Here is a 137,025-nt window from a genome sequence, read left to right on the forward strand (position 1 = left end):
ATTTAATTCTATTATTCTGACAGTTCCTGTGGGTCATACTGGCATAAAAATACAGCAATGAAACTGTAGCCTGACAAAGGGGAAAAGATAATCCTCATGGTTAGCCAGGTGCTGGAACAATAGGAGCAGAGGGAACACCAGTTAATTAATTGGGTTGAGATATTCCTGTGTGTCTATTTGATCTTTTAAATTTATTTTTAATTTAATTGTAGGGGAGTGACGTGTCAGGTGAGCTCAGTTTTAGCCTTAAGCTCAGCAATAGCCATGTTGGGCCTCAAGTGATGATCACTTGGGTATTGTTTTAGTCAACAGGCAAAGGAGGTGTTGGATTTATTTAAAAACAACCAACCAACCAGAGTTTGACCAAAAAGGATGTTGATTTGATGGAGCAGATCTGAGAAGCAGAAGGAAAAGGGAGTCAGTTGGTTTTGAAGTAAGTAAATGGGTGCCCTTGCTGGACATTCCGTGATCTGGACGCGTCCTCTTGGCTCAGTGGGACCAACGGGTTCAGGGCTGTGGTGGGGTGCGAGCAGCTCTCCTGTTTGGGGCTGGTTGTGTGGCTGCACGGCCTTGTTTGGGGTTTTATTGGAACAGCTGAAGAAATGAGCTGAGGGTGCAGTGTTGTGTCTAAATGGCCCTGCAGCGTGCACGTAGAGTGAGGCTTACTCCTCGCACCCTTCCAGTGCATCAGAAATTTAGATGTTCATAGCTCACCTTGCTCCCTTTACCTGCAGAGACCCAAGCAAATCCCCCCCTGCCCGACAGGCTCCTAGGTGTGTAATCCTCTCCTGATGGCAGAGGCGGGAACCAGACATGGCAGGGGACGCACAGGGGGGACTGTGCCTATGGCTGCTGCCACAGCTGAGGGACAGGGTTAGGCCTGGCAAGACAAGCCAGCTCTGCATAGGGGACTGAAAAATCCGGCAAAGGCTGAGGATCCAGCTGCTCTTTCTGGCATTGCTGCTGCACTGACGAGAGTGGCAGCCAGCAACCTCTTTACCCCACGTGCTTTGAGACCTGACAACTGCTGTAGCTTCGGGCTGTTCTCAAACGCTGCTTCCTGTGCCAAGTGCTTGCAGCAACTGCAGAGTTCAGACCTGGGCGATGTTGAATGTTTTAAGGTGAAGGTGAAGCCATTTGGGTTCATTTCCTTAGGGAAAGGCACCGGATTTGGAAGTTGCACACTGTCAAAGGCCTGTAGTTATAGGCTGTAGTGTGTGGAGTAGAGAGCTTGTAGCTACAAAATGCACTGGTTATCTATGCATGGCCTGAGCTGTCAGCTGAGAATCGAGTCTGTCTGTGTTTTCTGGCTCGCTTAATTCCACGTTGTGAATCCACGTGTTCTAGGAAGCGCCCACAGGATGCTCCATCACTTGTAGTCCAGTTTTATGGAATGTTAAGTAAAAATATTAAGTCATCAATGGAAGGGGACAGTGACCACCCTTTGGTGGTACCTACTACCAGGGCTGTCACAGGTGGCAGAATTTACTAAACTGCTCTCTGCTGGTCACAGAGCCACACCGGCATCTTCCAGGGGTTGCGGGGAAGAGAGGCAGGAGGTAACAGGCTCTGCTAATAACACCCTTTTTTGAGCTGTGTTATGGTCAGACTAAGAAAAAAGCTTAGAAGATGGTGCTGGTTCATATAATTTGTATACAGAAACAAAAAAACAAAGCCTTTTGTGTCGCAAGGTGTAAAGCAAGAGTAATGTAATAACTCTGACAGCACAGCTGAGGTCCCTGTGCGGGCACTGTCCCCTTCCTGCTGCGCCGGCAGTAAAAGCGAGCGAGCCACCGTTGCTACATTTAACACTTGTACATTTTTATTTCGTTAAATCAGCCATTGTACACATTGCAGCTATGTATTGTTAGTGTTGTATCTTTTTAATTTTTAACTAATACATGCCCTCATAGATATATTCAATTAGTGTTATCACCATGGGAACAAGATGCTGATTCGTCAACTTAAAATTCACTTCTTCTCACAGTATTCAAGTTCTCTGATAACACAGCAAAAAATCAAAATAAGAGGTGAATAACCATTATGCTGTTACACAGAACATCATCTGCACCGCAAATAACACAACAGAAATGCATTTCTTGAGAGCCCCATCCTTGAAGACCCTCCTGCGCTGTCTCAGCCAGCCAGGAAGCCACAATGCGCTGTGAGATGTTTCATCGCGGGTCTCATTTGGTTTGGCTGCCAAAACACTTTTTTCTTTTCGTTTCCTTTCTCGCCTGCCCAAAAAGTGTCAGCACGGCACCTCAGGTGGTTCTGCCCACAGGAAGCCAGAACTCCAGAGGTGTTTCCATGCTTTTGGCATCATTACCTTAATGAGGAAGTGCCCTTGTTCTGAGCACTGAGTGAGTCGCTAAAAAAAACAAAACCAAAGAACCCTATAGTTGTGGAAGGCCAGATAAGTTGGGACAAAGGATTGCTCCTAGAGGAGAGGGTTGGTTTTACTCTGGTGTTGAGTCTACTACTAAAAAAATTAAATAGCTGTTTAAAAACATTAAGTTGGTGTGTTTGTGTGTGTGCATGTTATGCTAAAACCCTACAGAGCTCCCTCCGTTAAATATTAAGGTATAGAACACCCAAAACGTCAGATCCTATGTTCCCCTTTTGGAAAATAAAAGTGCAGACATGCTATCGTGGTTTTCAGAGGGTCGGTTTAGAAATATATATATATTATATATAGTTACATAACAAAATATGAACAGAAACCGGCTGCCAAGGATTGTGAGCACTTGTTCTTTAAAAACACTTGATCAGAAGATAAAAACTGCTCGCTCAGTGCTAAGAGGGCCAAGAAGCTGACATGGTTCTAGGAGGGTTTGGTTTTGACCTTCAAATGCCGCATGCGTCTTATCGGCTAAGAGGCAATCTTGATAAAACACGGTGAATTAATTATTCTCCTTTTATAGTGGGTAAGTCTTTGTCCCGTAGTTATCTACAGTGCAGTGGACAGCAGGAAGCACCCCCAGTCAGTCGGTGAGGTCGGCTAAGCGGTGATGGAAACGGGAAACTACCGGAGTTAGAATTGTTTAATACACCCCGCCACAGGTCCGGATCTATAGGCTTTAATACCGTACGCGAACGTGCCGTAGCTAGAGCTGCTAGCAACTTGGCTACCTAGTGGGGTAATTTGTCTTTCTTGTTCTTTTGGAAATGTTTGTCTGGAAACGGCTGGCTAAAGGTGTCTGCACTATTGATGGCCACAGTCAGCTGTGATTCACGTGAACAGCTGTCTGTTGCCTGACTCTCGCAGCCTTTGCCTAGACCAGCTCTCTAAACAGTCAGTCTTAGTACGTGGTGGCTCTGCAGCGCTTCCTCCTGGCTTAGTCAGCGTCTGCAGTCCGGGCGGTGCCGTTCCGTGAGCCGGTGCCGTTCCACAGGGTCACTACACCTCGTAACCCACGACGCCAACGGGCAGAGAGTGTTCTGCGGTCTCGTGCGTTTAAGTACTCTGCTATTTACAGTTTACACGTCAACTCCTTTGTACGGTGCGCGTACACAGTCAGTGGAAGAGGCCTGGAGATGAAGTCTGCTTGGCAAGGGCCGTGTCAGGAAGCGAGCGCCAGAGCGAAGGGACAGGGACAAGCGGTGACGCTGGCAAGGGTGCCGGCGAGGCGGATAAATCATCCTGCCTGAAGGATGCTATCTTTGGTCACAAATTAGCTTACAGGGTGAAAAATCATACCAGCACAAAATGAAATTTGGGATGGGGAGAAATGAATTCACTGCGGCCGCACAGGTAGAAGCGGCAGTGGCTGGCATCGGTGATGACTCCGCTACCCAGGGATGGTGACGGCTGCGTACAGGAGGGGTCGCGCGGTGCTGTGCGGGGCGGCAGCTTCTCACTTGGCCTCCTGCGTCCAGTCCTCTTGGCAGAAGTGCCTAAGAAGCTGCTGGAGGTCATGCTGGAGGTCATCCCTGGGGAGCGCTTCTGGGGTGTCTTCCAGCTCTTCTATGTGAACGTGTTTTCCATAGCGGTCCTTCATCACGGTCCTCTTCTGTGTGCTGGCTTTACTTAGTATTGTCCTGGAAACAAAAAAAAGGGAGAGACCTGACTTAGAAAGGCCACAGTTCTGAAGGTCTGAGAATATTGTGGTTTTCAGGCTTTTCCAAGGCAGAGTTGCACGTGCTAGAGAGAAGGCATGGCAATGTCTAAGTATGATGCAATAGTGCCAACTCCTATCGAGGACTGCCTCAGCTGATGCCATGCGCACCCTGGGGAACGTGTCCTCAGCATAACTCAAACCCTGTGTCTGTACTGCAGTGAGCCCCGGCCGTGGCCTTCATAGCGCTGGGTGTGGAGAGCTCGGTGGACAGGAGAAAAGAAGGAAGAAAGAAAATGAAGAATGAATCAATGGAGAATGCGTGATGGGTGATGAATGAATGGAGGATGGACGAAGGGATGATGAACGAATTGATGCCGTCTCGATTTTTACCTTTTTTCTTCTACACATTCTCTGTATTCTTGACACACACATATTTGTAGCTTTGTAGCCTATTACTGTAACTTAGCTTAGCTTCAGGGTTTTCCTAGGCAGAAAGACAAAACCAATTCCAAGACCCCTATGCTCTCTTGGTTCTCTTTAGAAACCAAGGTTGAAACTAGCTCTGTACGACACGTTTTCATAAACAGGGTCCAGTCTTCATCCCAGGTGGGGTGGATTTAGAAATAGAAGTACTAGAGCTGGGGGCATTACTTCACTGGGCATGCTTTTAACTGGGGGCAGCTCTTATCAGATATGCCAATTTGCAGAATCAATACAAATTGTACATGAGTTGCTTGGGGCATGCATCTTCGTCACTTCCCGCCTGAGAAACTGTGCACCTAAGAGTGCACCTTATATAAAGGGACCCCTTTTTATCACCCTGTGTCTTGCTCTTACTTCTGCAGAGAAAAAGGCATCAGAATGGATGGATGGAGGATGGCTGGAGACTGGATGGATGATGGAGACTGGATGGATGAATGGAGGAGAAGGAGAAAGAAGAAGGAGAAGAATCTCTATCCATTCTCCATCCCTTCATGCATTCTCCATCATCCATTCACTATTCATTCTCCCTCCCTCCCTCAATTCTCCATTCCATCAGAATGATGATCATTTGCTACACTAACAAAACTGTATTCACCCCATCTGGGGGTGGGCATTTTTACATATCTGCCCCTGGAGGCCTCCAAGAGAGACCAGCCTTCGTATTACCTGCTGTACCGATATTGTCTAGAAAGTGTTGTTTTATTTCCAGGTTCTTTAAGCCATCACTTCCATCAGGTTAGGAGTTGCTTTAGTACCACTGCAACTAAAGCTTTGCATTCACTGCAGGCACGCACTGCAATGCACTCATGTGAGTGTGTTAATTCATTTGCAGTCACACTTCATCAACTTGCCAAGCCAAACCTTTTAATTACTGATCCATCTTCTTTCTTGACTTCTTTCTCTACCAAAGCAGGGACTTGGACTGTCATGTGGTGACCTGTGTAGCTCAAAGCCTCCAATGCAAACATAAACTTCAAATTACAACACACCCCAAACACGTGGAGCTCTTCCTGCCTTAGTCCTTTGTACTCCCACAGACCAATGCTGAGGAAATGCTGAACAGGTACCTAAAAGCAGCAGCTGCCTCCCTGCTGCGCACACGTCAGATACAGCTCCTCGTGTGCGGCAGTTTGACTGCAGTAATAATTGCACCAAAGCACCTCGCAGTACGAGCTCCTCCTCCCGGCCATCCGGGCTTCCCGATGTGCTGAGGTGGGAGCTAGGAACTAACTACGTGTTCCTTCCCAGGCTCTCTCTCTGAACACCTCTACCAGACAGGTTTTGCCCCTTGTTTGGCCTCTGTGCAAAAAGCGGGACCAGGCTGCTGGTCTGGGTTCCTGGTTACGAAACCCAAACTGCATACACGTGTCACCTGCTGCCACACAGCTTTTATCTGCTTATCTACTTGGTAGGTAGTTACTTTAGCCTCTAAGACATGCTATTCAAGGGGACCATAGGCTGGATTCAGAATGAAGTGCTGCCACTTACTTGTAGAAAATAAAAAACTGTTTTCATCCAAGATCACTTTTCTCTTACTAAAATGTCTCAAGTGATCAGAAAGAGCAGAACACCACAGAAGTGCTCATCAGCTTCGTTGCTGTTTTGTCCTTTCGAGGAGAAACACATCCCTTTACCCAGGGTGGGGGCTTAACTGTAGCCACTTCTAAAATGAGCTCCCCGAGTGGTAACACGTGAATGAACTTTAACTGCGCTCACACCCGAGACTTCGAAGAACTCCACACAAAGCCTCCATGATGTTTTTCTTTGGTCTTAACAAGTTTCTTAGCTAATTCTGCCACGTCAGCTTTCCCTACGCATTCTTTGTATGCGCATCTTTTTGGAACGTGGACTCGCCGGTTGAGGCTGGGGCACCACCACCAAAACCTTTCAGGAGAACAGAGTTTTTCCCTGGGGCTGTGGTGATGCTTGCTGTAATGCTGACATACAAAAATTATCTGTACCTCTTCGAAGTCCTCTTTGGCTGATGGAAGATCAGAAGCCAGGCTGGCATCCCCCAGGTGTTTCTCCGTCCTCTCTCCATGCACTACAGTGGTCTTTATGACTTTGCTGACTTTCCGGCCCTCCACTGGTTCGGACTGGAATTTGGAGGCACTAGACAGAACGGCAGGTTCAGACAGGGTCACCTGCAAGGTCAGAAAGCACAAGTAAGCTGGAGATGAACTCCACACTTTGTGATGTGCACTGGTAAAATGACTTTCCTGTCTGTGGGCTCCATACGGTAAAAAAGAAAAAAGAAAGGGGGAGAAAAAAGAAAAAAGGAAGGAAAAACAAGGAAAAAGAAAAGAAGAAAGAAAAGACTCTTCTTTCTTGTTACTTTACTCCTAAAGAATTAATTCTGATGAGAAATGCTGGCAAGAAGTTTCAGTGAGGTTTTTCACAATTCCGATAACCGCTTGCTACACCTTGCCCTTGGCCCAGGACTGCTGGAAGCACATCCTATTGCCAGCTTCTGGCCCTCTGTCACAACTTAGGTACGCCGATCCAAATGTCTGTAGGGCCACATGGTGAAGCATGGCAGGAAAGCACTTACCTTCTCAGGTTGCTTCTGTTTTTATTACCTGGCTCTAAACCACTTCTTGTCTAAATCATACGTGGTTTTAGCCTCTTCAAAGCAAGAAGAGGCCAGTAAGGTCAACGTGCTGTAACTGGGGGGTTCTAGGACTGAGTGGCAAAATAAGCACACCAAGCTGCAGTGACTAAGAGCCCTGTTGGGGTGCTGCTGCTTTGTGCCACAGCAGGCAAAGCACACCCTACCTCTGAGTGCTCACTGTCACTCTTCAGCACAACCCGCTTCACCACTTTGGAATAACCATCTCCCTCTTCCACAGTGACGGGGGCTTGAGGTGTTCCCTGCATTACCACTTCCTCTTTTTCCGTGCCATCTGGAGCAACAAATCGCCGGATGATCTTCCGAGTCACCTGAAGGAATGGAGTTTAGTCCCCAAAGAATTAGCAGTAAAATATTCCTCCTTGTTCTCTATCTAGTATTTTCTACTCAAAGGGTGTTTTTCCTACGTGGAAGAACCTGCGTAGATGGTTGGGTGTTTTATTCTTCCACACCTACTCAAGAGACTCCTCTGGTGCTGAAGCTCTCGAGGCACTGGCAGGCCAAAGCAAGAAGAGAATTACAGGGTTCAAGATGTGAAATTTCTCAGGAGGATGGGTGTGCATCTGTCTGTGGATGACCCGAAGCCGTGCGCAGAGTGGTTCGAGGCACAGACCTATCCGCGCGAGCAGTCGCGCTCGCTCCTGTGCAACACGACCAAGGAATCTTTGGCTGTGTAACAGGAACTCCAACAGGTTCCAGAGACAACCCATCCGGCCGAGGGGCTGTGACGACTGCTCGAAAGACAGAAGATGGAGTTTGCCACAAGCCCAGCTCAGCCATATCCTAGACCAAATCACTGAGCACCAAGCTGTCAGATAAAGGAGCACTGAAGTTCCCCTTTCACTTCTGTGCTGTGCAGAATTTGCTTTTCTAAGCATGACCTGGTTTTGAAGATCGAGAGTCTGGGTTTATCTGACTCTTACAGACCCAGCCTTCCATTGCTTTCATTAGGACAAGCCAAGAAAGATCCCAGATCAGATTGGGGCAGAGTGAGTTTTTTTGCTGGGGCTTTTTAAAGGAAATAAACAACTTTCTTCTAAAAAATGTGGATCTATGCAGAAGTTTCATTGGCTTTAAATCAAAGTTAACAAAATACGTCCTGTTAGGTTATATACCGTAACACAGAATGATTTTAAGAATCTAAGTAATTCTTCCAACTTTGGTGTCTCTCATGAGCAGAAATTCTCGTTCCTTCCACTCTTTACTCTTCAAATCACGCCCCTTCATAGCAGAAAGTTTGGCATTTCTGTGGATGATTTCTCCTTCCTTTTACAGGAGAGGAAGAAGGTACCAAGGGGCAGAACTGACAATACCTTCTTTACCACTGTGTGGCCGTGTTCATCTGTGTACTGCTCTTCTGTGACTGTTTCTGGTGGCATTTCAGGCATACTATCAGCCTGTACAACAAAGAACAAAGTTGTGTGAAGCAAGGCCTTCATGTGGGTCTCGAAATAAGCAAGTTTAAAATCAGTTAATTGGTTGCAGAATGGAAAAAAATCAGCAATGTTAGGAAAAAACCTGTTCTGCAAATAAATCCTTAGCGAGGCATGCAAAGAAAAGTGATGCCACGGCACGCAGGCAAAGATAGGTTAGTTGGCCTTGTTGTATACGGGGCTGACAAGCCTCCATCCTCCTCCTACCGAGGCGTCTAGTGGAATTTAGAGTTGGGTTAGCAGTGTTACTGTAATCCTGCGGTATTGGAGAGGCTTATCCGGTGGAGATGCATTATTTGGGAGCATCCCGGCTTGAGGTGCAACACCAGCTCAGGGCCTGAGGCAGCGCAGGCTCGTGCAGTCGTTCAACACTCAGTACCTGAATAATCACCCGGCGCCGAATGACCCTGGTAGTGACCATCTCGTCATCGTCCGAGCTGAGCTCCAGCCCGCCTAACTCCTCTGCTAACTCCTAGGGGAAGCATGGAAGCAGGGCTCTGTACGTGGCACTAGCAGTACCTACAGCTTCTGTCTTCCTACACCAGCTCTGCAATTCCTACATTTTGCAGACACTTTCTGTGTTAATGACACAGGAAAATATAGGAAAGCCTTTTAATCCTCTCCAGGGAGCAGTACAGAGCACAGTGGACAGAGAGTAGGACTGAGCAGTTTAACTAGAGGACAGTGTAGCAGTAGCCTCAGGACTAGAAAGATCAGGAGAAATTAGCAACCAGTGTTGGAGTTGTCTCTCCTGCATAGGGAAGAGTTAAAAATTTAAAAATTGCGTCAGAAGGCAAAGAGAGGCTGAAAAGAACGAGGTGGGAAATGGCTGTGCTATAAAAAACGTAAAGGGGAAAATAAATAAGGGCGGGGGGGGGGGTTCCTTTTTGGTGGTACCAGTTGTTGTTGTTTCACTTTAGTAAAAGAACTGGAGGAAAAAAGCAGGGCATTATTTCAACTGCAGCCTGTCCTCCAGCAGCCCTTGTGCTGGGCCCTGCTGGAGATCCTCTTTCAGTCATCTGACACACTTTAAATTCCACCTTTTCCTGAGATCCCAGAGGCAGAGCTCTAAAACCCTTTATTCCAGAGGGGATACCTTTGACCCCACAGTAGCAAAGACTGAAGGGCTTGTTTCTAATGAATGTGACGGTGAAATAATTTCTGCTTCAGTAGAACTGGACCACCTCTGCTCTAACTAGACTTACAAAACTAATTTCCTGCCCAACGGTGCCTTCTCCTTTTCTCCCACTTAGAACGGGCAAAGCAAGTTGCTTATTCTTAAACCTTTATCTGCCAAGAGATTTTAATTCTCCAGTAAAAGCCATCTGGTTGCTCTCTTTCCTTGCTGCTTGATGCCTTCCCCTCTCTGACCACTGCAGTGAAGTCCCTTTGTCTCACACAACCCAAGACCTGCCTCGTGCGGTTTTGATGTTCTCCCTCTCCTGTCTCTGTATCTCTTTACTGCCTGCGTGCTACATAAACACCGTTCTTCCACTACACCCTTAGTAGGCTGCAATGCACAACTGCTGCCTCTTTTCCATCTCAGGGACTTTACAGGCCTTTTATGCCGCTTCTCGTGCTGCTCTGGGCCAGCCTTGCCTTGCTTTATGAGCTTTTATGTTCTTACTTTGCCCACGTTACATCTGTTTCAGCTTTTGCTTGTACACGGTTTGTTTCTGCCCCCGTTACTGACGCTCTCTGTCTCTCTCAGGCACAGATGTAACTGCCACAGGCCAGAGGACACAGAAGGGTAGGGCAGAACCAGAACTACCAGTCTAGACTTTGGGATCTGGGGCTTGCGTCAACTTGGAAAACCTCAAGAGAAAAGCCTTTACCCGACCCTTCTAACCACAGAGGGAAGGAGAAACAACTCAGTGCCAGATGCAAATGAATTACAAATATTCTCATCTTAAGGAATGAGTGAGACGTAAAACTCGGGGTTTTGTGTCAATTACTTTGAGGCAAAGTTGTCATTTACCTTTTCTAAGGATTCCTCCTCGCAGCCCCTTCCAGAATTCTCCACCTGCTCCTCAGTTGACTCCACTATCACAAGACTAGATCTCCTTGGAGAGAGCTGCTCCCGGTGGAGGTGGGGGTCCTCGGGCTCTTGGATGATGGGGGAGTCCCCTCTCTGGGCAGAGGACAGAGGCTGCAGGGGTGCTCCCTGCACCTCTCCCTTTGCCGTGCTCGAGGGTGCGGATTTTCCGCTCGCTGCTTTTCCAGCTCCCACGGACTGCTCCGTTCCTGGACTCGTGACGCTGTGAATTACAGGTTCAAGCGAGTTACTACCGTGCAGTGCTTCCCAGTTTCCATCAATGGGATATTAGGCACTGACTCGTATTCCCACATAACCCATATTATTATGTTGTCTGGCAAAGTCTAGAAATAACTGATACTTCTTGACAGGAACTGCAGAGTAGTCTGGCTGGGAACCCCACGCGTCTTCCCGAGCGCATCTCCAAACGGATATCCAAACCCTGCAATTTTTGCAATTCTGCAAAACTCGGAGAGAGCTTTGCTGTCACTTGCGCCCTCACGTCTCTACAGATTGCCATTTATTTCTTTAGGGGAAGAGCCCGGATCGCTGTAGGAGGATGTGAGGCAGCTAAAACACTGAGCACAAGCTGTGCAGCTGCAAAGTGGAGAAACCAACTTTTATGTAGCATTCTGGAGCTTTAGCAAACAGAAATTTAGAAGAGGTTCAGGTTTTGTTTGTAATGTTACTTTCATGGTTGAACCCCGCTATGATTAATCACTGCCCCAAGTTAGTTTAACCTCTTATTACGTATGTTACTATGTAACACAAATATGAAGGAAATACATCTAATTCAAGCATATGTCCATCCATTCAGTATTGTTGTATACCACCTCTTGGAGCATGTTCCTTACGAGCTATTCAAATCTAGCCCAATTTCCCCTTCAAACTCGACCTGCGGTGCAGCGATATTCCGCTGTCGTCGCTACTCTCGTGCAGTGTCGGCAGCACTGTCTCACAAGGATTCTCTGTTCCTCACAGACATTCCTTTCCTGATGCACAGCCTTAGGGTGCATTGGTAGTTTTGGCTGACACTGCAACAGCAGCTTTCTTCAATGGTATTTTGTGTCTCCCACACTCTCTCCTGGCATATCCTGAGCAAAAGAATGCCCCAAAGTCCGTTTGCTGGACTCAGCTGCCCTTTGACTGCTGGGAGCTGCATCTCCGCATCAAAGCCAATCACCTCCAGGAAAATCACTTCTTTGGATAGGGATTCTTGGTATCTTGCTGGCTTATTAATACCTGAATCTACCCTGCAGAGAGCTCTCAGCAAGGGCACATAATCAGGGAAGGTGGGGAGAAATAGACACGATCTATTTCAAATTCCTTTTCAAATGACACCAACCTCACTGACAGCCCCCACCTCAGAATTCAAGTTTTTGCTGCACAGGCCTTCTAAACGTGTGCTCTGTCGTGTGTTATTCCGTAAGTGCAAGTCCTCGTGTCTCGTCTCTGTAAAACCCTGCTTCTGCTCCCTTGGCCGTCTGAAAGGCGCTTTTAAAACCCCAGTTCTTAATAGAATAGTTGTGAGTTCTGTAAGTAACGAATACATTGAAAAAATTTTGCCTCCATTGAAAAAGCCATCCTGAAGTTGAAGAAAGGGTCCTTTAGGATTACTTTCATGAAGATGCCATCACTTATCATCCAAAACACGAAAAATATACAGAAAACCCTCTTCACTTCTCTATTAACCCTCTTTTCTTTCCTAGGTACTTTCCTAGACACAATTACTGCTTTGTGTTCACAGGAACAAACTGACTTTCTCTCTTAAGGCTTCCCCCATGTGGATTAAGAAGTGGAAACTGCAATTGGAGGAAAATTCTAGCGTGTTCCTAAGTTTCAAAGGACGCTGTAAAATCCTCTTATTACACAGAGATGTTCCCTATGGTTTCATCCTGGTCTTTTGACACTTACAAATATTCCTGCTGTGAAGCAGATGGTTTCCCTGGCACGTCTTGGGGTTTCCCTGAGAATTCAGCTTCTACTTGTTCCTTGTGTGCTTGCCTCAGAAGCTCAGCCATGGACACTTCTGCCTCGCTCCTGGGAGTACTGTCCTGGAACGGGGAATAAGTGACAGACACGTCTTCCTCGGAGACCAGAGGGGGCTGTTCGGTTGGCTCGCTGTCCTTAGATACTCTCTGCTGTTCTTGCTTGTGCCTCGAGCTGTGCACTTCTTCTTGCAGTGCAGAGAACCCTTGCAGACAGAGAGAGCAGAAATCTCGTTACAAGTCTGACCAGGATACAGGAAGCCCTTCCCGTGCTCTCTGTGCATTTAAAATCCCTGGGCACAACTCGTTACCTGAAATTCTTGAGCACCTTGAGCGGGAGGGGACCCGGCCTCTCGGAATAGTCAAAGGAATGCTGGATTGCCACTGCTATGGCCAGATTTGGAAAGTAACAGGCAAAATAACATTTACCCAGAAATTTACCTCAAGTAATTATGCTTGAAACCCTCAAAGTATAGAATAAGATTCACAACAGATTTGTTTTCCAGCAGATTAGGATAGATTTTAGTGACTTGTCCCCCCATGTTCCTTATTTATCTGCTTCTGGAAAAATCAGCTGTACAAAAATAGACAAAAACACTTCACAGAGAACTAGGTATAGGAAGTAGTTCATTTATGTGCCATATTCACTGGAAGCCCGGTGAACTCTGGACAAAAACTTGGGGGGAAAAAGAAAAGCTTGTGCTGAATTTGAGCTGGACAGAGAGGTTATCATTCTAAAACGACTTGGCTGTGATATGAGAACGCTAATTGTGACAAACAGCCTTCTAGTCCTACGTTCTCTTCAAGATGGGACCTTTGCAGCTGTCTAATATGCTTCAGTATTGAGTTAGGCACACGAAAGCATCACTTCTGGCAAAGAGAACTTAATGCCAAATGATTTGGAGGTGTTCCTTCAGTTTGCAACCATTGGATCTAATCCACTGAACTTCCAAACTTAAGAAACGCCATAGCATCCTAACAGAATTACAATAACCTGGATGCTCAAATCCAAAGGGGGTTTTGTCAAAGCACGGAGTAGTTTTCCTTTGACGGATCTTGGTCAAATTCTAATACGACCTTCTGAGCTTTCATGAAAGCACTTGTATAAGCAAAAGAAAAACCAATCCCAAGGTAAACTGGGCAAACACTGCTGGCCACATGACTTGCTTTTGAAGAATCAGCTAAAGCACAGATCTTCTGCCTGGTGAAATGTGACCCGTGCGATGCCAGTGCGATTCGCCCGCAGTCTCTGCTTTCAGAAGGGGATTCTAGTGCTCTGTCACAGGCGCTCGCAGAGGACCCCGGGCCAACGCTCAGAGCAGAGCGATGCTTAGACAGGTACCCTGGGCAGTTTGGGTCAGGAGCCCTTTACCTTCACTGTGGTCCAGTGCCATGGACTGCTCCGTGTCCGTGTACGCGCGCGGGCCGTGGCCCTGCACGGGGTCTATGCCGCTGGTCTCCATCAGGTGAACGATGTCCATGCGGTTGATTTTCGTGAGGCATTGGGTCAGATTTGTATCTGTGGCATTGGAACGACACCGTGCAGCTGAGTTAAACATCACACACACGCTCTCTCCCTTCTCCTTTCCATAGGAAGGGCATATGTAGGATACTGACCAGTATCATCTATAAATTACAGATACGTTTAGAAGCAGTGCTATGTAAAATCTAAAAAGAACTGAATGGCTGCCTCTAAAAATTAGCACTCTGGTTTTTTCCTTGTAACAGATTTGTTGAGTTGCTGTGTCATACAGACAAGACAAGAAATAACACTGAGTACAATCCGTGGCCATCCTTTCTGTAGCCTGAATTTTCCCCACGTTTTCTTGGTGATTGCAACACACAGCTGCCCCCTCAACAAGCACACTGGAGCCGGTTACACACAGGAACCGGAGACAAACCTGTTGCGTGTTTCCCATCCCTTTCAAGCCAGTATTTGAGGAGCGCGTGGCTCTGGTCTTGCAGCGAATTGGGATTTTCAATTCGGATCTGGTGAATTTGCTCTTCTGTGAAGTCCAGTTCTCGCGCTAGCTCTGAAAAAGAAATCCATCTCTGTAAAAAGGTCGACTACTACTCCCTGGGTCTAATTTAATTCAAAGAAAAGTAAATGGCTGTGAATTACAGCTTGACCCTGAGAAAACCCATGAAACCAAGAGTAAGTGATGTCCTTCCCTTGTAGCACAGGCTCAGGCTGCAGTCCAGACAAGAGAAATTACTTGATAGTCTGTAACATCTTTCTTGTATCTGGAACCAGAGGCAGCTTTCTGCCATCACCAAACTAAGATGCAGCCGTTGAAACGGGTTCATCAAATAAGCTAAAGCCACAGCGAATTTGTGAGATTCCTACTGTTATCCTGCTTCTTTCATAAAGGAGGATTCACGTTCTACTCCACTGCCATTATGCATGGGCTTCATTTTGGAAGGTGTCCTGTTTTAATGAGGCAGAGGGAACCCGACCCCAAATAATCTTTTTTCTGGGCTGGTTTGTAAACCTGTGCCACCGTAAACTTCAATAAGTAGAGAGTAACTAAGCATTAGACTCAAATCCTACAAAGTCCAATGAGTTTGAAGCAAAACCAACCCCTGTCTCACCCATCAAATTAACATCTGGCAATCTTTTCTTATAAGCAATCTTTGCCATAATAAAAGACAGGAATATTTATGCAGGTCTATTACCCTGCCCTCCCTAAAATGCTGTAAAACATTAATTTGACGAGAATCCATTTTTTCTAGTTTTGTTTTCGTGGCTGTCCATTCACTTCTATTAAGTTCTCAGCATATTCTTAGTCTGTTACTTTGCACCGTCCAAGTCCTACTGATTTCAAGATAATCTATGTTGGGATGAGTGGGTCCCACTTAACTCTATGGATTGAAGCAGAGGACAGGAAAGCAAGACGTAACACAACAGTGAAGAGCATAATCTTCATTATCGAGGAGGTAAAGTGTTTTCCCTGGCATGCAGCTCTTCTTTAACTCCTAGAGTCTGGCTTATTTTCAGGAGTGTGATACTGGTCTAGCAAGGGCCACAAAGTGTAGACCTGACGTGATTTTTTTGCAACATTTTTTGTGTCAGACTGCGCAGTTTGACACAGCGTGAAGGTTTCTGCACAGGTCTTTCTCTTTTGCAGAGGCTTTAAGCTGATTGTCAGTGACATTTGCATCTCATTCCATGTTACTCTCACTTGTCTCCACTACTGTTCGCTGTCTCAGGTCTATTGAATCCACAATATAAATATTGCTTTAGGTGATTGTGATTGTTTAGGTACCTTGTGATCCCATTTAGGACTCTTAGTATTCCAAAGACAACAAGCTTCTGAAATATTTTTATAAAACATCTTCAGATAATCAGAAAATAATCCAGAATAAGCATGAAAGGAGTGGGGACCATTCCCATCCTTTCTCTCTGGAGCAGACAACGTGCGTTTTACCTGTCCAGCTGAATCCAAGGTGATCCGCGATATGGGCCAGTCTCTCCTCTGTCTTTTCCTGATCATCCTGTTGATCTAAAGGTCAAAGAGAGCTACAAGTTGCCTTTTGCAAGTTAAAAACCATTTCCATAGGAGAGAGAGCCCAAGAAGGGAAAGCGCTGGTTTTTCCTAACTGCTGCGTCTAAATGTGGACAGGCTGCGTAACTCAAGCGAGGCCTGTAAATCCCTAGGTTCAAAAAGAAAACCAAAAAGCTTGGCTTTTCAAAAAGCACAGGACTATCTAGTTTTTCCATCTGAAAATCAGCCTTTCACGTGGAATTGTCATGTAGGACTGAAGCACCTACGGTGTCTGTTTCGGCCAAGCATTTTACTCTAAAACTTCTTTCTAACGTTCAGTTGAAGACTTAGTCAAAGTCAAGAGCCATCGTTTTCCATGCCTCCTTAGCAAATGCCAGGGTTGAAGAATTCATCGGGGACCGGTGCTTCTGATCGTGTTCTTTCTGTTGTAGGGCAAGTGGTGTTCAAACAGCCCACACAGCACTTGAGATTATGGTCTGTATTTGAGATACTGTTCATTTCAGTGTCTTTGACCCTCTGGACAGGGAGTGAGACAAAATGCTCACAACAAAGGCAAGGAAAAATCACACGGTCATTCGTCAGTCCTCATTCCTTTCACTAAAGGTGAGACTGACAGCTCCTCCCATCCCCAGAGCTCGTTTGAGGATGGCAGAATTTGAGTTTTGATTTTCCCCGAACGCGCACGTGGATTGCGACACCTCTGAATCAGGAAATTGCTTAGGGTTCGTGATATGCACGTGTCATTTCAGCTCCTGATTTCCATTAGGGCTACCCAGCACTAGCACACAAGTAGGTGAGAGGAAAACCAAGTACCAGAAAACGTGTACGAACGTTACCCGTGACTCAGGGTTTTCTTCAGACACGGACCGTCAAAAAAAGGGAACACAAAAAGCTTCGTTCTTTAAAACTCCTGCAGATCTCTTTGCGTACCAACTCAAAAGTCTATAAATTTGCCTGTCTCGCTTTCAATTGACACCCAAACATTTGTTATTAGTAGAAGTTAAGAGTTAGTAATAGGGCCAGGGAAAGTCAAAAGCCAAAACGTGCATGACCTAAGCAATCAGTTTAATGATAAAACCATACGTATGTTTAGAAGTGTTTTTTTGCTTATTAAGGTAACACTTCCCCATAAGCATTTATGGTTTGCAATCTTGAGATCGTTTCACAGACAAGAACACAGACACAAAATAAAAAACCCAAACACAGCTCACAAGGGGAAAAAAAAGCACAACTAACCACCAAAAGCTGAAAAGAAAATGCCACACACACTACACCTGTACACAAACGCACCCACGCACCAAAGAAAACAAAAAGATCTTTCACTTTAATGGAGCCTGATTTATCAGAAGGATCAGTTGTCAGGATGGCAGTCATTTTGATCAGATCTTGTTTCATCTCAGAAACTTCAGACAACAGGTCTGGACTGGCTAGTACAGGGACTTCGTTAACCAGATGGCTTTTCAGGACAGATGTTTCTGTAGATTCTGTCTCGTCATCTTTGATGCGAATGAAAAACATCGAAAGTAAAATGGAAATCAAAAATAGAGATTGGAAAATGTAATCAGGACTGAAAATGACAGTCTTTGGCTGTAGTGGTAGGAAGGTCAACAAAATGGGCTGGGAATGGTGGATCCACAAGATCTGAGGGTACAAGAGCAAAGCAAAGCTAACAGGGCGGGGGGGAAGGAAAACCAACTGAAAAGGAAAATGGCAGGAAATAACTTGCTTCACTTTATTGCTAGAGCACAACCACACATACAGTATCAAAGCTGGAACAAACCAAATCAGGACACCACTAAGAAAAAAACCCAAAACAACAACAACAAAATTTCAAATCAAAGCCAGAAGAAACACAGTGAAGTTACACAAAGAGAGGCATCTCAAGATTGTTCAGATGTTACAGATCAATGTTCGAATAAAAAGAAAAACAAGAGAAAAGGGGGAAAGCATTAGAACTGATTGAAAGTCCATTTCCTCTAAGAGAAAGCCAGTGTTAGCAAACTGTCAGAATAACATCGGGTTAACAGTTAACAGACAGTCACACTAGACACATACGTACAATTCATGTACGGCCAGTTATTTCCATGCAAAGCAAAGGTGTTGCAAATGCTGCTGGGTAGGTAGCTTCAGTTAAAAACAAGAGCTCTAAAAATTAATCATAGAAATTAAAGGTACATGAAAATCCTGTAAAACATACTGTGGTGAAATATTGTCTAATCTGGCAGTCAACATACAGGAAGGTGGCTGCAGCTAATTCCCACTATGCCGTAACTGCCTGCTGGTAATATTTCATTTCAGCAAGGACTAGCAGAAAATGCACGCTGAACAGAACAAAACAGTGGAGAACTGAAGCAAGTTACAAACAGAACACAATGCTTAGGAATTACTAATGGGCATTTTCCCTTTCAAGGTAGCACGTCACATGGAACTGCACATTTCAGCACCCCAGCAAAAGTCAAAGCACTAATGCAGATGAGGAGAACCTAAGCAACACAGAATTAGCTGTCTTTATCTGTAAAAAGGATTCATTTTGCTACACTGTTCTCCTGGGTGCAACGAGCGCTAAGTATCTGTGCTGTACATTAATTAGAGCTAGATTGCTGCGGGTATTTTGGGGCTGAAAATGTGGTCTTTTGGTGCTGCTGCTTTACAGTGAACTGTCTGGTGCACACCGAAATGCCAGCCAGTAATTCTGTAAAACTGCAGTATGTACTTTCATAAATATCAAACGTATGACTCTTCCACTGGCCAATAACGGAGTTAATCAGCCTGAAGCAAAGCAACTCCAGTGGGAAATAAATTGGAAGTGCTGTCCAGACAGTGTGTGGCTGGAGCAGGAACACCCACCGGGGTTTCTCTGGGGCCCTGGGGGATTTGGCAGTGAGGAAGCGGCCGGAGGCCAATGCGACACGCTGCACTTTAACTGCAAACAAGGCAAGACGTTGCACTCCAGACTGGAAACAAGGCAGATGTCGTTCTTTTCCTGAACGGATCCAAGAATGGCTGCATTTGGAAGCAGCTCTCGTCAGGGACACTTCAGTGTGTGCAGAGATTTGTTTGATTTGCCTCTCCCGTAAAGGAGACGTTTGCGAGCCCCTGCCCCGCGCTCTCTCACGGTCACGGCCTGGTTGTGCGCGCTCAGAGGGTGTTTGTGCTGCGCCAAGCTTTCGGGTCAGATTTACAGCCATATTTCACCACAGTAAAGGGTGGGGCAAGGGAGGCAGGGTTAAACAGCCTGATTCCTTTGGACAGTATCACTTTTTGGCATGGTTGTATTCCATGAGACTAATGAAATCGGTTGGAGTCCTCATTAGGTTTTCATTAAAAGTGATACTGTCATCCGTCTCAAATATGAGGCAAGAACGTGTGTCAACAAAAGGAGAAAACAAAAAAAGCGGAGGGATGAGCATTCATACGAGCAACATAGCAATAGCGGGATCACTAGGGATGTCAAAGGAAAGTAAATGCTTAGATGAACGGTTTTAAACTGCATTACTTGTTAATTTACATGTTAAAGCGTATTTAATTGGATAGCTGCCGAGATATTAAATTGTTTTCTATTACAGTTGTAAGTATTGATGTTATGAGCAGTAGCAGTTAAAACTTAGCTCTCTTTCATGCTTATCTTTACTCTTAACCATCTCTCATACAAACTGCATTATAACATTCTCAAGAAAAAAAAGAAAATCTTACTTTTTTCTGAAGTCACATCAACCTGGAAGAGAAAAAAGCAGGAGATTTAAAAGTTCAACTAGAATTGCTATACAGAGCCACGAGTGAAGTGCTAGTTGTACGGAGAAACACGGACGTAAATGGAACCAAGAATGCATTTAAAATAACAGCAAAAGCGTGGCTTAATTTATTTAAGGTCTCTAATACCAGAAAAACTGTTACTTTGCTATAGTCATGGTCAACAGTAGATGCAACATGTTGCAGTGTATTTCCTTTAAATGCTCTTACAGCAAGTGTGGAGGGCCTAAACTTCTGCACGACCGGGTATTTTGTTGCATTGCTCCTAATTTATTTCTTCCCATCTAAAGCAAAATACTCCAATATGGTTATGTGATGGCACATGGTGCATCTGAAAGGCAACCAGGAAGTTTTATGCCTTGTGTTTCCTTGGACACGTTCATTCTGAGAACAGGGATTGCATTTTTGCCTCTGTGTTTAGTGATGACGAAATGCAGGTGCAGAAGTGATGGCAGAACTGCCCGAGGCATGCCCTGGGGCTGGATGCCACTAATAGCTATGGATACCTTTACATGGAAGCTGTGATGGCCCTCACAGGCCACCTTTTTGGTTTTTCAGAGTTATTTGGGTATAGATCAAAAAAGTCCTACAATTTTATTCAAAAGGAAACAAAGTCCTTGCCAAAAAAAGAATTAAACAGAACACAGTGTCAGACTCTGAAAACTCAAGAAGCAAATTTTTGAGGTTGCCTTGCAATTTCAGTTTATTTCAGTTCCGCTAGCATTTGTCCACACCAGCACATGTTGTTTAAATTTGGCTATGGCAGAATATGCAAAGTCAGAAGCAGCGTTAAACCTTTAATTTCCTATGCAAACTTGTGGTAGGGGTAGGACAGCTGTGAAGAATGCAAATCAGCTGTGCAGTACTGCTGATACACGGTGCTGTGCATGGTAAAGCCCCCAAGGTAATTTTAGCGAGTGCTGAAAAGGTTTAAATAGTTCCAACTATTCTTTATAAAGATAAATGCGATGCACAGTCTCAATCAAGGTGTTAGGAAATCCTTGCCTTGCCATGAGCTGACAAGGAACAGAAGGAAATCCCTGGCCACACGTGCATGTTCGTACGTGCCTGGCAATCCTTTAGGCTCACGTAATTGAATCTCACACTCAGCAGTGTGTGTAACAGGTCCATAATAGCCCAAATTCCTCTGATGCACGGACTGCCCTACATGGTAACCCTGCATCCCTAGGGCGTTCAACTTCCCTCACTTTCAGTTCTTCCAGATCAGCCCAGATGTATGTCAGCATACTAATTACGATAAAAATTAATGAAGTAAACAAGAAAGAGTTGAAAATGCTTATAGCCATCAATGAGCTTGTCTTTCTGTGCTTTAGTTTCCTATACAAAAACAGAAGTGATCTTTACCACAGCAGCGGTAAATATTTTTGGAATGGTAATAGGAAACTGCAACTGGTGCCACAGAACTGCTGAATCTGTGCACGGAGAAGATGCCCATCCTCCCTGGGGAGCTGGCCCTTCTCACAGTGTTTCCAACAGCTGAACGTCATCGAAGCGTGGGGATGCTTTTCTAATGTGACTCATTCGTGTCGGGGTCAGAGCCCAAGCAACATCTCCGAGTGCCAGAACGGGGCTGGGAGCGGATGCAACTTGGTTTACGCTAAAGACGAACATTCTAAACCTTCTACGTGTGACCTCTGGGTTAACGCTGGTTCTGTACCGGGTGTCAGTCATCCGGCAGAGACCTGTAACATCCAGGCTGTTGGATGTGGTAAATGGAGAAGCCTGGTAATTTTAACGTGGGGGAAGTTCAACCCTGTCTCTTCCCCAAGTGAGTCTGTGCAAGGCCCTCTTCACTGTGCTCGCAGCACTGAGCTAAGGATCAATCTTCTGAGTTGTGTCTCTTAGTTGTGTTTGAGCAGTGTGTGTAGGCAAGAACGTGCTGATTTAGCAACATTACCTCTTCTGGTTCTGGATCTGAATCTGATTCCTTTTGGTCCCAAAGTGCCATGCAAAAAGAGAAGGGGGAAAACAGAGCAGGCAAAAGGCAATTTTTTTTTAGAAGAGAGTAGGAAAAAGTAACTTGTGACAACATTTAACAGAACAGAAGAAAATGCAGCACGTTTCTGCAGTTGATTTCTTACGTCAAAAAGCAACAAAACTAAACGCTCAATTTAAACACAAAAGGCTACAGAACCAAGCAAAATACAAACAGGGAAGGTTAGAGGTCTAGTGATCCTTATTTGTACCGAAACTTCAAATATATACATGCTTTTTCATCCATAAATTAGCATCTATAAACACTTGAAATATTTAGGAACTATTACCATTTGAAGTTAAAGTATGTTGAGATGCTCAGCTTTAAAATTATACTGAAATGCTATAATAAAGATTTATTATATTCTAAAAAGTGCTGACCATTTTAGGCAAATACATCCCTAAAAGGCATGCAGCTTCTAATCTGACCAGGACAGGGAAAACCCCTGTGGTTTGAGAGAATAATCCTAAGCTGGCACTTCTACGGAAGCAAGTGTTTAACATCTGAGAGCACTCCCACTCGTCTCTTCTGAGTCCGCAGGAAATACCTGGTGACACTTCCAACGCTGGCATTGGGGCCACCAAACCCAAGACACCGAAAGCCCTTGGACAGAATTCTTCCTCTTTCAAATCCCTGCCCACAAAGCTTTAACCCCGTTTTGCCCTCCTCCTCAGTTCTTGTTTGTATGACAATGCTGATGCCTACAGCTGGGTATAATGTCTCAGTACCTTTGTGTAAATGGGTAAAGTGATGTTTAAGTTACATATGGCTTGATGAACGAGGCCTCTGGTAGATTTTGGCTCCTTCATGAATGATAATCGTCCACAGGGCTCTTGAGTGCTATCTCGGACCTGGCACAGCAAAAATACACACATTTAATCTGCTGGTTTGATGTACGAGCTACTTGTGCCTCTCAAAACTGTTCAGCAGGAGTTTTTCTCCCCACCAGATGGGGGAGAAATGTCCAGGTAGGCAAAGCCAACGTGGTTTTGTTTTCATTTTCCCCCCTGCTGTTTGTACGTTTACGTACGGATGTATTTGGGTATTCAATGTATGGTGGAAAATTCAGCAGGTGGGGAAAGCAAAGCCAAAGGAAGGCAGCGGCACAGATGAAGCTGTAAATTAAAACAAGCTACAAAATATTGCTGGAAACGAGGGAGAAAGTTTAAAATTTGTCTAGCAGCGCACAGCAACTGTAACACAATGACGGAGTGGGCTGGTTTTCTCCGCTTACTGGAAGTTGCCATTCATAAATCATTTCTCCACGACTTTTATTTATGTAATGGAAATGGCTTCCTCCACTGTAGTCAGAACGTCCAGGTAGAAGGAAAAGTTTGTGGGAAGAGGTTTCCAGTGCTCTCTCATTTCCCTCTCAGAAGGGCTGGTGATGGGGGCTCGGTGACAGCAGCCCTTCTGACCGCAGGGGGCTAAAGCATTACTTAATTTGGGGGGAATGGAGGCTTTTTACTTGGGCTTGTATTTTGCAAGTTTTCCTACTCATAAAGAAGTTTTTAAAATGGAATAGTACAAGGATAAAATTAGGGTACGGTTGGGAATTTATATAAATTAACTAGTTTGGTTTTCTTTGTTCACAAAAAACTATGGTGGAGTGATAACTGAAATATCCAAAACGGAGCTATCAACATTACCTTAACAAACAGAGGAAGTCTGTTTTCTTTGAAGGCAAAGAAACTGAATATATGGTGTTGCCCGCTCTTTGTGAGTGGCACCAAATTGCCAAAGCAGTCAACGTAGATGGGTTTTCCTTCTAATACCTGTTGGACAGGAAAAAAAGCAAACCATCAATGCTTGTGAGGTGATAAGGATTTCTTCTTAAGGATAATTCTAAAGTAGTTACAATCAATGTCTGGAACTGTTAGGACTTGTCAGCATTTACAAGATTTGTTAGGTACCTAAAATGTGTGGAAACATTTCAGATTATTAAATTCCAAAGATAAGAGATTGTTAATTTAGTAACAATAGTGCAGTACTTCAAATGACAAAACGTGACTCAGTGTCATAAATCTGGGCAAACTTTTAAATCTAGATTTTAATTTGGATTTTCGATTTACTCCCATTTTAGCACAATTTGCTAACCTGGCCTCATCACCACAGTCTAAGAAATATTGTCTTCAGCCACTAGAACTCAGAGTGTGTACCTACTGTAAGAGCTTTTGAAAGGCAGGCCTTAGGAAAAGACCTCCCTGGAATCTCTCTACAATGGCACCACTTGTATCTTCAGACTGCTGTTGTTATGGCCCCTCCCCGTGTTTGAATATCAGATCAGCAGTCTGGCAGATGTGCCACTCCAAGTGCCAATCCATTCACTTATCTCATCCTTACTTTCCAGAAATTCAGCCTTGTCATTCACTTTGATAAGCCCATATTTTATCTTGCTGCTCTGCACAAGAGATGCCTGTCAGAGCTTCAGAAACAGCGAGGACAATTACTTTAAAGGTGGGATTCTCATGGAAAAGAGACTGAACTAAGCAGAACGTGCCATGTAAGTTAAAGCACCTTTGATTTGTCATCCCTTCTGAGGAAGCTGACAGAGCCAGAAAAACTGCATTTAGCAGGCAGTTTGCTGCATTCCACATAGGAAAGCTTTTGCCTGCTCAGCAACAGGTTTAACGCAATTTTGTTTTTGCAAAGCAGAATATGAATCAAACCTGCTGCTTTAACTTCTTGGTATGTGAATGTGCTGACAAACTGTGACCGCTGTCAGCTGCTTTTCTGGTTAGTGATGTGCATTTATGGCGGTACTCAAAGTTGGGATTTAGCCATCGCTTTTGGCTCCGACCTTCTCCCTTTAACCCTGTGGACGGAGTTGGACAGTTCCCTCTGGGAACAGGGTTCCCTCTGAGAACAGGGTTTCCTCGCTACTTTTTCCTGACGCCTGACAAAAGCGCAAGTTTCCATCTTACATGGTTGCTGATACTGCATCATGACAGTACTTGTTGGCAGATTATTTTTCAGTCCTTGTGGCAGATAAAAGGCAGAAAGTGTTCGTTTAAAAGCAGACACCAGAAAACGGAGACAACTTGCAAGTCTAGTACAGTACCTCTACGTCCCTGCTTCTGGCAACTTCAGCAAAGTTTTCTTGTTGTTCTAGGGTTTTATCCACCTTGTCATCCGTCATGCAGAAACATCTTAACCGTGCTTCAATGGGATCGTGAGATTTGGCAAACACCACAAATTTGGCCATGTAGGGGACACAGATAATTTCTCTGTACCCTTGGGAAGCAAAAGTAACAGATTCTTGCGTCTGCCGACAGTCTATCAACCAAAATCTGTAAAAGAAAACAAAGAGTGGTGCCATCAGCAGAGAAGGATTTCAGAAAGGAAATTCCGTGTTTCCCCATCCTGGCAGCATTAGCAGGTAACCGCAGCAAGTGGAGATAACAAGTCAGAATACAGTACAAAAAGAATTGTCACTCTTGGGTTTTGTCTCCCATCCGACTTAAAGGAAAAAGCAGTCAATTCCTCACGCACAACAGCAAAACCTGAGGTCTTCAGGTGAACGTGAATGACTTTGTCTGCTGTGCAAAGCTGCATGCCACATCAGAAATTACTCCTATGTGAATGTAGCCACCAAGCATTTTCCAAGCAGTAACACGTCCTGTACCTTCTTTCTCAGCTACCACTTGAGTTTCTCTGTGGAGCTGATGCCATTTCTTTTCAGTAAAATCAACTGCGTGGGTGGGAAGCTCGAGTTTCCCAGCCAGCCGATGAAGGCGGAAGCCAGGAGGGGTCAGAGGCAGCCCAAAAGCTGCTCGGATCTGTAGGGGGTTACTCCTCACGGTGGATTACGCGGCACTGCAAGCCCAAAGCACACCTTTGGAGTGTGACCGCTCTGCACTTACTCATCTGCAGCTGAGCAACAGCGAATTTCCTGCTGTGCCGATCTTCAGAGTGCTTAACAAACGCACTGCTCAAAAGCCCAGGCTGCTGACATTTGCAAGAGGGAAAGCATCTGTGCTACAGAAAGGCTGTGGGTACTTTGTGCAAATCACTTCTCAGGCCTGTGACAAGAGATTGTGTCCCCTCCAAGGGGTTTATTGCCTCAGCACTGGCTCCCAGGACCATCTGTCCATTCCCCTGTGCCAAAGGCACCGAGGAGAACCAAAGGACAGGAAATAAATGGTTGGCTGCGTGTCCCAGGGTGCTGTAGGGGTGCACGGGTCCTTCCCTGGGTAGTACATGAGAGGTAGTAAGTAGGGAGTGCATTATACTGCACCTTTAGAATGAGAATAGATAACTTTTACCTAACACAGGAGAGAAGCTGAAGCTGGCAAAGGGAAAAGAGAAGTGAACGGCACGGAAAATGATGCTGGCAGGAAACTTTATAATGAGCAGAGGGAAAGACAATTTCTATCAGGACCTGGGCACAGCAGGCACTGCAAGTGAAGGGTGTGAACCTAAACCTGACCCTCTCCTCTCTTTACCTCTATGAAAGGCTGCATTTTAGGAATATGAAGAGGAAAATGAACTTTTAGCCTTAGAAGTAGCTGGAGGAGCAGGTGCCTCGGGCTGAAGGTGGTGTGGGTTGCACACATCCTTGTGCTCACAGTCAGGGTGCGATCCCGTCCCATATGGCTGGGGGCTGGAGCTGTGTTTCTCTGGGATGTGTGATGAAGCCTTGGGAGACAATTCATTGCTCTGGAGAGTGCTTACCCTGGGGAGCACAAGGTGCCAGCACCAGTCAAACAGTGTCAAGTTTCGTGATTAGAAGCAAATTGGTGGAAGCTGGAATTGTTCCTGATGGGTGTTTTTAATTTCATTTTCCTGTGGAAAGATTATTGAAAAAGCTGTTCCAGGTACTTGGATCATGCATTCCAACAACTTTAAAATTTAAACTTCTTCTAAGGGAAGATCACGTGTGTTTCAGGCCTATATGCATAATATATTTTAATATTGCTAAGGCATCTGTGACCTCAGCACAGAAATGTCATGAGAGGGAATGGCAGAAGAAGGACAGGGGGTAAAGCTTTAAAACACCCTCATTAAAATGTATTTTTCTCGGTTTGAAAAAAATAATGAAAACCACCCCTTGATCCATTTTCCTGAAAGCAGTGATCAAATGCTTTAGAGGCCAGTTTCATTCTTACGAATAATTTTTTTATTAAGAAGGATGAAAACTATCTAATGTGATAACTATGAAGGAATGCAGAGTCATTTTCATTATGACCATGAGCATTTATTTGTGGCATAAAATTACCCTTAGGCAGAAAAGTCCTCGACTATTGCACACACGCACCCGGTTCTTCCAGCCACTGCTTCATGTCCTGCTGTGGTGAAATACCTCCTTGAGGTGCATCAAATAAACAAGTCAGAACACCACAGAGCCAGTGCCACGTGATCGTATTTCTGTCATTTTCCATTGGAAACTCGAAGCTGCCTTTCATTAAAGACAGCAAACGTGTCCTTGAGTCATGGCGAGGAACCGCAGCCCCACCACCTCCTAAAGGCTGTATTGGCGTCTCCAGAAGCAATTTAATCCGTCTCTTCTTCCCACCCCACACGATGAAAAGACAAAAATCGCCGTGTGAATTACATTTGCCTTCAGGTCTTCCTAAAGATAAATAATGTTGCCTGCAGGTTTGCATTAGGGATGAAGTGTCTGCATTCTGGATAACTCTGGAAATAAATTAAATGAAGGGAGGCACAGCCTTTAGCTCTTTTTCTGGGGCTTCGTTTCAGACTGTGATTTTCACACAGCACTTTTGTTTCACCTGTGTTTGAGGACGAAATATACAACGTTTTCAGAAAGTATCTTCCCTTGCCCTTCCCTTTTCCATTTGCTTAATATAAACGTGGATCTTTTTTTTTCAGCTCTCAGAATGGTGAGGCTGACGAGTGATATTCCACATGGACTTGACTGCTTTGTGGCTCACCTTGGGCTTCTTAGCTCTCCACAGGAGATCCATCACCTCTTCTGCAGTGAGACACCTAATTGGGGCAACACTCGGTGAGTGACTCCTGCAGTGCAGAATGGTCCGCTCCAAGCTTGGAAAAACATTTCGAGGATGAATTGTCAGTTCTGTGTCCAAGGTATAAATGTTCATGTCTAAGTGTAGAGGTCTGAAGATCCAACAAACATATTCCCATTTTTCTTACACAAAAGACTGACTGAACACGTGCATGAAAAAGCTGCATTTATTTTTGGGACAGTAGTGCAGGTTCTACTTTTAAAGCTGTCTGAACCAGCAGGTCACCATGTGGTCTTTCCAGATCTCCAGACTTTATCAGTGGAAAGGAAGGCACACTGTGAAGCGAGGAAATGTTTCCTTCCATACTGCTTAATTAGAGCAGGCAGCCTTTTTTTTTGTTTACATATGGGATATTTTTACCCTTGTATTCTTGTGTCCTCTCCAAAAATCAGGAAGGCTAAGGACTGATTTCAAATATTTCACTCCCGGTTGCCTTTGGCGTGTTTTGGTTTTTCTTTCCCCTCCGGCTTTCCTTGGGGTTTAGATGTTTGGTTTGAATTATCCCTGTTTTGCTTCACATTATGACTAAGCAGGCTTTTAATATAAACACCTGAGCACAAAAAAATCAAGATTAAGAAACTGTTCCACTTGACTTAAAGCATTATCTCTCCTGAAATGGGATACCTGAGGTCTGGGATACCTCAGCTGTAGAAGTCAGGTTCTGATAATTACAAATCCTATAGGAGTTTTCAAAATTAATTGTGTTTCTTCTCAGTGAGGGCTGTGTAGAGTTTGACTGCCTGTTTCATTGAGCTTAGGCTGCTCTTAGGGCCCATGAGCCATACAAAAAAAGGAACAGCAGCTAAAAAACAGTTAAAAGAGTAATTTGTGTGATTTAGCAGCCTCCTTGGAAACAGAAAGCAGAATACTGTTTGGCTTTACGGCACAGGAAGAGAGTTGCTTTCTTGGTCTTTGAAAATATATTTAGCTCTGACTTAGTATCCAAGGTAATAACCAGCCCTGACTGTAGAAAAGAGTATTTGCAGGGTATCTTCTCCTGGCTTTTTAAAATTGAAACGGAGTCACTTCCACTGGAAGATTTTTCCTTATCTAGCCTGCAACCTGTCTTTCTTCTTTGCCTGTTTCAAGTTCACAGGCAAGAACCAGCAATGCTGCATCTGTGTCTCTGCCAGGAGGGGCTGACCCCAGGAGAAAGGGAAAGGGCACCAGTTCCTGTTCCCTTCCCACATTTGCAGCACTCGTTGGCGCACGGGCCCGGCGCTTCTGTTTGGCTCAGGCATCGATTCCTTTCCTTCCACAGCAGAGCTACAGCCGTGGATTTCTGCCCGAAGCAGATGAACGCGGACTCGGATGCTCCTTCTCCAAACCAACCCCCCCTCCAGAGGAGCTGGGGGAAGCTTTCCCTGCGGGAAAAGGGCAGTGAGGAGCAGCAGGGGCTGGTGCAGCCTCAGCAGAGGCTCGTGCTGGCACTTTTACAGGTGCACTGCTGTCCAGCAGGGAGTGGGAACAGCTGCTGCTCCTCTGGGCGTCGCGGTGAATTCCTGAGAGCGCCGCAGGCTCGGTTTGCCGGCCTGCATGGGAAGGGGACTGCTCTGCAGGCTCAGAAGGAGCATCTCCTTAGACTTCTCCCTTCAGGTTTGACAATGGCAGCATGCTAAGGGAGAACAGAAGGACTGGATAATGCAGAAACCAGTTTGGCACACCTGGGAAAACGCCTGTGTGTTTCTTTCCCTAAATGCTGCAAACAGGTGGGAACTGCAGCTGTCTGAAAAACTTCATCTTATTTCTATAAAGAATTTTGGTTGGTTTTTTTTTCAGATCATCCCCAAAGCGAGATTTTTGAGGTGGCTCTGATTTGCAACAAATGCTGTTTAAAAGACAGAGACAGACACTATAAAGGGTAAAAAACTCCATGCGAACAGAATTTGCTTAAAAAACCCCAGAATTAAGATGGGGAAATCTTACCATACCCTGACAGAGAGAGCCTTCCAGCAATACTTTCCAACATCTCCTTTGGCTGATGTGCCACAGGAACTGGAAGTTGTCACATCAAGTGAGACTTTCACCCTTTACTTGGGAGGCCACAGTAACTTCAATGCTCGTGGTTTTAATGGGATCAAGAGGGAACTGTCACCTGTCACCCCACAGGTGGTGGCCTGTCCTGGGGCTGGAGCTACGTGAGGATCTCTGTTCTGTCCTTGTAACCACAAACTGTGGATTAATCTTGAAATAAGTCTTAAAATTCTTAGAGCAATGCACCCATATGGAGATAAATAACTTCAAATGCACCTTGAAGCAATTGTGGCAATTTCTATGCTAAGAGCTCATTAGTATGAAATTGTTCTTCATATGAAATTGTGATAAAGCTCTGAACATAAAGTGGAATTCAAAACCCATGGCTTTTGGCTGCCTTTCAGGAAAGGCATTTTATTTTCACCCTGTGCTTGGTAACGCAAAATGAAAATCTAAGTGAGATCGAAGGGTAACTGCCACGTGCCATGTTGCATTGATTGTGGAAGTTATTTTACATCGTCCTGGGAATGCACAAGTTGCCACAACCTTTTCATGCTCTCATTTATAAAAATCTTGCCCAGTGAGGTGGCTGTGGGTAGATACTGAGACTAATGCAGGAGGCAGCTGCTCACCTCGTACGGGCAGGAACACAAGCTGCATGGGTAGGGCTGTTTGGCACTGCTGGTGTCCTCGTGTGGGTTTGCCACTTCTCCCTCAGTTCTGCCTTCATCCCCTCTCCTTGAACTGTCTGACTTCGGGAAGCCTCTGCTTTTGCTGCTTGTCCAAAGAGCATCTTGCAAACCTACAGGGAGAAATAAATACCATTAGTTATTAATTGCTTAATCAGTTACCTTGTAGTTTTTGGCCTTAGGATTGACTCCTGGTTTGGGCATAAGCCAGCCCCGAAGCTGGCACTAGAAGTGCTTCCCTCTGAGCCTTCCGTGAGGTGTCACACGCGGGCCAGCCTCCTAAGCAGGCCTGTCTCTCACGTGCTGCGTGCCCCTTGTCAGTGGAAATGAATATTAAAATCAAATACTGAACCAAGCGCACGTAGGTCCGTGGGGGAAGCCACCACTTCTCATATTCCTGTGGTATGCAAGTGAGCTTTTGTCTTTGAGCTTCCTGGGCTGAGGATAAATGGATGATTCTTTCCCTTCCTTGATTTTTCTCCAAAGAACAACAAAAAAATTGCTCCCTCGAATTCCAGTTCAAATTAATGGAAGTCTGGGGGAGAAGAAACAGACAAACAAACAAGGAAGTGTTTTATATTTGGGCTTCTCTTTCCATCTCGAGGCAGATGGGTTTGGTGTGTTTTACAGCCACCTTCTGAAATCAGTCTGTTATTTTGCCATTCCTTTGTAAGAGAGTAGCAGTGCTGAATCTTTATCGTATCGATCGTTCCTAGGCTTTCATCTGGGGCCTAGGCTAATACATAGCATTGTTATTGCATTATTATTTTTCATTTGTATCCTATTGATTTGCTGCCAGGGACTTACAGGTCAATTTGCAAAAAGATGGGCTACGATTTATTTTTTTTCTAGAAGATTATGCCACGATGGGAATGCTTTTATAAGGCTGTCAGGTCTTTCGGTTTCTTTTTTCTCCTCTCAGGAGTGCAGCACATTCACAGATCAGTGGCACGGTTCCACCTGGATTTACACCCGGAGTATCCATGACTTTCACGTAATTCATATGGATAAGTGGCTGTACCCAAGCCTACACTTAAATTGGAATTTTACTCTGGGGAATGGTTCTTCTCTCACTCCTCCCCGTAGGACTCAGAAACAACAAAGTCGATACAGTTACACTGATGCAGAAGAGAGGGGAGGAGGGAGGGCACGCTTTCTAGGTCTGATCACAACAAGCCACCAAAGTTTAGCATCCCCAGGTGACAGGTGCTAAAAACAGACATGAAAAGTTATTCTTGGTAGCACGTTTTTTGTTTGCCAACAGTTTACTACCAAGTAGTAGCAGTCCAATTCCTAACAACTTTGTACACAGAAGGCCCACTTTTGAAACAAAATAAGGATTCAAATTTTCCTTGTTTTTCTTTGACTTACTGTTATTAGATTGTAGCTACTGGGAAAGCAAGGATTATACAAGTATGTGGAATTGCACTTTAATTCCTTCAGTACAAAACTCCTGCTACATAATTTACGAGGGGGTCGTTTTTAATTACTCCATGCAAAAGTGTTAAGTGCAGTGGGCTGATGTATCCATGCACTGTGTTGTGTACTATTATTTTTCCCTGGAACCCAGCCAGGTAAATCAAACCCGCAGTGAGGGACTTCAGTTCATGTTCTATTTACACTGTATTGAATTTTCCTGGCATCCTTTCAGCAGGAGCAATTTGACAAGGGAATTTTTTTATAGCACAGAACACCTTTTCCTGCCAGTGAAGATTTTCAGTTTGGGGATTGGTGTGGTGTTTCAGACTCCTGGTTTGTGGCACGGAATTGGACGTTGATGTTAAACCATGCTCTCACCAGCACAGGTCACTGGAATTACCTGCCCCGTTTGGGAAATTTTATTCTGAATTATTCACAGAGCTCAAAGTAAGACACAGCCCAAATAATGCCTCACTCATAATGTCTCCCATGGCAAGATAATTATCAAGCAGCTGAACTGCTGCCCTTATCTTCCAGGAGTTATTTCAGAGAATGTTTTCATTTGTCTTCTTTTCCTGCCTGTCCGAGTTTTGCTTTGCATTTTGGCACCATTAGGATAGAACTGTATTAGACAGGAGCGAGGCCGAATGAGATTTCCTGCTTTCAGTGGAGGTGTGAAGTCACAAGATGTGCAGTGTCTGGCTGCTAAGTGCCTGTTCAGTGTAGCACAGCAGCATATATATATTTATAGCTAAATACTCCAGAATGTATTTCTTTTAATATTTGAGGACAAAAGATTGCCATGTTCCAAGACTGCTGGAAATGTGCTGTAATGGCACAAAGGTGCTATTTACAGACACCAAAAGAAATTCCTTTTTGATAGTACTCATGACTGTCTAAGTTGAGCTGAGATTTTTTTTTTTTAAAAAAATTGGAGAATTGATGAAAAATGCCAAATCCTTTCAGTGATTATAAGGAATATTTGTTTTTTACATCTTTTTATACAGAAATGTTTCTGAATATTAGATTTAGAGCATCTAAGTTGTCGTTTCAAAATCTGTTGTCCTTTATAAGCATCGAAGGCGTTACAAAATGGTCAAAATCTTCTGTTTCAGTTGAGCTCAGTCAGAGCTTTTCTGTCTGGCAGCTCAACAAACACAAGGAGTTTCATGTTCTGCTTTAATATTAAATATTGCTTTATAAATCACAGTAACTGTTTTCCACCAAACCTGACTTCTGCTTTATTTCAGAGACCTGCCAAAGGAAAGCCTTGCATCTGCCAATAACCTGTGAAAAGTGCTTCCTCATTTCTGTGATACCTACCAAGAATGGGAGATTTAGCGGGAGTTTCTAAGTTCCTCAGACATTTAGAGAAGACCCCAAGCCCTTTCTACGATGGTGAGTACGGATATTTATTTCTCAGCTCGGATTTACTGACGGACTGAGACAATCTGACTGCTACAATGACACTTGTAGAAGCTGGGATATTTGTAGGGAATCAGTGAGCAGAGCCCTGAACTGAACTTGCTGCTGATACGCTGCTGCAATCTGTGAGCAAACACGTGCACAAAAGCCAGCGCTTCAGAGCTTCTCTTTTACATCTGGCAGCTAAACCAGATTTCTGTTTGCTTCACTCTTTGTGAAAAAGCTAAAAAGCAATGAAATACTAGTTACCTTTGTGTCTGTCTGTAAAATTCTTCCTGGGTGATAAAAAATTAATTGCGTTAATTACTGCTTTTTCCCAGCACTGCTCTGCAGTGCCTGAGTTAAGAGGTGGTTCCTGTCATAGCTGCTGAGCTGTTCTTGGGGAAGTGCTCTGTTTAAGGCAGCGTTTGTGCTTCGGTAGAGCCCTGGCCAGTGTCAGGTGGGTCAGCTCCTGTCAGGGCTGGGGCATCCTTGCCCAGCCAGCAGGTCACTGAAGGGTTACTGGTGCACCATCTGTTGACTTGGCTCTTGGAATGGGAATGATTTGTGGCAGGAGCCCAAATGATGAATAAACGCTCAGCCCTGTGTTAGGGATAAACATATTTATGACGCTTCAGTGAAGTTACTTCATGGTAGTTCCCAGCTATGAGGAGATCTTTTGGGCACTTCTGTCTGTACAGCCCTCCTTTCTTTTTGCTAACTTACAGAAGTACATTCCAGAGCTCTGGCAAGCCCCCACCTTTGCACAGTGCTGTTCCAGGAGAACTGCCCAAGCAAATCCAGTTATCCGTGTGCTCACCAGAGCCTCGGCGATCCGAGCTGTGCTCTCACATGCAGCAGCAAACACAACTTAACATTACAATAACCTCTCATCTCACCTGAGGTGCTGTTGCAGAACAGGGTGAAACATACACCTACAAATGGGCTTTCTGGTGCAGAGAAGCCAAAATTCCATGCTAGATCAAATCAAGTAGATTAAATGTCAACAGCCATAACCTTCAAGTGGGACTTGGAAACTCAATCACTGGATTATGCTGGACCATTCTAATTCTTCATCAATCTCTGCATGTCTTTTGATATCAGTAATGAAGGTATAGGGTAATAAATTATTGTGTGAGAATATAAATATTTTTAAAGTACCCCAAATTAATCTTTTTAATATAATCTCTATTAGGAAGCAAGAGCTTCCTTAATATGAAAATCCATTGTCACAGCCTAGAAGTGATGAACGGATGCATTCCTGTGAGGAGGAATTAGAGAGGCACTTTCTGACTGTTGGGTTGAGTTTGAGTTCAAACTGAGATTCAGCAGCATCAGGGCATTTGCAGCTGGGGCATCCTCAGGCTGTGCAGTCCCACAGTGTAGCAGGCTGCCTGTACAAATTGCTCTCACTTGATATTTCAGGTTCCCAAATTGTTGCTCTTCCACGTTGATCTGAAATACGTTCACAAAATACGTGTATAATCCACGTGCAGGATTTTACATTGCAAGGTTTGGGGGTTTTTCCTTAACAAAAGACAAACTCTGCTGCAAGTCTGCATGAAGACTTTTCTTCTGCACAGTAGATTTTATCCAGCTGATTCAACTGCTGCAGTTGCAGCTGGACGTAGTGGCCAAGTCCATTCTGTCAGTGTCTGGTCCGGAATGCACAATCTCTTATTTTTTTCCCCCCAGAACATTCCCTACTCTCTTGCTATTGCTCCTTTTATACAGTCATACTTTTCTTAAAACTTAGAGTAGCCATTCAGGAAAATCCCTTTTCTTTTCCCCTCTCTTTTGGCAGGATGAATTCCCAAGGACGATGTGTCACCACTTGAAGACCGATCTCACAAAGGACAGATCAATTCTGAAGTGAGTCCTAGCGCTCCTTTTAACAATTAGCGTTCCTGTTTCCCGTGGCTCTTCCTTCACAATAAGGTCTAAACACGTCAAGTCATTTCTGCATGTTCCCTGCAGTATTTTACTGTCTAAAGACAGGCAAAGGGATCTTCTGAACTTTCTGAATTAGTTCACCCAAACACCACAGCAAAGGCAGTGTCTGATTTCCCATTTCTGAGTGGCTCTCGAGCAGGACTCGGTGCCTCGTTGCACCCGTTTAACACAAGGTACCGGCCGGACTCCAGGGCCCCGCAGCGGGGTTATTTACCATGTGCCACACAGGTGCTGAGTCTGAATGATCTGATGATCTCACACCCAGAAAATCTCTTACTCTGCGTAATCCTCGTGACCTCTTCCTCCGTCACTCATTTATCTACACTTGGAAGAGGCTGGCACGTGGCCGATTTTATGGATGGCGTGCTGCATGTCCTGGGATCAGCCTTCATGCGCCGTAATTCTTTACACAGTCATTAAAGCACTATTAGGGACCTCAGTCTGGGACTGGATATGGTCATTGGAGGAGTTCCACAGAGGTTATTCTTGTGTTCCTCTGTCTCCACCTGCTCAGCAAGCGCGAGGCAGCAATTACAGGAAGGGCCCCTTAGCATCCAACCCGTACACAGGGAGGTGGGGAGAGAGATTTCAGAGACATCATCCCCCATTCACCAGAGCACAATAAAACACCTTCTTTATTTCGGATTTTATTGGTTCTGTCTGCTCTCATCTGGTGCCTGAACATTTTATCTGTTCACGCTGCTTTTTTCTAATGCAATAAAAAGAGCAGACAGGATTTTGCCCTTTATTTAAAATGTTTTGCCACATTTAGAGGTAATTCACAGCCGCTTTTCTGTGTTGTGTATTTTCAGACTTATCAGAGAGAGAAATGTTTTGATAGCAAGCGTGCTCTGCAGGGTCCAACTGTGGTCAGATAGGAATAGTCTCTTCCTACCACCTTCCTTCTCTTTGCTCTGCTATAAACCTGTCCCTCTCTCCACATCTCTGGGAGTCAGGCACCCATGTTCCTTCATGCATAATGAAGGAAAAAAGGAGAGGAAAGATCTGGCTCCCAGTCCCTCCACAAACAGAGTTTGAGTCATTCACATGAGGAATTCAGCGAGCAGACATCTTTACTCTCAAGCAGATCTGTCTTTTCAGAAACAAGCTGACACTCTGGGCACCAAAACAGATCAGAGGAACTGCAACAAAAAGCAGTGTTCTGCCAAAGCTGCAGGCAGGAGTCTGTCAGGGAGAATGATGGAGCAAGAAGAGTGGTGTTCTAACAGGCAAAGGGGGAAGAAAGAAAGAGTGAAAAGTGTAAGAAACTGGAAAGAGACTTCAAGGGGCACAACGCTGTTCAGTGGGGCAGAAACTGAGAAGCAAGTGAACTACAGTGCAGGGTGATTTGCATTTTCCAAGACAATTTGTAAAAGGTGAAAAGCTGTAGATGAAATGCTTTGATTTGCCTTTATCGCACTCTGCCTGTGCACCTGTGTCATTCATTTCATGTAATAACCTCTGCTAAACAGTCAGAGGCTGCAGCATAATTGTGTTGACCTTAAATTAAAGCAAAAAGCTGCAATTCTGGAATTTGAAGCTTGTAGTACCTTGCTGGCTAAAGGGCAAAATAAAGAAGTAAAGATGAATGACAACTTTTCACGTCACGTGAAAAATCAAGGCTTATGCACCAGAGAACTTCACAACAATTGATTCGTATCCTTTCAGCCTATGTCTCAATCCTAAAATTGCATTAAAATTAAACTCTCTGTTTCTAATTCTCATCCAGTGGAGCTTAGATGAACCTCAGATTTTAGATGGGGGTTATGTTATGGGAATTGTTTTCTTTGCAACATAAAGCACCAAGAATGGGAAACAGTAGCATTTTGGGGGGATTCTTTTTGCTTTCTTTCCTTTTTATTCCTTTCTATCCCACACAGCAGAAATGCAATCTAATTGAGTAGCAGGAAGGCAACCTACATTAAGTTAACAAGTGAAGAAAAAAAGTCAATCTTTCTGGCTTTGAAGGAATTTATACCAGGAGAAAAACTGTGCCTGCAATACAAAGCCAAAAGATATCAACTATCCTGAGAGAAGTTTTCACAACAAAGAACATAAACTAGCAAAAAAAAAAAGGCATTGCTGTGGTCGGTGTCCCTGAGATGAGAAACCGAAAGCCGCGAGTGTAAAGCAGCTATGAGATGGTTGTCAGTGGAATGTCAGCTTCCAGCAGAACAGGAATAACTCAGAAGTCTCAGGACGAGTCTCTGCTTCCTCGCACACTGTACAGTGTTTTAATCAAAGCCCGGAATGAGCAGTTTCCAGCCAGCCACAAAATGCCACGTCAGGCCCTGCAGAAAGAGGATTGCAGCAGAAATGGGGCTTCCCCAGATCTATCTAAGGTCTACAACTGCTGCTAGACAGGGCTCAGCTTGAGTCATTTTCTTAGTTCCTTCCTTTGCCCTTTCACCCCAAATGTGTTTATCTTGTATTTTGCTTCTGCATGCTTCTGTAAATGCTCAGAGGATCCATCTTGGAAGCACTTCCAGGGCGGAAATGCTCTGACCTTTATGTATTGACAGATGAGATGCCTATTCTCATGTTCTATATTATTGACAATAATAGCAGTTCTTCCATTTCTTTTGTGAATAGTTTAATTTTTACAATTTGTATGACTTCTTTATACAGTTACCCTCCTATAAAATGTACTATGTATGTCAGTTCTCTTATTCCAGGGATGGAAATGTGGTACCACATACTGATAAACACACGATACCATTTGAACCAGGATCTGCACCGTCACTCAGCAGAAATGAGGAAGGCACAGTGCTCTGCAGCACGAGGCCGCTGACTTACCCACAGAGGCAGCACCGCCCGCACGGCGTGACTGGTGAGGCAGCTCCTGTCTCCTGGGCCCAGAGGTAATTCCTTTTCCAGGTCTGCTCTGTGCTGGACCTTGCCTTTGCAGATGTTGTGGCTGGCGCCAGATGATGCGCAGCAGCTTTGTAACGGGGAGTATCCTCTCCTGGGGATTGCACAGCCCTACCGAAGTCACGTCAAGGAGCACTTTGATGAAATGGAGAGCTGAACTGCAGGGGTAGGAACCAGTTCTTCTTTATTTCATTGTTTGGAATTTTTTCCTGAGAGTGCGGTCAGGGAAGGGTGGGAGATAGAAGACCTTCTTACCTTTCTGGTTTTGTCTCTTTCCATGGTACATCGCATCCATGCCTTCCACAGCTGCACTAGTAGGTCTGTACTTCCTGAGAGGAATCCAACAGAAAAATGTTCAGTCTTTAGGCCCCCCAGAAGCAGCACTGGTCTTTGCAGCAATCCTTCTGAAAATATTTCCGTAAAGTTCTTCTTTTAATTCCTGATCCTGCTCAGACACATTAGACTGATACAAAACCCCGTAAGTAACTTCACCAGCCTCAGTGGAATGGCTAAGCTCTCTGAACTCCACCTTTGCATTATCACACCATTTAATTACATTAAAATTATAAATATAATTATGGCAGGTTCTAGGTCATTGGCTCTGCATCTTCCTGGTTAGGGCTGACCATAGCATTTGTCTGGATTTTCTTGTCACAGAATGGACTGATCACTCCATGCTTCCTAAGGGACCAAGTGCTTGTTCTCCACAGCTCCTTGGAGCTGAAGGTGCTTGCCCACACTGAGCGACGAGTGAGACTGTGCTATGTTTCTATGAGCAGAGCTGCTGTGATGGAAATTTCTGTTCCAACACACTTCCAAACAGAGAGAAATAAAGGGGAAACAAAAGAAAAAGGAGTTACACGCCAGAAGGCAGCATTTAAATGCTAGTGTGGCAACCAGAGAGGTAAGGGAATGAAACACCGACAGAGGGAGGCGAGGAAGGTCACTGTCCCCAGGGGCAGCAACAGCAGATGGCCACAAGCACAAATCAAGAATTCTGCAGATAGGAGTTTTACCCTCGCCCTTTGATTTACTTAAGCATAATTTGCACTTTAGTTTATTTTCATGGCCATTGGGAGGTTGGTAAAGGGCCAGATTGCTCCAAAGGGAGAACATTTTAATGTGTACGTACAGTGGGATATTCAGAGACGCTGTCAGCATTAAACCTCCTCAGTTCTCTTTATTGGGATGACAGCAGCAATAAAAGAGCCACCTGAGGGTCTCTTCCACCCTCTCCCTTTCCTTGTGCAATCCTAAAGCTTGCACATAGATTTCCTAGATGGGGGTTGGACACTGCTTACACTTGGATTTACCTGCATTTCTGGGCTGGGCCAAAACTTCCAGTGGCAAAGTGAGAACATTTTGGCTTTGAATAAGAAGAGACATTTCTTAGTGACTGTGCCGAGCTGCTTCAGACACAAAACAAACATTGACTGCACATCTATCCTGGCAAAAACAAAAGAACTGACCTTAGCAGCGATTACCAGGGAATAGGCCCAGATTTGCATTTGAGACACTTGCATTTCCAGCCCCTCGTGCCTCCATAGGGAAAAGCTGATGTTGCACAAAGAACAGTCAGGTAAACTGCTGTTCCTGCTCGTGTGAGTTCTACACAACTGAACCACCAGTATTCCAGATTCTGTTTAACTTCACAGCCTTTGGAGCTTTGCTTCCACTGTATTGCATTTATTTTCTGGACATACTCAATTTTGCTGGCACGGGAGATAAAAAAATAATAAAAGAAAGCTTATGATAGAAGAGTAGGAAACAAATGACACTTGTGCATTTGTCATTGATCCCTGAAAAATTAGGTGAGCCCTAGACTTACTTTTGGATTTATCTCTGCTGGTTGTGCTAATGCGTTAGGGTGTTCCCAAAGAACCCGAGAGAAACAAATTCCCTGTTTTGCCTCCTATTCGTGGCAGGGGAAGAACAAGATCAAATATCAGGTTCAATTGCTTAAAAAACTGTTAAACCTGTAGGAGAAAGATTAAAAAAAAAAACCCCACGACCTTAGTAGCCTTTGCCAGAAATGACAGAAATGAGACAGACACAGTAATCTTGCACAGTTATTCCTTCAGTCTTTCTAAACTCCGAAGACAACCAAATTAACACGGAAATCGGAGCCCTCACACACCCTACAGCCAACAGCTCCCAAAATTATGAAAACCCTTATTGATTCAGTTTATTGCTGTCCTGAAGCAAAAAAGTGCCTCTGCACTTATTTAGTCCTTTTACCTTTGACTGAGGTTTGGTTTTGCCTTGTATGGTGCCACTGAAGAGCAGTGGGGAGCAGTAACAAGGCTTCCTTAATGCTGGAATCATGAAAGCTCGTTCCTTGGGAGAAGAGACCAATCCCCGCTGGCTGCAGCCGCCTGGCAGGTACAGGGTACGGAGCAACCGGGGCTCCCCTGAGTCTCACTCAGTACTTTGGTTATGCCAAACATTTGGGCTCATTCAGTTTGCTGGTAAGAAGACATAAAGGTGACACATCCTGGGCACTGTCCCTTCCTCCCCCTTAAGTGTCCCCCCAGGATGGCCTGCGGCTCATAAAGTAACATCTGTGGAATCAGGCACCTCTGAACGGGCTTCTAACAACTCATTCCATCACTTCTTGCCTCTTTTTATTCAGTGCAAGCACGAAAATTTCTGTGATGGACAATGAAAAGCAATAGAGAAAATCCCAGACAAATGATCATAAATGGCCCAGCTGAGAAAGCAGATCCCATGTAATTGAATAGAGGTGGAAGGTCATTCCTAACACTTCAAATGTAACAGCCAAAGCAGATCCTTATGTCACCGTGATACTGACGTGGAAAGATCACGTGCTTAAAATTATTTAAAAGGAAAAGCAGCAGGAGGACAAGTGGGGAGGTGTGTCATTAACTTCGTTGAACACAGTTTAAAATAAACCAAAACACAGCAGTTATTAAGCAGATATTTGAGGAGACACAACCAGAGGTATCTGCAGAACATTTACAAAGTGCTCGGCAAATGGAAAGCCGCATCTTTTTCAGCAAGTGCCACGGGTGCTGTGCACCCAGACCTGGCGCACCGGAGTCATCCATGCCCCTCAGGAGTCCTGCCTTCACGCTTGGAGCGTGCATCCTTTCATCCTGGAGTGCACACCAGCGCTTCAGATCGAGACAAAGACAGCATTTAATGGGGGGAAAGAATGGGAGCTACCGCCCCATTAAATACTGGCACTACCGTTCCACATATTCCCTTGAAGATGAGCACCAAGAGGTTACAACAAACTCACCCCTGTACAGAACAGAAACCAAGTCTCTTCTGCTGCTCTGGGCAGTCCTTAAGCACAAGAAGGAGCCGTAGTTCTTCTCCATTGCTGGTAGTGCAGCTAAAGAAATTCCATAACCCTTCCCTGTTCTCCTTAGTTGTCTCTGATTCTCATCCCCTAAAAATGGGCATCTGTGGTGCTACAAGACGTAGCAGCATATTCCTTGGAAAGCAGCCGGAAAAGAACCAGAGCGGGTCCCAGACTGGGGGCTGCCCCTTGCAGGGGATTATGTGTCAGCTCTGTTAGAATTCCTAATTATTTAGGCACCTAGTTGGCTTTGAGGAGTTTGACAGCGTGCCTGGGGACAGCATCGATGAGCGGGTCCCGAGGGATGGAAGTCCAGCCGCTGCACCCAGCCCCCCGCGCACCGTGTGCTCCCCTGGAGCCCGGGTGTTCCCCTCAGAACAGATCCCTGGGACGCAGGCTCCGCTCCCCTGCCGCCCTGCAGCCTTGGCACAGACCCTCTTTCCCTCTGTTTCCCCCAGGATGGAGGTTTAAGTGACAGTGGGGAAGATGTGGTCCAGATGCTGCATGTGTCTGCAGAGGAAAGGAGAGCTGGGACCAAGGACCAGGCAAAGAGTGGTTTCTCCAGTGGAGAGCCGGCACAGAGGCGTGTGCCTGTGTGCAACTGGGAAGACTGGGAGCCGTTCTATGGCAGGGGCTCATTTCCCACACCCTGCCCCACTCTCTGCTCCCAAAAGTCACCGGGAGCTCACCCAAGGCACAGGGCAGGAGGGCCCAGCAGGGCTGCCCCACCTGGGCTGAGGGGCAGGAGGGGCTTCTGCAGGACTTTTGTCTTGGTCTGATTCCAGCAACTCGGACTGGCTCCTCCTGCATCCAGCGGGCTTGGGGGGCAGGGGGGAGATTTGGTTGGGGGTTTTTGTTTATTGGTTTGGTTTTTTATTTATTTAGACAGTGCTCTGAGGGTCAGTTTTGCTGCTTCATCAGCTTTACCCCCTGCCCAGCTGCCTCCTGGGTGTGTGGATAGGTTCAATCTGCATTTTGCTTCTTTTGCATTGCTACTTTATATTGTAGGCTCTTCATTTTTTCTCTTCCTTCTCCTTTTTTCCTTTTCCTTCCCTTTCTTTCCCCTTCTTTTTCAAATATTTCTTGTCTGTTGTAGGGTTTTTTCCCTTCTCTCACCCCCACTGCTTTCCTGTCTTTTTAAAATTTTTTCTTTTTCCCGTATTTTTTTCTCCTCCTGACCAGAAGCACCTGGGGCAGCTCCACAGCTGGGGCAGCTCCACAGCTGGAGCCACTCGTGGCTGTTACTGATGCCAGGGAGCTGACTGCTCTACAGGATGTGTTTGTTCCTGGGTTTGGGGCTCTCAGTCATAATGTTTTATCGAATAAAGGTGGTGTGGCATGCCTGGGTTTGATGATGGTGTTGTATGGAATGGGCCCAACCCAGATTCCCCGGGAAGCAGCAGTATGGGTTTCCCTGTGCCTTTGGACAGCCCCAGAGCCAGGCAGCACAGAGAGAAGTGACTCCTAAGCCACTTCCGATGATATAACCAAGTTTAAATGACAATAAATTAGAAGTCCTGACTGAAACCGATGTGAAAGCAGGTTCTGCTTGGTTTTCAGACCCTCCTGCTTTGTATGCTCTGCCTTAGGAGCCAGGAAAACGGCTCTGATTCCCCTCCCGATCCTGCTGCTGGTGCAGAGCTGCCGGCTGGGGTTCAGCCACCCCCGGGTGCTTGTGGGGGCTCGCAGAGGCCCAGCGCTGCCTTTGGGAGCTCAGCATCAGACTCACTTGATCAATTTTTGGGCTCACAAAGAGAGGCTGAGTGCTGGGTTTGGAGGGCTTAAGTAAAGCCCAAATCCCGTGTTCTGGTGCTCAAACCGGGCTCAGCGTGAGTCTCTGCTCTCAGCTCTAAGGCCTGCCTTTGGCACAGCCCAATCCCGGGCTCACCCGGCCCCACGGAGAGCTCAGAACCAGCGACTCGGACCTGCCTTTGGGGCTGGAGGCGGAGCCCCAGTGCCGTGCTTTGGGGCTCAGCCCGGGCTCCCGGGACGGTTTTAGGGCTCAGAGCAGAGCAGAGCCCAAACCCCGCGTTTGGGGGCACGGGCAGAGCCCAGCCCCGCGCGGCGGGCTCAGCACGGGATGCCGGGGTCTGCCCCGGCACAGCCCCGGCTCCCCGCGGCCGGAGCGGGCCCGTGCCCGGGGAGCCGAGCCGGGCGCAGCCAGAGCAGGACACCGGCAGGAGCCGGGAGCGAATCTCCGGCCCTGCCGCAGCTCCGCCGGGAGCGGCCCCCGGGCCGGGGCTCGCACAACGCCGAGCGAGGGTCCCGAGCGAGGGTCCCGGGCCCGGAGCGGCCCCGCACGGGGCGGGCCAAGGGCGGGCCAAGGGCGGGGCGGGACAGGGCCGGCTCAGGTGCTCGGGATGGAGCCGGACCGGCTCAGGTGCTCGGGCCGGGGCGGGACCGGCTCAGGTGCTCGGGCCGGGGCGGGGCCGGGCAGGTGCGCGGGGCCCCAGGGCGGCTGCGCGGGGCGGGGCCGAGGTGATTTGAGCCCCAGGAATCGCCCCCGGCGCCATTTGCTCCTTCAGAGCGCGGTGGGGCCGGACGCGGCCGGTCCGGGCTCCCCCGGCGGGGCCCAGGTGAGGTCTCCCCCCTCCGTCTCTCTTTTCTCCCCCTCGTACCCCTTACCCCGCTCCCTCTCCGCTCCTGAACACCCCCTTTCCTCCTCTCCTTGCTCCCCTACACACCCCGACCCCCTACACTGCCCTTCCATTCCTCCCCCTCCTACCCCTGACCCGGCTCTCTCTCCCCTCCTGTATCTCTCCTTCCCTCCCTTCAGTGCCCCCTTCCGTCCTCTCCCTGCACACCCCGACCCTCCGCTCTACCCCTCCTTCTTCCTCCTCCTTACCCCGCTCCTTCTCCCCTCCTGAAACCCCCTTCCCTCCTCTCCCTGTTTCCTTGTACACCCCGAGCTCCCAGTCTACCCCTCCTTCCTCCCCTCTCCTTTCCCCGGGCACCCAGCCCGACCACCGCCCCCATTCCCCCTCTACCTCTCTTACCTACACCCCCCGCACCCGGCCTCCCCATAACCCCCCGCCCCGCTTCCCTACAAACTCCGACCCCGCTTCTGTTCCTCTTTCTCATTCTCCGTCCGCCCTCTCTGCCCCTCCTGACCCGGCCTCCGACCTCCCCTCTACCCTCTCTATTCTCCCATTCCCTCTCTGCCCCGCTTGTCCCCCCTCTCTCTCCCTTATTCCCCTTCCCTGTTTCCCCGCAGCCGCGGGGTTCGGGGCGCCGGATAATAAAGCCCAGAGGGCCGGAGCCCGGCGCCCCTCGCTTGAGCCCCCACACGGGGCCGGGCCCGCTGTGCGGGTCCCCCCATGCAGTTCACAAACACCGCCCGACACCGCCGGGGCTCCGGCTGTCCCCACATCACACTGGGGGCTCCCAGGGGGGTCGGGGGGTTTAGGATGGGCCCCCTCCTCAGGAGGGGGTCCGGGGTGGGGTGGGGTGGGGAGGGTTGGGGGGGGGGGGGGGGGGAGGGAGGGCCCCCCTCCGGAGGGGGGGGTCCTGGGGAGGGGTGGGGGTGGGCCCCCTCCGGAGGAGGGGGTCCGGGGTGGGAGGGGTCAAGGGGGGTCCACCCCCTCCTGGCCCCTCCCACCCCGGACCCTCTCCTCCGGACGGGGTCCATCCCGACCCCCTCCCTGGGACCCCCTCCTCCGGACAGGGGCCGGGGGGGAGGGGGAGGGAGGGGGGGAACAGGGGAGGGGGAGGCTGCTGCTGCAGAGAACATTTTATATTTATGGTGCAGAGTGACGTGACCCCCTCTGCTACCCACCCCACCCGCCCCTCCCTCCCTCCCGGGCCCCTGTCCGGAGGAGGGGGTCCCAGGGAGGGGGTCGGGATGGACCCCGTCCGGAGGAGAGGGTCCGGGGTGGGAGGGGCCAGGAGGGGGTGGACCCCCCTTGACCCCTCCCACCCCGGACCCCCTCCTCCGGAGGGGGCCCGCCCCAACCCCTCCCCAGGACCCCCCCCTCCGGAGGGGGCCCTCCCTCCCCCCCCCCCCCCCCCCAACCCTCCCCACCCCACCCCACCCCGGACCCCCTCCTGAGGAGGGGGCCCATCCTAAACCCCCCGGACCCCGCCCCCCCCGGGAGCCCCCAGTGTGATGGGGACAGCCGGAGCCTCGGCGGTGTCGGGCGGTGTTTGTGAACCGCATGGGGGGACCCGCACAGCGGGCCCGGCCCCGTGTGGGGGCTCAAGCGAGGGGCGCCGGGCTCCGGCCCTCTGGGCTTTATTATCCGGCGCCCCGAACCCCGCGGCTGCGGGGAAACAGGGAAGGGGAATAAGGGAGAGAGAGAAGGAGTAAAGGAGAGAGAGGGGAGATGAGGGGGAAAGAGCGGAGGATAAGGGGGACAGGAGCGGACATAGGGGGAGGTCGGGTCGGGATGGGCAGGGAGCGTGGAGAGAGGAGGGGAAGAAGGTGTGAGAGCAGGGGGCGGCCGGAGGGGTGCAGGGGGCACAGAGGGCAGGGATAGCGGGGAAGAACAGGGCAGGAAGAGAGGGAGGGTCGGGCTGCGTAGGAGGGCAGGGAGTGGGGACAGGGGGAGAGCAGGTGCGAGGGAGGAAGGGGAGAGCTACGGGGGAGCGGAATTGGGGGTTTGCGGGGGGCAGGGAGGAGGAGAAGATAAGGGGGAGAAAGGAAGGGGAACAGAAGGGACAGAGAGAAGCGGCGGTGGGAGGCCGAGGCTCCCGCGCCTCACCTGGGCCCGGCAGGGGAGCGCGGCCCGGCCGCTGCCGCCCCCACCGAGCGCCGGGCTGAAAATGGCGCCGGGGGCGACTTCCGGGGTTTAAATGCCCTCGGCCCCGCCCCGCGCAGCCGCCCTGGGGCCCCGCGCACCTGCCGGGCCCCGCCGCGCGCACCTGGGCCGGCCCCGCCCGCCGGTGCCGCCCCGCCCCGCCCCTGAGGCAGCGCCGCGCCCGCCCCGCCCCGCGCGGGGCCGCTCCTGGCCCGGGGCCGCCGCTCGGGACCCTCGGCCCGGGGCCGCCCCCGGCTGCGGGTGGGGCCGGGGCGGGGCTCGCAGGTGGGCGGCGGTGGCGCGGGGGCCGTGGCCGGTGCCGCTCCTCCCCGCGCCCCCCGGGGCTCTGTCGCGCCCCGAGCCCCGTCCCGGTGTCACCCTCCCCGTCCCGGCGCCGCGGGCAGGAGGAGCGGGCGGGGAGCGGGAGCCGGCGGCCCCAGACCCTCGTTCCCGTCCCGCTCCGTCGGGCCCGGGGTCGCTGAACGGGCGCGGCGGCTCCGCGCAGGCACCGAATAAAGGCTGCAAAGCCCCGGCCGGGGCCGCCCCCGCACCGTGCGCCCGGTCCCGCAGCGCCCGCGCCGGGGTCCCCGAGCAGCGGCCGGGGAACCGCCCGGGAACGCCGCGGCTCCCGAACCGCCTCCTGCCCCCGGGACCTCCCTGCCCGCCCCGGCAGCAGCCGTGGGGCCTCCCGGACCCGAAACCGCGGCGCGGGCTGGTCCCGAGTCCCCAGACACCGGCCCCACGAGCCTCGCAACGCGGCGCTCCCGGCTCGTCCTCCGCCACCACATCCGCACCGGGGAGAGGCCCCACCCGTGTCCCGGGTGTGGGAAGAGCCTCAGCCAGAGCTCTGCCTCTGCTGCCGAGCCCCAGCATGGAGGGCTTGAGCGGTGCTCTCAGCCCTGAACCCGCCCCGATGAGCCCGGGGCCGAGCCCGGACAGCGCTGGGCCGGGGCTCCGTGTTCCAAGCACTCGCACACGGGATTTGGGTCTGTTGCTGGGCCCCAAAATGCAGGATTTGGGCTCTGTGCTCAAGGCTTTGCACTCCCAAAACACAGGACTGAAGTCACTGTTTCACAGCCCTGGGCCAGGCCAGATGGGACTGGTTCCAAGTGCCAACAGTGCAGGACTTTGTCCCTGAGCCCTCCACACCCTCACCCCCACCAAAAAAAAAAAAAAAAAAAAAAAACCACAAAAAAAACCAAAAACCCAGGACTTAAGACTCCGATTCTGAGACCAGAAAAACGCCCAGTTTATTAGTCTCAGTTCACAGGGTCGTGGAATTGACCGTGGACATCCCCACAGATGGTGACAGGGAATGGACCTCTCACACATTTGAGTCTGTTGTGAGAGCTGCTTTAGTGTAGCAAAAAACCACACGTGGGATAAAAGGGTAGGAAGCCTCCCCCGAAATGAAGGCATAAAATGCAGCCTATCTGCATTGTCTTATTATCCTAAAAAGGTAATGTCCTATTATCCGACCACCAGGCTGGTTGTGCCGCCTCCAGCTCACCGACTGATGCCGCTCATGGCTCCAGGCGCTCCTGAGGCACGGGAACACCCACAGCTCTGCTCGGCCGGATGGAACTGAAGGGCTGGAAGATCCCCAGGCCTGAGCAGTCACCAGCAGGTGACGATCCAGGTATTCGTCCCCTTGTCCTGAGCTCGGGATGAGGTAGCTCCCAGCTGCCGCTGCCAGGAAGGAGCAGCTCCCCAAGGACGACTGTGCTCCCGTGCAATGCCGGCTGCCCTGCCTCTCTTAGGGAAAGCGGCTGCTCTGGAAGAGGAACTCAAATCCCAGCAGTCGGGGCTCGGCAGCAGCCAGCGAGCCCCTTGCACTGCGCAGTGCCAGAGGGCCGTGCCCCGAGCCCGGGAGCCACATCGGGCGCAGGGACTCGGTGACGTGGGGTCCCTGCCCAGGCTCTGCCAGGAGGAGGAGATGGACGGGAGTGCCCGGGTGGAGCCTGGCACCGGCGGCCAGCGGGGCCCTTCCTGAGGGGAGAACTTGCTCTGTGTTCCGTGAGCAGGATTAAGAGCTGGCCAGAAGCATTTAATATTCATTTTATAGACTATCACATGAACTGATACCAGTGTGCATTATGCAAAATAGCCACAATCTCTGCAGGCTTCAGAACAAAGATAAACAACGTTGCTTTCCTTTCCTTCTTCTAGGTAATTATATATAGGTAAGATTAATAATGCCTGATGACATTTTCTTCCTTAAAACTCTGCCCAAGACCATGCTACTAACTAGGTTTCAAAAGCAGAAAGAGATGAAAGTGATAAATTAAACCTGATGCTCAATCTTTGCCTATTTAGCTTTCCATTACAGAAATCCCTGGATGGATCCACATGCTCCTCTGCTCATATTATCTTATATTTTGTCTCCCTCTAATCTCATTAGCATACCCTAAATCCAACCTGTTCTGCTTCTCACACCAAAGCCTGCTGTCATCTCTGCTCATGACATTTGCATGGCACACGTTGTTGTCACACAGATAATGGCAAAACAAATTGCATCGTGTTCTTCCTGCAATAAATAGTATAATTTGGGGAGCTGGGGCTGTGAAACGAGGTGATACAATTCCTGAGTAGCTCTCAACACGATGAACACTGGCTCGGAGGTTGCCTGTGGCTCCAAACACATGAGTTTTCAGAATCCATGGTCACTAAATGGCTGTCTCCTTTACCAACATTTATTTTGTCAGTACTTCTGTTTTTGTGAGCCAACATTGCAGCTAGTGAGGGTCAAAAAAACCAGACCTCATGTTTGATGTGCTTTCTCATTGATGGAGTCTGACTACTCTTGTTAAGGCAAAGTCCCGTTATAGCAGGGGAATGAGGGGAAAAACAACCTTTATCCATGTAAAGATCAATTGATTATTAAGTATTTTTTTCAATTTCTAGACCTTCTGCCATCCATAAATGACTGATGACCCTTGCACTGGATATTCTGCACAGTCCCAGCAGGGTCACTCTTAGGAATTCCAGAAGCTGGAAAAGCCCCAGAGTTTCCCCAGTGTCCAGACTTATCCTGACCACTTGTTTCAGCCTTGCTGTGGCTCAGCTGTGCCAGGTTCTGATTATCCAGCAGCACAGGGAGGCACTTCCAGGCCTGAACACTTCCCTCAGTCCACAATAAAAACCAGCTGAGCACCTGCCCCGAGCCCTGTGAGGTCAGTGCAAGGCTCTGATTGTGCCTGACTGGGATCAGGAGCCTGCTCCTGCCTGGCTCCAGCTGGCTCCTGCTGCACTGAGGAAGGGCTCCTCTGGCAGCCCGGGTGTGGCTCCCAAACCTTCCACAGGAGCTGCAATATTTCCCCATTTTCCATCCGCAGTGTTGGTAACTGCTCTGGTTTGGCCCAAGACCTTTCAAGTACTCCAGCATGAGGACAGAAAAGCCCAGGGACAAACAAAGGCCTCTTGGAAGGCAAAGTATTTATTTCATGACTAACAGGCAAATGAAAGACTCTTTTTCTCATCAGGGTTTATGCTGTCTTTTGCTTGCTTGGACTTTTGCTTTCTGTCCTTTGCGAGTCTTGGCACATTCACCTTTCAGTATTTCCATCCTCTGCCTTGCCCAGGCTGCCTCTGTTCAGCTCCCTCAGCAGTTGTTGGTGTGAGCCTGATCTTTTTTACTTCAGCTCGTGTCCCTTTCCACTGGCCCTCGTTCCCAGCTGCTACACCCGGGGAATTCCCGCCTGTGAACAAGCAGGGATTCCTTACCCTGGCCGAGGGAAGCCATCACCCCTGCCCACATTCCCAAGGGTCAGCTGGGCTGGTACGAACCTGTGGTGTCCCAGAGATCACAGACCACTCCCAGTGCAGCATCTGGGGAGCTGGAAGCCGGTCCTAAGGATCGGGACTGATGCACGTGGTGACTGGAAATCATCCACGAATATTGGATCCAGTTGTTACGAACGGGTGCAGCCAAGGCAGCCCCTTTCCTGCTCACTGAGATATCACCAACACTTCAGTCTGGTAACGTGGATACACAAATATCTGCTCTGGTGCACAACAGTACCTTCGTGGGCATTCACGAGAGTGCAAATATAATGATCGTGGCTCTCAGTTTTGAGGCTGTGATCGAGATTCATTTTCAGTAATTTTAAACAATTATTTCACCTCGTTGCTTAATTCTTTCCACAGCTGGGACTCCAATAAGAGGAGAAAGGAGACAGTTTATTGGAACCCCTTTCCTGCTGAACACTGAGGCTCATCCAGGTCCTGGGAGAAAGCACAGGCAGGGAGAGTTGCCCCTGCTCTGCTGGGATTGCATTCACGAGGGAGAAATGTCTTTGTGAAAATTGGTCTCATTATTTTTATGCCTCATAGTTCCCACTACAATTGTTTTGACCAGAACTGGGACTGCTGAGCGTCACTGAGCAGCAAAGGAGACACTCAGCCATCCCCATGACCTGGCAGAAATGATTGCTGGTGATGGCCTGAGCCCTGGGGTGAGAGTTATTAACAGCAGTAACAGCAACACTGATATTCCCCACAAATATGAGGAACTGCTTCTTCCCTTTGCTGGGAAAATGTCTATTGTGCATCTCCAAGTTACACCCTCAGCACTCACTTGGCTTCTCAGCTATTAATCCCTTATACATTCCTCACAAGGCATCTCCACCAGTTCCCTCTTCCACCTGTTGGGCGATGCTCCCTCCTTATTTCAAAGGTGAGAGCGAGGAGCTTTGCACTTGCCCTTCACTGAGCTCCTCTCGCATCATCTCTCCTCCTTTCATTTCCTTACCAGCAAGGAGAAAGATGAAAGGGGAAAAAAGAAGTGTGTTATGATCTGTGCAAGGCCAGAAAGTGGCCTGAAGAGACGTATTTTGGATTAACTCTGGCTGTATAAAACCAAAGTCAATTAGGATTTCCTCAAAAAAGAAAATAAAATGAAAGGAGGAAATAATTAAAGCTATTTATAGAGTCAGATTAAGGTCTGCTCCTCGAGGTTTTAGCTTTGGCACTTCTCTAAGCAACACGAAACACAGACTATGAGTAACTGTGAGAGACTGCACAGAAGAGGACTCGGAGGAGGAATTCATTCCCCCATCCAAATCCACTGGAATTGACTTGGACAAGGACAGGAATTGCCTCTGGACTGCCAGTGCTGCCCAGTTATTGGGAGGGTGGCTGGCACTGCCACCATTCGCACCTCTGGTGTTTAGTGGGCGCCTGCTGAGGGGCTGTTGGACCACGCTGAGCTCACTCCTTTTACGTGAAACTTGGTGCAATTGCTAAGCAGGTGCCCTTCCCTATTTTCCATTTGTCTCCTCCCCAGAGAACACCCTGCCGTTCCCCCAGGTCCCCTGCCTGTCGCTCCGAGCCAGCAGAGCACAGGCCTCGCTCCCGCCGTGGGACTTCCCGTTCCCGCTGCTGGGACGTCGCAGCCCATGGGCTGAACAGGGAGTGGCACGGGGGGAATGCACTGCTCAGGTGTCCCTGCAGCCTCCAGCTCTGCTGCCAGGGAAGGGGAGCCCGGTCACAGGTGGCTTTCACACTGCTGGAATTCATTGTCTTGGGAGCCCGTTGGTGTCACCTTAACATCAAAGGGCCTCTATAAACCACACTCGGCACCTGGAGAGCCTCTGCTCCGAGGGCTTTGGGCAGCAGCAGAGCACAGCTCTGACAGGAACTCTGGGAATGCATTTGTAAAGGAAGTCATTTCGATTTATGGTTTGCTTGCTTCAGCATTATTTATCAGTAATGGCCCAGTTAATTTTCTCTGTGTATCAGTTTTAGATTAAGCCTTTACAGAGTTAGATTAATTTGTTTTTACAGGATGATGTGTCACATCACTCCTGAGCTTTGAACAGCCTCAAGTGCACAGCACTGCCAAGAGCCAAGGCAGAAATTTCTTTGTGGGCAGCCCAAAGCCCATTTAATGTTTCATGATTGGACCCAGTGATCTTAAGGGTTTTTTCCGACCTAAATGATTCTATGATTCCATATTCCCAAACTCAGAGGAGCCCAGACAAACAGACATACTGTAGAGGAAGTACCTATTAGGGGTGTTTATGTAAATTACAATTATTTTTTCCCCCAACAGATGGACTATTTCCTACTCAGTATAAAAGGCATGTGTTTTTCTACACAAAAGCTGTAATTTACCTGACATCTTCTACCATCCTACACCAGAGCAGTAAAATGCAGCCACAAGAAGCAAGGAAAAACACACAGCCACACCATCGGCTCTGCCCAACCCAGGGATGAATCCAGAACTGGCCCCTAAGAGGGGTCTGGAGAGTTTAAGGCTAAAACCACCTGACTGTGAGGACTGGCCTGGTCTCTCCCAGGCTACAGTCCCCTTTTTATTGGGAATTTACTGGGCCATGGGAGAAAATTCTGTTTAGCAAGTATTGACTTCTTTTTCTCCCCTGCCCGTGAATGTCTGATTGATTGTTTTTTGAATTCCTGAGAGCTTCCTGCATCAGCAGCAGTCTGTGGTGCCCCGTTCAGTGGGTTAAGGACCTCTCATTTTTCACACTGTCACATGATAACTTCAGCTGCTGACCCCAAGTTCTTGAACTGAGGGAAATGGGAAACAGGTAACCATGGATCCTGGAGATCTTCCTCACCAAGAGTTCTGGGCCACTTTTTCTTCTTGTTCCTTATCCCAATCAACCTTGTTCTCAATTTTCGTATCCATATTAATTTTACTATGCCAAACACTCCAGCTAAAGCTGCAGTGCCACTCTGGACATACATGGAATACACTGAGTCGGTTCAGGGTTTGTTCAAAATGTTTTAAAATTCCTTTGTCTATTTCTCAGCTCCAGAAACACTTATTAGAAAAACACAATGTACCTTTTTTGGAGCTCTTTTGACAGTAAGGTCCTGTAAAACCTGTTCTGTCTGGAGGGCACCTTTGCAGATTTAGTTATGCAGTCAGGTTCACTGATAGAGTAATCCTAAGTGACTGGGAAAACTTGGCATCTGCCTTGATCCCCCAATATTTCTCAGATATGACATCGATCAGTTTTAGTCTGTTTCAGCGGAAGCTTAAGTTGAGCTTTTGAGAGACTCAGAAATGCTTATGGTGAATCTCCCCAATCCCTTCTCAAGAGCATCCTCTCAGGTTCCGTTGATAAAGAGCAGATTAACCTATTATGGATGTCATTTTTCTCCAACACCGATATTCTCATTTGTCAGATGTCGCTGGCAAGGAGCAGGTCTGACCTTTAAGGCAGGAATATGTAAGGTGTTGTCAAAATGAATCAGAAACTCACAACAGATGTGAAACAGCATTTCCAAGGCTGGGGAGAGGGAGTTCACTCCTTATACCCCCCCAGAAGACCCCATTCTCTAGAAACAGCAAACACCAACAAGTCCCTGCTTTGCTTAAATACATTCTGGTGAATTTTACTGTGCTGGCAAGGAGGGGTGAACAACAAAACAATGAGCGGTGCAGACAAAGCTCTCTCCACGGGCAGCATGGCCTGACCTTCTGCAGCTTTGCCACTTCAGCCTTGGAAGATGCCAGCCCTGGCACTGAGGATTGCTGTGTGCCTTGGGGAGTTTGTTAGGTAAGTTACATGCACTGACAAGGAAAAGCTCTGCTTGCTGAGGATATCACCAAGGTAAACACACACTCAGGTTTCTGAGGACAGAATCCATTTCTCCTGGAATGGAAAGATGGAGCCTCTCATTTTATACATGATACAGCACTCGCTATTACCTCATTATGTGGTGCTTGGTAAGTGCATGGGTTTGAAAACTGTCTTACAGAGTATTTCTAGAAAAGAATATACCAGTGGTGAGCTTTTATTTCATATCATCACCCATCATGATCAAATGGATCAAGGCCTGGCTTTGCTGAATGATCTTTTACTGTTTCCTACTTTGGATGATCAAGCATTTTATTGATGAAGCTCATACAGAACTGGTTCAGAATCATAGAGAAATTCAATGTCAAATCTGAAAATTGAATAGATGCCCCACAAACAACAATCACATACCTCCTTATCCAACCAAACCATGCCCCCAAGACAATCCTCTACCCAGGAATAAAAAAGGAGCCCCAGTCCTGGAGAGGGTCAGCCCTCAGCCCAGGGCTAGCTGTGAATTCCTGTAATGGAACACAAAACCACAGGGACTAATTTTCACCTACACCCAAATTCATAGCTCTTGGGAGGGCCTGAGCTACTGACAAAAAATTTCAACTTCTGGCACTGATTATGCTTCTTAGTGAACACTGTATCACAAAAGTGCACAACCACCCCCATTTTTCTGCCTGCTAACACTGCTCTGACACTGGGCCGAGCACAGAAGATGGAGGATGCAGTTTTCTGAGCGGGAAACACCCATCAACCAGAGGATGTCCCTGCATCCTCCGTGTGTCACAGTGGTGAGATGGAGATCATCACTGCAGCATTGTGGCACTTATTTAGAGACAGGTCACCCTTGCCTGGTCAAACTGCTTCGGTCACAGCACCACTCATGTTTGCTCCAAGCCTGGCACCAGAGCTCACAAGAGCTGAAGAACAACCTGCCCATTTCCTGTCTACCTGGATTCCTCCCACGAACCACTGCAACAGCAGGTCCTAGTCCGCTGCTTTTTGAATCTTTGGTAACTGCAGCTTCTTCAAAAATAGAGCACAGCATTATTGTCCTTTCAAATCTGTAGCTACAAAGTATTTCTTCTGTAGGAGGCAGTGGCACCAAACAAAAACACTGACCCAGCAGCCGCTGGAGCTAAGGGGAAAGTTATGACAACAGGAAGGAAAAATGAGCATCAAGATTCTTTAAAGACAACGTCTCCAAGTTTCATCCTTCAAACTTCTGCCCTGGCTTAGGCCATGGTACTGAACACACCCACACTCCCAGAGGTACGGGGAAGGATCAGTGGGAGCGCCGTCGAATCCTCGGCTCCCAGCCGGTGTTCCCGGCTGCCGCACGTGCCGGGAGTTGTGGTGCTTCCCTCGGCAGAGCGCAGAGAGCAGCGCCCGGCCCTCCCTGCCCGTGCCCGGGCCTTCCTCCACGCTGTGTTTGCCCACTGCTCCCTGCTCGGTGCTACCAGGGCCCGCCCCCAGGCAGAGCAATCGGCCTGACCACCACGAGCTACAGACTGAAACCTCAGTGCTCTGATTTCTCTCCTCTGTGCCCGAGCACATTCTGCTCTTGGCAACAACACAAGGCCTGAAGGCATCGCACCCCTTTCTGTTCACCTCTTCATTACTCAGTCAGAAAAAAGACCATTTATGATTGCAGTTTTCAAATCAGTTTCCTTCTTCAAGTCATTTCTTCAGATTTGGCACAAAACCCCTCAATATAACAAATAATTCTATTTGCCTTACTAACAGAGGATTTTTTCCTAAGAAATCCAAACAGTTTCAGTAGAACATGTTCACAGACATTTTTCTTTTCTATCCCTTGCTTCGTGACTTGCCTCTTCACTTTATTATACTCAATTTTTTATTTCAGATTTTAAGCTGAAGAAAAATCCTTCTCTCTGAAGAAGATTTTCTCATCAAGTGAGCCATATATATATATCTTTAATAGGGATATCAAACCCAGCCTGACGGAACAAACACCTTGAGACACCTGGGCATGAATGTCTCTTTAAAAATATTAAAGCTCTAAAGGTTGAATTGTTTGCAGGTTTAACTGAACTGACAGAACAAGAGACATTGCAATAGCACAAAATGATGACTCAGGTCTCTAGCACACAATCACTTTTACAGGATTTCTCCAGCAGCCCCTGTCCACAGGGGTTGCACCCCCATACACCCATTTAACATAGAAAATATGTACACTTAAAGAAGGGTTACCAAAGTGTTGCCCTTTCTTTAACCTCTTAACAAATGTTACATGAGATACTTGGGAAAATCCTAACGCAAAGAAACATTTTGAGTTTAGCATTTTACTATTGAATAAGCTCTTCTTTTCTTAGCCAGATTTTGCATGCATCACTTCCTGTGTGGAATCTGGCCTTTAATAGATATTTTTAACACTAATATTGTGCAGTGGGACCAGAGCACCTTTGTTTCCAGCTGCCTATGCTGGTTTCTGCTGACCCGATACTGACACCAAATGCACACGGTGCTGGCTTTACATATAAATTAATGCAGTAGAAAGATAAGTGTTATTTCTTCAGAAAGAATCCCCTACAACAACATAAAATTTCTTCTCAGGCCAAGGAGAGTTTATTTCACCTCTGGTAATTGTATTGTGTGTGTGCTAGGTAGAAACCCAGAACTGTGAAAAGGCTCATTTTAGCAGGGATAACAGCTGACAGAAGTCCTTCTGAGAACTGGGCTGGAATGAATCACATTCCTACGTGTGTGTGCTGGCTGGCAGCAATCAATGCTTCCTCTTAGCAGGGACACTCTGGGGGATGGAGAAATCAGAGCTGTGAAAAACCCAGCAAATTCTGCCTGACAGCTTTTCCAGGCAAACCGCCCTGCTGGGGCACTGGGAGCACTGGGATGTCGGGCCCTGTGCTGGCGGGAGCAGCCATTCCTTCCACAGGGGCTCCTTTGGGATCCCTGGGGATCCCACAACCCACTGCCCTCCCTGGCCCCAGTCCACCGACGGGGCTGGGAAGCTGGGAAGCAGTGCAGATGTGGGGATGGCATGGAGCTGGGAAGCACTGGAGACACTGGGGTGACAGAGAGCAGGAGTCCAGAGGAGGATGAGGTACAGGTGCTGCACAAACAGGCTGGCACTGTCCAACACAAACCCGAAAATGGGGAGGCCAAGAGAAGTGAATTTGAAGGGAAGAAAAACAAAGCCTGGTGTTCCAAGAGGAACAAAACCCACTCGCCAGTGCCCCATCCTACTAAGATTTCTCTCTGTGGCTCAGTTCAGCACTGCTCCTTACTCGATGCCAGTGCTGCTGCAGGTATTCCCTGCAGGCTCCCCACCACTGAGCAGGTGGAATGTGTGCAGGTGGAATGTGTGCAGGCCGAGGGAGCCCAGTTAGTGGTGGTGTTTAATGGGCCCAGTGCCCATTTAGCAGTGCCCTGCTGAACAACAATCCTGCCCCAAGTGGTGAATATTCCTGCAGGCCCGAGCAGCAACACGTGGCCATTGCATCTCCAGCCTTCAGTAGCCCCTGGGGAGCAGGTGAGAATTCCCATTTCTGTCCGGGAAATGTTCTCTCCAGGAAGGGGAAAAGCAGCATTTCCTTGCCCATCACCGACCATCACAGCCCTGCCCCTCTGTCTGTCAGCACTGACACTGGCGCTGCTGTGGCTCGGCAAGGAGCAGAGGAGAGGATGGAAGGAGCTGCACCCGTGTGGTGCCCACAGCTCCTGAACTGCCTCTGGTCCTTCTCAGGAGAAGTTATGGCACCTAAATGTCAGCGCCTGATGCGGCCCCATCCGACTTCCCGGGACTGCAGCACCTTGAGCAAATAAAGGGGAAATTGCTGCAGTGTGAGGGTTGCCAGGCTAATACCAGCAGGAAGGCAAGAACTCAATGAAGTTGAAAAATTACATATTTAACCAGTAGCTGGATGGTAATAATTGTTTTAGGCCAACACTGAATTCTGTCTGGGGCCATTAATTACATGATCAGGTTGCTGATCTGAGTGGGAGTGAGGGGTTTGCAAACCACAGCCAGGACAGAAAGGATTCCTCCCCTCAGCAGCCTGTTCAGTGCACTTGTAGGGTGTTTGCACAGAAAATCCACTGCAGAACAAGGCTGAAGGCAGCAGGGAACCACCCAGCTTTTATCCAGGGAGCCTCCTCTATTGTCTCTGCTGTGGAGCAGGAGGCAACACTGCTTTATGTTAAAAGACAAAAAAGAGCAACCTAAGGACAGGGAGTTGCAGAAACACGAGGAAACCCACACTTCCAAAGGCAACCTTGCCTTGTTTTCACTCCTCAGAATAGAAGGGCAAGTCTGGGTTTGCTTCATCCCCCTCAGAAAAGGGGCTCGGGCTCTGCTGAGCAGGATCCAGCCAGCGCTGATTCTGCTCTGGGAACAGCAGAGCTGAACATCAGATGGGTGACACGCACCCAAAACAAGGAGCGATAATGAAGCTGGAATAGCAAAGCTGAGCCCTAAGCGAGGTTCGATTCCTACCATGAAATCACCAGGCTTTATGAGCCCAGAGGCTCAGAGCTCTCCATTATCTGACAGAAGAGTTCACAGAAAGCCCCAGAGCTGAAGGAGCCATGGAGGTACCTCAGCTCCAGGTGGCTGCACTGCCAGGCTGCTCATGCCTGGGGCACTCTGATGTCACAGAGGAGTTTGGGAAGGGCTCCAACACTTCCTACCGCTGCCAATCCCACAGCAAGAGCATCCCTGCATCCCACCAATGCCCAGCCTGCTTTTTAGAGAAGATTCTGGAATTAAACAGCGTGGTGAGGACAGTGACCAAGCTGCCTGGGGCTGTGCCTGCCCACACTGTGTCACACCCAGATGTGGCTCTCATCAGGACCAGTCACTGCTCAAAGGATGGCAGCAGTGGCAGCCCAGCTTTGGGCTGTGTCCCTCTGCTGCTCAGCTACTGGGACAGCTTTAATTTGATGCCTCCGAGGTTCATGTAACAAAAGGCAGAGAAAAAGTAGGCCTGGTTACATTTCTATGGCACATGCAGAACTCCAGAAATCCATTACAGCCCTTCTGCCCCCACCACTCCTACACATCTCCCACTCATCCCTTTTTGAAGGGGTAAAAAGTTCTAATGTATTTAGTCTTTGCTCACACAGAAGTTATGTGTACTTTTGGGTACTCTTGCCACACCTCTCTACACCTTCTTTCCTCAAAATGGTAAAGCTGGAAGATCAGAACTGAACACAGAGCTCATTATATCATTTAGCAGCACCAGTTTTGTCTGCTGGTTTCCCACTCTTCCTGCCTCCTTCAGGCAGGTGAGGACAGTTTAAGTGGTTTAAATGATCACATCCATGTCTCCAAAATACTTATTGCTGCTGAAGTCTAAACCTGTGGATATTGGATAGGATCCCACATGACACTTCTTTCTCCTTGCTAGAGGAATCATTAGAAACCCAGCTGATGAGTGAATTCCATCATGGATAACTCTTTACTCTAAAGCCCAGGTGCTGGGCTGCAGCAAAGCCGTGAGAGCTGCACTCCCTGCAGGCACCGATGTGTTCATCTGCCCTCTGCAGGCGGTGCCCCGCTCACGGTGACTCTCAGCTACCCGTGCGCAGAGATGTGCGCCGCCCACACCTCGGGATGCGCACAGGGAATTGCTCAGCCAAAGCACAGCACGAGGCCACGCATTCCACGAGTTCCTGACACCCAGGGACACTCGGGGCTCTTCCCAGCACTGGGAGAGCTCAGCTGGGGAGTGCTCCTGACAGGAAGCATCACTCGGCTTCTTGCAGAAGCGCTTAGGTGCTTCCCCAGAAACTGGAATGACTTTCTCCACAAAACACATCAGCCATAGAATTCTTCCATGTTCTCGTGGCTTGAGTCAGTAGTTGAAGCCAAGGCCTTGGGGCTGCTCACAATGAGGCCAATGAATATTTTGCCCCTGGATTGGGAGAAGATGGAGCCCTGTTTCCTGTACTTTTCTCTACAGAGTGAATCAAACCAATGCTTTTCCTGGAACACACATAATCCCTTTCCCAGAGGAATCCCATGGGACACTCCCCGTGGATCACTCCCTGTGCAAGCACTCGGGAAGGCTCTGCAGCTCCAGCCTGTCCTCACTGCCGTGTCCTGGTTTGCTCCTGGAATTCCCAGCCCAGAAACGTCTCCGTGCCCCTCCACTGCCATCCCCACTGCCAGGGCAGGCTTGGGAGGGTATCCCTGCCTGGGACTTTCACTGCCTCTCATATTCCAGGTTTCCTGGTTCTTCCTTTTTGCCACTCCTGTGTGCTGACCAGCAATCAGTCAGTATTTGCAATAAAAAATTAACAAAAGTCCTTTTCCATGTTGCTAAATGCAGCTTGACACCACTCAGTGACCCTGTTAGCCAAGCTCAGTCCTTGAAAACACATCCCTCAGTAACGCTGTAGACAAATCACAGCAAACACCAGCAGCTTTGAACTGTGCACTCACCATAATCCACAGTCATCAGGATGTGAAAGGAATAAATGAAGCCGGACTGAGTGATGATCTCTGGCCAGGCACCAGAAAGCGGCACCAACAGTTACCAAAAGGAATCAGAAATGAGGCTGAGGAAAACACTGGGCAGCTGAACCTACGTTCCTTGTGGGGTTTGTGATACAGAGATTGTTATTATTCATTTTTCATTTACCATCGTGTTAATGAGTGCCTCCAAACTGCACATGGAATTTCCACCAGGATTTCCATGGTGCAGCTTTGCTCTCTAGCCCGTGCTCAGGGTTCTGCTGGATCCACTGAGAAGCTGGGAAGGAAGGAGGAGGCCCTGGAGCTTCCTTCTGCTGAAGAAGCCTGGAGGCTCAAGAGAGACTTTGAAATGGTGAATAAAGAGAGAAAATGGACTTTGTTAGAAGCACTGTACGGAACGCACAAGGCATTGAGGTATTGCTGCAGTTGGGGTCAGGCAAGAAAAGGCCAGAGAGTTCTTCAGAAACCATAACATCATAACACATAAATAAATCTCTTGGAAGTACAGAAAGAGATAGACCTTAAACACATCATGGTTTAACCCCAGCCAGCAACTAAGCCTCACACAGCCCCTCATTCATTCCCCCTCAGTGGGATGGGGGAAAGAATTAGAAAAGTAAAAGTGAGTGCGCTGCTCAGCAATAACAAAATCACCCCTGATTCTGATTCCATCGACACTGTTTTCAGCACAGATCCAAACCACAGCCCTGTGCCAGCTACTACGAAGAAAGTGAACTCTTTCCCAGCCAAAACCAGCACACATATCAAAAGCATCTTCACTCAGAATAGCAGATTTGGTGCGTCCAGACCAAGTATTTTGATTTTATGTTGACTTACAGAAATATACCCAAGAAATAGCCCAAGAAATCTTTGGCTTCGCAAATATCCCTTCCCTCACCTCCCTATGAAGGGAAATGTATTAGATGTGAATTTAGCTATAAATATTTTAATTGTTAGGATTTTAGTTCCTGCTGCAGCTCTTGCTGTAATGCTAACTTTAGCATAAAACTTCAGCTTCAATGGATTTTTCAAAACAAAGGAAGTCTTCTTAACACAAGGTTTACTATGAGGAGTGACTTTTGAATTATTTGTACACTCTGCAAATTCTTGTCAAAAGTCAAATTGTCTGATGAAATGTGTGTTCCTGGCCCTGAAATGTCCACATGGAGTTGTAGGGGAGAAATTAATTACTGCACCACACTTAGTGCCGGATACATGAAACTCACTGGAATGATTACATACAAAGAACAGGAAAATTGTGGACAACTCCTGCAAGTTACTGCAAGCATCAGAAATATCGCTAGATTTTCACAATCTCCTTATGAAGGATGTGCACACATCCCAGCAGGGTTTTCCACCTCTGGGGCACTGACTGCAGGTGAACAAGGACCAGTTGTCTCAGCACTCTACCTCTCCTAGTTTCTTTTGTGCCTTTAAACCAGGAACACAGTGTCCTAAACATCACATACCTGAAAAATCCGGGGAGGAGGGTGGGGGGATGGATGTGGTGGTGGTGTTAATTTTTCTGTGTACTCAGCTCGCAGGCCATAAAGCACACCCTGGTTGTGCTTCACAGTTTCTCTCCAGAAGCCAGTCAGCCCTTCCTCATAAACAAAACCAACCAAAACATTGAAACATTCCACAATCTTTGTCTTTCTCACAAATCCCTCGATTTCTCACTTTTATCCACAATTTCTCCCCCTCATTTTCCAGCTTACTGCCTGGATTCAAATCCCCTTCCAGAAAACATGAATAAATGAGTGACAGCTATTTCAGAATAAACATTTACTGTCACGTCCCTTCAAAGCCTTCTCTGAGTTTCTGCCCCATCCTGTACCATGCCACCAACACCTGCAGAATTCCTTGCAGACCTTCCAAGCTGTGATCCTTATCTATCCTCTCCAACCAGTATCCCATTTAACTGCTGTGATCCCACCACCCAAGGGGGAATGACAGCGTCTCTGGTGACACTCAAGACACATCTTGCCATTTCTGTAAGCATGGCCAAGCTGCAGAGGAGTAATCCACAAGGATGAAAATGTTCTCTATTGCAAATGCCAAAGACGCATCAGTCTGGGCTGCTTTTCACTTTGCATTTCCCAGGGAAGCACTCACACAGAAGATGAGGCAACTGCGAAATGCTGCCCCTGCTCTGTTGGTGAGGGGCCGCCCACCCTTCACAGGTACAGTCCCTGTCTGCTTCCATTCCCTGCCAGAGCCAGCCCGGATCGCTCCCGGTTTGCAGCACTGCCTGCAACGCCAGACTAAGGAAACGCCTTTCCCACTCTCCTCCTGGAACAGGCTCCAGCTGGCACCCACGGAAAGCATCCGGCAATGCCTCCTACTTGCCATTACTTAAATGCCACATCTTTATTTAGAGGAAAAACCCACCAACCTCATCCCCCAGAATGTTGCATCCAGACATCTTTCAAACACAGCAAAACCATGTGCACCTTCCTCTGAGAAGGTCATGGCTATTACTGTTGAAAAATGCTTTCTAATTTCCCAGCTTTTATGTCCACAAGAATTTATTTGGGAAGGAGGAGCTACTCTCCCTTTTTTAGCCCATTTCTGTGCACTGTGCACGAGGCCTTCTCACCTTCTCAGCCACCTTGCTGACCCTGGAAATGTCCCTGCTGCTGCCCCCTTGGCAGAGCTGCTATTTGGCAACAAAACCAGTTCAGGATTGCCTTTAATCAAAATGCCATGAAATGGATTAAAGTTCGTACTAAGAAGATTCTGTCCCTCAGTTCTGTATCTAAAATTTTCAATTGATGACATATTTAAGAAGATGACATGAGAAGAGAGTGCAGTCAGAAGCAATCACCGTTTGTGTTTCAGAACTCTCAGGTTCTCCACCACTTTCCATCACTTTGGTAAATTCCACTCCTCACTACCTGTCAAGCACTTGGCATCTTTTGAAAACCAGGCAAATTATTAAGGAGCCTTAACAAGGTCTTCAGGCCGTACCTGTCAGTCTCCTTTTTTCTTTTAAATATCAGGTGCTGTTTTAATTCACTGCATTTTCCATGTAGGTGGCAGTTTTCCTCTCAGTTACACCAGGCAAAATCCCAAACTTCCCTGAACTGCAGAGTAAATTGTGTTAAAAGTGCCTCAGCACCACATGTTACAAAGTTTAGGATATGGGAAGGTGAGCGTGTAAAGCTTATTGAAAAAAATACAGATACTGAGATTTTCTTGAATCACTGCAGTGTAACTGGAAACTCTCACATTTAGGAGAACTTACATCTGAATTTTCCAGTTAGCTTTCAAGTCATTAAAAATAAAAATTTTTTAATAATTGCAGTTTGATGCTCTAATAATTCCAAACATAGGGAAAGTTTGCCAGCTGGACAGACCCTCCACATTAACTGCAAGCACTTGGGCAATATCTTTCCTCATAATTTTAATGGATTTTAATTAAAGACATTTCTAAGAGCACAGCTTAAAGGAAGGAACCATCAAGAAGCCGGATCCTTCATGCCAGATGAAAGGCCTGGTTTGAGCCCTGCTCTGCGGACAGAGCTGTGGACAAGGCGGCTGCTGTGCCAACAGCGTTCCTGAAGGAACTGCCTTTGGAAGAAGGTTACCCTAAATTACATCTTTAAACTATTTAAGGAAAGAAAGTACAAGACCTAAACACACTTAGAGAATAACCTTTAAAACCTGCTTCTGCCTTTGCAGCTCACACAATAGGAGTATTAAAGAGCATAAATGTATTTAAGTACTTTTTGCTGCAAATCCTGGGTATAACCCATGGAAGTAACTCCCTTCCCAGGGACAACGTCCCGCAGATTAAGGGTACTCCTACACCTAAGGAACACTCATGATTTATTAAACATGCAAAAGTGCAGGAAGGAAAATTGGTGAATACAAACTAGTAAGGGCAGAAGGACCTGGTGAAAAACCCAAGAGTTGCACTGTGGGTAAAAATAAAGTTCCTTCCAAGACAGCAGAATAAATTCTAAGGGATAATGCAGCAATACATTTTGCTCCGACGGGCATCCCCCTGCCCTGATAATGTGCACATGTGGCTAAAGGAACAGAATTCACAATCCTAAGGAATTTACAAAATGGAAACATGGATTACACTAAAAAATGTATTAATGACAAACTGCACCTGCATTATTTTATTAATTAATGTTTAATGTCCAACAGAATGTAGTTTTGGAACTGATAGATTGCTGGATTGTTACTCCCTTGATTTATTTTCAATAAATTAAACCCCACCAATCTGCTATAGACACCCTTATAGGTACAGGGAAGGCATTTGATTTATAATGTTTCTAAATAGATGGCACTGTGATGAATTACCACTTCACAAGATTAGGAAATTATTACATTGTGGCCTCTATTTTCTACTTCTTCACTTTTAAAGCTATGATTCCCACAAGAAAATCCTTGTGGATGTTGCCAATTTTACAACAAAGGTGATGTGTGGTGATACTGAAAATCATGGTTCTTTTTTCCTAGGCATGGGCAAAATAGGAGTATTTTGGCAGCCTGCACGGGAACCTGGGGAGAAGCAATGCCAGGTACAAGATGCAGAGCAGTCCTTAACCCAGACCAGTACCTTGTGTTTATGGCAAGGCAGGGGGTGGATTTTAACATGAGCATAGTGCAGGGAGACGAGAAAGGAGAGGGGATGAGGAGATGTGTGGCACTGGCATTCATTTCCAAAAACCCACTGAAGACGTTTGCCTGTATGTGCAGAAATGTGTGGACATGGCTTTGTGTATTGGGAAAAAATAGGTGGAAAGGACCTTAACCATCAACCTGGGTGCTTCATCTTTAGAAACCTCATCCATTCCCACAGTTCGTGTCACTATGCTCAATAAGAGATTTCAAAGCTTTTTTAAGGAGACATTCCAGTGCTTGTGTGCACAAGTATGTGCTAACACAAAGATGTTATCTTCAAGTTTGCTGGAAATAAGTACTTCAAATCTGGAATGTGTTATTTAAAACTGCTCTGTTAAAAGAGTATTAATTAATTATTAATTAATTACAATTAATTAAAATTAAAAGACTGAATGCCATTTTTCAAGCTGCCAGTACTGTTCAGAAATGAATTTTTAATATCTCTAATAGCATGTTTTCCTATGGATTACTAAAACCATAACCAAGGGGAACTGTTATTATCAACATGAGTCCAGGGCATCAGACTGCTAATTAATAGGAGATCACTCTTCTCCCAATTCCATGTTTTTTTAAATGTGAAGATCTCCATAATTGAATGTCATGCAAAATATTATGCAAAGCATCCAGCTTTTCTCCAAGATCAGCAGGAGCTGAGTGCCATTGGAAAGGATGTGCCAGTACAGAGTTGGAGGAGCTCTAATGTTTACTCATCGAAAGGCTACAAATGCAAATCACAGTAGGATTCAGAACGGAGCCTGGGGGAATCCGAGAATAACTGAAGCCCAGCTGGAATGAAAAATCCTCTGGAGCAACAAATTCAATATGCCAGGAAAAAAAAATTAAGACTGAATTGAATAAAGTCTTGCAAGCAGACTGGCAAACACAGCAGCAAAAGTTATGCTCAGAGATGGAAACCAAAATAAAAAGGGGGGTTACCATGATGGGAATGGAGACCTAAACCACATTCATTAATTGCATTTTCCCAAATTAAAACAAGGACACTGCCATCCCTAAACGTCTGAAAGGAACCAAGTGCCTCAGCCTTCTGTTGTCCATGCGCAACCAAGCCTTCTCCATGTCTTCCTAATGAAATATGTGTAATATCCAATTACCAATCAGTTGCAAATTAAAACACTATTTCCCAATAATATGATCCTGCTAACTGAATTTCCATGCAGCCCTTGGCATCCTGCTTTATGAGCAGTTCTGCCATCCATCAGTTCTTGTGCTGTCAGGTCTAGGGATGTGCCGAGCAGATGGCCAAGGATGCTGCCTGAATTCCAACTGCTGGTTTCCACACAGGCTGAGGTGGGGAGGGGGGGACAAATATTTCCATGTGGAACACAATTAAAATTAACCCACAAGGTGTCACTGTTGCTCCAGAGAAATTCAGCAACGGGCGGATTTTCCCGGGCATAACCTGGGACTGGGGGACTGACTCCGGTGCACCACCAGGAGCTCTGGTTACTGTCCCTCCCTTTCCCAAACTCTACCCATGCCCACACCTTTAAAGAGAAATCCAACAGCACCACCTACCCAAATGCCACCAGTTGCTCCTTCCTTCTGCCAGTTACTCCCTGCTTGCTGTCCTGCTGCCTCTTGACAAATCCCCATGTTGGATGGAATCAGGCTCTGCCATTGCTCCAGCTGGTGGAGCTGGCAAAATGAAGGCAGCTGGTCCCAGGAGCTTTTAAACCCCAATTTCAGCTGCCTCAGGGAACCAGAGAGCAAAGCTAATAGGAAATAAATCCACTGCTGATCACAGCACACAACAATGACCATGGGCTTCCTTGGGCCTGGCTGCTTTATTCCAATGAAATATTTACAGCAAAAATAAATACTTCAGTAAAACCTTCCAGAACATGTAATTTCAGAGCATGATTGGCTGTATTTAAGAATACATATTCCCAATTTTAACCAAAAAACCAGACAAAAAAAGGGTTCATAGCATTTACCCTGTATGGAAGCACACCTACTGCAAATATTCCAACACTCGTAGGAGCGAAGACTCAGACTAAGCAAAAGCACATCCTCACAGTATCAGCGTCAGGCTTCCCTAAACAGCTGTCTACGGATTAACTGTGCCAGTTTGTTTTTCCCAAGCTCTAAGAGAAGAGAGGTCAGTGGCTCCTCTGTGTGTGTGATGACTCCACTGGAACTGCTCGGCACCGCTGCTGCAGGTGCATGTCCAGCTACGTCCATCAGCGCTGCGTGTGCGGCGTGACAAGAGAAATAACTGTTCCTCGGGAGCCCTGAGCTTCCCTTTAGATGAAGACACTGGCATTCTTGAAAGGAAAAGTTCCTAATTTTCTTGTTAAGCCAGTCTCAAAAGAAACCCCATCTGCACCATTTTCCACTTTTCACCCTTCAGGACCCCTCAGGATAACGGGTTTGTTGGAAATAGAAATGCCAAGGCTTTGTGATTTCCAACACCCCCAAAGACCAGTCATGCCCTCTTTTGCTATGGAAATGATCCCTTTGCTATGGAACTGCCAAGCATTTTGAAGAACTGGAAACACAGTGAACAGGAACCTGTTCTCTCTGCTGAGGCCCCTTGTGACACTGGCTGGATCTCTGCTGTTTTGGAACGGAGAGGATGGCCTAAGCACCTCTGTGTTAGAGGGTTCCCATATAAAGGGGTGTTGCTGCTGTGTGGCTGAAACAATCAGACGCAGCTTTGGTAGCCCCAGAAGGAAGCCAAATTTCCAGCCCAGAGCTCTCCTAGCTGGTATTTCTTTGAGTAAGACCTTCACAGAGCTAATACAGAGAACCACAACCTGCAGAAACACTGGGGTTTAGGCCATGTGCTGCAAAGGCACCCCTGGGTTTGCTGTAAGCCCCCAAATCACACCAAAACTGCAGAATAAATGGACAACGCTGTGTAAGGTAGAGCAGTTTCAGTGTGCCCTGAACTCTCACTCTGTTTTAATCTGAATGCATTAAAAGCTCTCCAGAACCAAGTCAGTGTCTGTGCCCAGATATTTGTGCATTTATGGGGCACACGAGACTTCCACTACATAAATTCTGGGATCTCTTCTGGGCTCAGGAATCCCTGCAGCTCATTCCCACGCTGCCCATAGATCATGGCTCCATGAGCAGGGAGCTGGAGCACAGACTGCCAGGACTCATTCACTGGGTGTGGACGTGGAGATAAAGCTGCCCACTGATGCCTGCCAAGCATCCCAGTCACGTCCCATGCTGGGAATTCTGTTTCCCTACAGCAGTTACAGCTTCCATCCATCGTCCCTCCCCTGTGCCTGCAGGGGTGGCCTAAGGCTGCAGGCGCTGTGCTCAGCCAGGGCCTTGAGTGCCTCTGCCACTTTGGACAGGCAAGGAAAGGAGGAAAGGAGGAGCCAGTGCAGGAGTTATGTTTGGAGCTTGCCTGGACAGATGGATTAGTGCTTGCCTGATCACTGGCTCCAGTTCCCTGAGCTGTTAATAGCCTCAGCCTCTCCCAGGGTTAGTCACAGAAATACTGCTCAGAAAAAGGGGCCATTTCCTTTGCTGAGCTGGGAAAAACAGCCCCTCTAGACTGGGAACACCTTTCTCCTGTCTGATTGTCTCAGAGTTGTCCAAACACAGTAAATACAGCTTTGGAACACAACTCTGGCCTCTGAACTGAATAGTGACATACCTAATACTAATTAATTTTACTTTAAAGACTACCCAGCTATTGCTCTACATTTGCCAGCACTTCCTACAGATATTCCTAACACTAGATTAGTATGGAAAATGTGTAAAAATTGGGTTGCTCCACTTGAATAGGTTATCTTTTCTGTAGACAAAAGACCCACTAAATAGTGAGCTTTCCTGGAAATTGACCTGCTGTATTAAAAAACACAAAAGCCACTCAAGTTACCTCAAAGACATGGGAACCTTCTCTTTTCTAAAGGGAAGAATGACCCATGGATACTGAGCAGGAATTGCTCTTCTCCTGTTTGTTATCCAGGGGAGGTCTTTACCTATCACATTACAGAATCATTCCATACTAGTTCATTTTCCCCCAGGTGCTCTCCACCCTGCCTGATAGTAATTATTTGTGATAGTTAACATTTACTGAACAGTACTGTAATATCCCTCCCAGCCGTGGGGAAAGGGAGCCAATACCTCAGGTAAGCACAAAGGGGTTTTCCCTATGGAAAACCAGCCGTGCAATGTGTGAATCACTGATTTCAGCAAGGGCTGGCTGCTCCACACCAGCACTGACCCAGGCACGGCTGCCTGTGGAAGGCTCTGAAAGGAGCACAAGCCATCACCTCCCTCAGGCTGGGCTGACATCTGACACAAGGAGCCAGCACAAAGCACTCAGTCACACTCTTCACTGCCTTCTCCTATCATCCTCCCGCTGTCAAAGAGGTCACAAATCATCTCAAATCCTAAATATTTCTATTACGTCCAACTCATAGCAATGTAACTGAAACACACCTCTGAGTCAGGCCTTCCCTGACAGCAGCGATGGCCTCGTGCACAAATAAACAAAAATCATGAAATTGCAGGCTCTATTTTCTCAGTACCCCTCACATTTACTCATTTTTCCTCAAAGCTTTTTCCAGCCCCTTATATTCCTTGTGTTTTTGTTGGGATCACTGCTGTAGATCGGAGAGGGGCTTGGACATGAAAGCAGCACAGCTCTTGCCCCTGTGAGTTTCGGAATGGCTATCCTAAACCACAGCAAAAATCTGCCCAGGACCCTGTCTCTGGAGACAGGTAGTAGCCAGGTAAAAGAGACACAGATCAAGCACAGAGACAGATTTTTCTTCTGTGCCCACCCAGCTTCCAGCAGCTAAGAGATTTCACAGTGCAAAGATGTGATCTTTGAATCTAGGAGATGAGGAAATGGCTATTCCCTTCAGGTATTTGTGTCATCTCTTTGTCACCCTTATGAAACAATGGAGGGAAACAAACTGGGCACGGAGCTCCCACTTCAGCAGGAGGGAAGAGCCAGAGCTGTGGTGGTGCAGTTTCCTGGGCCCAGGCACTGAGTGGGGACAGGAGCACAGGCAGGAGCCAGGGATGGAGGAAATGGCTGTCAGCTCCAAGCCATCACCTCATTTGTCACTTTTCTTATTCTACTGGTGGTAGATAGAATGAACCAAAGTTAATCACTCCAGTGGTACAGGTTAAAAAGAGTAATGGACAGCTGTTTGTAACCAATCCCCTCAGCTGACCAACATTTGCTAATTGCAGTTTTAAAAAAGTTCATTACAACTTGATTTCTAAGTTGTTACTAATGACCCACAATATCTTTATGTGAAAGCACTGGTTATTCATAGTGCAAGCAGAATTTAATCACAGGTGTGAAATGATAACTGATGAGCAAGTAAGTCCTAGGGGTATAAAATCACAATTCATCCTGGATTGACCATCATGAACTACCTGAGAACAAGTCACTGCCATGTTTTTTAAAGACATAATACTCTTTGAATTTGCTTTACTGCACTTTTCTGAATTGAAAAACACACTTCCTTGTCATCCTGCCAGTTCTTCCCAATATTTAAGTACCTGAAAAATAAGTTACCTAAACTTAAATAACTTCAACCTACTTACATACTTATTTCCTTTCACAATAAATGTATTTCCTAAAATACTCTAACAGTGATATCATTTCATATGGAATTTTCCTGTCCTTCCCTTCAGGCAGCAGGGGATCTGTTATTGAGTGCAGTAAAGCCAGCCCCAGTTGTTCTGTGCTTTCCCAGGAATCAAATCATCTGTCTTGATTTGCTTTCTGGACCCAAGCAGGTTTTGGTGGGATGGCATTTATTTTGTTTAAACAGTGAGCAAACACAGTTCAGAAATGAAAGTGTCTCAAATTATTCACAAATAACTGTGTCACTGCACAGGAGCTCAATAACCAGTTAAAACAGCATTTCCATTCCCAGTTCCTTGTATGTGCTATCCACAAAGACATTACAAATTTGCAGCACAAAATCCTGACCGGCAGCAGGAACTAATGATTCCCAGTGACCTTCTCTGCCCAGAAATCTTAAAAGCAGATTCTTGAAAACAAACAAGTGGGAGTTAAGTGCACTCAAGTGTACATGACATTGCTCGTGACTTGGTTGAAACACACACACAGAAATAGGAAAAGACCCCTGTCAATAAGACAGTTCTGAGCTGTCCCAGCTGATTAAAAAAGCCCGGCCCAGTTGTCACATCAACATCCACGTTTCCTATTTGCTGCCATACTTGTCATAAAGGGCTGTCAAGGGGAAGTCTTTCCGTTGCATTTGCCATAAAGGTGGGTGGGTGGGTGGGAACAGGTATTTAACCACATCCTTTATTTGAGCAGAGAGCCTGCTGTCTCTCTAACGTGGAACTGTGTTTAAATTTGGGCTGCTCGTAGCAATCTAAACCCAGAGAAGTGTCAGGAACGCCAAAATCCATCCGAATTTCAGCTTTAGTCTGGAACAGCAGCAGCAAGGGCCCTGCCGTTCATCTCTCTACAATTTCAGAGTTCCAGCACTTGCTAAGTGTTTTACTTGGGATGCACCTAAACAATCTGAAGCCTCAAATAACACCATTACCTGGGCAATAAAATGGAATTTCTGTAGATTGCTTAGGATCTCCAGAGAATACACGGCAGGGGGAGGGAGAGTGAAGCCTCATGAATGGAAATACAAAGTGAAATTGGAATTGAGGCATTTTGGGAACACTGCTGAGCTGAATGGCCGTTCAAAGAACCCTCCTAAGTGATGGATAAAAGCTCCAAAACAGCTTTATTTTAGGCTTGGCTGCACAGAGAAGTGTGTGCTAATAAACTGAATCACCAAAAATAAGTTGTTTCCACGTTCATTTCTTTAGAATTAATACCTGTAACCAGGGTTTTGTCACATTCATCACACAGAACAAGCTTGTGATCTGATGTTGCACAGGACAACAGGTTTTGAGGAACTGTACTCTGTAGAATTGGGCTACTTGGGTTTTCTACAGTGGAAGTTTTTTCTTTCCCAGAACAGCAGGTATCCACAATGACGGTTTTTAATTAGGGACAACTTTATGTACAGTGCTCAGTATTTAAGCTGCAGGGGAAAAATTGTGAGAGGACACTGAGGAATCCAGGCACGTAATGCCATTAGCTGAAATACTGAAGGACATCGCTGAATTCCTTTACAAGGAGCCAAAATTTACTGGCTCATGGTACTTGCACTTTAGTAACTGGCAGAGGATCCAAGTAAGCCAAAGTCCTGTTTAAGTAGCCGTCCTACAGCAGAAGAGAGGGGGAAAGGTGAACATCACAAATGTGAAGATACTTCAGCATCATCTGTATGTGCAACCTGGAGTTGAGTTGCTGCTCTCATGAGATGGGACTGAGAGGAAGGTACCTTCCTCCTCCCTCCTATCCATAACCCTAACCCTGGCCCCACAGAACACACCTTGCAAAGGAAACTGTAAGAGTCAGATATGGCAAGGCTGTGTTGGCTTTATGGCTCCATCTGCCTCAGCTCACAGAATCCAAATTACAGGTGCAGATCATGAACTTGGCCAGGGCCATACATTTTTTTTGGTCAAGGACAGTTATAAGCAACTTTTAGTTAGCATTTCACAGCATATTAAACAAGAGACAGCTCACAAACAAAACCAAGCATACCATACTTAAGGCTGTAATGCTGCCCATCCAACCCCATCCCTGGGACCCAAGCATGCCTGTGCCTGGAAGTGCTGATGAGGGAAACAAACTGCACACATGTGCACAAATGGTCCACTGGGGCAGTGCAACATTAGACTTGGCTGCACTGGAACAAAGCCCTTCATTACACTGTGATGATAAATATCTCCCTTGCACTGCTGCAATTATCAACAGGCTTGATTAAGGGACTGATTTGAATGCAAACAGCATAATTGACCCATGAGGAAAGAGGAATGGATATGGCCAATGCAGCCTTTCAGTGCATTACAAATAGATGGTAGCAAAGGGAAATGCCACTAGTCACAACTTATTATTTTGCCATTTTCCTTCAAATGAAAAAAAAAAAGAGGAGATTTGCTTTTGTTGCATACAGAGTTTATACAATTTTCCAACATATGTGAGGGCCTTTTGAATAGCCTTCAAAAAGTCTGAAATGGGTCATTTTATTTAGTGCATCCATGAAGTCATGATCTATATTGGGACGTGAAAAAAAATAGTAATGAACATTTAGCCAGACGCCCTTTTCTAAACAACAACAAACAAGAAGATTATTGGAATAATACTTCAGTTTGTTGTCACTTCCTAGTGAGTGGAGATAAAAATGAAACAAAGAGCTGGAACTTTTTGAACTACTGAGATCTGATTTCTGGAGCATTCAAAGGATATTAAACTTTACACAGAGTGTATATATCAAATATCTGCGACATCTCTCCTTTATTTACTACAGTTTCATCCCTGTATTGACTCTAATCAATAGCAATTAGCATGTCTTTAGTGCATTTCATCTTCAAATTGCCCTATGCATAGCACCTAACACATCTTCCCAAGCCCTTGAGAGATGGGTAAGTGAGGGCATTTCATTACCCCTCACCTTCAAGGTGGAGAAACTGAAAAGTGAGGTAAGCAATTCTGAATTGTTAAGCTCACGCTAAAGAAGTTTCAGAATTGGGTCTAGCTTCAGCTAGCATTACTGAACATTGCATGCGCAGCTTAAAAATATGTCATGTCCTTAACTATTTACCTCTGTGCACTGGAGGGCTTGGGAGGGAATAAAAATTGCCTCTAGAAGCGCACAGTAAGGAGTTAATAAACAAAAGGAAACACAGCATCTCTCATGTTTCATTGTGAGTGCACCTTACAAAGGGCAGTCCCTAACCTACTCCTGCTAGCAAACGAACTATGAATTGGGTTAATGTCCAGACAAGTAACAAAGCTAATACAATTACTGAAGTGGCAGCTAACTTGCATGCTGGAATTGCTGATGAAGGATGAGTGACACTCTTTGAAAGGTACGAATATTAACAGTGTTGCCTGAATCTGTTCTGGAGCACTAGGGGAGTCTGCTAATTCCCCACCATTACACATTGCATTGTTCTTATCTCAAACTTAAATAGCTCCTGAAACCACAAAGCAAACAATTCTGGGGGACACTTACATTGGCTTGAAGATGATCAAGAGGCATGAAAAATACATACTCATGGCACTGCATCCTGGCTGTTCAGTTTGCACTGGTGCCATTTCCAGTTCTGCTGCTACAAGCCGCACCTTTAGCATCACTTAACCCATTTCCTTTACATTCTGACAAATAAATCCCTAAACCACCATCATTTTAGGTCTGTAGCTAAAAAAACTGACATTTGGTGTTGAAAGTGAAAAGCCCACAAAACGAAGACTCCGCAATTATTAACCAATAATTTAGGTATTCTGGAAGTCTCGAGCCCTTTGTGGCAATTCCAATTAGAAAGAGAATCAGAAAGAGAAACACAAGCTAAAACCACATCAATCTCATCATAACATGAAAGGACAGGAAAAGCCTTTTTGCACTATGAAATGGCTACTTCAGGGCCATGCTGGAAAATCTTCAGGCTATTTAGAAACTAAATTATGGCCACTGAAGTAATGTAAGCCTTCAACTGAACAGAACACAGCTCTCCAGATATATTTATTACATATTTTTAAAAAGGCTACAGAGATACAAGGGGTTTTTTTGAATGTCTCATCTGAAATTTCATACAAACATGTGAGTTATAGAAATGTGGTAGAACGGCACAAGCAGTCTTCATGCATCCCAAGACAGCAGCAATCGTGATGCATGCTTTGAATATCTGAATTTCTGCCCATACTTCAAAAAGCAGTTAAAGAGATGTGAGTTGGCCATACAGCAAAAAAAATTAAGCTTATGACAAAATATATTTTTCCTTTATAGAACTGCCTGAGGAATTCTGGCATCTCTAGAACTGAAATGCAGAAACAACTCCATTCTGAAGCATTGAAAAATATATACTTACTCAAAATTCATCAAGTCCAGTGAGTTGCTGGCCTCCAAGGAGGACACAGTGAATGTCAGCACATAATTCACTTGATCAGACTTTTAAAAACTGCCTTGTCCCACGAGTCCCCAGTTTCCAGAAACAACCTTTGCCAGCTAGACATAGCTACTGATGTGTAAATCAAGTGTACAGACAGCCAAGGCGGCTCCTGGTGAGCAAGCACTGCAAATAAACACTCCCTTAACATACTCAGTGATGAGAGGGAGGCACAGCATAGCACTAACACGGTCTCTAATAACTCAGCTGAAAGAAATGCATCAGTATTTTCTACTTTACAATACAGTTAAGTATTAATTGAAGTGGCAACTGGAATCCAGATCTTTCCCTTGTCTCAGTAGATCTCTTTGACTGCAGGCATTCATTCCCATGATCCTAATAAATACTCACTTATTTTATATAACCAGGTTATTTTATATAACTTGGGCTGGACTCACTGAAAACAGAGCCAAACAACCCTTTGAAAACCTATCCACTTATTTCTGACAGGGATTCCCATCTCCAAAGGTGTTAAGACCAACATGCTGAGGACAAAAGAGACAACTGTGCACCCACATCCCGACAGAGAGCTCTAACTGCAAATTTTTGAGTTCAAACAATGTCATTATTACCTGCAGTCAGCAATGTCTCAGCAAAGGCTTGCTTGATTTGCTGTAAGAAAACCCCCAAGCATTAAAAGAAGCTGATTTGTGCTCTGGGTTTTGTGACTGTGCAATACTCAGGTTGATTTAACCAATCAATAATCAAACCAGAAAGTCAGTAGTTAGTGACTATCTCCCAGCTTGCAAATGAATTCTGGGACAACACTGAACTGTGAAGAGCAACTGGGTCCTAATGTGATAGGAGGGGACAGAAAAGATGAGACCAAATCAAACTCATCGCTTGTATGATATAGAGGGCCTGAAATCCTGCTGCCCAAATAAATGAACCAGCAAAATAGTAAGTAGAGGAGCCCTTAATTGGCTTAGTTAACCAGCCATTTAAAAACAAATCCAGCTTGATGGACTTCATGTTAATTTTTCAAGCCAGAACCCTCGATTGTTATGATTAATACAACTCTACCCAGGTTTCCCAGGCCATTTACTACCATGTAGCAGGGATAAAATTGAGCAAGGAGAACAAATTATAGTGGTAAGAACCCTCTACAGCATAAAGCTTTGCACATAGAGGTCAACTCCCCACCCTTCATGCAACATCTAACAGCAGTGGCAACGCATCAGCTCAGCTCCCAGCAGCAGCTGAAAAATGCAGATACCCCAAACAATTCCACTGCCTTGAGCTAAGCCACGTGAAATCCAGTACACTTCAAACAACGATGAGAAAGTCTGAAACTCTGATAGTTGCATTTTGGGGTTTAACTCAGCCTGAAAAGATACACAAGAACGCCTTGTCACCATCTGTCCCCAGTCATGCTGGTACCAGGACACAGCACAAGCATCCTCAACCGGAGGATGTTTCTGCTCTCTTCAGGTGGGGTTGGTGCAATGAATGGATGGATTGGATGCACCTTTCCTTCTCTTTCTATGGACGCTTCTTTGCTCGCTTTCTTAACCTTTTTCTCCTCCTTTTGGCTGCTTTAATCGCTTGAAGGTTCAAGAGTTTAAACTATAAAATATTTGTTACGTGCACATTCAGAGGAATAAAGATGCTTTGGGGCTAGAGATGCTGGTAACTCTTGAATAATTTGAGTCATGTTTTTAAGGGGAACACTTCAGGTATGGCAGCAGCCACCAATACACAGGTGCTCTGCTCCTGCTGGTGTTTCCTCTCATTCTGATCTCCAGTTGCCCTAAACACGCTTATTTTACCTTACGTTCCCTTTCATCTGCTTCATTTGCAAAAGTGTTTCAGATGAATAAATAACAGAGAGGATGAGGTAATGCACGCAGGCAAAGTTGAGGGTTGTCAAGCTTCCACCACCACCACCACAGTAGTGTTCTACATCTCTTCATCCATCTTTTTAATCTGTTAATGACGTTTGTACTGAATGTGTCAAGCACAGATGTGAAAAGGCCACTTCAGAGAAGACAAAGAAATATTCAAATGCTAAGCAACTGTGTAAAACCTGAATATTCTATGTTCTATATTCAACTTAGGCTTCAATTAAAAAGAAAGAGAGGAAAAAAAATCAAAATTGAGAATCCAAAATACACTAGCAGGGCCTGCTAAGCTCATAGCTGAAACACTGGCCTAATCCTGTCATTAACAATGTGAGTGATGTTTGTTAGAATAGTGATAATTTAATTACTAAGGAGAGCATTGGAAATATGTGAGCTGCCTTGAAAAGATGTGGCATTTGATGACAGGCTGCTCTCACCACAGGGTTGTAGATGCAGCTGGATGGTTCAGAAACCCAGATTTGGATCTGGAGATCCTCAATCAGACTTTAAACTTATTTAACAATGTAAGAAATATTCAGAGAGGTAGACTAGGCTAACTTAAAAACAGATTACACACTTCTAGGGCTCTGTGTGTGAAGATGTACTGTTACTAATGTATTGAGTTTTCTCTGCCTCTCTGTCCATCACAAACACTCGTCTGTGTCACACACACTCAAAGGAAACAGCTGAGAAGTTCGAATGCACCACGGATCAGGCAAGCAAGGAGGACACAGGTACCGTGCAAACACACAGTTTACTGAGGCAGAATTTACAATTGCTCTCGCGCTGTCTGGTTTCAGACACCTTCGCTGCGCCAAAGCGGGCACTGACACCTCTGGGACAGCTGCTGCTGGAGGCTCAGACCCTGCTGCAGAACTGTATTCACCAATGCATTCTTTCTACCTCTCTTTCCATTGCTCTTTGAGGAAGAAAAGCAGGGAAAACGTTGAGGCAAATGGGTGAATTGCAAAGAGAAATTTTAAAAATAGCTGGACAGGTCCAGAGAAAGATTCCTGAACATCTTTCCACGCATACTAACCGTGTATCAAGTATCACCCTTCCTGAAGGCTCAGAGGAAGCATTTGTCAATGAAGCTCTTCCTATTCATATGTTTTTCCAATGTTTATGGCACTTTCACTTGCACTGGACATGACATGATGTCAGTGTAGCATTTTCCCTCCTGATGTCTTTGTGATATTATCAATGACAAGAAGCAAGGTGTGCTGTATGCATAGTAACAGCTTTTCAAAGGCAAATAACCCAGCTGCTGGGCCTGATTTTTATTTCATAAAGGGCATCAGTTAGTGATTAATTATAAAATAAAAATAATGAAAGACAGCCCAAGGTATCTGCCTTTGAAAAAGCTGCTTTGGCGTAGGCAAAACGTCCATCTTCCCAGTGGGAATTGTGTTAAGCAGACACAAAGTGGGGACTACCTCTTCAAAGGAACAACGTACTTAAGGTCATGGCTGACTTCCCCAGTCCTCCAAATCCTCCCCATATTCTCCACTTAAACCTCTGGAAGCTGCAACTCTATAAACCACGCCCAGTCTCCTAAAGCTGTAGCTTCTTTTTTAATTCATGTAAAGACTTTTGGAACTATTATGAGCTTTAGGTACACAAATGTGTCTCCACAAGTCTCGGGTTCCAGAACTGAGGCTTTTCAGCAATCAAACACCCACACACCTACAAATCACCTCTACACACCTGTCCTGTCTCTCTGGCCCCCCTTGCCAGCCCTCACACAGCTGCCTTTAAGTGAGATGAAACTTTTCACTGGTAAAATCGCAAAAATCTGCCCTAAGTTTTTGACAGAGATTTTTCAACGGTTTCAGTCAATTCACCTCTCCACTTATTTGGCTTCCCCACCTAAGAGCCTGGAATGAGGAGGCCTGGAGAGCCGGTATGAAAGCAGCTATAGCCAAAAGCATTTTGAAATCCTACAGCTGGAAACGGGATGAAAGAAGAAGGTTTTATCTTATCAAATCTCTTCCGATTTATTCTGTTAACCCAGCAGATTAATACACTAACAAGTGCCAGCCCTATTTTAACACAAGGTGCTATTGTACCATGCCTTAAGCTGCCACATAACATAAGCTTAAAAGGTGATTCACGTATATTGCAAAGGTCATTTCTGATAGACCAGGTGGACCATATTAATTAATCTAGGAAAAAAAAAAGAGACGAGAGAGGGGAAAAATAATACATCTAGCTCAGTGGTGAATGGCATAAGGAAGCAGCTGCATCCCAAAGAAAATCTGATGGAAAGAAGATAAGCTCATGCCACACTTCAGATTGGAAGCAGAGCAGTGTTTCATGAAAACAGCAGAAACGAAGCAATGCACTGAGATTTACCTTGAGTCATGGGGATTAGCTACCATCACCAAACAGTTTCATGTAAACAATTCAGTACAGAATCAACTTGCTGTATTTTGATTTTTCAGCTGACTGTGTAAACACCTTGAAATAATCAAGTGCAGAAATTTGTGCAGAGTATTCACTGACTGTATGATTCCTATGGGAATCCCAGGCAGTTATTGCAGTGAAAATGCTTCTTTAGTACAACCTAATACTGGCCATTAACCTGATGTTCAGAGGAGACTAACCGGGTTCATTTCTTTTGGCTCCACCAGGGCAGGAGGCGGCCACCAGCTCCGAGTGGCACAGCCCCTGAGGGTATCCATAGTCCATCATCTCCTGGCAGCAGCCCACTGATGGACTGCAGAGCATCTTCCCTGGTGCCTGGATTTGGGCACCTAATCCAGCCCTCCATCTTTTCCACACCACTGAAGCAACTGTCCAGCACCTTTCTTATCATCTCACCAGCCATCTGGAAGCTATTTCAGAGTTTGGAAAGCCAAAGTTTGGAAAGCTTTTTTTAGCCATCTTATACTGTTGTTTCCTCTTTTAATTCCTGATCTAAAGTCCATAGAAATCACTGCAAGGGTGGTGAGCTTTTTTGGTGTGCTCAGACCTAGTTATATTTTCTCTAATGAAATGTTATTTGCCGGTGTCACTGTGAGTTAAGTACATACCAAAATCAATCCCAAGCTCTTTAACTTCCCAAAGGTTATCCTTTTTGCTTCTATTCTCAAGGCAGTTTTCATCTAACTACTGCAGTGTATTACTGAAGCTAATGGTTTAGCAGGCTGCAAGGATGAATGGGATCTATCTATAGATAATAAGAGCCTCCAGTGTTAACTCTTGACTATCATTAAACAGCTTTAGAAAGAATATAAAACCTCATACTACAGAACTGGAGTTTCTAGGTAACAAGGGTTTGAAAGAAATTCATCCTCTTGAAAGGTGAATCTGTAATTGCCTACTGCAGGATTTCTGTAGCTCTTCCCAAACAATCTAATTCTGGTCATCACCAGTGATCTTGTAGCCTGAACCCATCTTCTTGCTCACATATTTCCTTCTGTTGAATTCACAGCCTGCTTTTTTTTTTTTTTTTTTTTTTTTTTGTCTGCTGATGTGCAGGTTCACTCTTCAAATTTTATTTGAAAGTTTTCTGAAGAGCAAACTTCCTTATTTCATAGTTGTTAATATTAGATACAAATATAAGCTTTAGTCCAGAGCAATACTAGTTAAAGGAGTCATTTCCCTTGTAATTTATTCAGGTCTTTCTCAAAGTGTGGCTATAGTAATTAACTAATAGGTCAGAATATTTTGATATAGATACCGTATTTTAAAGAGTTAGTCTTGTGGTTTTGCTTCTGACTTCATTTTTTTTCCTTTACCTGAATTTTCAGGAGCTGTAAATATTTCTTAATTACGATGATGTTCCCTCCCCAGTCTTTGCTTTTCACTTTGAATCACCAGTGACTATAGCAGAGATTGAATGTGACTTAGCATTTTAAAGACAAAACCAGAATCTGTAAACCCTGCGAGTTTCTCCCCCAAAGTTCAGTAGATTCCAGAAAAACCGGGTCAACATTTGAAGTGGTCTTCCAAACAAAATTGCAGTTCTTTTCAGATGCATTAATATTGCACAGACTTGCAAAAATGGTTAGTGATGCTCTTCCCTTTTATGTGCCTGTGATTTTACTGTGCAGCTTGAGTAACAGAGCAGCAGCTTGCTCTGTCTCTCTTTGCTGTCACACTGGAGTCAAAAGTGCTGGCTACAGGATGACACATCCTAGACAAAGGGAAGGAAAGGTGGGATTTGCAGCAGCTCCACAGATCCCTGACAAAAGAGGAACTAGGAGGAAACGTGGGAGGAATGAGCAGTGAGTGATGTCCACATTCTGGCATGGCTAGGAAGGGGGAAAGGGCATGTCCAAAGGGATCCTGGAGCTGAGCAAAAATGAAAGCACAAACAGCTTTAAACATGGATGAGAGAAGACAACTTGAGAAGAGGAAAAACAACAGCTCAGACACAGCCCCGAGCAGCCCTGGCTCCAGGAGCACAAGGCTGTGCTCCTGGGGATCAGGCCACCTGCAGCTGCCCTGTCTCATGGCCTCAGTGTTACTGAGGCTGTGAACACCACCAGGGCACCACGCAAAGGCACGTTTGCAAAGCTCTTCTTTGGGCCCCTCGCATCACAGAGCTCTCTCACAGTGAACACGAAAATGTTACCCATTCCCAGAAGTTTGCCAAGTGTCTCACAAAACTAGTAAGCCCTATTTCCCTCTCCAAATTCAGCTTTCAGGAAGTTGAACATAATGTGACATGTCAGTGGGGTCCCACTTCTTAATTTAAAAACAGAATAAAACTTATGGGTAGCCAGCCAGGAGGTACTCCTGAGGTTCTCCTGCCCTGCCTACCATGCTGAACGTAGCTGCAATTCATATTCGTTATTTCCTTATTTAACCTAAGAAATAAGCAGCTATCATATGTCCTTCCATGGACACATCCAGAATGGAGCCATAATGCAGTCCGTAAATAAAAACAGCAATAGTTCACCAGCATCATAGTTTGACATTCCACAAATGAAGAAAAAAGGACAAACAACCTAAAAAGGTTGTTTGATTATTTATAAAGTATAATTAATTACACGTGTAACAGGATTAGCAACAGCAACAGCTCTGGACAAGCAATTAGACAGCTAATCATAGGAAAAATGCAACTGAAGGCTCCAACAGATGACCACCCGTCTGCTCCCCATCCCAGGTGTTCAGGCACTGTCAGGGCTGTTCGTTCAGCTTTCTAAAAAACATCTGCTCGTGCAACTCGGACACAGCCACGAATTCAATACACGGAAGTACAAAGAAGCTCGGCTCTCCAACAAACAGTTCCCTTTTCCTTGGTCCTGCCACTGCTGTCAGCCCAATGAACAGTTCTTGTACCCACCAAAGCACAGAAACTTACACGGGAGGTCTGCTCCCTTTCTCCCATTATGAAACCACTTTCCTGTTGGGAAAAAAAGTGGTATGATCCTTTACATGAGAATGTGCCCTTTTTTTTCTGGAATACTGCAGTTATTTTAAAATCTGCTGCTTTACCTCACTAAATACAGTATTTGGGAAGGGATTTTTTCAGTAATTTATTCCCTTGAGAGAAGTTTACAGCAACTAAATTAATTAGGCATGAATCTAAGTAAACATGAAAATGCTGATATGCTTCCAAGTGCCTGCACCTACTTAATTAGGTTTTGTTTTATATTTATCTTCCAGCCTGGATGAAAGTCTCCCATGTGACACAAGCACTTTATTTCCTTCCCATGCTCAGTGCCATCTCACCTTCCACAGCTCCTGTCTCAGTTAGGAGGGGAGAGGTTGCCCCCATCTCTGCCCCAACAAACAAAGACAAAAAGGATGTGGACTGAGAACAAACAATGTCTGTGTAACTGCTTCCAACCCAGTTCTGGTTAAATCACTCCAGCAGCTAAAACACTTTAATAATGGGGGTTATCCAACACAGCTCAGTTCAGCACAACTGGCCTGCGGAGAGACTCCAAACGCAGTTCCACTGACAGATCTGAGAGCTGACTCCAGGGAAGGGGTGGGGAACAGCTGAAGATGAGGTGTGGAGCAGCAGGAAACCTTTGACACAAGCTGACTGAATCCAAAATGGCAGCCTGACAGCAGCGTGACTGCGCTCTCCCAGCTTTACACTCCAGAGAGAGGCACAGCGAACATCTGGTGAACATCAGCCCTCGCCAGCTGGCTCTCTCCTGCACCTCACTTTCCTCTCCAGGCCTCAGAACAGGAGCAGGTACAGCACTGCAGGACACGGTGACAGCCCTGCCAGGGACAGGTGACAAACTCGCTCGCAGCGACGGCGGGAGAGGCTCACGGAGCTCCCTCCTGCTGCCCTCAGACACACGGGGCTCAGCGGGAGGGTCGGAACTGAGGAACACTTTGTGATCTGCTTTGTCCCAGAGCAGCTCCAGGGAGCTTTCCAAGGCACCCTCAGCTGGCTCAAGGCCTGGGTTAATCAGAATGGAAAAGCATGGCTGGGGTGGTTGGAAGCAGCAGCCCTTACACGTGTGTGACAGGGCAGAGCCCATCAATGCATTTCCATCATAACCAGGAATATTCTTCCCTTCCTCTGCTGTGCCAGCTCAGTGCATCTGCCCAGGGCTCCCCGTCCTCCCTCGGCTTTGGAAACACCTTCCCACCTCCTCCAGGGGCCCGGGAACCACCTTACAAAGCCACTTAGGAACTCCTCCCTCCCCCTCATCTTTTTGTCTCTCTTCTCTCTCACAGCTCACTGCCAGCCCAGGTTCTGAGGAATGCCAGAGCTCAGGACACTGGGGGCTCCTGGCTCCTGTACCCACAGACAGTTCTAAATCTGGCTGTATCCGATGGCTCCGTTAACAGGATCCACAACTACATCCCTAATTTTTCCTTTTCTTTCATTTTAAGAAAATGCCACAAAGTTCTCTGTATCAACAAGTGAAACTGGAGTTCTGTAACTCAGAAATCTCACCTCTGCTACTTCACACGTTTTAGAGTTTTGCAGACAAACAGAACAAAGCTCAGCTGAATACCTCTAAACAGCTCCTTTATAAAGATATAGAACACAAAGTCAAGAAACACAGCAGCAAAAAAAAAAAAAAAGAATATTTTTGTTGGTTATTTTCCTTTCAACTGTATTGAAAAGCACACAAAGGTGTTCCTGAGGACATGAAAACACCAGATTTCTCACCTGAAAGATGTGCAGAGTCACAAATTAGGTGCCTTCCTCCTTTTCAAAGTCCTCCTTGATACTTGGATTCTTTGACAGCTTTCCAGTTCGTTTTAAATAAAGCTACTTACCTGTGTTCACCTCTTTTTAACAACTATTTGCTGGTACCACTGTATACAACATTAATTCCCAAAGGCTAAGATTTCACTCTGTAAGTCTGATTTCTTCAGAGGAAAATGATTTCTCCTTTTTTCTACCTTCTTACCATGTTCTCAGAACTATACCTAAATACCAATCATTTTCATAAGTGAATTACATATTTTTCCATCCTGTGATTCTCAGCCTTGCCATGAGAGATGGTGGCTCATAACCACTGCTCTCAGCAAGGGACCACTGTTTGCAAAATAGTGACACGCTAAGGGCTGAGCAAGAATTTACAAAATAAGGCTTAATTTAAAATCTTCCCTTCTCAAAATATAGATATTATCTGGAAACAATTGGTATAAAGATTAACATCAATTCTAGGGGAAAAAAAAAATCTCGATATTTTCAAAAGGAGAATGTTATTTCTTAGTCAGGCTCTTTTAAACTGTAGTTTACACTGGCTGCTTGTTGGAGATTTAGGGCTGGGAGACAATTTGGCAATTAAAGCCTGAGACATTTTCTAGCTACCCAGGACATGAAGTTCACATTTCATGAATTAGAAAAAACTTAGAGGAATAGTTGCTGAGAGGATCTGATGGCTGCAAGTTACCATCAGCTTCAGCCCCCCTCAAACCCTCCCATACTGAGTGGGAGACATTTATAATAATGGAACACTTTCATATAAACTTTTTTCCCCCCCTGCAAAATAGTCATCATACAAATCACACAAAAACATTAGAATTATTACAGGTCGGAGAAATTCCAACAAAATTTTGAAGTTCATGCATTTTTATAATTGCATTTTTTCTCGGTTTTGTCCATCTGTAATTAAAAGCTCTAAAAAGAAAATATCTTTTAAAAACGTAGCACATACCTGGTCGTGCTGTCACAGCTTCAGTGGAAGAGACAGAGGCAGTGGATGAGGAATGCTGGTGTGGGACACATCCGAAGAGTCTGCGTGGGATATTATTGGTCCTTTGCACCCCTTGTGTCTAGCCAAAGCATTTTTATCAGCTTCCAGTCACGTTTCAGTGACAAATACAAATAACAGAAAATAACAAACACTACAAAGTCAGTGTGATTTCAGGAACAGTCCCCAGCCGGGGCTCCTGCCTTCCCCCTCACACACACATTGTGCGTGTGCAACACTTGCTGATGATTCAGGCAGAACTCATTGAGTCAATTCACATTTAATGACTTCTTCAAGGGTAGTTTTACCACTTTCCGAGCTATAAACTCAATTGTAAATTTTTTTTCTCCACACTTCACGAGGAAATTTCCACTCTGGAGCCGGGACTGTAACATTTTACCACAGCTGATGAGGCTGTGGTAATGGCGGCAATCCTGAGGCAGGGCCAGACGGGCTCACTCGCAACTGAAACAGCAGCCAGGGTTTTCACGGAATCCCGGGATTCCCCAAATCCATAGGAATTAGGTTTTCCTGGGAGGCAGCCGGCGAGCAGAGCTGCCAGGGACCGCAGTTCCCACAAGTCGATCCCATTTTCATACGGACACCAGGAGGCGCTTTTGCCCTTGAGGCAGAGGCGGCTCTGACCCGGCCTGGGGGTTCCAATTCCTTCCAGCCCGAGGCGGCTCTGACCCGGCCTGGGGGTTCCAGTTCCTTCCAGCCCGAGGCGGCTCTGACCCGGCCTGGGGGTTCCAATTCCTTCCAGCCCGAGGCGGCTCTGACCCGGCCTGGGGGTTCCAGTTCCTTCCAGCCCGAGGCGGCTCTGACCCGGCCTGGGGGTTCCAGTTCCTTCCAGCCCGAGGCGGCTCTGACCCGGCCTGGGGGCTCCAATTCCTTCCAGCCCGAGGCGGCTCTGACCCGGCCTGGGGGTTCCAGTTCCTTCCAGCCCGAGGCGGCTCTGACCCGGCCTGGGGGTTCCAATTCCTTCCAGGCAGGGGCGGCTCTGACCCGGCCTGGGGGCTCCAATTCCTTCCAGCCCGAGGCGGCTCTGACCCGGCCTGGGGGTTCCAGTTCCTTCCAGCCCGAGGCGGCTCTGACCCGGCCTGGGGGCTCCAATTCCTTCCAGCCCGAGGCGGCTCTGACCCGGCCTGGGGGTTCCAGTTCCTTCCAGCCCGAGGCGGCTCTGACCCGGCCTGGGGGTTCCAATTCCTTCCAGCCCGAGGCGGCTCTGACCCGGCCTGGGGGTTCCAATTCCTTCCAGGCAGGGGCGGCTCTGACCCGGCCTGGGGGTTCCAATTCCTTCCAGGCAGGGGCGGCTCTGACCCGGCCTGGGGGTTCCAATTCCTTCCAGCCCGAGGCGGCTCTGACCCGGCCTGGGGGTTCCAATTCCTTCCAGCCCGAGGCGGCTCTGACCCGGCCTGGGGGTTCCAATTCCTTCCAGCCCGAGGCGGCTCTGACCCGGCCTGGGGGTTCCATTTCCTTCCAGCCCGAGGCGGCTCTGACCCGGCCTGGGGGTTCCAATTCCTTCCAGCCCGAGGCGGCTCTGACCCGGCCTGGGGGTTCCATTTCCTTCCAGCCACACCAGCTCCCACCACCTCAGAATCCAAGCTTTCAGCAAACAAGACTGAAATATGCTGGGGTTTTTGAAACTTCCTCCATCGAGACTATCAAGTTTTAAGTGGAAAACACGGGATTATGAGCAGGGTCACAGATCCACCTCTCCACCTACTGCCCTCAGCCCTCAGTGACGCCATCAGGCCCCAGAGCCACCCAGGCCTTCGAACAGCAGAACCAGCTCTTTTTATGTCCCTGAAACAAGTTTTTTCAAGTTCTTTTTATCCAAAAATAGGCATTTTATGTTCCTGATCATCCTGGAGTCTGAAGAAGGCAACAATATGTGTGGGCCTCCCATATACCAGCATTGCTCACTGTGTTTGGACTGACATTTTCAGTGTTCTTTTTCTTTTTCTTCTTAAAACAAAAATCCTAATTGAAAGCCCCACAGAGAAGCTGTAAAGTTAAATTTAGGACAAAGGTAGCTGCTTCTGCAGGTCGGTTTTCAAATCCATGGCTTGAAATGTGACTGACAGACTGACACACCCTGACAGGAAAAGAGCTCCTTTGGAAGGACTTCTAAAAATCAGTGGTTTTATAATTGATCTGAGCTTCAGGAAATGGGAAGACAAAGATGCTTTGCTGGTTTTCCACACATTTACAGGCCATGTTTCTGAAAATTAGTTTGTCATGAAAATTTCTCCTAAGGGCAGCATTTAGGGATAAGTTTAAGTCCCACAGAGATTTCAGCAATACTGAAGGCTGAGTACAGATTTAAATGCTGCTAAAAGGGTTGGTTTTTCTGACAGGCTTTCAAAATCCACTGTTCAGGGAATATGCATTTCAAAAGGGGTTCACACCCCTAGGCTGTCCCAATGTCGTCAGCAATAATAAAGTGCTGCTATGCAGGCATTTCCAAACCACAAATTTCCTGAATTTTTTCTTAGCTGAAGTTTTGCTCATGTCTTTTTGTCTGAAATCTTCTTTCCAATACTCATTTTAACTGAAGTTAGTAGATTAGCATATTTTATCAACTACTGGAGCTCTACCTTTGACTGCAATTAGGTTTGGATCAGGTCCTGAAAAAAAAAAGGACAGGCTATTTCAATAACTTAATTTTTTCGTGTCTTAAAAGTAATACGTAACAGTGATTTAAATGTATATTCAACCACCTTTTTATATTATTATTCTAAACAGAAAACCTGTTTTTCTTTGTTTTCAAGAGAAATCACTAAGTCTGAAGAATTTGCTTAAAGAAATCAAAATTGCCCTTAAAAACAATGTCCTTGTAGCTGGGGATTATTTTATTGTCTTTTTTTTTCCCTTCGGCATTTCTTTCAACACTGACTGAAAACCCACCTCTACTTTCAAAACTTTTATTTTCAAAAGTTCCCCCATTTAATCAACACGTATGTTTTCTCCAAAGCCTTTCAGAAAACTCTGTAACAACTGGAACTTGAATTCAAAATGAAATACAAAAGCTATGCAGGAAAGGGGAGAACAGGTGGGGAAGAAAATAAGCCCTGACAAAATGCAAGTTCTTTCAGCTGCTGCTTTAACACAACAAACAAGGTGTTACTTTTCCCAGTGCCCAAAGGAATGTTTCAGGACTGCTGCAGCCTCAAGCACAACCTGCTGCTGCTGGAGAACTGTTTTTAAATCCTGGTGCATTGTTGGAGGGTCGTAGCAGTACCACAGCCATGCTCAATGTGTTCAACAAACGTGACTGTTCCAGATGCAGCAAGGTGCATAGTGCACTCTATTTTTGATAGTTTAACAGAGGGGAAAAGCCACAAGGAATGGCAGCAACAAAAGGTGACATCACTGTACCCGTGTTACCAGGAGTATGCTTGGGCCTGTGGATCACTGAGAATGGTGATCACCTTGGCCTTGGGGGCAAGAGGATGTGCTCATTTGGGAGCTTTCCCAGAGCAGAAATAACTGGCCCTTTTCTCAAAGATGAAATGCCTTGCTGCATCGACTGGAATGGCAAAAAATTCCAGGGACCTGGACAAGTGTGAAAGAGAAATATGGATTAAAAAGCAGAGCTATTCTAATCCCCAAACTATTAACTATAAATATTTTATTTACTATATGTAGGCTATATCTCCAGGATGTATTTATATGCCTGTAAATGATGAACGTAACTGAAATTAGGTGTAAGGATATAAAACCACCAGGGCTGTGTTTATAGATAAAGCTTCAGTCAAATATAAGTTACTGGTGGTGTGACTATTTTATAGCACAGTAAGGTGAAAAGTAGATATCCAGGTTTCCACTCCAGTGCTAGGCTTCCTCCCAGAAGAGCCCAAAGTAATCAATTTATTTATCAGAGAAAAAAATACCTGAAATTTTACTATTTCCTTCATATTGATTCCTGCTCACTGATGAGCCTTACAGGGCCTGATTTACACCACATTCAGTTAATATTGTCAATTCGTTTATGGCCTACACCCAGAGCAGCTCATGACTTCCCATATGGACAGTGACAGAAGCAGTGATAAAGTGAGATATTTATGAAGCTCTGGTACTAATTATTGGAGACTTGGCTGGCTCAAAGATGCCTTTTATCTGCAGGGTAGTGCAAAAAGACAAGTCTAATCAGTGAAGCTTCAAAACTCAAGTTAGGGGTTCCAATCACAATCTAAGTCTGCTTTTCCCAGACCAAAAAAACGGGGGGAAAAAAAGAAATATAGGTACACGAAGGCCTGCTGTTCCTAAGTAAGAAGCATCTTTGGATGCTGCAATGCTTTGCTTTGTTTACTTAGGAATTCCTCCTTCCTGCTTGACTTCTGACAAGAAACTGCTGTTGAGGCGCTTCCTTTGATTGGAATTCTCAAGCTAATCCCAGCTCCATTTTGTCTTATGTTTGTCATGAAATAAACACTACTGATATCTGAAACAGAGCCACAGACAGCTGTGCTAATTATACTAAACCAGCACCTTTATTTAATCACCCTTTTTATCATTATTAGCTAAACAGTAAATTGAGTATTTACACAACATATTAAAAAAATGCAGATTACACATATCTCAAAAAAATCTGTACCTGTCTGGAAACTATTGCAACCTATGAAGTGTGCAGCTGATAAAAAAATGCAGTTAAGGTAGCCTGATGGTCTGAATGGACCATCTATGTCAAAATTCTGCTCCTAATTAACATGGATAAAATCTTAAGTTTCTAATTTGTATCTTTATCTCATTTACAGGAGTGGAATATTTTAATCTTGGAAGTACTGAACTGGGTGTTGAATATCATACATTATCTAAGAGAGGCTTTATCACAACATAAGTTTTAGAGTAAATTTGGCTTATTCTTACCAAAACATGCACACTACTGAAGCAATTCCTCATCCAGTAATCCAAAAAAGGCTGATAACTTTGTATTTCCATGTCTTTGGTACACCTTGTGTAAAAAGGGGGTAAGAATGCTTCCCAGGGACATTTCTGTTGTCAACTAATCAGACACACGAGGCACGTTTCCAGAAGGGTTTCCTTGATGTGATAATAATAAGGGAAATCAGGGATTATAATGCATTGCATCTCACTATTGTTCATTTTATTGCGTCCCATTTAATGGCTTTATTTCTCTTCACACTGTTATCTTAGTGCTTCACTAAGATACAGTATGAACTCTGGATTTAATGAATAATTTAATTAATATTCCCCTTGCCTTTTCACCGGATTGTTAAGAGAAATATAAATACAAGATCTAGGAGTTGATCTTGAGATACCAGAACGAGGCCACTTCCTGAGCAAAGCATTCCTCATTGCCTTTTGTTTTATTCTTTTGCTCATTTAATTAGTTGCACTCCCTTTTGTGCATTTCAACCTACTGTAAAATTACTGTACACTTAGGATGTTTTCTCCAGAATAAATTAACATTGCCAAAATCCAAGCGGGGATAAATTAAGTACGCCCTCGAACTGCTAATATCAGCTATTTCCTGATTTTTGAGGCACTGACTGTTGATATGGGTTTAATTGAATCCATTTGGATAATATGTATGTTCTTGTACATAGACACACTTTTCTCAATTATCTTAATATGTGTTATACCAACTATGACTATGTCTGCAGGGAATATATATTACTAAAGTTGTTATTTAATAATTAATCAGATATTAATCACAGTTTTTTGTGTTTCCAGCCAGCTCAGGCATTAATGTTTTTTCAATATTTACCAAGAAGTTACATTTTTATGTAGAAATTATTTTTTTTTCCAGTAGAAGAAGGTGTTGAAAACGTATACAGACACAAGGCCTTTATTTCACACCATTCTACTCAGTAATTCTCTCTTCTTCCTTTATTTTTGCATTGCATAAAATCTGTTGGTTTGGATGAGCACTTTCAAGAATATATATATGTATGTGTATATATATATATATATATGGCTTAGAACATACAACTTTCATCCTCAAAATCTGTCTCTGTTTTCATTTCAGAGTACAATTCACATTTGCTATTTTAAATGGCAGCTTCTATTTTTAGGCATCCAATTTGCTTTAAATCACTTTAACCCCACTACCTTAGAAGTGGGGTTTTTTCCCCTGTTCTTCCTCTCTTCATCATAAGTTTTAGAATTTCTTTGCTTTCACCAGACCCAGCTTGTCTAGACAGCTACAGTAAATGCTGACTTGGTTATCCTGGTGCTGTGCCTCACTGAAAATAGGCATACTTAGTGAACTGGAATGGGAGGAGATCAATAAAACACCTCTCTGTGTTGTTAGCTAAGTACCCCATATCCTGTGCTTGTGTGCTGCACAAAATGCAGCACTGTAAAAGCTGGAAATAACCTTCCAATTGTCTCAAACAGACATTAATCACTTGTTTAATATTATCATTTGTACTTGATATAAGACCAGCCAAGACCCAGCGCACAGCCAAGAAACAGAGAAAGATGGATGCACATTATAAATATTAGCTAACACATTTTTAGGCTATAAACTCACTTTGTATCCCTCTCTTCCTGAAGGATTTATTCTCCAACTTAATAACTGTATGCATCCTGTCCCATAATGGTTCTCCTTTCAGACAGCTACTTTCTCACCTCATGATATCTCTTCCCAAGCTTCTTCCTGTAGGACACCAAGCTGAATCTCATCCAGAACAATGCTATGTGCCCATAATGGCAACAGTATTTCAGACTATTTTTGAAAGTCCACTGAAACAGCTAATTAATCTCTTTTTTTTTTCCTGAAAATTTCAGGGGCATACAAAATTATGTGGTGAAATAGGGATCACGGTGAAAACCACGGTGAAAACAGGTATTGTGTCTGGAGCTGACCTTTTTGGTAAATAAATTACAAGGAAACAATCATGCTTCCAAGGCTGGTGGCATTACACTGCTGTTCCCATATGCCCCTGCATAGTCAGCTTTTTGCACAGTAGGAACGAGAAGGAACAAGAATACCTAAGATTTTTTTATCCTTTTCAACCTGAGTTTTCATTTTGCTTTGCCCCTTTCTGTTTACTTCTTTGTTTCTTCATTTGCAATTCTCACATTTTAGCTTGTATCTGAATTCTCCAAAGGCCTTCCATAGGACACGAAGGAAGTCAAGCCTAAATTCTCCTTCTCTAAATAACAGAAAGCTCTTGATGATTTCTGTTCCCAAACCTTAGCACCATTGGAGAACAATTTTATTCGTAAACAATAGAACCTTTTCTTCCTAAATACATGGGATCGACCAAAACTGTTACTTTGTTTACATTTTACCTTCATTGCTTCTCAGTACAACATAAAATAAATTTTCCTGAATCTTGTAATCAGAGAATTTAATACATCTGCATTAAAAATTTATAAAGGAGTACATTCATTCACGAGTTTCACATGGTCTTCTTCTGTCTCCCTTGATCTTCTGATACACAAGAAGTATACGAGTATGAACTCCAGAAACTGAGAAACAGCTGTCCCTTTACACTTAACAAATGCTATCTAATGCTTCTCAGGTTCCTAAATGAGAAACTTGGTTTGGAGTTTCTCAGTAAGATGAAATACACGTCTCTGTCACGTCCAGACTTCAAGCAGGCAGGAGATTTTCTCATTTGGACTTTTCTCATCACATTTGGAAGCGTATGCTCTGCTGAAAATGGATGAGGTTTAAGATCCCAAGCCAGTTCTAGTTTGAAGGTCACTGCCCACATTTATCACCTCTTAAAGGCCTTCCCAGAATCCATAAAAGAAAGGCTTTTCTAGATGCTTCCTGAGAGGAACACAGTAAATTAAAACTTGGTACAAGTCAGCAGCTTCCCAGATGGCTTATCATCATATTTAAATCATTGCAGCAAGCCTCTCTTTTCCCTCGGAAGGCAAAACAGTGGAATGGAACAGGATGAAGAATCTAAGTATATGTTGAAATTTTTTGTGTGTGTGTGTTGAGATTTTACTAAGAAACAAACATTTAACTTGACTCATAATTGGGGAACTTGCTGAAGTGTGCTATTAATCATCTTCTCCTGCTAAGACTGCTTTCCTGAAGCACGGCCTCAGGACAAACCACAAACCCCTTAGACAAAACACTGGGAGTGCAAAAGAACTGCTCCAAATGAATCATTCAAATAAATATCCAGCTTGAGAGCTAAATTTGAAAGCTCACTTATATCCTGTAAATATATGCATTTTCAGATATAACAGAGGTGTCTTTTCAAACAAGAGGTGTGTGCATAAAGCAATAACTGCAGAGCATAGCGCACTAATACACTCTATGAAGTCAAAGCTAACAAGTTATAAAGAGACTGAAACGTCTTATTCTCTATCCCACAAGCCCGAAGGAATAAGATGCATTCAGTTTACTTTATTAAGAAAGGATATTAAACCAATCAATCCAGGAACTAGCACGTCTGTGAATCAAAAATAAGCATTGCTTCTGCATGTTGCAACACTCTAGATGTCCTTTAAATTAACTTCTAAATCACAGAAGTACCCTATCTTGAATCTGGTCTCCAGAGCACAGCTGTATGAAACACTCGAGGTAGCTTTTAAGTAAAACTTGCACATAAGGAAGAACAAATGGTATCCAACTGTATTTTGACACAAGCCACTTTCTGTGCATCAGGTTTGCTCTGAAGAATCACAGTGGAGCACAAAAGGATGCATCACAAACTCCCAGCACACTGACTGACTGGAAACTACATTTTGAAAGACTGGCCACTATATCCACTAAACTTTTCTTACTCCTACCTGGACTTCTTTAATTTCCTGAGGTTTTCTTTTAGAAGAATGATAGTCTTCAGAGAGAACAGACTACAAAGGTATGTGAAAGGAGCAGGGCTACAATAAATCCCGAGGAGAAATTTCCTGTGGAAGAGCACTAAGCAGTAGGACATGAAAGACGGGCAGCTTCTCAGATGCTGCACAAACCTGGAATTTTTTAGACCAGACAAAACACCCACAAAAATGGATTAGATGAGAAGTAATAAAGGCAGAGATAATACAGATGCAAAAACATGGCTATTAAGCCTCTTTTGCTCTGAATCACTGGCAAAGAAGAACTTGTTTGTGGTATTCTGGTTTTGACTTCTCTTGAGACACTTCCCATTCGTTAATTCAGAAATCTCACAGCTGTCACCAGGAGGGACAAGTGTGCCTCTCCATGTGACACAGAGACACCTTGCCACCCAGACAAGCTGTGCTGAGGGTCTCAGCACCTGCTTTGCCTTCCGTGGAAGCTGGGCCTCTGCTGGAGCTCACCGAGCTGTGCTTCTGTGGGTATCCTGTTACAGCCATCCTGGGCAGGAGGATTAAACAGAGCTTCAGCAGGGCTCCCCCAACATGTAAGTCACCAAAAGGAACAATCTTCCCGAGGGGATGTATGGCTGGGACACAGCACCCCTCGTGCTCCAGGCACTTGAGCAAGGCGGTGCAATTATGCTCTGTCCCACTCTCAGAGCTCATCTAAGCCTCGTGCTACTGCAGCAAAGCAGACTTGAGCCTATTGATTACATACCTATTTATGTTATGAAGGTACTTTACTTTACAAAGTCTTTTTAAAAAAGAAATCCTACTTCTCTATGGAAAAAAAAAATCTGTTTAATATGTTTTAATCTAAGTAAAATGGCCAGTTTGAGAAAAAGTAAGTGATATGTCTAATAAAATCATAAAATGCAATTTTAAACTACAGGGAGCTGAGTAAAACGTGGCATAGGAGCCTTCATTTTTTATTATAGTTCATTAATCTTGTTAATGACTTATTGAATATCACTGTAAAAATTGATCCCAGTGGCTACATTGTTGTCTGCTTTAGCAACCTCTTCCAACAGCCGCGTTGAACTGAAGGAGCATTTCTTTAATCCATTCCGTGCAGCTTTGCAGGGAACACTGCAGCAGATGGGCTTTATGGCTGGGCATGATTTAAAAGCTTTCACATTGTTCTGAACTGTGCAGGAACATCTATTTTTCCCTTTTTACATGGATAAGAGGAGTGTATGTACACTCAGAGTAAGTTACCTATGAATGCAAACCATCAGCTTTGCTTTCTCTGGTTTGCTGTCCTGAGTTAGGCTGAAATTCTATTTTTAATGGAGAATATTTCAATAAATCTTACATGTAACAAGACAATTTCCATCCCAAGCTTAAGAAGTATAAGCACACACCCTATTTGAAGAAGGGATTCCAGCAAGACAGACCCAATAAATCTGATTTTAAATGAAGCAGAAAAAGCTGACCAAGGACTACTGCCTGGTAATGCTTTTGTTGCCCAACTTGTCATACATGCATTTGTTTCTTTTCAATACATTTACTGAATAGCAAAAGTGAACACACCCCTTCATTTATAATTCCTTGTTTAAATGAAACTTTGACATATTTAGGGATAACCTGGATACAGCTAAACACAAATGAAAGGTCATAGTACATATTAAAATTAATTACTTCAAGCCTTCTTTCTAAGTGAAGAAGCAGCAGTTGACAGTATCATTAAATACTACCAATACTATCTTTTATCAACTCACAGTTTTAGGACAAACAAAAAGGAGAACAATTTTTCCCTAAAAAGGGACAGAATTTTTAATAAAGACAAAACCAAACTACTTCAGATAATATATCACTACAGGAAATACACTATTAACTATCATAATGGATTTAATTCCAGTAATGACTAGATTAGTAGCACTGTTGCTTTATATTAAAAAAAAGAGATGTATTTATTAAAACTGGAATCTATATTCTATGAAATGTGATTCTTTTATTAAGCAAGGCATTAGTCTTTTTAGCTTTGTCATGCCAACTATGAAGTAGCCTTTTATGCAAAGTCTTTGGATTTTTCTAAATCCTCCAAGCTGATTCCCATTCCCTCAGTGGGTCAAAGTCTTCTCTGAATTAGTGGACTTTACCCTGACATGTTGCAGAAAATGAAGCAAGAAATCACCTCCATCTAATTTCTCTCCCACTTTTCTCATTCATACTCTCATTCATCGTGTTCCATGGGCACCCAAGATTTAAATTACAATAGATGGCAATTAATAATTGAAACATCCAGTCACACTTAATAAGAAATTAACTTCTGTTTTATCTCAGAGTTTTCTGCCTCGCTGCTGCAGTTCTGTAGGACATTTTCCCAATGCTCTTTTTGCTTATGGAGTCAAGAATCCTGACAAAATGTTGAAGTCAGTGATATGGCTGCTAGAGCAGTTCCCTGGAAAGTATGCCATGCCAACTGATTTGCAGATGATCCAACCAGCAGAAATAAATACACTAATTCATTTTAGATATATAGGAATGAGTCAAATGTTTGCCAGAGTAGCCTAAGCAGATACGATGGAAACAAGCAAAAGCTGCACACCTGTTGCAATTGTTTGCCAGGGAGGATTCACATTTCACTAAAATACCACATTTTATGTTCTTGAGATTAATCCTTTTACTCTTTGGCTGGAATCCCGATGCTGCTCCCATTTAGTGGACAGCACATTTAATCATATTTTATATGGCTCATAAAGCAGATGAAGTCTCTCCTATGTATGTCACCAAGTCTTGTGCTGCCACAGCTCCCTGTACGAGAGATGGAAGGTGCTTTGGAGGAAGAGCATTTTCCAAGCGGCCAAAAGGTTCAGTCTGCGGCGCGTGGCAAACCTTGCTCTCCTCCGGCTTCCTGGCAGGAATGATCCCAGTGCTGTAAGAGGGGAGCTCGTTTGGTTTACATTGTTGCACTGTGCAAACCCTCTGCACAAGTTACTGGTTTAATCTCTGGTATTTCAGGTGGCAGGATCAGTCTCCTCAGAGAAAATGGGAACGGTTGCAGCGCTGCAACCTTCATTTCTTGCTTGCACAAGCCAGGCTGTCCCTAGGGTTTAGCAGCACTGTCACTCAGGGGACCATGCACTTTGTTTTCCAGATCCTTCTCTGCTGAACATGGAAAGCACACTACTTATTTACAAAATGAAGAAGCTCTGAGAAGTTTAGAAATGTTCTTACATGTATTTTCTTTCCTTTACAATTAGCTTTGCTTCTAGCTGGATATCTTTTTACTGAAAGTAGATGACCTCTTACCTCTTCGTGCCCTTCCACTTTAAATTCTGTACTATCTTCCAAATTTGTACATGGTTCCACCTGTGTTTCTGCCATGTCCAGCAGATCTCATCACCTCACCCAACAGTCCTCAAGGAATTGCAAGCTCCCCTTTCACACCACGTTGAACTAATGCCACTAAGCATTCCTCATTTTCAGAAGACCAAAAGCTCCTAAAAATATTTGGCTACTATTGAAAAGCAAGTTTCTGGCATTTCACATTTCTTACAGATTAAGGAAAACCACTGTAGCTCCACTGAGTTAATGGGATCTACTCACATCTAACTCGATGACACAGTGGGCACTCGTTTTTGTATTAATCTCCCACTGTACTATTCTTTGTGCAATTCCCCCAGGGACAGTGGAGATGAAGAGGATGCTGACAGTCCTAACTAAATTCTAGCCAGAAAGTGCAGGAAATGGACTGCTTTTACACTGGGGCTACAGATCACCTTCCACTTAGTGCAGGAAGCTGTGACACGTCGGACTTCTCTGTGCTAACCTTCACCTCAGAGGAGCAATTCAGCTCTGCCTTACTGTCAAAGTGTGTAAAAAATGCTCATCTGTCCCAAGGGACTCACCTGGATCTCTGCAGAAACCACTGCCAAAGCAGGTGAGATATGGAACTGTCACAGCTCTGCTGGTGCCCCTGAGTCACTGCAGAGACAGAAATATTTTCACAGCTTTAACAACACAACGAGGGAAAAAAGGGGGCGGGGGGAAGACACAAATGGAAGATCTAAAAGCCCACCTAGAAAAGACACCAATAGCTTTCATATAATGGTAGTTGCAGCAAATTAGTTTATAACCAAAGGGAAAAGCAGCATAAACCCTTCACACATGTACAACAAGACATTCAAACCCTTTGAATCATCAAAAGGTAAGGAACACTTGCTCAGAGCTCTGGTCCTGAGCCAAGAGCATGTTTGTTTGTATCAGTAACAAAACAGAAGTTATTAATTGGGGCTGCTCATGATGGTAACTGAGTTCACTTCTGTCCATATGTCAGGAGCAGAATTTGATTTTCCATGTCTGCCAGAGCCTTTTCTACTTCACTTATCCTACATCGGGCTGTGGGCGCAGAGTTATCAAAACAGAAAAGGGAACAGAGATGGAGAATAAATTGATTAGGGCAGACCTACAAGAGATTGTCACAGGAAGAACCAACTGGGAGAGGACAGGGATATTTCAAGAGGTGAACTCCACAGAAGAATGCAAATTTAAATGAATGTTTACTTTCCACAGTGTTTTGTGTCTTCAGGCAATTACTAGCAACACTCAGCAACCTTCCAAAAGAAGCAGACATTTAAGGAAGGAAAATACCAGCTAGAGCTCCTGTGGGTTACAGAGAGTAGCAGGCAATCTCAACCTCTGTGTGACAAGGTCCTAACTCATTATTTGCTGGGCTGGCAAGGAAATTCCAGCCTTCTTTCCCTGCATATTTTAGTCCAACAGGCCAGGGACGAGAGAGATTTTTATTCCCTCTCTTCAGAAATGGCAGGCATGGCTGCCTGTCCTCAGCTGGATTAACTGCAGTTCTTGTGTATTTCTCAGACAGAGGGAATGGACATCAGCCTGGCTTTGGCCAGTGCTCTGCCCCCACCTCCTCTGCTGAAGAAAGCTCATTCCTGGACCTGTTCCAGCAAGAATCTCCAGTTTGGTTCCTTCATCAGGAACTTCAGAGCAACACACTAAGCTAAACTGCTACCAGTCTCCCACTTCATGTTCCCATCTTCATTAAAGATTAATCTAGAATTAATTCAGTACTTTTCACAGCCATGTAAAAGAAGCATATTTTTCTTAATAAATGTGATTTAATAAAGAAATTTAAAAAGTAAGTCTTTGAATTACAACTTAGGTAGGATTTTCAATTAAAAAATAGCTATAAAAATAAAGACAAGGTTTGCCCCACTGCATTACAGTCTCTCAAACCATTCTGATCCATAAATGTTTTAATCAAGATTCATCTACCAGACTTTTTTTCCACTGGATGATTCCATCATTGATTTGATACATGAAGCAATTTACATTAATAACCACAATATTACACCGATTATTTCTTTTGTAATGAAAGCAGAAAAATATCAAAACCTTTTTAAATAGCTGTAAAATAATTTAACTGTACATATTTGGTAATGCAAATCTAATGGTTTCAGAGGACTTCTCAGATTGTGTAAGGTAAGCCAGTATTTAGGAAGTCTAATCATAAAACATTCTTTCCCCCCCTGCATGATTAGGAATTGTGAGGATACTTCTCTTAGCTGGTAGGGAAAAAAATAAAAGAAGAAAAGAACATAAGCCACCACTTTCTTCTGCTTAATATTGATGTCATAGCACCGTACAGCTTCCTGGACCACGTTCGGGGCTCCATTAAAATCTAATTCCTGTGAGCAAGTAAACCAAGGAAAAGTACACTGCAAAAACAGGGATCCAGTAGTGAAAACTTGCAAGGTAAAGGGAACAGCTAAAGCACAAGATGAAAAAAAAAAAAGTAAAAGAGAATGAACTAATTAACATTCTAAGGATTAATTCAGCCACAGAACATCTGCTTTCACATGTCCCTCTGATGAGATCCAACACGAGTGCTTGTGTTGGTTGGCTTTGAAGTTGTATTTTATTATCTAAGAGGTTCTGTGCACAGATTTTGATAGGGATTATGGATATCTTAGTGCCAGAGGGACCCCTGGGCCCCTTCTAACTTCTCTTAGTTCCTTTATTTCCACGTGACTTGTATCCATACGGCATTCTCTATTCCTTGTTGAAAAGTTCTCCACTGGGCACAGTTACAGTTCATATTCTATTTTAAAACATTTAATGTTCCATCCCTCATCTGCTTTCTCCACAAAACAGGACATTGTAATTCTTTTTTCCTGTACATTCTGCTACGCAGCCAGCTAGTTACCTAAAAATGAGACCAAGCTCTTACTCATTTCTTTAATTCCTCTACATTTGCTATTCCCCTAATTTAACAGCTTGTTTTCTAAGAGCATCTTCCAAATCGTGTCCATACAGGCCCAAATAAGATCCCAGGGTTCTAACAATACAGAAACCACCTGCAGCACTGTAAGAAATACTTTTTAATCTGGAAAGTTTCTGAGTCCCCTTCTTGCCCTCCTGATTATAAATACAAAATAGAAACTATTTCAAAACCCAGGAGAATGTTCCTGGTGGATCTCTCTGTGGACAGTTTTCTGTTGAAGAATGCCCACGCAGAAATTTTTTAACACAGAAGATCTGAGAAATTCACACTGACCATGGTAATTAAAAAATTCAGACTCAGTGATCAGCAAAGATAATTCATGCACACACAGAGCTGTCCTTGTAAATTAAGAATCAGGCAAATTGGTGGCTCTCAGCAGTGGTGGCACTGATGGTTTTTAACTGCACCCATTATACATGGAACAGATTTCTCAGGCTTTCAGCACTGGCCTACCTGGACCCCTTTATGAATACAAAGTTATTTTCATTAATGAACTAAACTAATCCCACCACAGTTAATAAGTAGCTTGTTTTCCTACCTGCAGGTAACACAAACCTGCAGGTCATTAACTCCTTTCCCACTAGATAGTGTCATTAACACATGCAATAATGATGTTTTCCATTACTCTGTGTTACTTCACTGAGCATCAGAACTAAAAGATAAAGCATTGAATTGACAGCAAAGTCATTTCAGCTCACCGACCCCCAGCTAAACATTTATCAGTCTCTAACTTGGTCATCATATCAAAATAATTTCCCAGGAAAAAACCCTCTCAACTTGTTGACTGCTGAACAAATTGAACCAGGAAATAGCTTCTTGTATTTTTAAAGGAATAATTGATTCTGTGGCTCTGTGGTTGCTGGTCAATACAACAGTAATTGGAATCATCATGACTAATGCACAGATCATTTTACAGGCCTTTCTTATTTGCATGAACATCTCCTCAGCTCACCTCTGGTGTGCTAGGCCAGGATGTTTCCCCCACTCTTGAGGGAACTGGTTGTTAAGCTACACATGCAGTTCTTATTAGGCAGAGCAAACAATCCTATGTATGCTTTAGCTTATTAAAAGCATAATTTAGCTTGCTATTAAGGTACTATTTTGAGTGTGTCTGTCTGATTACATGGGCCCTCATAGTGAAAACAAAAATCTCTTTTTTCATCTTGTGTGTATTATCAGTCTTGATTGCCATTTTTATAACAAAAAAGAAGGATTTTCAAAATATTTTCCACCTTCTTCTTATTCCCCTTTTGGAAGTGCCAGCTTGGACCTCTGGCATCTCACTGCTCACTTTTGGAAAACCTGGAAAAACTGGCCAGTGTGCTCTGTCCTTGTCAGAAAGAGACATTATCCCACCTCCTGCATAAATCATGTGTTCCTCCTGCATCTTCTGAAACTCTCATATTTATTAGCAGACAAATACTCTGTTCCTCAAGACTTTAATGCATTCCCTTGCCCTCAACTTGTACCTGCAAAGCAATTGTGATTCCAGTTGGGTCACTGTTAAATATGCTATTAATTACTTCAGGAAGACATTATACCATACTCAGAACAGACTGTAAACATTTTATGTCATTAGGTAATGCACTGAGGCTGTTTTTAATGCCAGAACAGCTCTATTTATATACTGTGTTGCATAATTAGCTACTAATGAGGCTCTAACTTCCACTGCTGTAAGGCCTAGATATCTGTTCCTCTTTCAATGAATTCATTTTTGCTGTCTCATTAACACACTAAAAAACCTGCAAATTGTATTTTAATTAAAAGCTAAACTACCTCTGTCTGGAGACACTAATGAACAGACACACTCCAAGGGAAACACAAGAACTTTGTCAGTCAAGAGGACAAATACCTTGCCAGAAGAGTAGCACAAAAAGATAACACAGCTCACTCTCTTATTTTCAAGGGCAGGCTCTTCTCTACTTTCTCCCTTTTTTTTTTTTTCCTTAATTTTCTCCTTTTGTATCTTCAGCAAGGTTGCCTGCCCTCAGACTGACAAACTGCAAGCTAGACCCTAAGAAACAGCAAGACTGTCTTAGAATCATGAGGTGTGTGTGTATTTTGAGTCTTCCTGATGCTTGCTACTCCTGTCAAGTCTTCTGTGTCACGTTTTCTCTATAGCTGCAAGGGCTAAAAACACACCAGCATAAACTCATCTAACTACGTGACTTCACAACCATTGCAATAAAATCATGAGCACTGACCACAGTGCTTCATTTCCTGACTTCTGCAGGCACTTCAAGCAATTAATCAAGCAACATTCTCAAATCCATCAAGTCATCAGGTTTGAATATACTGGGCAAGGAACAGCATCCCACTAATCTTATCAACACACACATACAAAGGCAATTGATTGTACAGCGTTCCAGTGGCAGAAACAGAGACTCAGGTTATTTTAAAAGACCTCAAGGCAACATAAAAATAAAATGGAAAATGACACTCAGAACTAATGTTCCAAACTGTATTAAAGCACTGTGAAAACATCCATCTGCAAGCAAATAACCCAGGAGCAGGAGAGAATAACTAACAATTAACATCGGAGGTAAGGAAGCAGCACTTTTGAAACAATACAGGCAGTTCTAGAAACATTCAGGAAAAAGTTCCCATAAGCTCCTGCAATTAGTGACAGAAAAGGGACTGTATTATTCTCACTGGAAATTGCTGACAGAAGCTGTATCAGAGAAAGAGCAGAGGAAAGACCATCATGGAAAGATTTCTGGATTAACTGTCTGCTTCCCTTGCAAACACGGGACTCGGAACTTGCCGTTCTGCCTCACTTCTTAGGATAACTGGAAGCTACCCTAGTAAATGACACCAGACCCCTGTACACAGCCAGGAGTTCTGCTTCTTGGTCTTAAATTCGGGTATTTCATTCCCATCTCCTTCATGTGAAGAGTTCCTTAATCTCTTATGAAGGGTTTTCCTAATATTAAACTAAGTGGTGGATATTAGGAATGCTTAGCAGTCTATTCTCCCTGAAGATGAAAATCCAAAGTAAGCCAACTTAATTAAGAATTAATTCCCTTTAAATCACAGCCCAAATTTCTCTCGCTGATCAATTATTTGTGGCATGAGATGATTTACAGGACACAAGGGCAGATTAATTTAGGTGACAAAAGTGATTTCAACTCTCATCAGAGATATTCCATCCTGTTTTTTAAAAAATTCACCTTTTTAAGATAAGTTTGGGCCTGCTTACAAGTCTCTGTGTTTTGACTTTGATATTTCTTCACACAGAGCCCCAATGCCATTTTCATTCTATTACAACCCCTTCTCTCTTCCTAATTGAAGGGATAATTCTGAAAACTGTGCTTTAAAAGAGTGTATCGCCTCCTTGGAATCTCTGAAAGTCTTCCGAGGCTGCAGGAAAAGTACTGGCTCCTTTCGAACACTTCACACCAGGGCTCTGAATATCAATAAAGTTCCAATGAATTAACACTGTTATTGCCCTTCAGTGGAATAACTCAACCCAAATGCTGGGGGGTTTTTTTCTGGTGAATCAAAGATTGTGCTATCTAAGCAGCTGAATACACAAAGACGGCTCCACAATTGCATGACAACATTTTAACTTCTGGATACTACTTTTTAAATCTCTTTATTTGAGCTTCTGGATCCTGCAGTCAGAGGCAGGAGCAGCTGTTTACTTAGTATTTTACTAATTCATTTACTAATTACTAATTAATTAGTATTTTACTAATACCTTCCTTTTTTTAAGAATTAAGTCTTTATGACAAAAAGCAAATAATAAAAACAAAACCTTTTTTCTCATGATAACTACGAAGGCTGAGCAAATAGAATTAGAGCAGCAAGCTACTCTTTAGGCAAAAAAACTTTAAAAAGTATTTTAATGTATTCCAGATATCAGTAGAATAGGATATGAGACAGAGAGTAGTCTTCAGCCCAGACTTATGGAGAAGAAAGAGCCATTTAAGAGGATCTATGGCTTTACTCTTCGAATATTCTCTTGAATTATGTACCATTTTGCACAAATCTGATCTATTACAAAAGCAACAAAACTGCTTTAGGAAGCATTTCCCTCTCTCTTGTTGATGAGGATTATCTGTTTATAAATTACAGGATGAGTAGCTGACACATTTTATCAAGTGCTTCTCGTAAATCCCAAGGAATCTGGTTCAATATACTACCGGATGATGGTCTTTAAACGCTCAGGAGAGTTTTCATTTCAAACATATGTGTGTTTTAATGAGTCACAGAAACAATGATGCAAGCAGGATACACTGTGTGTGAGGAAGAGCAGTTCGAAGAGCAACAGCTGCATGAAAGCATGGTTAGAAAAACTAGAAAACATTTGAAATATGGAATAAAATTGGCAATATAAGCTAGGGCTCTGCATCCATATTTAGGTCATCAATAAGTCTATCCAATGTTGATAAAGGAATACAAATTGTTCTGAAATTAGCTGCAATGCAGCAGTTGAACCACAGTTTTCCACTCTGTGCTCCAGAGACTCTTTGATGTCCATGGATTGCTCTGCGAGTCCATGAAAGGCTTTGCTTATAAAAACAGGCATTATTTGTCAAGAGACCTGAACTTGCTACACAGAACTCTTCAAGGAAACCGACAGTAGATGGTTGGGATATCCCACCGTCTCCTGTACAGCACTGAACACTGGAATAGCAAATTGCATGGAAAGAACCATTATCAGCAACTACTTTAACAAAGAAGGATGGAGGTGGTATTTTTCACATGAGTAATTCTTAGACTTGTCCCAATGTCATCTGATTATACTTGAAAAATGTCATTAATCAATGGGACTTCTTCTGTGAGTAAGGACAACTCTCCAGAGAAGCTGAAGAATTTAATTCTGTGATAGTTAATTTTAATATACAATGGAGCATTTCAAATGGCCTATTTACACAATTTTCATCTGCATAAAATAGAAAATGTCACCTCAATGCTAATACAACATTCCTGTAAATTATGCACATTTTTAAAGCTAATGAAGCTGTCATTATCATATTAAAATTTGGCACAGCAGTTATTTTTAAGTTATCATTGTGGCTTTTAAAATATTTTGCAATTAAATTAATTCATTTGTATTACTTCTAGGCTTGTATGAAAACTATTTTTTTGTCTTGCCTATTAGGATGAATGAGAGTACTATGCTTTATTACACGTTCAATCACATTCAAAAACGTGGCTGCCTTCACTTCCCCCACCAATATGGATTCTTTCAATCCTGGTCTCAGTGAGAGCAGAAACTAAATTCCAGCTGATTTCACTGGAAGCAGGTCTGAATAATGAATTTATGCTGCTAGTAATAAGGATCAGGAATCACATTTAACATTACGTTTTTCAATCATTTACTATGTATGGAACAAAAGATCACAAATACACTGCTTTTAATTTAATTTAACTAGGCAAAATATAGGTCAGGCCTTAACTAGTACAGAGAGACATCTCTTCATTTGCAGACTGGATCTCACCCTTTATTTCAGTGCATATTGTCTGCATTTATAGTGAGGAGTCCACAAACACAGTAACAGTATGTATTGCTGCTGGGCACCATAAAGAAAGCAGTAAAAAGTAATCACTTTTTGGTCATTATAATGGTCATTACAATTACACATGTTCACACAATGCCCCATTCCCTGCACATCCCTGCAATGCACTCTTGTTCCCCGTGTCCCAGTACAGACACCATCAAGAATGTGCCCATCCAAGAACCAGGTGGGCCTTTTCCATGACAGAAATATCATCTTCAGATGGCTGAAGATAACACCAGTAATATTGCACTCTGCCGTATCAAGACCCCAAAGCCACATTCCTGTTCTGTTTACAACGGGGTAAATCAGCACTAACTGCACAGTTCAGTTCTACCAGCGTGTGAGTCACAACCAAATTTCTCCCACCAGGATTTTACACACAAATTCCTTTTGCTGGAGACAAATTTGGGGAAATATTGTATTCCTCTCACAGGCAAGCGATGGATTAGACAGCCCCAAAAGATGTTCTGGCTCTGTCACGAGGCTGTTGTGCTGTTTGCTTTCAGATTTAGGCAGCTTCTTAGCAAAGACCTCTGAGTGTCATTTGCTGCTACCAACACAGACAGCTGGAAAAGTCCCCTGAATAATGGGGAGCTTTCAGTCACCAGAAAGACTGAAGCAGCAATTCAAGATTAATGTGCAGCTAAGGGAGAAAAAGGCCTGCAATTAATCAGATGCTTCAGTAATTCCTTAAACACTTTTTCTTTGATTCTGCTTTCCTCAAGAATATGTAAATGAGACTTAAAAAGACACTTAATAATTTTTTCTTTGTAACGAAGATAAAAATTCTGCTGCTAAAATGAGAGACAGTCTTGTAAGGAAATTAAAATGCAGCTGGAAGGTGTGGTGTTATTTGCTATCTGCTGTGTCACCATCTATTTATTAGCATGGCAGCTGCCACTAATCAAACAGAAGAAGAAAGCTGAATAAAAAACATTTGTTGATTTCATCACGCATCTAATATTTTGATAAGAACTCAGCTAAATCACTGTCCAGTAACTCTGCCTATAAAACAAGACTTATAGAGAGGCTTATGGGAATAACACTAGCTTAGAAAAGTGGTAGAAGTGCTTTGCAGGCTTCATTAAACTTAAACAAGATACAAGGTCGTTTACTGCAAATACAACACGTTATTTCCCAAGAAGAGGCTGGAGAACTGGAAATCCAGTTCTCCATGACAGTATAAAAACATAAATAGAAATACTACCTTGCAAAATGAGGAGCTGGAACACGCTAAGCTGACAGATGTAAATTCAAACATTCACTCAGATGGCGCACTGAAAATGGGGTTTGTTCTCCAACACTAGCAAAGGTCATAACTGAGAGAATCCCTGAGACAAAATCCATAAAGTGACAACTGCCAACTGCTTAATTGCCTTTGAGGATTTCAAACGGGACCTGCCACAACATCTTAGAACCCCCTTGCTTTTCTGTTATGCCCCCAGAAGAGCAGCAAAGCCCCAAACTCTAACACAGTGTAAACAGGGGACACTTAACCTGAAACAGCTGCTCTTGTGGCCCCCAGCTGAATCAGGTTTTGGTGAGAAAGGCCATTTTAGTCAGCAACGAGTCAACAAAAAATCAGCTATGCTAAGGATTGCAGAACCAAGTATCTGGCTCTCTGGCAGGTGTGTTTTGCTAGCCAAACAGTGCCTTCTTGCCTGTGGGCAAGTGGAGAAGCTTGTCCCGTTCCCATTGCTCTGGATGGAACTAAACAGCTCTATCAATGGCTCTGGCTCTGGATTACTCCCATCAAGGAGCTGTATTTTGTTGTACCAGCAGGGCAAACAGCTCCTAAGCAGCTCCAGAAAATCACCTGAAGAATACACAGCAACCTAGACCAGGCATTAACTGGCTCTCACAAAGTGCAAGTCCTTACTTTAAACCCTTAAGGAGCTGACCAAATGCCCACACCTCGTTAAGAAATTTCTTTAACAAAGATCTAGGATAAGAAGCATATTTCTTCATTATCTTCCAAGAATTTGGAATAAACTGCTCCTGTTTGCCAGGGGGTTAGGACTCCTGCAGGCTACCCCTCCCCACCCTCCCTGTGGTACGAAATATTTTGATTCCCTAGTGGGACATGTAAAATGTAGAACATTCCTGGAGATAAACAAGTGAAAGTACCTCACAGGTTAGGGAAAAAAGAGACACTCATTTCTGCAGGTGATAGAAACTCTCAGAGTGAGAAAGACAATTATTTTTTACAGAGTTTCTCTCTGCAGTTTCAGAAGTAGAACAGAAGGAATTTTCCACTGGGGTGTGAGGATGCTCTTCTTATCATATCATTATCTCAAGCTTATTTCCTCATTTGGAAAAGTTACTTTTCTATTACTCTTCGGAAATGGAATTAAGATGAGCAAATATACATTATGAAATCAATTATAGTCTTAATGACATTTTCCAATGGCAGAGCAGAGAACAGCATTATTTTATTTAGCCTGCCTGTATTAACTTATTTGAAGACATGAAATACACTGTAAGAAATAAGCAGGAAGGAAGGAAGGAAGGAAGGAAGGAAGGCAGGCATTTTTCTTGCTCCCTAAAAAATCTGTGTATCTCCTAGTAAGTGTAACCCTCGTTTTTCCACAGATGTCTGGTGTGATTTTTGCTATTAGTCCTTTTAGGATGAAATCCACAGTAAGTGCTACACACATAAACTGATTTGTAGCTGACATTTAGATACTCAGCACCAAAATTACAATCCCCAGTTAGCTCAGTTCATATGAATCCACTAAACAACAGTGACCTGGGGGAAGTGACCCACACATCCAAGGGGATTTAGTACATGCTCCACCTCTCAGAACAAAGTGCAATCCCCTGATGTATACCTCTAATCGATTTTCCTCTGACAGGACACAAATGATAGTAATGGACTCAAGTAAATTCCAGCCCTACTATATTAGAGTGTCTTACATAATTACTCTGAATAACCTTTATTTTACATGCACCAGGTAATTTATGAGAAGTCCTCGTGTATATCCTTCAAGGTATTCAAGTGCTGCTGAGAGGGGCTTCACTTCTTAAATTATGGGAATACGAATAATTTTTTTCTGTCTTCTCAGAGGATCCTTCTTACCACATTAAAACAGACATAAATCTACATTGCTGACTCATCTCTAGGGCTTGTACTAATTCAGATTTCATTTACATGCATGAGTGGTCATATATTTTAATAGAGTCTTTTGCAGTAAATACCACACATGTCAGAAACTTTGTAAAAACAAAAAAACCAAATTAGAACTGGATTTCTATGTATGATTGGGAATGTTAATTCGTCAGGTTAGTACCCATTTACTCAGGAGCCTTTAACTAGTTTTATAGCTACTGCTCTGTGTTTTGAGGGGTCATTGTTGGACAGAGGACTGTAGAATGTTCACTCAAATAAGTTAACCTATGCTGGGACCTTGGAAAGGTCCAGTTGTACACCTGATCCAGCTGTAAATACTGATCAGCCTAATTACACAATGGTTTGGCTCTTAATGACTTACATCAATCCTCACCTTCTAACTCAGCAATGCTTTTGGGAAGGCTCCAACCAGCTACCACTTCCCAGAGAAAGCAGTCCCTAGTAAGCTCCTTGGCAGAATAGATAATGCTTGGCCAATGATGTCACATTATAACCTGCAGGGGGGTAAAGTGCTGATTTTTCCATCAGAAACACAATGAAAGAGTCTTTCTCTGAAACCCCTCTGTCCGCCATCCCAAAACCAAAACCACCACAGCAAATGATTAAATGCAGTGCAAAGAGAGGAGAAATGATGCAGGCAGACACTACTTTCCACAATGGCAGACGTGTTCTTACTGTTTGTTCAATGGTCTTTATAGATGTTGTTCGCTGAACTGGACTTCCACTCTTTTCTGGACTTGTGGTTTCACCGGAAGAGCTACGCCCTGGAGGATGACTGTGTTTATTGAATTGAAAGGTAAGTGGTGATTTGAACTGAATCTGTGTTTAGTCAGCTAATGACATCCTGAGCCTCAAAATAAAGACTTGATACAATATTGGTGAAGGTAAGTTTTCATTAAAAACTTTTTAGAATAAATTCTTGGTCAAATTCAAGCTTTGCACAATTTATAGAACTGCTCTTCTATAAACTGAACCTTTAGCACTTGCTTTAAAATATACCTGTACTACTTTTCTTTTTCACACTGTGAAATCTTGAAAGAAATCATAAACAGATGATCATTCAGCAAAAATATTGATAACAAATCTGACCTGCCTGAAAGTCTAGGGACAGCTTGCCATGGCCAGCTCTACAGGGTGGCAGAAAAAGAGGCAGTAGCAGAAGAGCCATAAAGGAGGAGCCTCTCCTATCCTAGAAAAATCACAACAGGAGAGGCAGCACCCTGCAGAATGCGCCCTGCCATGAACTGAAGGCATACCTGTGGTTTATCATCCCTCTTTCAAAGGTCTGTTTTGATCTCCACCTGATGTACAGATCTTAAGGAAGGATGGATTTAGCTGCTGCTTTTACAACAGGGGAGATGAATGCAGCAGCTCCACACAGAGACAGATTCGGAGAGTTTTAAATGTTTGGGGCCTGAGCAGCTGGAAGGGTTTCCTTTCTCCATGGCTACATTTCCAAGTAGGAAAACCAGAGAAGATAATTCACTTAAGAATAGCTGCTGGCTGGAGAGCCTCCCTTGGAGGTGTACTCAGCAAGGCAGAAGCTGTGAGTACAAATAAGCTCCCGTGTCTCTGTGGGCACTCAGCTTCCAGCTTTTACAACCCATCCGTCCCTTCCAGAAGCGAGCACAATTCTAGGAAATTTGTGTGACAAAAGCCTGCAAGAGAACTCCTGTCTTCTTTCATCTCTCTGTTCTTCTTCCAGCCCTGCTAGATGTTCCCCATCTAATGTAATAATCTAATAATCTATTAACAAACACCTTTTTTTGATATTCCCCCCAGAGAATAGAGTTCTCAGCCTCTGAGACTGGCAGCTGATCTCCAAACCTGCCTTCTGTTAGCTGAGAAAAGGCCAGTCTGATACCTCATCGACCTGGTCAGGCTTCCTGTTGTGAAGAGGATCTCGGTGGAGCAGAGAGGAAAGAGCATCTGAACCTTTTTCCGTGGCAGTGAACTTTGGGCTGGGCAGCGTGAACTGGCCCCAGTGGAACTCAAGAGCAGCCTCAGAGCTGCTCTTAATCTCAGGCAGCTGAGGAAAACGTCCACAAATAAATAAATAAAGCACAAAACGCTTTACACACAGAACTGAGCTAAGGGTCTCAGCACTTACCAAGTAATTCATCCTGGCATTGATTTCTGTGCCTGATCTCCCAGTCTGAAAGCAGCTCCCAAATCTCCCAGCCAGACGTGGAGCCGGGCAGCCCCCGCTGGCTGTAGGAAACGCTCTGAGCCCGCTGCCCCTCTGCCCAGCCCCAAATTCCTAAACCACAGTGCTCATCTGAAATCAGAGCCTACCTCCAGAACAGGTTCTGTGTATCCACTATGAGGGGTAGAATATTTTTGAGAGATGAAGTCTCATTGGCAAAGCCAACTTTTGTATCACTGTGTATTAACTGATTTTCCATAAAACTTCATTTGTTTCCTGTCTAATTCTGCATAGCATGAGCAGTTGTAAACAATCTATTGCAACCACTTCTCTACTTGCTTGCCTGTCATTTTCTCCAGAAATTAAATACAGCAGCGTATCTTTAACGCTTATTATAGAAGAAATTACTTATTCAGACATAAAAATATTTTGAGCCCTGCTGTTATATGTACAATGGTATAACAGATAATCCAAATTCAGACAATAAATGTGATGCTAGAAAACATAGAAATACATATTTTATTGCAAGAAACTTGTGCTCTTCAGATGTACCTTTGATTTAATATGTTTGGGCACTGTAGTTTAGCTGATTTAACTTTTAGTCAAGAAGATGAGTAGTAAGGATTTAAACGATATGATTTTCAAACTGGAAATTAGTAATCTGACTGGTTTTCACTTACAACTAGGTAAAAGTACTGAAATAATTTATTAGCATAGCAAACAGTACCTTCATCAATTTATATTTCTTCTTCTTCACTTTTCTTTCTTTCAGTAGATTAACAGAGCTGTATACGTTGATACAGTTCATAGTTCTTTGACTGAGCTTTTAGACTGCAGGAAAAGAGGTGACCATTTAAAATGTAAATGTGGGGACAAAAATCCTTTCACAAATTAGGATCTCTTCACAGACCCTGACCTGATTTGTTGCTGAAATCAGGCCTTTATCGACTAAGAATACTGTGATCATAAGATGAACTTTTGAGAAGATACCAAAATTCAAGCATGCATATCAAAAAGAATGAATCATGGATTTCTTTCAGAATGGAATTCCTTGGCCTGTTGTGTTCAAATGCACATTTGGGACAGGGAGATAATGGATGAAACATAGAGTGATCACTGGAAAACCTCAATGAAGTAAGAATAGTTTCATATTGGAGGAACACATTTCTAATTTGATATTACTTTCTTAATAACCCAGACTAAATATTACAGACTGCAATGTGGACATCCTCAAATATTTGCCTGTAATATGAACAACAGACCACGCACATTGGAGAAGCTGAATCAGTGCAAGGTACTTTTTACTAAAAGCACAGTTGTTAGCCTAGCATTCCCCATGGCTGCAAAGCAGATGTTTTAAAGAAGTTGGTTTAAGTAAGGGTGAGAAGATCCCTTTTGGCAATGGGAGCCCAGTAAGCAGTGCTGGTGGGTAGCACTGTGCACACATTTCTGAGCCCTGCACAGTCAGTGCACTGCCAGCACTGCCACCACCTGAGGTGAAGGAGCCGTGCTCCGTCCTGTCCCAGCGGTGGATGCGTGCACCCACGGGAGCAGAGAAGTGAGAACCAGCAGCCCCAGTGGCATTCACCCAACATTCCAGCACAGTCCCACTCTGCATTCCTGAGCCCTGCACAGTCAGTGCACTGCCAGCACTGCCATCACCTGAGGTGAAGGAGCCGTGCTCCGTCCTGTCCCAGCGGTGGATGCGCGCACCCACGGGAGCAGAGAAGTGAGAACCAGCAGCCCCAGTGGCATTCATCCAACATTCCAGCACAGTCCCACTCTGCATTCCTGAGCCCTGCACAGTCAGTGCACTACCAGCACTGACACCACCTGAGGTGAAGGAGCCGTGCTCCGTCCTGTCCCAGCAGTGGATGCGCGCACCCACGGGAGCAGAGAAGTGAGAACCAGCAGCCCCAGTGGCATTCATCCAACATTCCAGCTCAGTCCCACTCTGCATTCCTGAGCCCTGCACAGTCAGTGCACTGCCAGCACTGCCATCACCTGAGGTGAAGGAGCCGTGCTCCGTCCTGTCCCAGCGGTGGATGCGCGCACCCACGGGAGCAGAGAAGTGAGAACCAGCAGCCCCAGTGGCATTCATCCAACATTCCAGCACAGTCCCACTCTGCATTCCTGAGCCCTGCACAGTCAGTGCACTGCCAGCACTGACACCACCGGAGGGGAAGGAGCCGTGCTCCGTCCTGTCCCAGCGGTGGATGCACGCACCCACGGGAGCAGAGAAGTGAGAACCAGCAGCCCCAGTGGCATTCATCCAACATTCCAGCACAGTCCCACTCTGCATTCCTGAGCCCTGCACAGTCAGTGCACTGCCAGCACTGACACCAGCGGAGGGGAAGGAGCTGTGCTCCGTCCTGTCCCAGCGGTGGATGCGCGCACCCACGGGAGCAGAGAAGTGAGAACCAGCAGCCCCAGTGGCATTCATCCAACATTCCAGCACAGTCCCACTCTGCATTCCTGAGCCCTGCACAGTCAGTGCACTGCCAGCACTGCCATCACCTGAGGGGAAGGAGCCGTGCTCCGTCCTGTCCCAGCGGTGGATGCGTGCACCCTCGGGAGCAGAGAAGTGAGAACGAGCAGCCCCAGTGGCATTCATCCAACATTCCAGCTCAGTCCCACTCTGCATTCCTGAGCCCTGCACAGTCAGTGCACTGCCAGCACTGCCACCACCTGAGGTGAAGGAGCCGTGCTCCGTCCTGTCCCAGCGGTGGATGCGTGCACCCTCGGGAGCAGAGAAGTGAGAACCAGCAGCCCCAGTGGCATTCATCCAACATTCCAGCTCAGTCCCACTCTGCATTCCGTGCCTTTTCATGGGGCTGAGCTGCTGCCCGTGGAAACCCACAGGAGGCACGGCTGATTCCGCCACGAACTGAAATAAATGGTACTCACTCTTTGTCCTGCTAGTGCTGCAAAGCTAATGCAGTCCTACAAAAGGGAGCTGCTTTTGATTTTGGCTGACCAGCACTGGCATCAGCTCAGCTCTTCCTGCAAAACCTTCATGACTGATGAGGCAGAAAGCACAAAAGGCAGCGCTTTGGCTTTCAGACCACAGATGAAGCTTCCAAAGGCTTCTTCTCTTTCTTTTGTTTCTATCAATTAAAAATATATTAAAACAGAGTCTCTGTAAGCAACAGACATGCAAGCACATACCATCTTTATGCTGTATAAAGGCAGAATCACACTCTGAGATGGAGCACTGAAACATAAAACCAGAGTCCCTTCTCACAGTCTGCGTAGTTCAGAGCTGTGTTTTAGAGAGCACTCTCCATCCCACTGATGGCATTTCTGACATGGCAGGAACTGCCAAAGCCTGCTTTCCTGCTGCTGCTCCCTCTCTCTACTGTGTCTGACAGCATTTTTAGGGTTTAACTGACCTAAAAATGGCTTCTGCCCATTACTGAAAATGCAAAAAAGGGTTCCACTAAAAACAGCACTTAGGGAGAAATTAGGATTAAAGAGCAGCCAGCACTTAAACCATGTAAAACTGAGTGATGTCAAACTGACTGCAATGACAGAGCTCAAGAGCAATCTCATGGATGCTTTCTGCTGTTTCAAGTGAAGCATTAAAACATTTTAATACAAGGCTGTTTAAAATGCATATTCTGTGCCACTCTAACTCAAGCTATGATAGTGGCTTGATAAATTTCCTCTTTCTGACCGGCACACAGCAAAAGATCCCCCACACCTCTGTGTGTTGAGTCCTGTAAATTTAACAGCTTTTTTTTTTTTTTTACACCATGTATCCTGTAACATTTTTGTGTTGGAAAACCTGAACTCATAAAATCAGTATCTCTAAAATTTCTGCTCTACCCTGCAGCCAGACTGTAACATGTGGCATGTTTGAAGGCCTAAAATTTGCAGCTTTAAAACGTCTCTGACTGGAATAATTAGGTACCATCTTGTATGCCTGCTACAATGTTTGCCACATAAATTACTTATAAACCACTGTGAGATTCAAACAAGAATGTGACAGAGAAAAATAGGTATTAACTCCTATGAGTAATTTAGGCATGTCAAAACTATAAATTGTTGCCTTACTTTTTTCTTCTTATGATTTGTGACACAAGAGTGGATTACATTTGCACTATTTCCTACTTTGGTTATGATTTTTGTCATTCAAATGAAGGCAGAGCAAGAAAGAATGAAAATAAATTATTATGGCTCAGTGTAAACTATTTGCATGATAGTCTTAAAAAGGAAATAAATAGAAAAGATATATTCTTAAATTTCAATTCTGAGAATTGTAACCTTAATGGAAAAAACTGTGTAAAGTTAACCAATGTGTATCTAGTTCTGGTACAATTATCTAGTTCTCCATGCTGCAACATCTGAGAGTGATGATGACCTTGAAGTTCTAAAAATAATGACTAGAATTTTCACCTTTCTTGTCCATTGTTACAGCTAAGTGCCACTACAATTCATTTACCTGGTGCCATCTTCCTGTCCAGTTATAATTCTTGTCACAGAAATGAAGAATTTGAAACCTTTTCCAGATCATTTTTAACATTCTGCATCTGGTTCTGTTGCTAATTCTATCTCCACATTCATCTACAGGCACGATCTCTGAATACATATGTAAGGTTCACTGAGCCAACCAAATGAAATATGGAATATTAACAAGATGAAACTTCTTTTTCCTTGCTGAACTGTGTGTTACTACATATCACTAGAAGACATCCCAATTCTTATAAATCACACGGTACCGTGCATAAGAAAGGGGAATGACTCAGGAGAAAAGCAAAAATATCATTGGTGTGCTCTTAAAGTAATGTTAGAGTCATTCTTAGATGCCTACAAGTGTGATTGGACTGTGATATATATGTGTATTTCACTAGTTGTGGAAGAGATTCTATCAAGGCACTCTATTTTAACAACAGAATGATGTACTCCAGGTAACTTTGCATCCCAGTTCTGAGCCTTACCCAAAATTCCATCATAAACCCATCATTCCACGAATTCTGTTGTACAAAGGGCCAGCAAAGTCCCCGTGCCAGTCACACAGCCTGTTAAGATTTCCTGAAGTGACTTTTCCTTCAAGTATTGAGAAGTTTCAGAAGGAGGCTCACAGTCTTGTGGTTTGCCAGTGCATTTGTCCTTCAGCTAAATGTCTCTTGCAAAGAGGTTTCTTGCAGGACAGAGCTGCCCCGTGCCCCTCTTTGTCTTGCAGAAGGTCTGAGTCTCTCAAGGCCTAAATCTCTCAAGCGAAGAACTCAAACACACTGCAAGGAAGTACCACAACCCATTTCCCATCCCTTTCCCCTCCAACACACATTATCAGGGTGTGAAACACGCAGCAAACACAAGCTCAAACACCGGGAAATGCAAAATGCGGGCAGCCCGTGCTACCGTAAATACAAATTTCGCTGCCCGGGGCCGAGCTCCGGGAGGGGCTTTGTGCCGGGCTCTGCTCAGGGGGCGGCCAAGCTCAGCTAAAGGAGCCGGCAGGCAGCGCTCCTGCCCGGCCCGGCCCTGTGTTCCATGCGTGGCCCTGGCTCCTTCCCTCAGCCATCCCACCCTGAATGCAGAACCCGCAATGCCAGCGCCATTCGCGGCCACTCAGCCACTTAAACAAACAAGGAGGTGCGTATTGACCCTGGGGAAAAACTCCCGCAAGCGCCCTCAGCGTTTTAGCCCAGGACTTTTAAATCGGGACGCCTCTCTGAGAATTGAGCTGCTTCAAGAGATGTTCTCCTCTTTTAGGATGTTTCCCATCTTTTGTGTGGAAGAAGGACTTTTTCAAAAGTGTTCATTTTTGGCTTCATTGGTAACTCTGGTATAAGGGATCTGTGCAATGGCATAATACCTGTCAACAACCCTGTGGGTCCTAAATCCCACACAGTTCTGCAGTTTTCAAGACTTCACGGACTCATTTCAGTGTTCTCCCACCATCTCCCTTTACAGAGGGGCAAAACACAGAGCATGTAAGAATTCAATCAAACAAAGAGGTGTCATTTGCATCACAAACCAGATTTCACAGATGTTTGTAAAGGTTTCAATATTGTTATTTTTCTACTTAAAATGCTTCTGGTTTTATGTCTAACATGAGCTGTTGCTTCAATGCTACCAATAAACCACAGAAGCATTTGCAGTATCTCTGCTGCATTATGAACTTTTATATGGATGCAGATCCCTCCATCCAGTCACCTACAAACCTGATGCAACAACTGTCTGTCATCTTCCATTTGATCAGAACTCATTCAAAGCAATTTACAAAACTATTTTCTACTTTTACTAGATAACTGCAGAAGGTAAACAATATGAATTTAACTCTTTTTTTCTAACAGAGATAACATATACTGTTGGACTACAACCCAAAAAACCAGATTTACTGATATTTGACATTCACTTGTAATTCTGTTTCTCTTCTTAGCAAGGATAGAACAGAGAATCGTGGGCTGGGAAGTTTGCCTTTCTTTTCCATTCCTATATATAATCTTTGCAGTTTAAACAACAGTGTAGTGCTTAAAAACACAGCACAGTAGCTGTGGAACATGGTATTGCATCTGGACACCATCCATTTTCAAGAAATGCCATCTATATGACTGAATTTGGATCTAGTTTGGGAGAAGCCAGGATTTCCAACACTATCAGTTTAGAATTTGGCTATTTTTCTCTTCCTTTGCTTATAAAATCCTGTAGATTTGTGGGAAGAAAAAGCTGTTCTGAGCGTGATGTGTTTATAATCAATGAGATGGTCTAGAGAGATTTGGACTTTCAGACATTTGGATTGAATTTCAGCTGTGTCTCAGCACAGTAATTGATTATCACAAAAATAATTCTACCTTCAGCTCAAGTCTATCAGACCAGACAATTCAAAATGTTTTCAAAAGCCAGGCTATTTTAACTACTTTGCAGAATGCCAGGCTACCAGATGGAGAAAGAAAACCCTAGCAAGAGAAATAATGGGATTATTATGTTACTTTAGACCGCGGTAGTTTCTTCATAGATAGAAACATCTGTTGTGTCTATGTGTGTGCATATGTTTAACAAAAAAAAGATGGCATGTCTGTGTGCACGTGTGTACATGTCTGTGTATAGTCTAACAGCTGAAGGCTTTTCAGTTGAGAAAGCTATTTCAGAAAAAAAAAGGGTTTTTTTCACGTTCATACAGATTTCGCTGCTGTTCTTATGGAAAAAAAAATATGAAAGAGTGAAAGTAGTTTTGCTAACACATGAATTAATGAAGTCTAGTTTCTTATGAGTTTAGTCTGCTGGTTCCTTATGTCAGAGTCAAAGATGGTCTGGCTAACATCTTCCCAGCCCCTGGAGAACAAAAAGGGATCTCTCTCAACCAAGAGGCAAAGAGCAGCCAGTGGTACAACAACAGGGTCACACAGCCAGGGAGACAGACAGATGGACTCCCGCCCTTGCTCCATCTCCCCTGCCCTCCCTTTCTTTCCTCCATCTCCTCTGCCATTTCCCATGAGGATTATACAGCTCTAGTTTCCACAGGAAGCCATGCTAGAAAGTCTGTCAAAGCACAAATACCGAGGCTTATCCCGCCCCGTGGGAAGCGCGTCACTGCACAGCGAATGAACCGCTGCAAGGCAGCGGGGTGCTTTTATTTTCAGCTCCACAGAGAAAGAATAAACATCACAAGCACCTTTTGTTCTTCTCTCCCCACCACGAGCAACTCCAGAGGGAGAAAATGCATGAGAAGTAGATCATTTAATGGTGAGAGACATCATTATGATCAAGGGGAAATAAAGCTTTAGAGCTGCAATCCACGGAGAAACACTTTCCCTTCCTGTCACCAGGACAGCTGCGCTTGTGCTGGCAGCCAGGCCCTGCCAGGGCAGAGACCCTGGCACACACCTTCCTCTGCTCCTACCCTGGGGCAGTGCCCACAGCTGGATTTTGGCAATATCCCAGGATATTGCAGGGACCGCTCCCCTCAGGCAGCCTCGGTGCTGCCTTCCTGTTTGTGAGGTTAAGAGAGTTCAGCTCCACGAGCTTGTGGGGTGTTGTGCCTTTTGCCTTCTGGGTGCCAAGCAGCCTGAATCCAGTTTTTATTTTAGAAGTACAAACGTGGGCTGCAAGTTCAGCTCCTAAGGCTGACACATTGTGAGAAAGGCCTCTTCCACCACAGGTCAAGTAAAGCAATTTGTTCTGTACTGGCTTAGTTTTCAGAATGTTATTTTAAGCCACAGATGCATTGCCAAGATTCCAAGCTCTCCTGATACAGAGGCAAAAAGACCTGAACCTGTGTCAATCAGGCACATGTATCGAATCTCCTGCTTATCTGAAATATCACTCTTACGTAGGACCTTAAATCCTAGCCTCAGCCAAAATTCCAGATGGTAGTTTCCCCTTCATCAGGGTTCTTTCTATTTCTTTATCACAAAATGTGCTTAACTTCATACCCTTTTAAAGTCAGAGTCAGCATATTTCACAGGGTTTAAGTAGCTGCATGTAAGATTTGTAGTTTTTGGAATAGCACAGGTATGTTAGTTCTCCCCAGACTGCTATGCAGTTTATTTCAATTGAGCTGGCATCTATTTTGGGTAGGATTGCAGATTAGTTGATGAGTCTTAATTCCAAATTGAATCTAGCAATGCCAGCTCAAAAATGTAGCTGGTGACAATTGCTTCACAAAGACTCAAAAATTATATAATGTGTATGGTATTAATCAGCTCCTGACCATCCCAATCCTGGATGAAGCAGGTGGTTAAAAAAAACCCAAACCACTGGCAACACAAGAAACCAGGCACAACTCTGGTCCAAATTGCATCTCCACAGAGAACACTGAGCCAAAAGTCAGATTCTGCTGGCAGCACCTCAAGAGAACTTCAGAACTGATTCCAGTTTAAAGAGATTTTACAGAGACTAGATCACAAAATTAATGATCAGAGAGCAATGAACAGAATTACAGATTCTGAACGTACTTTGTTTTATTTGGGGTTGGTGGTGGGGATTTGTTGTTTGGCTTTTTAGGTTTTTGGTTCTTCCTTTTTTGTCTGTATTTGAGAGCTCAGAGGTGCCAACATGGGGGAAAGGAACAACACTGTGGAAACCCTGGAAATGGCACAGCCATTATGAGTGTGACTCAGGACAAATGCTGTCCTCAGGATCAGGCACAGATGCAAAGACCCCTAGAGAGTTAATAATATTGAAATGAGTTCCCTGAATTTCCATTTTTAGCTGCAAAATATAGCAATTTAGTATCAGTGGACACCACTAATATTATTTTGCCTCTTATCTCTGGAAGTCAGTGAAAGAGATGGGAAACAGAACACACATCCCAATCTAATTCCTGCAGTTCAAATAATCACAGGCAATTAGTTATCTGTCTATCATCACAACAAAAAATTTACAGAAAGAATTTCAACAATGTTTCTCCTGACCAGTATTGTTCAGATTATATAGCTATTAAAAGTAAGTTTTACATTAATCTTTTTATGTGTGCTCTCTGGGGAAGTTTAAGAAAAACCATGATGAACAATAACCGGGATTTAATGAAAATAATAATGCAGATGTAGATTGACCTGATTTTAGTCATACTCTGCACATTTGAGAAGCATTAGAAACAATCAATAGGGTTCAGATATCTAATAGATAAACTCAAATTTCCAGCACTTTCCTGGACACACTAAGGAAAAGCTGTTATGGAATACTAAATTAAATAGGCAACAAAAGAGGACTTTTAAATTCCTAAATAATGCAGTATAAAAGTCATAAGAAAAAGTTTTAAATGAGAATAAATTCATTTTAAGGACCATTATTTCTAGTGTTTTGCCATTCACATCCAAATTCTGAAAATAAGAAATAGCAGATGCTTGGAAGCAGGATCTGAAAATAGAATAGCATTTTATTGCAATAGGAGGCTGAAAAGGTACAGATTAGCGCTGAAATAAGAGAAACAACGTATTGCACCTCTTAAATCTACACTCACATCTGCTCTCTTGCTTTCACAAACCAATTGTTCACATGGAAAATTCTTAAATACATACTCCAGTGTCCCAGTCATTTCTCAAATAGACTTCCTAAGAATTTGGATCCATGTAGACTCTGACTTTGCAACCATAGACCACAGCATCAGAAAGCTCTGCTGGTTTCAACTGGAATCACACGAGTTTAAACATCCCCTTTTGCAAAGAGTATCCAAAGGTATGGGAGGATGCTTTTAAGCAAGAGCTCTAAAACTCAGTATCAAACAGCACATCCAAGTCTTAGTCTGATTAGGAAATGATGCTTGGACCTCTTTTACAACAGTTCTTTCTTCACCTTCTGCCTCTCTTGTCCTTGTCCTGTACTCAACCACGATTTTCCTCAGCTACTGCTGCATGCTGAAGTGTGCAGAAAGGCAAAATATGTTCCAATGGCATTCAATAAAAAAGCTGTTCCCCTGCATTAAGCCACCAGTATTAACCTTCTCTAATTCTTTTAACGTACTGTTCTTTGATTAAGGATTTTTTATCGTACCATAATATTAAATGCTCCCCATCTGTTCAGGAGAGTAGTGCCATTCTTCAGTGGCATGAATAAACTGAGAAGGATTTGCACTGGAGGCGTCTTTTGGGGCTTTGCTGCAGTGGGCTGATGCTCTCATCACAATCACTGTACAAATATAACCAATTGTATGTGGCAACTGGCAACAGATAAGAGAGTGGCACTGATGGAACCCTCTGGATAATGTCCGAACATGCTGGAATGAGACACACAGTCTGGTCTGTTTCCCAGAAAAATCCTTCCATTAGTGATATTGTGATAATTTCCATGATTAGGAGGATTTCATTTTGTTAAGGCAGTAAAAGCACACCCCCGAGTTTTATTTATTGTCTGCTCTAATTTTGTTGTTTCAGCTTAACACATTTATGTTCCAAGTGTAATAGTGTTTTGAATTCATGCCCAGCTTACATCATAAAAATTCATTTGCTAAGATGGCTTTCTTTTAGTATCGAGTGTCTTCTAAAAGGACAAATATAACTCTGGCATTTTACTTCTCTAATCATGTTACTAAAATATATATAAAAAACCCGTTAGAGATTCATGTGATCTGGTTGTGCAGATATGGTAGAGTTCTTACCACCTAGAACCCTCATTAAAAAAATCCAGATAATGAAGGAGAATAATGACAATTCTCCATAAATCTAGTTTGATATCTGAAACCACCACCAAAAAAAAAATCTATCACTAAGAAGCAACAAGAAAAAACCATTATTTTCACAGTACTTCAGGTATTAATTTGAAAGAGAAAAACCTGTTTCATACAGAAATACTGGCACATTATCCTAGCCATTCCTTCAGAGTCAAATGATTTTTGTCATCAAATGCACTTAATATATTCATAACCCTTACAGAAAATGTATGTCCATGGATTACAGGACCCAACGATTTAAAGCCCCAAACTCTTCCTCTAAAATAATCATATTCTGTGCATCATCTTGCCTTGAGGGTGGAACTGAAGCTGGTAATGGCAGTGTCTCCTGGGCACTAAAGCAAACTGCTGAGCCCCCTGCCCCTGTATTCCTCCAGCCATACTTTGTAACCTGGCTGTGAAGGCCTTGCTCTGTTCGGGTTAGATCCGGTGGAAGATGAACTGCTACACCAGAACCAGCTTTTCTCCGTAGAGCTGCGGCCCCCGGCTGCCCCGCGGGCTCCCACCGGCCCTTCTGGATGCACAGACCGAGGCCGCAGCCTCCGCCCAGCCACCACTGAACGCCGCTCTTCCCCCTCTCAGCTCGCAGCTCATTCCTTGTTTACACACTCTGCCTGAGGCCCCTTCCCCTCCACGGGAGCCAAAATCCAGCTGTTAACAGAAACTCCTCTTGACAGTCTGCAGTGACCTTCTCCTTTCCAGGCTCTGATCCATTACCAGATTTCCACAGCCTCTGACCCGTCAGTCACCCTTAACATTTTTCTCCTTATTCATACTTCTTCTCATGCTTCTGCTAGCCTCACTTCTCTCATCTCACCCTTTGCTTCTTACTCTGCCCATGACCTGGCTGTTCTTTTAACTCTTCCTGTGCAGAACCTGTCTCATTCCCCATCCAGTTTTCACTGAGGTGCCTCATTAGGCTCAATCTCTGACTGATCACCTTTCCCTCTTCACACCAATTGCACCCGTAATAACTTTGTCCGAAGTTTTGCACAAGGATGTCAGTTCTGACAATGCTAATTCAAGGAGTTCATTTTTGATGCTCTAAATGAATCATTAAAGTTAAAATCTGGACACCAAGCTGTTGGTTCAGAGCTGTTCCTGCTTCGGAGCAGAGCGAACAACAAACTTAATACCAAAAAAATCAGATTTCTCTCCCACAGATGATGTTATCTGTAACTCCAAGGAAGATCTTTTGAAATGTTAATAAACTGTATGAGATTAAGGTGTCTTGAAGACACCAGTGGCCTCATGAATTCCTGCAGTAAACAATGATATAGTAAGGAAACGATACTGTGAATAAAGATGCTGAGTGAAGTCCAGCCTCAAAGGGATCAGAGATGAGGTATAAAGGTGCCCATTTAAAAGGGAAGCTGAAACATTTAGCTTATCTAGCTAAATGTATTATGGCTATCTTAGCATGATTTTTGTAACAGCAGAACCATATTTAGCTAATGCTCCACAAATGGAACTAATTAATCTGTATTTAAAGTATTTTATTTACAATTGATAATTGTCCATTTCCTGCAGATCAGACTAATGAGGCAAGTACTTAATTTTGAAATTATTTTCTAGGCATTTACATAAACTAGCATGGCTACTTGAACTTTATACTCAGTTGCAAGATCTAGACTGCTCTGCATCGATAATAATTTAGAGAGGTGATATGGTAGGTGACGGGGGCAAGCAAGCCTTGACCACACATTGCTGGTAATAGAGGCAGGTAAAGGTAAGTTCTATTTTTACAGTTCCATGGCTACAATCTATCAAAAGTCTGCCCAGACAAAAAGCTAAGTAAACTTTCAGAGAGAAATGGAGAACCAATTTTTCCTTCTACCCTACTATTTACATCGCTGCTCTTCATCTCTGGAATCTGGTGGGACTTTTTTAATCACAGCATACATGCCATTGCTTACTTACTACACCAAACTCTACCCTGGAGTCTTAATATTACAAATAGAACAAAAAATACTAGCTGAGAGTAATTACCTTAGAGCATTTCTAGAAAAACTGGATATAAAGAAGATAGAAAGTGCTCAGGACACTGGTTCTTTAATCACCAAAGTCTCAAGTTCATAGCTGCACAGAACCTGCAGTTGAATCAGTTCTGCTGCACTGAGTGGCTCTAGGGAATGCCACGTTCTGCTCCCACACTTTTGGGGCAAAACCTTGTGATTAATGCATGTAGTTACATGAATGAGGTGACTGAGTTCCAAGGAGCAGAAAGTATGGGTAAAACCACTTTCTGCCCATTTTTGATATTCCAGGCCAGTATCTCCCTTCTCACTTTTGAAAGAAGGGAGATGCTTTTTTTCCCAAAACTGCTTTCTTTCTGTCCATAAACACAGGGGAAGCAGGAAAGGCTCAGAGAAGGAATTTGAGCCATTCTAACTCCCTGTCAGCACACACCTGATGTTCAAAGCTGTCTTTAGCCCACAGCACCCGTTCACAGAGCTGTGTTTCTCGTCTGGTTGTTAAAGCCTGTGTAAACCAAAGAATCATATTAACAATGTGCCAAAAGATACATGAAGGCAAATTAATTAAATTTGACTAACCTTGCCTGCTAAAGCTGGTTTGCACTGAAAATGTCTGGCTGGTATTGGTACACATATTTGTAAATTACCCGCACGATTTTTCACCGATACCATCTTCCCTCCCACTGACTACTTCAGAGGACTCCAATTCTTTTTTAATTAGAATTCAGTAAAACCAAAGAGACCAACCTAAAGCTTGTCAATAGCATCCCTCCTTTCAGGCAGCACAGTTTTAGACAACACTGATACATCAGCTGTTGTCAGACAGAAACCTCGAACTAAGGTAATTTGTTTAAAGATCACAAACATTTATTTAGAGGCCCTTATTTAATCACAGAGCACTGTTTCAGCAGCTATGAAGCACTTGATGAGTTCTAAACTGGGGTAAAACACCTTTAAAGGAAACACAGCTTAATAAAATTAAGTTTCACCAAAGACTCCTGTAGCAGAAATCAAACACACCCATTTGGTGGGACACAATTGTATGTATGTTTGGTTGGTTTTGGTTTTTTTTTTAATAACTGAAAAGTCTAATTCATTGAAATCAGGACTGATCTTTCCCTAAAAACCAATGACTCCCATATTGCCTACTACAGAAGATCTGGAATCTCTTCTAAACTGCTTTCAGATACCAGTGCACATTCATCACTGAGTCTTTACTGGTAAAAACATATCAAAATAAAGCCATTTTGAGGAAAAACCAGTTCCCACTCACCCAATCATACATTTTGCTACACTTGCAGCAATTTTTGCAAACCCTTATTGCTCATATCAAGAGCAAACATTTTGATTGATTTTGACTACCACTTGTACAGAGAAAAGTGCTGAAGAATCCTAACACGCTATTTTTGGAAAGTTTAATGTTTTATATTTTAAGCATATCTGTAAAACTGTAATAAGAACCCTGCAAGATCACAGCTAACAGAAATTAAAGCTGGTATGCTTAGATCTTAAATGTAGGGAGTTTGTTCATTTTATAAGAATTCTATCATTTCATTGCATTATTTTCTAATTCTCCAGCAAACCTTTCCTACAATGCTCATCCTAAGAAAGAAGTTTAATCTACTTGAATGCCTGACAATCTGCCAGAACTCTTCTGCTAAAGCTTTCATTCAGAATTATACTGGAAAGAGAAGCTGAGTAAAAGAGAATAGAACTGTGAATGCTTTGAGGCATTTTCCCAGTATTTCTGTGTTTATCCACATCTTCTATGAGACACAAATCAATGATACAAGTGCAGCTACCTGGTGCTATTGTCCAAATCAGCAGGCTCTAACTTTTGATACTACAGGCAAGAAATGCTTCTCACATCCTTTGCTATTTTGTTGCTTAAAAAAAAAAAAATTCAAGGAGTCATTAGAACTTGTCAGGCTGGCAAGGTATTACAAGAGGAGAGAGAAAACATGCTGTGCACAGCACAGTCTGCTTTTCACAGTCAGAAGTCAGGGTCAGTTGGAGGGAAAAGAACTGTAAGCTTCAAGGAAAGATTTAGGTGGAAGTAAGTTAGGCATTTTATCATTTTTACCCTTTTCTCTACATGCTTTGAGCTTTGGGGGAATGGAGGGGACAGGGAGAAGTGTTTGAAGATGCTGGTTCAGACTCAATGTAATCAACTTCCCAGTTCCTGAGACTTGAAGAACTTACAGGTACCAATTTCAGCTGGGTTGATGGTATGAGCAGAAACTGATAAAAGACACGGCACTAGAACAAGCAGGTCACATCATTTCACCCTCAGTGAGATGCCAAATGTCAGCCCCATCACTGAGGCCAGAAGAAATATATGACCACATAGAGTACCCAAAATCCCCCTTTCCTGCTCTCCAGGAATTAGTTCAGTCCCACTGGCCGCAGTCTCAGACACCACAGGCAGAGCCGACCTGCAGAGCTCACGGGTTTGCAGCCACTGCTGGCTTCAGCTGACAGAGACCCCGCTGTCTTTTGAGCCTCACGGGGCCCTTCTCTCCTCTCTTCCTACCCCTCTGGCAGCTTCTGTTCTTCTCCCGGGAGGTGGAGATTACTTGCACCTTCCAAATCCAGGCTCTCCTCGACTGCAGCCTACCATTCACCCTTCTTTAGTAAAGGGAAAGGAAAGCCATCACTCTCTTCTCTCTCATCTTTCTGGCTTAGACCTTTCCTTAGGTCAAAGAGAGGTGGAAATTCTTTGTGTAAAGCAGCACTATCACCCTGATGAGTGAGAGTTGTTTGGGCAGCTTATTTCACAGCTTATTTAACCACGGATAGATCTGAGTCATTCTCCTAACACAACACAACAACACAGAGCCTGAAAAATGCCTGGAGCAACTGGAGCAATTACACAAACACTAATGAGGCAGTACAGCCCAGATCTTACCCAGCGGACGTGTGGGGACCTGAGAAGCTCCCTGACCTGGAAAGCCATTCCAGGAGCCAGCCTTTCCAGGAGCCAGCCTTTCCAGGAGCCAGCCATTCCAGCTCCAGCTGGAGCATGTGCCAAACCACCTCACGCTATGTATGGTTTGAAAAGAGCAGCAGGAGACACATGGGAAAAATACGGGCTTTGTAATAACTCTGCTTTATAGACAGAAGAAATAATACTGCTAGTTTCTTCCTGCTGTCCACTAAGACTGCTGAGTTCATAAACAAAAAGTTCATAATCTAACTGTAATAGATTTTGCTTCCTCAGGCAACACAGGGCTATGAAAGTGTTTAAAATGGACTTTTCTCTGTGTAATCAATAAAGCTTTCACAAAGATTGGTTCTGTTCCAAAGACTTTTTTAGCTGCTTAGGCAGGACTCCCAAACACTAAATACGCCTTTTATCAATTTCTATTTTGTAACTTTCTCCTACTTCTTTATAATCCCTCCTCAAAGTACACAGAACGCAATGGTGAAAGATTTATTTAAATCATAAACTAAAAAAACAATTCCACTCATAATTTGTAGCTCAAATTGTCACTACATGCAACTTCAGTTTTACTGACAGAGAAAGTATTTCTATTTTATAGTGTATTTCATCATATCTGCATTTGAAAACATATATCCAGGCTCAGAACCTCCTAACTGCCATTGGGTGTTTATTGACATTACATGGAATTCCATCAAAAACTGGAGGTTTAAATGGCTAACATAACCAAAATCAGGATAACTGCACTCTTATCAAAATAGATCCATTTACAAAGACTTTTTTCTTTTTTTTTTCTTTTTTTTTTCTTTTTTTTTTTTTTGTCTTTATCATACAATTTTATCTGTAATCACATGGCAGAATTTTGACTGGGCATGCCACACCTAAAATTACAAAACCTTAATCTGGGCTTTTGTGTACAGTAACTCTGTAATCAGTTCAGATGGAAATCTATTACCCCTTCTCCCACAGCAGTGTTTACCCTCCCATCACTGACCACAGGCTCTGGCACACGTAATCCAGTGGCTGGGCATTTGTAATAAATAATTAGAAATTTTTTTGCATGTATTTCAGAACAATTCAGCTGAATTTCCATGACTTCCCCAGGCTTCTCTTGTGGTTGCAGAGGTCAAAACTCCACTGTGCTGCATGTCTGTGTACAACAGAACCCAAACCAGCTGTCAAATCCCCCATCCTTGCCCTTTCTCCCAGTCCACATGCACTTTCTGCCCTACTGGAATCAAGCTGAGCACACCACTAGGCAGAGCTTTTGCTCTCAAGAATTCTCCTCCTCTGCCAAAATCATTATCCTGATTTTCACCCAGGGAAAATGGTCCAGTGGAGAATTTAGTGGATGTCTTACCATTCATTCCACAATGCTGAAAACTGCAGAAGTACTGCTCATTACTTTTGCAATGAAAAGTAAGGGAAGCTGGATAGTGCTAGGACTACTTAATGTGTTAATGCAACATTTGGCTTCCCCCATATTCCAGCCATTTTCCCTAACAGAATTACAGCAACAGGAACCCTGAGCGTCCATTTTTATGCAGTATTCGGTCTCATTTCAGGAACTGAAAACTTGTCTGAATGTGAAGGAAAAGTAAGTGCCTTGAGGCTCAATCCTGCAGGTGCTCAGTGCTCACAACTCTCACAGAAATCATCCACATTCTGAGATTTTGACCTGCTCTCATCCTTCTCTTGACTTCTCTTGCAGAAGGAGATTGCACAGATGAGGCATAAGGAATGAGACCAGATTGTCTGCAGATGGAAGCCACGATGGGATAAATCAGGGAGGGAATTTGAAGTCTAGTAGTTGTTCTCCACTGCTCCCATATGTGGCCACATTTAGCCCATACAAAAACATTCCTGGTGTGGGAATTACTGAGCCCACAGCAGAGCTACTGCAGAATTGCCACACAATGGGAACTGCTCAGCGTGTTTTACAGCTGCACCCAGGCACTAATTCTGTTTTATTCCAGGTAACATGTTTCTTTAACATGGTTGATCTCCAAGTCAATATTAGGCTTTTTTTCATTAGCAGCAGTCAATAACTGGTTATCTCATATTTCTGATCTGATATTTTTAACATCTGAGCACGGTCTCATTACCTTCCCCTGCCAAGCACACACTCTTGATCTACCACTTTGAACTCTGAGGAGCTCAGAAAAGATTGATTTTTTTTTCCTCTCATCTGTGGAGAAACTTCTAAAATTGTATATAATCTGAGCTGAGAGGTAACAGGGACTTGAAGAGCTCTAGCATTTTTTTTCCCCTCTGGGAAGATGTGGTCAATGTGGTCACAGGAGAGAAAACAGAAAATAGACTATGGCATCTGTAGAACTCATATATTAAGAAGGCAGAATGTTTGGCAGTGAAAAAGTAAAGTGATCTAGAGCAGTAGTTTCAATTTATTTCAGCTGCTGATTTCCACATCCATTTCCACCCTCAGGAGGTGGTATCTGTAGCTGTGACATCTTGGGAGCACATTTTTGCACTCTACCATGAAGTGCCTACTGTCCCTTCTGTTTCAGATGTCACCACTGCTGTGTTCATCTCCCCTGAATTAAGAGCAGTAGCACTGAGCTTTCCTGTAGTGTGTCAGGGTGATTCAAATGCAGCAGTCGTGGCTGGCTGTATTCGCCATGACAATCAAGGTACTTCAGAGTCGTTAAACGACGAGGAAAAAAATATCTTTGGATAGCTGGGCTGCCACAAAAGAGTCCTGTGATTCTGTGATATTCCCTGCATAGTCCCTGCCACAGAGTCATTTTGTCTTAGCCTTCCATTGCCTCATGCCTTTTATATGTACTCTTTAAAAAATACATATTTTTTTTACAGTCCAAAAAATTGCAATGCTAGTGAATACTGAACCCAGAGCAAATACTTATGAGAAATGTGGGCCAAGGAACACTCCTACAAAGACAGACACAGTTATTAGAAGTTAAATCATAAACTGCTTGAGATTCACCTGTAAGATGCTTACACTGAAAAAGGAAAAATGCTACACTTGATTATATTAACAATAACAGTATGTGTCAAACCAGCACAATAATCCCTTCTGCTCTGCTCAGCAATGCTCAGGCTTCAGCAGCACGACTGACTTGATTCAGTTTGAGACATGACATTTTAAAAAGACAAATTGAAAACCAAGCAGATGAGAACAACAAAGATGACAAAATGGCTTAGAAAATATGATTCAGAAGGGTTTATGCTTTGCATTCTTTCCACATGTATAAAGAAACTGGAGCTTGAGATATATCCTTCTAAGAAAGATGGAGTAAGAAAAAATGGTAGTTTCATGGAATGCTAAAATTGCTGTGTTTATCACTTTCTGTTTAATAATTTGGGTGAAGACAAGAAAAATGACTGGGCAGAAAAGTGAGGTTATCTTCCCATTTGTCATGGCACAACATCATACAAAGATGTCATAGCTGTCGAACGTGAAGAGGTGCACACTGAAGGTGCTCTGAATGCAGCAGTATTTTCATGCGTGTGTCCTGTGGGGTAAGTGAGCACCTAGTCACTATTTAATTACCTACCCTCACTCTATAGCTGAACAGAGGGCTGAATAAAAGGCCTTGTACCTCCTGAAAGGGCACCATTTCTTTTCTAGTCATTCCAAGTTCTTCTATAATGTTCAACATTATGATTAGAATGGTACAGGAAATTAATTTCCTTAAAAAAAAAAAAAAAAGAAGGAAGACAATACTCTTTTGTTCTCCTCCTTCCTTTCCCTAGAAACATTTTGCAGAAGAAAAATAAAATTAAAAGAAGAAAGGTATCCAATGCTATCAAAATTAGACCCTGAATGGTTCAGTCCTGTAGTCAGGAACTGGTGACAGCATGAACAGCCAAGGTCAGTCTTGGTCTCTACGGTCCCAATCCCTGCAGGAAAACCAGCTGCAGTGGGGAAGGATGCTAACAGCAACAGTTTACTCAGAAGCTCTACTTCTGGAGAGGGTTTAGTGCCCAGGGCATTTCCAGAGACTTCAGCTACCAAAATCCATATGTTTCTAGTAAATGCCCTAAAACGGGATTTTTCAGAGACGAGTGACTTGATAGGCAAATTTCACAGAGATGGAAAGAACTCATCCCAGGAAAAGATTGCTCCTCTGATCTCAAGCCTCTGCTCCACCACACAGAGGATATGAGATCATTTGGATTAAATGCTTATGTGATTTTATTAGCATGGGTAATAAGAATTTTTCCTTAATTCAGTTTCAGAAAACGGCTATTTTAGCTGAAATAGCAGGAAAACTTTATCTAAAAGGAGACAGTGGTAGGGGAAGGAGGGAAGGTCACATGCATTTTGAAGATACAAAGGTACCTGAAAATAAGGGCTCACAGTAAAATGTGATGGGGGACCGTGGCAATAAGGAGCACTAACAGGCCCACCTTTCCTATCTATGGAATACCAATTACCAGATGTAAATATAACCACTCCCAATCTTTTCAAACTTAAAGGCTGAAAGGAAATAGCCTGAACTGAGTGGAAATCTGACTGCAGATGAGAAAGCATTGACCAAAACATTGCAATATTCACTCCTGGTTTGCTGGGAGGGCTGCTTGGGGTTTTCTTAGGAATATACTTATGCAAAACTAATTCACTAATTCATGCATTTTGAAATAAATTCTTTGATACTAGACTGTCGTTTAAATTCCAATTTTCATATTATTTATAGGTGAACTTCCATGGAAAAGATGTTTTTGGGAAGAAAATTCTGACCTAATTCTGTAGTCACACACTGTCCCCTCCTCACCCAGGTCCCCCCACACTGACACTTGTGTGCTGTTCCCTTGTTTATCTTCGGCTACCAAAGGGGACAAGAACATTATGGGCTGCAAATGCTCAGAGTAACAACAGCAACAGATGCTTATTGCTTCGGAGGAGTCTACTCCCCCAGCACTAAATCAGGTGTTTTAAAATAAACAGATAATAAACCAGGAATACCAGGCCATAGATCTGTCACACCTAAAACAATGTAACCACCTGGTAATTCCTGCATGTGTATTCAGGGCCGGCACTGTAAACAACCCGACCGTGAATGTTTGGGTTCATGATACCCTAATGCAGACAAGTAGCTCTAATGCATCACAGAGTTTAATGAATAAATGTCTGACTGCAGGGCCTGAAAAGGAGTCTCAGAAGATGAAAAGCTTAATTTTTGAGTCACTACTCATAAAAGGTTAAATATATATATAGTGAGATAAGGTAAACCAATTACTTGGCAAAATATAAAACCTTTCAGTTGCTGCAAACTTCAGACTTGGACAATTTCTGCAATTATTTCACTGCTCTTTTTTGAGGACTGCTGCAAACTTTGCCATGTTTAATGATTAGAAACCCACTTCTAATTTTCAGAGTCGATTTATACATAACTAGTTGAAACATATTTGTTTGTCCTTCTGCCTCTAGTATTCACACTTCTGAGGCATTTTTAATGTCTATATAATACTGTCTGTCTCCCCTGTGTCTAAGCCTGTCCAGCACTTTTCTACTACTAATCTTCACTCCCTTCTAGGCCCTCTGCAGCTCTCCAGCCCCCTCCTTCCTTTGTGGGGGACTCAGACTGTACATGGCTTCCCAAGTGAGATCCCATCAATCTTTTCCAATAGTATGAATATTTTTCTGTTGGAATTACCTTGCTGGACGGGCTCTACAACAACATCTGCCTTTTCTTCACTGTCTTGGTGTGCACCTTCTGGTACTTATAGCTGGTCCTTCTCCATCTCTACCATTTCCTCCAGATCCTGTATTCAGTTCTTGATGTAAATTCTTTTTACCTGTCACCAAGAAAATATTGCCTCGTTTTATAAATCCCAGTATTTTACTTTTGAAGATAATTTAGTTCTCTCTGAATGATTTGCTAATTTTCTATTTGATAATGTCCCAGATTTCATTCTCTTTTTATTCCACGTAGATTAAAATATACTTGTGTCTCAGTTTTGAGACAAACATAAGAGAGGACACTATGCCATGAGTAGTCTCCTCTAAAGAGTTTCAACAACTCCCCTCCATCAACAGAAAATGAATACTAATAGAGGAAAGTGGAAAAAACAAACCAAAAACCCCAAGGCAAGGAAGAAAAGCGAACTGCCAAACACGGAGCCGTCAGAACTCACCCCTCGCCCCGCACACACAGAGGAGCACAGACCCAAAAGGTCCCGGGGAGCGGGGCAAATGCTGACGGAGTCCCCCTCGCTGCCCCGTGGCGCGACACGGCGCGGGCTTTCTCTCTGAGGGGAGCGCAGCTTCCACGGAGCAGCTCCAGCAAGAAGCAAGGACCTGGTGGTTCTCTGGCGTCGAGCTCCTCTCCACGGCAGCCACGGCAGGCGGAGAGCCGGGCTGGAAGCTCTCGTTGGGTTTTCTCTCCCCGGCTTGGGGCCGGACCGGGGCGGCCGCGCTCCGCCGGTGCCGCTGCTCCCGCCTCGCTTCACCGCAAGGCACCTGGAGGATTGCCGCTGCAGAGCCTCCGATCCAGGTAAGGGAAAAGCTTTTGCTTGGGTCACGAAAACCAAGCTGGCCAAGCAAAACCGAACCGCGAGCCCCACTGGGCCGGGAGGCTTCGAAAACGCCCCCCAGAGCTCCCCTGGGCCCGGCCGCCGCCTCCCTCAGGGCCTGGGCCTCAAAGACCCAGCAGCCATCTTGGGGCACAAAGCTGAGGATCTCGGGCAATTTCCTTTCTCAGCATCAGGAGGCTTTGGAGCACGATTTCACGGGTTTTCTGAAGCACTGTCTTAAAGGTGCTGTGAAATAAAAGCTGCTGTTTTAAACCTGTTTGAGGATTTCATTAATCTCTTCCTGTTTTTATGATCAGCTCGGCAGCAGAACAATTCCCCCATTATCTATAATCCCACACTGTTAAAGGAGCATGAGCCTCTTGTGGAGGATAGATCATAAAGACATATTGGCAAAAAGCAGAGTTTGGATTTCCTTTTACTTTTAAATTTTCCCGAGCTTTGTGTTGAAACTGAATTCTGTCAGACTCCAAGTGAACCAAGTCAAAGTGGTTCAAACAAAAAAAAGAAAATTAACACATGGCTATGATGTAACCTTACAACACAATGAGAATGCCAGTGTACTCCTTCAAATGCATAGGGACCCCAGTGCTTCAGAGCGTTTGTGTGATCTTTCCAAAGAGAATATTGCTTTACAAAAAAATCAGAAAAATGATAGCTTTTTAAAGTTCAGGTTGAAAAAAAAAAATTGTATTTCAACTAGATTAAATGAACAGGTGTAGATGTGCTGGAAAAAGAAAATGAAGCTGATTAAGAAAAATAAGCAATGTCTACACATATAGTAATAGCAACAGCAGTAACAAGGTTATTATTATGGGGTGCCTAGGAAAGGGTGACTGAGTGTTTTTGCTGGCAGGTATCTGTGGCACAGTGGTTGCAGCTGTGCACAGGGAGCAGCAGGGCCACAAACCTCCTGTCCAAGAGGAATTAACTCGCTGAATGTTGGAGTGAATGACCCAAAGCTCTTGGAAGCAAAACACAAAGAGAGAGTAAGTGTGTCCTGTGGCACCAGGTAGACATGACTCATAGTGAACCATACACCATACATGAATTTGGGTTGGAAAGAACCTTAAAGTTTATCTAGTCTAACCCCTCTGCCATGTGCAGGGACACCTCCCACTATCCCAGGTTGCCCCAAGCCTTGTCTACCCTGGCCTTGGACACTTCCAGGGATGAGCCAGCCACAGCTTCTCTGGGCAACCTGTGCCAGGGCCTCACGACCCTCACAGGGATCAATTTCTTCCTAATATCCAATCTAAGTCTGCTCTCTGTCCATTTGAAGCCATTCCCCCTTGTCCTGTCACTCCATGCCTCTGCCAAAAGCCCCTCTCCAGTTTTCTTGTAGCTCCTTAGCTGCAGTGACTTCACATGTGTGTGCATTGCTGGGGTTTTTTCATTATTTTTTATTATTCTCCTTCACCTTTCCAAAGAGTAAACATAACCACACCTGGAGCTGAGTTATCATAGGAAGGTTTGAGTTGGCTCTCTAAAGGTGGTTTAAGCCCTCACCCTCTTTTAGGGGATTGGCTGCACCTGGGAGACTGGCGGGGAGGGTGTTGGGTAAGGTGCCAGGTGTTCCTCATTTCCCATCAGGAGGGAGCACAGCTGCCTGATTGCTCTGAGGGTGTCACCAGATTGAACAATATTTGTTGTTGACCTGTTTTTCTGATTATATATGGTCCAATTTCAAAAATTCTCAGGCTTAGCATAACTGGTGGTTGGGTGGTAGGTATTGCAACATCGACTTTGAGTTCCCCCCAGTATTTTGTATTGTTTTTACCACACATGACTTTATGGGAAAATTGTACAGCAGTTAAGTTTAGCCAACAATCTTGATTTTGAATTTCACAGAACAAAACACGGCCGTGAGGTCCAATGCTGTAACTGTGTATAGGTTCAGTAAAAGATCCAGCAGTTAATCTACATCGTATTGTAACATCATCATCCCAGGTTACCATAAAAGGAGGGAAAACATTATTTTTGTCGTCTAACACAAGGGGGGTGCTTAGACCATGGTATGTGATTACTGCACTCAGTATGGGCTTTGCTACGGCGTTGATTTTGAATTTATAAGTTAAACCTTTCAGGCTTGGCTGATCCGCTGAGTTATTTTGCCAATTGCAGGTTACGTTGGTTTGGTTAAGGTAAAGTTACACCAGCAGTCGGTTTGTTCGTTTTTGCAAAGCTTCAGGATTTCAACGCTGTTGGTACTGGGGTCTAAGGTGTAGTTACCGACATTCTTCTGACAACCACACGGGATGAAGGGGTTTTGTTTGTCACACGCCCACTCTGTTGTAGGGCAGAGTTTGGCCGTAATGTTGGGGTGCAAATCACTTTTCCCATCTGGTTTTAGGAAATTCCCAGCGATTGCAATGGTGGAAGCTTTCTTGTAAAGAGATCCTTCTACTTTTTTGCATCCTACCTTAATTTTTTCACCAGTTGTTCCTTTTAGGATTCTAGTCCAATCCTTCCAGTCCCATCCCCATCCACTTGGACGGTATACCTCAGACTCGTGCAGTACTCCAGTGGCTGGGTTCGGGTGACGATCTCTGGGATAGGATCCTCGAGCACTGGTGTACCTAATAGTAGCTTCAGACCACAGCCACTCAGCTGGTTTTTGGCCCTGGTGTTGTGGTGGGACGCAGAAAAGTATCACTAGTCTTATCATGGTTTATGTGGTCTTCTTCATGTCCCTCGGAGTTCTTCTGTGAAAAGTAAACACAACAGAGTCTGCCACCAAGAGGCAGAAAATTAGAATGATGGAATTATCCAGCGTGTATGTATCCGATGCTCTGTCCCTAGGGCACCAGAGGCTACCCATGCATATTTATTCAGAGGGGTTTTTAGCACTTGTGGTACTGACAACCCTGAGGAGGCAAATCCCCATTCCACCTGGAAAGGATCTATAGGATGAATAGGGCCTAGGGCTTGGTGAGCTGTTGCTTCAAAAATCAACAATTGCAGTGCTTCTTCCTGAGAAGCAGTCCATTCCCATTTTACTCCTTTTCTCAACAAGTTATAAAGAGGTCTGGCAATTATGGAAAAATCTGGGATGTGTTTTCTCCAGAACACTAATAATCCTAAAGCCTGTTGGAGATCTTTTTTGGATTCAGGCATTTTAATCTGATCTAAAGAGGTTAGGGTATCAGGTGGGATACATGTCATACTTCCCTTCCACCAAATTCCCAAAAATTTCACTTCATGTGAAAGGTTTGGGATTTTTTCTGAGGGAATTTGCAAATCAAGGCTTTCTAAGTGGGAGATTATTTTCTGTTGGGTATCTCTCACTTCTTCTCTTTCATCTCCTCCCACAAGGATATCATCAATGTATTGATAAACAGCCACACTGTCAGCTTTGGGTATTTTTTCTAACTCTTGGGCTAAAGCGTGATGAGCCAGGGTAGGAGAGTGTTTGTAGCCTTGGGGAAGCCTAGTGAAAGTGTATTGCTGTCCTTCCCATGTGAAAGCAAAACGGTCCATGTCTTCTGGCTGTAAAGGTGTCATAAAAAACATGTCTTTGACATCTATAGGTGCCATGATTGAATGAGCCTTTTCTTGAATCAATGTTACCAATTCTGCCAGATTTGGGACTGCTGCTGTGAGAGGGTCTGTGTTAGCATTTAGCCTACGAAAATCTATTGTCAGCCTCCACTTCCCATTAGGCTTTCGCACTGGCCACACCGGAGAATTGAAAGGAGAATGAGTATTAAGTATTACTCCTTGTTGTCGCAGCTCCTGTATCACTGGTTTGATACCCTCTTTGGCACCCAGGGGGAGGGGGTATTGTTTCACATTAGTTA

The 137,025-nt window shown here is 44.5% G+C and overlaps 1 protein-coding gene and 3 long non-coding RNA genes across 14 annotated transcripts; 2 read left to right on the forward strand and 2 right to left on the reverse strand.

Annotated features, from left to right (window-relative positions):
• Window positions 1-1,800: 1,800 nt before the first annotated feature.
• On the reverse strand, window positions 1,801-41,967 carry LOC125325678 (ankyrin-2-like). Of its 5 annotated transcripts, XM_048302864.1 has the most exons (18): window positions 41,444-41,967; window positions 38,437-38,510; window positions 30,478-30,647; window positions 24,943-25,171; window positions 23,531-23,656; window positions 22,610-22,732; window positions 21,804-21,833; window positions 19,829-19,850; window positions 16,058-16,132; window positions 14,531-14,662; window positions 14,002-14,148; window positions 12,556-12,835; window positions 10,585-10,864; window positions 8,986-9,078; window positions 8,487-8,570; window positions 7,320-7,484; window positions 6,506-6,688; window positions 1,801-4,041 (listed from the first exon to the last, which is right to left on the reverse strand). In XM_048302864.1, the coding sequence occupies exons 1-18, from the start codon at window positions 41,523-41,525 to the stop codon at window positions 4,027-4,029; spliced, it is 2,310 nt and encodes a 769-aa protein (XP_048158821.1). In that variant the 5' UTR covers window positions 41,526-41,967; the 3' UTR covers window positions 1,801-4,026. The 5 variants fall into 5 exon arrangements, with proteins under 5 accessions (XP_048158821.1, XP_048158822.1, XP_048158823.1 ...); XM_048302865.1 differs by lacking the exon at window positions 8,986-9,078; XM_048302866.1 differs by lacking the exons at window positions 38,437-38,510; window positions 41,444-41,967 and adding an exon at window positions 38,107-38,202.
• LOC125325680 lies at window positions 27,618-43,033 on the forward strand. 5 transcript variants are annotated; one of them, XR_007203479.1, is made up of 5 exons: window positions 27,618-27,849; window positions 33,204-33,351; window positions 35,162-35,229; window positions 36,398-37,652; window positions 37,972-41,027. It is a non-coding gene; the product is annotated as an uncharacterized LOC125325680 (long non-coding RNA). The 5 variants fall into 5 exon arrangements; XR_007203483.1 differs by adding an exon at window positions 42,603-43,033 and having other exon boundaries at window positions 27,629-27,849; window positions 36,398-38,171; XR_007203482.1 differs by adding an exon at window positions 41,965-42,050 and having other exon boundaries at window positions 27,629-27,849; window positions 36,398-38,171.
• A 966-nt stretch (window positions 43,034-43,999) lies between these two features.
• Window positions 44,000-48,543, forward strand: LOC125325681. The gene is made up of 2 exons (XR_007203484.1): window positions 44,000-44,082; window positions 47,728-48,543. It is a non-coding gene; the product is annotated as an uncharacterized LOC125325681 (long non-coding RNA).
• A 38,846-nt stretch (window positions 48,544-87,389) lies between these two features.
• LOC125326240 lies at window positions 87,390-133,449 on the reverse strand. Of its 3 annotated transcripts, XR_007203718.1 has the most exons (5): window positions 132,830-133,449; window positions 132,349-132,490; window positions 97,495-97,570; window positions 88,244-88,420; window positions 87,390-87,492 (listed from the first exon to the last, which is right to left on the reverse strand). It is a non-coding gene; the product is annotated as an uncharacterized LOC125326240 (long non-coding RNA). The 3 variants fall into 3 exon arrangements; XR_007203720.1 differs by lacking the exon at window positions 97,495-97,570; XR_007203719.1 differs by lacking the exons at window positions 97,495-97,570; window positions 132,349-132,490; window positions 132,830-133,449 and adding an exon at window positions 89,735-89,902.
• Window positions 133,450-137,025: the final 3,576 nt, after the last annotated feature.

Source organism: Corvus hawaiiensis, chromosome 5 (genome assembly GCF_020740725.1).
Source record: "Corvus hawaiiensis isolate bCorHaw1 chromosome 5, bCorHaw1.pri.cur, whole genome shotgun sequence".
NCBI classification, from domain to species: Eukaryota; Metazoa; Chordata; class Aves; order Passeriformes; family Corvidae; genus Corvus; species Corvus hawaiiensis.

Bases quoted from the DNA above. Each gene is read 5' to 3' on its own strand.
- LOC125325678 (XM_048302864.1), bottom strand. From the start codon at position 41,525: ATGGAGAAGAACTACGGCTCCTTCTTGTGCTTAAGGACTGCCCAGAGC. The intron at 16,133-19,828 runs GTAAGATTTTCT...TTTGACCTTTAG, and splicing joins TGATGTGACTTCAGAAAAAA to ATCAACAGGATGATCAGGAA. The intron at 7,485-8,486 runs GTATTGTCAGTT...CCATTCCTTCAG, and splicing joins GCCACACAGTGGTAAAGAAG to GTGACTCGGAAGATCATCCG.